The sequence below is a fragment of the Lates calcarifer genome, linkage group LG16_LG22 (assembly GCF_001640805.2).
Source record: "Lates calcarifer isolate ASB-BC8 linkage group LG16_LG22, TLL_Latcal_v3, whole genome shotgun sequence".
NCBI lineage: Eukaryota > Metazoa > Chordata > Actinopteri > Centropomidae > Lates > Lates calcarifer.
This window is the reverse complement of record NC_066848.1, coordinates 19,715,799-19,841,099: the sequence shown is the minus strand read 5'-3', so window position 1 is coordinate 19,841,099 and position 125,301 is coordinate 19,715,799. Positions and strand designations below refer to the sequence as shown.

Sequence of the window (125,301 nt, the reverse complement as noted above, 5' to 3'; positions counted from 1 at the left end):
AGCTCAATTCCGCCAAGAAATGAAGTAGAATCGATGCAATCGTTTAAAAAATGAATATACGTGAAATAACAATTATGCCGTAAATTTAAATGATGACTTTTAAAAAAACAAACAAAAAAATGTCTCTAAATTCTGACGATGACAAAGAAATCTATAAGGAAATTAGAATTTTGTATTTTTTGATGAAATTTTTTCTTATTACTTATTATAGAGATTTCAAATCTCGCTATATTGATGATGTATTTTTTATTTTTGTCTTTCTTAAAATCTCACATTTTTGTCAGTGGAATAAACAAAGAGGAAATTCAGCTTGTTGTCTCTGGCAAGTTTCATGACATCTAGACATTTTTATAAATAAAATAATCCAGACAAAGGCCAGCAATGACAGAGCAACTCTTTTAACTGCTGAAGTTGTAAATAGTTGTAGTTTCTTGATAACAGTTATTTCTGGAAGTGGTGCATAAAAACTCAAACTTAAAAGCCTGTTTCTTTAGTGAGAGTATACATTTCCTGAACAAGTGATCTGAAAATAATCAGTATATATTACTGTTTAACTGATACTCCAATTAGTCTGGTAATAATTTAGATTAATCCATTTGTTACTGTATAAATGTAAAACATTCTAAGGCCCCCAGTCCTGGTCTTTGCTGTTTATGCCACACGGTTGCCATCTCTCTCAGTAGGGCTTTTGTTTTGACAGTTGTAACAGGAAGTAATGTGCTGTGACTTCCCTCTGTCTTTACTGTGGTCCTGCAGACTCTGCGTCACCGCCACAATTTAACTTCTGTCCATAATTAGTGAGAAACAGGATCCGGGCTGTGGGCCAACTCTCACTGAACATAAAGAAAAGGCACAGCTCCTGATGTCGCAGATCTCTCAGAGTGTGTGTGTGTGTGCGTCTTTGTGTGGTTTCTCGGTAAAGCTGAGATCATCTGCACTCTCCGTCTGGTTTCCTAAAAACAGCTTCAGTGTTTCTGCAGGTCCTGGAAAAAGCCTTGAAGACAGTTTTAGATCTTATATTCTCGTAATGCCAACTCAGCTCAGTTTCATTTCAAGGCTTGTATAAAGTTAAACAACTCTGCTTTGTTTGATACAGGGAGAAAATGTATTACACACACCTCATTAACTCACCAAAAGTAATCAAAGGAGCACTTGAATTTTATCTAAGGTTTTCAGTATTATCGAAAGCTTTAGACTTCCTCCTTTTCTGACAAGAAAGTTGCTGCTAGAAAAAGCAATTTTTAGAGAAATTTTAATTTATTCTTTTTTTGACCATCACCTTTTCTATATTTGGTTCCGTTCCTGCCGTCAGGTTGAGCTCCGTTCGTCGTTGGAGCTCAGACTCTGCTCGGCAGCCAACAACCAGTGTGTGGACTGTAACAGCAGATGTGTTTCTGAACTTTTATGGCTTCTGGGCCTCAAACATTCACTTCAGCCTCTCTGCAGTTGTGTGCACCTGATGTGGAAATGTAAAACCTGCTGGGAGTTTTGACACATGGTTTAGTGCACAGGGCCACACTGGAAGGAGGCTTTTTAACAGAGCTCTGAACACAGTCTGTAGTAAACAGAGGTATTGGGCTGTTAGTGTGTGATGGTCTCTCTGTTTGAGTCGTCCTGCTGATGATATGTTCTGTACCTTCAGGGCTGCAGACCTGACAGTAGTCTAATCATCTGACCGGGGTTCCCTTTGCAGAAGCCCAGTTCCTCTCACCACACACCTCTGTGTTGCAGCTTCTCTTCTTTTCTTTTGGTTTTTTACATCCATGCAACACATTCTTCACTCATCCACACACTTTACTACTGACCTCTACAGTTTTCTCCCCACACACATGTGGTATAATTTCATTGTGAATAAATGATTGTATTATTATTATATCCATGTGTCTCCTGTTTTTGCCTCAGTCCAAATCCTCTTGTCCGGCTGGGATTCAAACCTGCGTGTTCATCGTTTATGTCTGGAGGATCAAGGCAGCAGACTGAGGCACCAGGCACTATTGCATTATGGGAGTGTTATGTAAGAGCAGATGGGCTGTGGGTGACTCATGGATTTATGGGCTGTGGGCTTCTTCTGCAAACACGTCCAGGATACGACACTGGAGCTGAGGAGCAAATACATGAGTCAGGAGGTGAATAAATAAGGGGTTGAATGAATCACTGAATGAGTGACCGAGAGGCCAACAGAAGGATTGTTTATTTGATTTTTGGCAGTGAAGCACAGATGTAATCCAGCTAAAGACATCCCAGTAATCATTTAAGACTGGGATGTCTATGGTATCTTTTCCTGATGCCCCTGAGCAAGGCATTAATCCTCTGCAAACCCAACAGGTTCACAACATTGTGGTTGAACTTGACCATTGTCCTCCCTAAGAGAATGCAAATCTGTGGCTGTTGCTGCATTCACAACACATTGGAAAGTTGGAAATTACAAGCTCAGACTCTGAAAAGAGCATTTGAACGCATGAACAAGTCAGATTTTTTGCTCAGAAATTCAGGTCCCCGATTTACCTGACTTGATGTCACAACAACAATCATGGAGTCCTCAGGCATGACTGGTAGGGATAGTATATTGTTATATTATTATCAAGCTGCAATAACTGGTTTATGCAAAACCTGGCTTTGAATGTGTGGTCACATTCAGCATCTTGAATATTCTTCAATCAGACAGTTACTGATTTATTTCATAATTCTGCCAATTTAAGACAATGAGGTATCAAAGTTGCAAAAATAGTGTCAAAAAATTGACTCAAATTGCTCACAAAGTGATACCAGTGGCAAGTTTCATGATATACATATTTGCTTCAAACATGATGGATAGTTGGCAGATATTACTGTTAGAATCAAAATTGGTTCTTTAAAATGTAACCAGTCTAATTTATGCTCCATTCAGGCTTAGGTCTGGGTGAGTAAAGCTTTGTATTTTTGTTGAAGTAAAAGTTCCTTTTCAGGTACAAGTCACAGGCCCTTGTTAGTCTGGATCAGTGAAGACCTCAGTTGAATGTGATATGGTTATTTGACGGACTTAAAAGGCTCTGGTCTTTAAAATCTGAGTAAAAGAACAGAAGAGGAGAATTAATTTGATCCCATCCTCTGGTTGCTGAGTGACTCTGGATATTTCTATCATCGTGCCTCAGACAATGAGAGTTCTTGAACTGAAACTGGACAGAAGTTGAACAGACTCGGGCCAGTTGGCAGAGAGGAAACTCTGCAGTATTTTTAACCCACATAAGCATCAAAGCTGCTGACCCATGCAACTTTTTAAAGTCTGGGCACTCCTGGAGAAAATTACCAAAGAAAAAAAAACTAGAACCCGGCCTTCGGGTTTTCCACCCTAAAGAAGGTCCTGCAGAAGATTTGATTCTCATTACAGGCTCAACTGTTCACTCACAGTAGAAAAACAATTTCTTTGACCATAATTAAAGTGTGATGTGACATGAAATAAAAGCAGGTGACGATAAAGAAGAGGATAAGATGATGGGAAAAAAGCAACGAGCACTGAGTCGCTGTTCAACAGATTTCTACAGCTCCAAGTTAAAACTGGGCTAACAGGTTAAAAAGAGAGGTAACTATCCAGGTAACAACACATCACTGACTATTTTCATTGTTATATTTTAAAATACAGTCGTGGAAGTTTCTGGAATTTATCTGGCTTGTGAGGACGACTGCAGAATATTTGTGTAAAAACAGAATTCAGATGTTTATATTTAGAGATAATTCTCATTCTTGTTATAACTGATAATCAATGGAAGATGATAATGAAAATGGAAAAAAACTTTTTGGTTATGCATAACTGATGGTTTTTTTTTATTTATCGTTTTTCTCTTAAGACCACACAGCACCACACCACACACACCCACAGTTTATGAGAATCCCTTTATTCCACTATAAGAAATGTAAGATTTTGAGTTTATATGCATGTGGGGAGAGAGGTCATCTCTACAGTGACTGAGCAGAGGAAGCATCTTTGACAACACGTCTACCACATTTGGAGAAAAATGCTGCAACTTATTAAAACACAAGCATTCTCTCTCTCTCAGCGCGTGTGCTCGCATGTGTGTGTCTTTGTACATGTGTGAAAAGATGATAGCCCAGTCTGTTCATCCAGTGTGATCCCTGTCAGTTTGCACTGATGTGAGAACAGAGGAGCTGAGAGGGAGGAGAGGCATCTGTTGTCAGGAGGAATTATTGGTTTGATTCATAGCAACGCCTCAAACTGTGGGAGAGAGAGAGAGCAGAACCAACATCTGGGAGAGAGAGTAGCAGAGTTTTGGCAGTGACACACACACACACGCCTTTCCTCAAAAACCAGAGAGGAGATTGAGAGAGAGGTTACTCCAGTTCAAATCAGATCCAGAGAGAGAGAGAGAGAGAGAGAGAGAGAAGAAAGAAAGAGAGTGTGTGTGAGAGAGAGAGGAGGATGAGGAGGAGGGTGAATGGTGCACACATTTCCTGCACATGAGGGTGTGTTTCTGTATCCGGACTGAACATTTCGGTACACAAGAGCGTCTCTCAGCCGCACTGAAAGAATTGAACGATGAAAGAAAGAAAAGGAGGTGGAAAACAGGGGAATGGCATATGAAAAAGAACGACAAAAAATATGTATATGTGTGCATATAGACAGGTAGAGTAAAAAGAGAAAAGAACAGAAAGTGGGGAAACAAAGCAATAAACAAATACACAATAAACAAAAAAATGTATAGAAGCTAGGAGAAAGGCCTCTGATGATCAGATATATTTGACAGGAAATGTAGGAAAACAAGAAGAAATGAACAAACGATTTTTTGTGAATGTGCCACGTTTCCTCTGCTTCTCGTCAGACTGGACTGAGGATGACACGACTCTACAGCTGAACATCTGTCTAAATAACGTTTAATAGAAATCGCTTGTCATTTCTTATCTCAACACAAGAGGGCATTGTTTACCCACGATTCACCTGGTCTGCATTCATTTTAGTTATCACAACAATTGTCCCCACAGTTGTTGTCAGTGTATCACAAACTGCTATATAACCCTTGTGTGTGCAAGTGTGTGTGTCCATGAGACTATTCTCAGTCTACTGGATGTAACTGCCCAGGGGATTGAAAGATAATATTAGGGGGTTTATAAAATGATTTCCTTTCCTCTGTTTAATAGTAAATTATTTAAAAGATAAAAGCCTTAATTTTTCAATGTTTGTTTATCAAAAGTGACCTAGATCAGCATTTGTGTGTGTGTGTGTGTGTGTGTGTGTGTGTGTGTGTGCATGTATGTAGCCTACATGCCTTTCTACAGTTGTCTGGACAAAATGTAGTTCTGAACCATTATTGTGAGGACATTTTCCTGATCCTCACAACTTGAAGGGGCTGTTTAATGGTTGAGACTTGGTTCTAGGGCGAGGTGAGAACTGGGTTCAGGTAGTCTTGTGTTTTGCCTTTGTTAGAAGCAGTTAGAAGTTGAGGATACTGGAGACATTTTGGAAATTGAGGATATTCTGTCAGGTCTCCACTTCTTTTGAGGGTTAATACATTGCTTTTTGAGGTTTTGGACAGTGTAAGTCTAGGGAATGAATGTGTTAGCAGTTAAGGGTCTCACAAGTACAGTAATACGAACATGACCGCGAGTGTATTTGTTTATGTTCTTGTCAGTGTCCCTGTCTGTCCCTCAGATATTTACTGCCTCACATTACCACCTATTTACAGCCTCCTGCTCCTGCTGCTGTAGAAATATGATCTAATTAATCACACACAGCAAACTGCTCTAATGTTGGAGACCATTCTGCATGTGTGTGTGTGTGTGTGTGTTTATTATGTGATGCACCTGCTCGGCCATCTGTGGGACTGTGCTTTAAACACTGACCTGTGTTTGGTTCAGACTTATATTAGGTGTGATTTGTGATCATTAGTACAATAATTAGTTCATTCTAATAGATAAGAAATAACAAGACTAAGAGCCTGTATCATAAGTCTGTTATGGTGTTTGTGGGTGTAACCTTAAAAATAGTTACAGTAAGTCAACAGAGTTTTGAACCTGAACTACCATCCATCATTCCCATCATCACTGAGAGGCTGAACTTTTAACTATATTGCTGCACTTTATGATGAATCATAAACTTGATTTGTAAAGTAAACTGAAAGTTCTATGTGAACACAATTAGTGTCCATATGTCACTGTGAGGGAAAGGATGGTTGTTTTGACTAAAGATAAAATTAACTGTACATTAAAGAACCAGCTTTTTCATTTTATTGTGTTTGCTCACGTTATAGAAATAATATCGCAGCAAATTCCTACTACAAATGTGGATGAGATATTAAGAAAATCTAGTGAGTAGATGTTGAGTCATAACATTTCTATGATCAGTTGTTATACCTAAAGGTTGCTTTTCTTTTTAATGAAAAGTTGACTATAAAAAACAATTTCTAGACTCTAAAGAGTGAACCTTGTGGCATGTCAAATAAGGTGGTTCCTCCACACCATCCATCTTTATCATATTCAACATACTTTTATGATTTATTTTCACAAACAACAAACATGCTGATTTAAGCTGTACAGTATTTAGGTCAGCTAACAACCTGTTCCATTCCAGGTTCTTTATATTAATACTTTGACCTAATGTCCAAACCTGAAAGTTTATGGTTGGAAAATTGGGATGTCATCACATGTCTCAAAGTTCCTTACGTGTACAGTTTTTGGTCGTAAAGATGACATGAAGATGAGTGGAAAGTCCTATAAAATTGTTGAACTGATATTTATAACCTGACATAAATTCTGTTAGTACTATGTTTACTACATGTTGACCTGCACTGCTCCCTCTGTGCAGAACGTGAGCCGCTGTGATCATCATAGTGAGTCAGTGTGTAAAGTGAGAATGAAGCCAAAGATTTCAAACAACTGGAGGAAAAGCAAATACAATTTCACTGGTAATTGAGGTGAGCCATTTCACGGCACCATCCAAAATACAGCAGGGATAAAGATCAAAGGTCTAAGAAAGAAAGACATTCAAATACTGATGTTCAGAAACTGGAAAAGGCAACATACAAGCAAAGGACTGGATGCATTTCAAAAGAATCACATTTATTCCTCTCTTCTGTAAAGCACTTTTCTTTTATCCAAGAGATGTACAGACATGTTTATTTCACCCTGACTTGACCTACTCAAAGCTAAATGTTCAGTTCATTCAAAGAAGTTTCACTGTTGTAAATTAAGATGTCATCATCATGGGTTTCTAAAGTTACTCACATGAGCAAAACACATGCTGGTGACCACAAAGTTACATGACTTTCCCCAGTATGTTTGAAGATATATTTATAGTGTGATATATATACTGTTTATAGATGTCTTGCCCTGTGCTTAAAGTGAAGTTGTCAGCATGCACCATCTGACTGTGTGACATCCATATGTCTCTGCCCCATGTCTCACATTCTGAAACATTTGAGTGTTAATGGCTCAAAATTCATGTGTTGTTAAAACCCAACTAAACAACCTCTGACTAAATGTCCAAGAGATAAAATATAAAATTAATATTTAATATTAGGGAACAAAGCTCATCCACAGCTTTTGTCTCAGAACAAAACTGTAATGGGCCAAATATTTATATATATTTAAATTTAATGGCTCATTCTACATTTGAGAATCCCTGAAAAATATATTTGCTACCTCTTATTTTCTAATGATTGTATATGGGAAAAAATATGTTCAAGTTGCAATACTGAGTGACCATTGTACCCAATTTGTCCCAATGTCAAGCTCTTGTCTTAGGTGCTAGTTAGTGCTAGCTCTATCCTCCACTGACCACCCATCCTCAGATTTAAACTGCCTCCTGAACCCTCACACCCTCTTAAATCTGCCTTTTTACTACAACAAGCATCTGCTATTCTAGCCTCCACCTGCAGACAGCAGACAGCTGAGAACACATGCTCCACCTACAAAACAATTACGACCACCTTTACTAAACTCCACCTCCAGCTGCCATTGGATTTAAACTCTGCCTCCACCTGCTGTAAAATCTGCCTTACAGACAGATGTAACCCAACCGTCTACCTACAATCTCTGCCAGAAACCTGTAGGTAAGTGGGATAATTACACATTTCCAGTCTTCTTTTTTGTATCATCTCAGGCAAATGTCAATTGGTCAAAGATGATTCCACAAACATCATCAAACTGTTTCTATTTCAGGTGCCAATCAAGTCCAAGCTGTTTGATCTACATAACAAGCAGCAAAGGTAAGTTGCACGTTCACTTTTAATTTATTTCACTAAATAACTTTGTACTTGTAATTGTCATCCAAATTGATTTCTATTTTATCTTTTATCCAGGAGGTTATCAGCAGAGCCATGTCAAAGCTTTGTAGATATTTCCACCTCCAACCTCCACTGGGAATCTGCAGCTTCCTCCACCTACAGACTCTGCTGGCAACATCCACTACAGCCTACACCACCACCTACAGCCTCTGTAAAAATCCACCTCCACCATCAGATTCTGACAGACAACTATAGTCAAAGCTTCCACCTCCAGCCTCTTCCAGCAACCAGCAGCCTCCTCAACCTTATTCCTCTACCTCCAGCATTAGCATTCAGCAGCTTCCACCACCTGAGAATACACAGGGACAACTGAAGCCTGAACCCCCGGCTACATCATTTGCAGCCTCCATCTGCAGATGCTTTTAGATAGATGTAGCCTGGAATCCTCTACCTCGGGGTTCTGCCAGAAACCTGCAGTACCACCTCCAAGTTCAGATTTTGTCAGATAGCAGTAGAACCCAACCTCATGCCAGCTGCAGCCACAAAGTAATCAGTACATAAAGGCTTCCCTAGTTGCAATATTCGCTTGGAACAAAACACACATCAAAATGGGAAGATGAGGGAACAGGTACTCAGTAGATTGCAATCTGCATTCTCACCGCTAGATAGCACTAAATCCTACACATCAGTCCTTTAAGTGACAAGCCATTTGAACCACCATTGGGACTTATTATTTATCTCTGGGTTTATGTTATGTTTAAGTTTTTTGGTTATGGTTTGGATGGAGCAGTTGGACCAAAAACATTTTCTCATTACACTGACTAGAGAAAACATTCATGTCCAAGGAGAGAGCCTGGCCTTTAATGAAATTTGGCTTGATTCCTTATTCCAGAATGTATAAAATCTTCCTACCATCCCCACCTACATAGACCTATACATTTTGGCTCTGCCCTGACAGCCTGCCCCACCTAGAATGCACCAAACACATCTCTATCATATAAGTACTGTATAGTACTATAGTACTTATATTTCTGGAATCATTTTGAAACATGTAAAATCTAATTCATGGCCAGTAAGGGCATGGATTTATATATTTTATATTTTATTTTCTTGTAACCTTGTTATGTTGTAATTGTGACTGTGACATAACCCAAACAATCCTCCCTTGGTTATTTGATAAAAATGTTAGATTTCTAATGTGTGTATGACATAAAAGAATCAGAGAGTATCTACCAGATCACTTAAGGTCTGATCAAACCTCACTATATTGCGCTATACTATTACTATATTGTACAACTGCTAATTATAAGCACAAAATAATTTTTTTGTGATTGTAATAAAACAAAAATAGTAAGACATCACATCAGTGGTTTGTACAGCCTGTTGTATATTTGAGCTGCCACGATCATTCCAAACATGTTGGACATCTAAGATCATGCATTTTTAGTGTGTTAGGTAGCCAATGATGGTGCAGCTGACAATGTGGTGAAGTAGATTCAGATCCATGATTCAAAGTGAAATGAAGTCTCATGAGTTACACCTCAAGTTGCGCAAACAGCAACAAAGAAAAAAAAGATCTTTGGTATCTTTTCAAGGCAAACTTAATAATAAAAGTGGAGACCATACACACACACACACACACACACACACACACACACACACACACACACAAATGCCCGCTACTCAGACAAAGTTACATGGGCGATGAACTAACAGCATATTTCACATATGCATTACATGCTGTCACACACCTGCTGCCATAAAACACAGTCACGCCCATCCTCACTTGCTTACTGAAACACATATACACTGACACACACACACACACACACACACACACACACACACAGAGACAGACTTAATGAATTCTATAGATGTACACACATGCTCCATTGCCCGCCCTCTTTTCACACTTTCACACAATTCCTTCTCCTTTTTCAGTCACAAAATCTTTATTTGTATTACTTCACAGACAAACACACACACACACACACACACACACACACACACACACACACACACACACACAGACTTCTGTGTCATCAGGCTGCCTGTCAGAGCATTATGTCATCTTTCTATTCCAGAAAAACACCTGTGGCTCAGAGACACACGCGCACACATGTGCATGAACACACACACACGCTTACATACCAGTGACCATGTTTTAGCCAGCAATCTATTACATAGACTTTTATTTCAAAATGACATGTATTTATACACATCCATTGAGATTTTAGAGCTACAAAGACAAGTTTATTTTTGTAACTTTGTCTCTTTTACATTGAGAGAACAGTCCATCCATATTAATGATTCTGTTATGATATTCTCAACTTCCTAAGTAGAAATGATCTGAGTTGTGACATCAGCTGTGACATGTTTAAAACTGGTGAAGCACAGAGGTTAGCTGTCTCTGATGCCTGCTTATTCTGGTCTTATTCCCTTAGCATGGCTTCAGAAAACATGTGGGAAATGGAAAACATTTAGAGAATCATAATTAGAGCAAAGCAAATTGTGAAAACACAGCTGAAAGTCACACAAAATAAAACTAAAAGTGAAATCATGTTGAATAACAAATACACTAGATAAGAAGTTGGGTTGAAGAGTCAGTAAAGTCAGTTTTTCCACAGGGGTCCTGTGGGAGGCTGCGGTCCAGTATTAGATCAGCAGGTTCACAGGCCAGACTCATTTGCAATTTGCAAGGACAGCTCCTTATTGAATGTGCCACAAGGTCCCTTATTCACAGTTTAAACTCGCTAAGAGAGAGCAGCTCTTTCAACTTTAAATCATCCTGCAGTTACTGCCATTAAGTTGAGGCAGAATATAGAAAGGCACTTCTGCATTATTCATTTTGGACTCTCAGGAAAGATAGTAACTCCTTGGAGACAGTAAACACCAAAAACTTTTCGTTTTTAAAATACAGTAGCTGTGAGCTATGGTATGGTATGGTTTCAACTTAGAGTAAGCAAGCAAATAAGAAGTCACACAAAACTGTCCTGATGCAGGCACTTCCCTTCTGCAGCTTTTCTTCAACTTTCCCTAAATGGGCAAATATGTGGATAATAGCCAACAGGGCCAAGGCTGTCAAATATGTTTTCCCGGCAGGTGTACCACATACTGTAGCCATAGGAATATCTGCCAGCTGGAAAAAAAGAAAAACATCTTGCTAAAATACAATAAGCTTCTCAACAGAGGGTGTGCTCTCAGAAGCAGTCTTGGATGATCTGGAGCAGAAGGAGAACTCATACCCTGTGTTAAAAATGTAAAAGGCCTACTGCTTGATCAATTTTATTTGTCATTCTGGTTGCAGAAGCCTTTGTTTTAACATTCTGTGTGCTTATTAGAGTCAAATAGGTCAGACAGCAAGTGGTACAAAAATTATGTGTTTTATATCACTGTATTATACCACTCAGCTTTACAGCTTACAGGACCCTTGAATGTAGTCACTACTAGAGGTCTTTATAAACTGCAATTTTCTTCACCAGTGTTGGACAAAATGATCAACACACTGGTTATTTATGTATTCTTAGCTTGACCAGAATGGGGCTTACAAGAGTTGGAGCTTACCTTGTTTACAGGGGAAAATGTGACAGACTGGCATTACATGCAGTTTAAGAATTAGATTCCAATTTAACCTGTATTTATCTGAATCTTTTCAAAGGGAATTATAATCCTCTACAGTCGAAGTCGGATGATCTTACAACAGTCTCCACCATGACGTCTGGAATGAGCCATCACCAACACACCCAGATGCCATATATCCTCCAGACTGACAGATATGTGTGTGTGTGTGTGTGTGTGTGTGTGTGTGCGTGTGTGATGATGATGATGATGATGATGATGATGAACAGGTGCGTGCTGAATGTCTTCATGCACGCATGTCTTCTGATTAGTTGTCTCTGTGGAGGCCGATGGGACTGTACCTACATATAATATGACTTATTAGTACTGATGTAATACAATTTTACCTCACTGACTGTGAACATTAATGGTAGTCAAGAGCTGTGACGCAAATTGCTGTTTGAGTTCTGCCAGTAACTTAACAGTCAGTTAATTCAGCCTTTCACCCCTGAAATATTTCACACAAATTAGTCATTATGTTCTCAGTCTAACCTGCATGTTTCCCAGAATGACTGGATGTGAAGGCTAGTCTGTAAAACAAAGTCAAAGCTGCCTTTTCATCTTTGCCTTCAAATTCTAATAGACATGCTCCATACACACTCCATCTGCTAACCATACACTTAACAGTATCAAAAATCACACACATAGCAGGCTCACTAATATACTGTACTGTACTCCACTCCTGAACCCTCACACCCTCTTAAATCTGAATGACCTCTGACCCGCAGCCTGTCTGCAGTCATGCAGTCACTCCTCTGGCATCCTCATTTGTCACCAGCTTCACTTAGCCGCCTCATGACATGAACATGACATTCCCACAAATGGCTGCCGCTGCTGTGCCATGTGCTGAGTCAACAGCCCTGCATGTCATCATGATCATCACTAACGCACTATTGATATACCCAACAAAGCCTCACATACAGGAAGAGATTACGTAAAGTGACTGTGATTTACTGTAACTGTAGCTGCCAAATGCGATGGAGAAAAAAGTTCAGTATTTCCATCCAAAACGGTGAAGCAGAAATGTAATGGCAGAATGTGGAAGCACTCAAAGTACTATACAAAATTTTTAATTATATTCAAGTACAGTACTTGAGACATGAAGAATGTACTTAGTTACTCTTCACCTCAGCTGCTGTGGCACCAGAGATCCAAATGTGAGTCCTCTCTTGGGACCTGGGCTCATTTGGGCATAGAAATCAGCTCCAGTTGGCAGCACTGAGGCCAGAGATGACCCATGGAACTGGCCCAAGTATGCTTGAGCTGATTCTGGTGCATCATTCATCACAAATGTGACATGTTCTTGGCAACCAGGAGTACCAGATTTAGTCAGTCTTGTATTATGCCATTTTGGTTACGATTTATTACAGGGCTGCTTATCGTTAAGTGTTCCTTTTATTTCTTCATTTGGATAAAGAGCTGAGGTCTAGATGGAGCTGAAGTGGGACAAGAACACAGCTAATAGGCTTTGTCAACTTGTCAACTAAACAATCATATCCAAAAACATGCTCCTCCATTTATATTTTGCCAAAATATAGTTTTTGCCAAAATATAAATACATTGCTTCAGTCTCTGTTCTTCCTTGGGTTCTTGTGTGTTAAATTACCTGTCTCCTGTCTGTTCTTCCACTGGTTGAAATCATGTCATTACCCAGACATTACAGTGTTAAGCTATTTTTAAGAATCTATGAATTGAAATCATGTATCTATGATCTTTGGCCATAGAAAAGTACATTAATACCTTAAATCTCAGTCTTGTGGCGTGGTGGTTGCTGTTACTTGCACTCAAAGGGCAGCAGAGAGCAACATGTGACTACAGAGAAGGTGTCAAAATCTGCAGGTGGTTTTGCTGCTGTAAATATCACCACACATCTTAAACATGCGTACCAGCATGCGCACGCACACACACACACACACACACACACACACACACACACACACACACACACACACACGTCTCACAGATAAAGTCACACATACACTGAATGAGTGCAAACCTATGCAGTTGCTGTTAAACACAGGTTCACCAATACACATTCATCAAACTCATGCAGCCATACTGACACAGAGAATCATGCATGATCAAACGCACATACACACACAAACACAAAGACACACACCATCATCATCTTCATCTCCAGTGATGTCACTTCCAAAAATAACTTACATGTTCCTCTTATAAATAAGGCAGACATCATCTCACCAGTATGACATAGTGACCTTCCTACCACAATCCACTCAGAATCATATTAAACAGAAATGAATTGAAATAAAAGCAGATAAATATTTATGATGTGTGACCCCTGTGTTGACATCAATTGTTGCATGTGCTACTGCAGCACTGAAAGCACATCCAGCCGAGTGGTGTGTGTCAGTGCAAATAGGAGAATACACACCAACAAGGTGTTACAAGGTGTTATCACTTATTTATTGCCACAAAATTAGAGGACATGACTTTTTAGAATAAATGTTGGATAGTTTGCAGAAACCATCTGTGTTCTTCATTTATTGAGGACTGATTTTGATTTTGAATTCTGAACACTGTCCAGATGCCAGTCATTTGCTTGTTTATCTGTCTGTCATTTGGACTGTCTACTCACTGATGTCACTGTTATGTTCACTACTGTTGATTGTTGTCTTGTGTTACGTAAAATTGCTGTAAATTATTAATTAATTAATTATTAATTACAATGAAATTGAGGTTAGAGCTCTTCAGTTTCTGTAATGTGTCATATTTGAGTGAAACAGAATATGTGGTATATATATCTATATATCTATCTATCTATCTATCTATCTCTCTCTCTCTCTCTCTCTCTCTCTATATATATATATATATATATATATATATACAAACCTTCCTCTCCCATGTTGTTAGATAAGAAAGAGAATGATGAAGAAATTAATAAACTAGACCTCAACCACATGCTTTCATAATATAAGCAAAGTTTTTGCCAAACTGGAATCCAAACACAGAACCGCTACTTTGCACCCTCCACTATTACTCATAGTAGAAGTTATGTGTTTTATATGATGGGTTAGCATGTAACAAGAGACAAATTAATGATCAACACAGGAACTTGGGAAAAGCATGTTCCATTTCACCGTCTTTAATACAGTATACTGTATTTTTCAGTGATCCAACAAACACAGTGTGAACACACACTTGCGATGCCTCAGTGTCACACATGCAGACCCTCACAGCAGGATTCTGCCGGCTGCTGTTTGTCTAAGCAGAGTCAGTGTCAGCTCTCCTCCGGCTGCAGGACGTCCTGTGCCATCTGCTGTTTAACTTGGCCTGACCTTTGACATGTGAATATCTGTGTTGAGTGTTGGGACGGCATCAGGGTGAGGTAATGTCATGAAGCTGCAACCATGATACATACTTCTACTGATATCAGAGTGTGTCAAATTTCCGGCAATTCCCCTCAGATGTTCTTTTTATGTCTATATACAGTATTTCAGTTTGCCCAGTAGATTTCAAATGCAGAAAAGTAAAAACTGAGGCCTAATATCACCAGAGAAAAGTTCAGGGTGTCTGTAAAAACATCATAATTCATCCTCTGGGGACAGAGAATATCTGCAGAATTCACATGGAAAACTGGCCTGTACTTTTCTGATACATAGCAACAAGTATTGATCAGAGGACAAAGTTGACCTAATGGTGGTACGAAACAAAAAGGTAACATTAGGAATCATCCTCTTGGAACCATAAATGTAAATGAATGAATAAATCAGTCTTTCAAATAACTCATGACCCTGTGTGCACATAGACACTTCATTACATCTCTCTTACTGATGATGTAGTGTTAACTACTATTTCCAGAGTCAACTTTCACTCTCAGTAACAAATATGGTATTCAGCCTTGCACCTACAGTAGAATCATACTCGGGAGTGTCCTCACAGGATAATATATTTACAAGGACATGGCAGGCTTTTCTAAGGTTGGAGCTCAGATGTGGCTGCTGCTGTTGTCAGTGAGTCCACCTGAGCTGCATGAGACACATTCATGTCTCGTACCAGACGCTGTTTGCCTTCAATATCACTGATGTCATTGCACTGAGTCTGTCTGTCCGGAAGTCTGGCAGTAGTCCAGAGCTGAAGGACTCACAGGAGGTTTCAGTTTAATGTGACAAAGGATGTCTTTAGAAACTAGATTGAACTCAGGGTGAAGTATTAGATTATCAGAAGAGATCAATGAGGTTCTGGGGAATTTGATGGGGGGGTTCAGTTCCTTCTTTGAGCAGTCTTGTTTTTGAATTGTTCGATTCCAGTGGCAGATAAGTTAGAGTAACAATGGGTGCTCAGAGAATTTATTTTGCAATTATGGCATGTTTTGTCATAATAATAAACCTTAAATATATACACAGAGAAAAATATAATATGTATAGTTGTATATTATTGTACATGTAAACAGAGGTGTAACTAACTACTAACTAAAACAGCTATGACCCATCAGGGCATGGAAATGCAGACCTCTGAGGATGTCCTGTAGTGTCTGGCACTGGGATATTGGCAGTGGATCCTTTTGGTCCTGTGGGTTGCAGGGTGGGGCCTCCAACATCTGGCTTGTACATCCCAAAGATGTTCAATCAGATTTGGATCTTAGGGATTTGGAGGCCAGGTCAACACCTCAGGCTCTTTGTCGTGTTCCTTGAGCCATTTCTGAGCAGTTTTTGTGGTGTGGTGGGAGCACTGTCCTGCTGGGGGAGGCCAAGTCATCTGTTCCGTGGTTTCCTCAATATCATTCATTTATCAGATAAATAATATAATATCCAGACTCTAATTCTTACCTGTATGTTACATTTCTAAATCAAGTTCAAATAAGGATTATAGACAATTTGCTAGTTCAAAAATGTGCAGACATGCCCACACAGAAGTCTGGGTTATGATGCACTGTAATGGACAGGGCCTGCTTTGCCCGTTTGCTTTGGGTCCTAGTGCTGACTTGTTACACCACCGCATGTATATGACTGAATTTTGAGTTCAGGTCTTTTTTTGTTTTGTCAGGGAGCTATTTCCAAGGTCAAAATTTAACTGTGATGCTGAACCTAAAATATGATCATTTATAAATTCCATATTCTAATGTATGTATGGAAAGTATTTAAGATGTACAAGTAAATATTATGTCACAAAACAGAAAAGAAACCTTTAGTTATAATTCTGACCCTGTTCTGCATCATTGATACAAAGTGACTGTTACAGGTTTACACCCAGTCCCCTTTTGTTTTCTGTCTGCCACTCTGTAGCAAATCTAACAAGAGGAAGTGAAACTTATGAGATTCAAGTGAAAAATTAGTCCTCCCACGATCAGAGAGCAGCTTGTGTTCTGACTACAAAGACAGAAGCTCTCACTTTTTCTCAGCTGGAAAAACTACTGGTCTCTTGTTAACTTTCAGTATTGATAACACTCATTTTGACGCTTATCCACCCACACAGATAACAAACTCACAGGGGAAAGACACAGGTTCACACACTTACTACAGAGATTGTCAAATGGCATCTTGGGAAATGTAGGACTTGAAATGTTTTAAAAATTAAGGATTCATTTATAAGTTATTCTATAAATATAATGACTATTCAGTGTTGGGGAGTAACAGAACACATGTAACAGTTACATATTTAGAATACAAAATAAGAGTAATTGTATTTAGCTATAGTTACAATTTAAAGAAGTGGTAATCAGAATACAGTTGCATTCATAAAATCAATACTAACCTAAAGGAATTACTTCTGCATTATTCACTATGAAATGCAAAAGTAGTAGAATGCTTTGTTTAGGTGAATGCTTGCTGGTCAAATTACCTATCTAGCAAGCTACCTATTGCTAACAGATTGCAGATCAGCCTCTTAGCACGTTAGCCAGCTTGCTAATGAGGTCTAGCTAACAATCACTAAATGGAGACCAGCCAATTCATAACATGCATGATATGCACTATATTTTTTTCCAATTATTTCCATCTAGTATATATACTTTTAATCAACCATTTGAGAACTACAACTTTTTGGTACGCAAGCTAACTTCCTCACCCTGTGCAGCATTATAGATTTATATTGTTATTTATATCTTTTGTGTCCATTTCATGCGGTGGGAGACAAGGTAAAAACTGTCTTTTCTGGTGCTATTTTTATGCTAAGAGGATTAAATGTAAGACAGCACATTGAAAGCAGAATACTCTATGGAACTATAAATTTACATAGCTTTTGTTTTCATCTTGTTTTCTGGTTTTCACTCTAACATAATGCTGTAGAAAATAAAATGTAAAGGAAAAATTAGGTTTTCATCTTTTTGTCAGTCAGAGCATCATCACCAGAGTGACTCTGGCTCAGTCTACTTTAGGTAGCAGTATTGTGTGAATGCCACATTCATTCACTGTGTTGTACTCAATTATAATGTAAGACAATGTTAAAGTAATACAAAGTATTAACAGAATACATTACAAATTTAAAAATGGACCCTCCCAACACTATGAATATTTGTTTAAAACAGCAGCTTTAAGGAGATCTAAGCAGTATGAATCATTTAGTACTTGTGATGACCACAACCTGTGTTTTGTTTTTAATGTGAGACCTAGTGAAGTAATAGCGAAAGCAGTGACAAAATAAAATGAAAAGTTTAATTAATAACAACTTTAAGACAGCACAAAAATGTTTAACTCTGTGTATCAAGGTTTAAAGACTACTTTCACTTTCATTTGTTTTGGAATTGCTGAATTGAATATAAAAATTGAAGCATAACTCAATAAATTATATTTAAGGTTGGAAAAATGATGATATGCCACACGGTTAGTATCATGTATATTCTGTATCAGCTAGTTCCACCTCTTCATTTAAGTTGTATTATGTTTTACCTGACTCAAATATTATGGTAAAACCCAAAAGCATGTTTTTCAATATTCAGTAGTTTGTATCATTACAGCAGCTCTATGTACCAGTCACTGCATTAACATCACTAAAAAATTTAAAATAAAAATGGATTTAAAATAAATCTGTGGCTACTTACTGACCCTCCACTGGACTGGTAGGTCAGTGGGGTTTAAGATTCAAGGTATGTCTGCTGTTGCCTCCCATTCATCTTCTCCATATAAACCTAAAGTGTGTTACAGTGTTGATGGGTCAGCAGCATCACTGTGAGTCATATGAAGAACCATGGGGACCTGTGCCCTACATAACTCTGACCTGAAAAAACAACTACAAGGGCAAGACGAACAGCTGGAAGGATGAGCTTTTGTGTGTGTGTGTGTGTGTGTGTGTGTGAGAGAGAGAGAGAGAGAGAAAGAGAGAAAGAGAGAGAGAGAGAGAGAGAGAGAGAGAGAGAGAGAGAGAAAGCGAATGTGAACATGTGAGCACATGAGATTGTGAGTGCATAAAACTGTCAGACAAGGTGTGCTTGACCTGTCAGCAACTGTGTGTGTGTGTAGACATCTATGCATTCACACAAGCATAGGCGTTTTGGTATTGATGCTAGCATGTGTCGTCTGGTGCACCTGCTTCACCACAGTGTATATATAGGTCATCATTAGGTGTGTGTGTATGTGTGCGTGGGAGGACTTGTTTTACTGGGGTCTGTAAACCATGCTATACTTGTGGGGTCTACAGATTGAAATGTTTGTTTGAGGGTTAAGACCTGATTTTAGGGTTAGAACTAGGTTACATTAGGTTAGGCATTCAGTTGTGATGGTTTAGGTAAGGGTACAACAATATGTGTGTGTGTGTGTGTGCGTGTGCCTGTGTGTTGATGGGTTAATACCTGGTTTTATGGTTAAAATGAGAATTAGGTTAAGATTAGGGTTTGGTGTAAGGTTTGAAGATAGGCATTTAGTTGTGATGGTTACAGTTAGGGGCTAGTGAATGTACTCAAATGCAATGTGTGTGTGTGTGTGTGTGTGTGTGTGTGTGTGTGTGTGTGTGTGTGCGCGTGTGTGTGTATTATAAATGTGTGTTTGTGATTGTTGAATTGTGTTCATTACTCATCTGCTGAGATTACTAAGGCTCTGTTTTTGTTGCTAATGCTCTATGTACCAGGCTCCCTGAACTTTGATTCAACTTTCATCGTGACATTCAATCATGATAATCTGTTTTAATTGACTAGACCATGATTTGACATACTATCAAAAGTCACTGCATTAACATCACTAAAAAGATATCAAGAAACACAAGCATGCAAACAGGTTCACATCACTTCATTTGGGGGTTAAACTGAAGTGTTAATGTGCACCTGACATGTTGCTAATAACCAAACTGTGCACTCCCCTGCTCTACTGTAGAGCTAGATCAAAGTTGAAGCAGGATATTAGTTCTTGGAATAAAATTATACACAAAATCCACTTTTGTGACTTTTTATGTGTAAATGATGACAACAGGTGTCTAAACTCAGCAGTCTGGAGGATCAGTCCATCTCTTAGTTCTCTGTCAAAAGCTGAGCAGGAATTACGAGACAGAATAAATCTTAACTCAAAGTCCACTCATTAGCTGTACCAACACTTTCAACCACATTTTATGGTCTTAATCTGTGGATGGAGTTTGCTCAGCAGTCACAGAGATGAGTCAGCCGTCATCATGTTATCTATGGGATTTCATAAGACTTTCTCGTCAAACTATTTCAAAAGTCAACAATGAACTTTCACACTCTATTTCATGGCATCAAACAATCGACAGAACTGCTGCTTTAGTAGCTCCAACTGCTGACTAGAAATATCCTTAGTCCAAGTAAGGACAATAACAGTCCACAGGGAAATCGCTCATTAGTGTCCACAAGATTCTTTCTTGTATTCATTACTAAACTCAGTCTTGTCAGCAAGACTTTTCTGCACTCATGCAAGACTTGTGGGAAGTTCCTGGCATGTTAAACTCTGTGGTCATCTTGGTATGGCACATGGCAGTCATGAGAGTGATCATGGTTACATGAATAAGGGTCTGATTTGTTTCCATACAGGCCTGGGAAGGGATGCTGAGATACAGCATTATCTGCACAGTCAATCTCAGGTTTTACTTTCTAATCATGGTGCATGTGCTTCATTAAAATGATAAAACATAAAGAATACTAAGATATTTATTAGATAAAAAAAAAACAACTAAACTATTAAAAGCTGAATATTTATTTAATTAACAATTTAAGGGGTGCAAGCTCAGATGAGATCAATAATAAACGTTTAACAGTTAGAATAGCTCTTCTTTTCATCAAGGCTGCTATGTTGGAGACTATGTCCAGATGCTAACTGCTTGCTTTTTGCCCTGAGCTGAGAGTCTCAGGCTCCTTTTAGGGTGCCTTAATCCAGCCCAGTTATACTTGGGACAAAGCAGCCCATAATTTTAGCTTTTGACAAGAAGAGCTTGCTTGGTGCACTTCATGACACAAATTGTGCAGATGATTGTTGATTCACCTTGACAGCAGATATCAAGAGATAATAGAAACTATAGTCTTAATGGAGTTAATGCCCTTCAGAGAGGCCTCTTCTACCAAAGATGCTCGCTGTCTGTTGGACATTGAGGAAGCTAAGTACATTTATAATTAATTTACTCAGCTTAATAATTAATAATGTATTTATTCATTCATTTATTAAGTGTTTGTGCAGTCAATTACAAGTGAAAATTGAAGAAACATTGTGCATCTGTCATTTGGAAGTATTTCTTTAGCAGTGAAGTTACCTGAGTGATACCGATCAATGGATCTATGACTCAGATCCAAATACACCATGCGTGTTTCAGACTCTTAGCTCTGTTGGCCACACTTTCAGATAGTGAGAGTGAGTGTGATAAAATATAACAACATCCATCAACAGTAAAAAATCAACATTTAATCTACAGAGTTAGACAGGCAAAGTGAAGATATGGTCATACTTCATTTCTGATCTCAACAGGTTTTTAGGCACAGGGACATACATTTAAAAATATCATATATTATAGCATATATTATTCTATGTAGCATAAAACCTCTTTACCATAACAACGTATGCACTTCATCATTGGCTGTACAAAAATACATTTAAATCTTTCTCTTTCTCTGCACATTACGGGCAAGTGTATGTTTGTGTTTATGTGTATTTGTATGCATCCACGTGCAAATGTAGGTGTTCTTAATTCTATACTTGTATGTATGTCTACACTTATGTATGTATGTATGTATGTATGTATGTAACAGTATGTGTGTGTGGTCCTCTTCTTGCAGCCGTAGTTCAGCCAAAGTCGATGCGTGGCCGGTACTCAAGAACCATGGGATATGTCTGAGGGAGCAACAGAAAAAAAGATAAACTGTTTCAGTGAGATGAGAGAGATTTACTGAAAACAGGAACACACTATGGATGACCACACTATTGCTGCTGCAGGAATATGGACAGATAATAATCATCTGATAAACACTAAATCACTAAAACTAGAAGATCCTGTCTTCAGGTTAGTATTAACTGAACAGACTTTTAAAAAGTTGTTACAACATCGACAACATGTATTTTCAGCTATCATCATTACACCAACAGATGTGTTGAAATACAAACACACATATTCACACAGTAAACACTCAAAACATCAACTACTGGTAAGTAAAAAATCAAATAATACTCTGATTATTAGCCTATGAGAGACATGGCTAGGGCTTAATAACCCTGTTTACTGAGCCTCAAAATTCCTATACAATGTCATATTTGGTTGTATAATACCCAATTCAGTAACACAACCCAATATGATAAAGAGCTAAATGGTAAAAATCATCTACTCATTAAATCACCCTGAAAACTGAGCAGTAGGCAGGAATAACTTAAAAAGAGATGGATACGGTATTTTTCCCTTTTCTTAGCTCGTCTCCTCAGAGTCTTTCAGGCCAAATGAGTGTCAAATATATTTAGAAAAACTGAGTAAATATTAAGAGTTCAACATTTATCAAGTATTATATTCATTTTTGAGGCTGTGAAAGTGACTGTGCAGGATAAATCTGCAGTAGTTAGATTTGCAGGCATATCACACCAGACACATATTTTTAACTCCTGTTTGCTGAAGCTCAGGTGTCCCTGGTTCCTCTGACAGACAGAGGAAGACAGACCGGGCAGCTCCTATTTCATCTGACTTCAAACCGCAGGTTTCCTGGATTGAGAGGTAAAGAAGAATGTAAACCCGTTTCCATTTAACTGTCCAGGATCCACCTGGCTCTGTTCTGCTGGGACTGCAGCCAAGTGTCTGATGCAGAGGAGCCATAAAAGAACAGAAGAATTAAAGGCCTGGCTGCTGCTCACCCTGCTGAAGCTCAATTGAAAAGTTCATTTCCAAAATGCTATAAATCCCCTGTTTGGAAAAGCTCTGATGGCCTGAAATTTAACATTTGACATCTATGAAATACAGAGCATCTAGCATGTGGAAGTGTCAAACTTATAACAAACCACATTAGAGTTTGGGTTTGATAGTATCTTATGAAATCTGACTCTGCCTAATTATTGAATCATTTCAAGTTTCTTACCAAAATGTATTTAGGTTTAGCTCTTCATTATTGTAAAGGAAAATGAGATATCCCTGTTGAAAATTGATAGTATAGCCTATGTGTTGCTTTCCTGTTAAATTTTTTCAGATCCTACACACTGATGCTTTCAGAACAACTGATAATCTCAGATTTTTCAGCCAGAAAAGCAGAAAAGTGGTGGCCAGTATGGATGAGATCAACGCAGTTGTACAGGTTGTTGTAAATTGATTTATAGAAATACAGTGACAGGTTTTAAATGGACATAATTCTTTGATCCCAGTGGCAAATACAAACGTACGTCACTTGCTACTGATTAATTACGGGGAAAATAACCTTGATGTTATAGATATGGTTAGCATGAGGAAATAATTAAGTGAAAAAAAATGGCAATAGGATCCAAAATGATCCCATCAGAACCAAATCCTATAAGCCATGTATGACCAAGGTGAACCAAAGAAATGCAAGGTGAGTGGAAAAACCTAGGAACATCACAGGAGGCAACCCTGCTGTGCTTATATACAACTAAACTATAGCAGCAAATACAGAAGGTGGAAACATGACACCAACCATATTATGTCTGGGGAAATGTTAAATGTTTAACGTACCTGGCAAGTTGAAAAATGTTCATACTAAACGTACCAGTACAATGTTCACTGATGCCATATTTGTTCTCAACCAAAGAAATCTAATCACAAAATCTACGTGAAGCAACATTAGCATTACTAAACTTTTTTTTTTTTTTTTTTAATAATGGTTGGCCAGTGAGGTTTGTCAGGTGATCTGAACTGTGTCTTTCAAAAACATTTGCTTTTTACCTCACACTCCACAACAAACACACAGGCTCAGTAGTAACCAAAAAACAAACAAAAAAAAAATTTGAACGCAACCACAACAAAGGTTGTCTTGCATGTACAATAATTCATAACATGTCAGCAAGTAGCAATGTTTGCAACATTAAACTCCAAGACTTTTTGTGTTTTTAAATTATTGCAGCTGTGTCACTGGGTCTGTATTATACAATGTCAGTATAGCATATTATAGGACAAAACATCTTACAGGAAACCTGATGAGACAAATGCTCCCTGTGATGTTGATGTCATCATTTGTTCTGTGGCATCTTCATGGTAAATGCCACTATGTGGGCTTGTAGGTTGGTTAAATAATAGAAATGTCAACGTTGACTATTTGTACAGTCTTGCCTCAGTTGACTGTAAAACACATCAGAATCAGTCAGAGACGTGCAGCGCCCTTTTCATAAAAAATTCAAAAAGAAAAAAGGCGAGTGTTTGTGTCAAGAGCAGCTGCAAAGTGAAGAGTGTGTCTCCTGTTTTTGGAGTCTGTCTCTTATTTCTGGCAGCTTGAGGCTGCTGGTGCAGCAGAGTACAGCTGCTGTCATCTCCTCTGCTTTTCCGTATTTTGCTGCATCATGTCTCAGGAAAAAACAGAACAACACCGAATCCGATCTAACCAGTCTGTCACTGTGTCTCTGCATCTGCATCTCTGACACTCTTTCACTCAGCATTTCTGTCTCCAAAGACTTTAATTATAATGCACACATACATACTGTGCAGCTGTCAGCTAGTTTTAAGGGATTCTTTTCTGGTGTCAAATCACTGAAACGTAGAATGGTCTAATGTGCAGCACCAGCAAAACTCCATGAAGTTGAAAAAGTGAAAACTAAATTTGCTGTCAAATACTGTTTGGTACAGCCAAAAATGACAATTAACTGGTTTTGCATAGTAAATCACATTTGGGAATATGTGGTATTATGCGTATTGCCAATAAAGCATAATAATGTGTCCCCTCTGGTTTTTCAGATGGCACTAAAACTCAGAGAGTCCAAAATGTATGTCCAAAATTCCTCCTCTGGGAAACCTGAATATTCACATTTTGAATTACATGAAAATCATGATGATGATCTACTAACTGGTAAGGAAGATATTTTATTATTTTGAGATGCTGCAGTGTTACATGCTGGTAACTCAATATCATTGAGTCAGGTCAGGTCTGTAAAGTAAGTGTGGGTGGAGTGTCAGTTTCGAGGCCTGTGCAGAACTCTACTACATATACACGCATACAGTCAGTGTGAATGTTGCTACCTAGCTAAAATCAATGTATGTATAGTTGTTATATTATATATGCCAATAAACCTGGATTACAAAAACCCTCCAGCAAATAAAGCCACACAAAAATGAGCTTCTGACTTCTGGAGACAAATGCTGCACCTCAACCAGCTGTATGTTTAACACTAATAAAGCAGTGATTGACCTGGTTAATGCTGACAAAAGGGTGATGTAGAATCAAAATTATTTTCACAGTATAATACAATACAGAGGGATTGCTAACTAGTGGATACTGGTATGACAAGCAAAACTAGACAAATAGTGACGGTTGGACAACTGGGCAGGGCCATGGCATTCAGATGAAGATGCCTGTCAAGCCAGTTGTGCAAACCACTGTAGTTAAACCGAAGAGATAGCACATACAACATAGATACAGTATGTAGTCATGCCGCCAGGTATCTATATTTGGGAGAGAGTAGGATTTATAGGCAGCAGAAGGTAAGTCAGAATGTCTTTTTCTTTTATAGCCAGAGAAAAATGAGACATTCCACTTGGATTCAATAAAATATTGGCCAGCCTGGCCACAAGTGTTCATCTTTTGAAATGTGCAGACTGAAGCACTGGACGAAACATGGATAGTTTGGGCCCAAAGCCCATATATTGTACAGTAAAATAAGAACTTGTGCATGTCACAACAATGTCATAAGCTTTACACAAAGCTGGCCTGTACGGCAGGTTGGGAAGAAAGATGCCTTTTCTGAAAAAGTGCCACATACAATCTCGTTTGTGCTATGCAAAAACACACCTAAAACATTCTTATGTAGCAACAGGTGTTATGGACTCCAAATGGTCTGTTTGTTGACAAACAGCACATCACCCAAAAAAATTCACCATACTAACTGTAAAGCATGTAGAAAACTGGGCAAGTTATTAATCTTCCAACACGACAACAACTGCCAAAAGAACAACATGGTGGCTTGAGGATAAGAAGCTGAATATCCCTTAGTGGCCAATTCAGAGCGCTGACTTAAATCCAACTCAAAATCCATTGATGGACCTGAAGGAAGCAGTCCACTGCTGCTCAGCACAGAATTTCACTGAAGTTGAAGAATTCTACAAGGGAGAATGTGCAAAATCTAGGAATGCTAAGCCAATTGAGACATATCCAAACAGATTGATGTAATCAAAGCAAAAGGTGGCTCTATAAAGTCTGAAATCAGGGGACTAATGACTTTTCTAACCCTGATGTTCTAGATATTTTTCAGAACAGTCACCTTTTTTGTTAGTTTAATGCAGTATGGGCAAATCTGTGAAAAAAGCTGGGGGAAAAAGTTTTTGAAATGGGTTGAAATGGGATTTAACAGTAAATAACAACTCAAAGCACAACAAAGGTAGCATGATGTTCATACAGAGCCACAAAACCTCATAGAGAGGTGTCTGGGGGAATGGATGGGTTCTTTTTCCTTTTCCTATAATCAACACTGGTTTATATTAACTCTAACTAAGCTATTTTTGTGGCTAAATCTAACCAAACATTATCCAAAGTGGCAGCAGATCAGCAGATCAACGATGTATTTTGTTGTGTAGTTTGGAAATTTAGTCAGCCATTTTATTAAAATTAGATTTTCTGATCTGACTCGCACAGGAACAGGATACTTCTTTTTGCAACTTTCATGATTGTCCAGGTTTTTCTGAACTAACCTAATTTCTCTGATTAGACTGCTCCTGTTTTTAACCAATGCACAAAGTTCCTCCTATCTCAGCATTAAACTGGGAAGAACAAAAAAAACTATACAAGTGACATAGGAGGAATGTGTAGTCATTTCTTAGGAAAACGAGATGTAAAGTGTTCAGTTTTTCTCTGTCCTAGTGACACCCTCTATCAATTGACCCCCCTAATTGGACAAGGAAAAACTCCCCAAAACTCCCCTTTGACAGAAAGAAAAAAATGCTTTCGGCTTTCTCAGGATGGAGCACTTGCTTGAAGGTGTTTAGGAAAAAGTTTTGGGTTTCACTTTTGAGTTTTGTTCCATCACTCAGGCCAAAAGCTTTCCTGCCTCTGAATGAACACTGCCAACACCTGAATCTAATTTGTGTTAACGAAGTGAATCCACTGCTTCTCTATTACAGGAGTGATGGAACAACTCTTAAAAAAATGTGCTTACTTTTTGTAAACTAATCTGAAAGGCAGATTTGACTGAGTGTCTCTGTCTATCCAACTTGACTGTCAGCGACCATGTAGCATTTAGACTATGTTGTTTAGACGCTTTCAGGTCAGATGTCTCTGTCCTCTCTATCACCTCCTACCTCTCCTTATCTATTGCCACAATCAAGACTGACAAAACAAAATTAATATTAGACCATTTTGTAGACCACATATAAGCATAATGTGCCTTTATTGTGCAGTCCAAAATATTTCACATTATTCTTATTACTTGCTGAATCTTATGGTGTTAAACAAATGAAATAGATTTTAGTAGCCTCAGCCCAACCACACATGGGACCCCCATCAATAATGTTACACTGTGTGGGGAGTGATAGGATAATAGGAAAAATGCCTACAAAGCAGCAATTAAATTTATTCCAAAACATGTTTGCCAAGGCAAATTAATAATTGCTTTGGTTTTTGAAAGAGACAGGGTTGCTGGGACAAATGATTGTAATGCTATTTAACTAGTGACAGATGTTATCCAAATAGAGCTACAACATCTTTTTGGAATAAAATGTTGACTGTTTAACAGAAATCAACCAAATGCCTTAATTTCTGAATGGAAAGCATATCAATAACAGACCTCTGAATTTGTTTTTTACCCAGGAAGAATAGTATGGCATTTTCCTGTTTGATTTTGAGTACTTAAAATCACCATGGTAGCAATCAGAAGGCAGTTTCCTGTTCTGACTAAGCGACATCCCGAGAGGTAACAGATTAATTTGTGTACGCTCCCATGTGAGTTCAGCCGTCCTGACTGGCCTCTGGGTGTCTCGACATTATGGGGAGAAAATGAAGCCAAGCTGTGGAGTTGTCAGAAGGATGAGACTGATGAATGACTTGTATCTTCTTTCTCTCCCTTCTCTATCCCCCATTCCTGACTCTCATGCTTCGTGTCTGTCTCTCTCGCCCTCTCTGTCAGTCTTCTCCTTATTTTGTCCTTATCCAGACCGGGTGCAAACAGGATTCAAAAATAATTTCTTGGCATTTATCCTTCTGACTCACCAGTCAGGACACAAATAATTCTGACAGACTGATTTCTGGTTCTTGTTTTGGATCATCGGGGGTGGGTGGGTGGGGGGGACTGGAGGTGGAGGAAACACTGACACATGAGAGGGTTTTGCTCATAGTGGCACTGGATCATAAAAAATACATGTAACAGTGTTTTACCTTGAGCAAGCCCTCTTCATCAGTTCAATTTTAGATTGAACACATTCAAATTCTGAACATTCACTCAGAGTCAACATGACTTTGCCATGAACTCTGGAGACATGGCGCAAGTGTCCCTATAGGAGTACTTGTATAAACATCATAATCTGATCATTGACTTTGTTCATTTGCAGGTCAAAGTGCACCTAAAGTGTAAAACTGGGCTAAAAAAGGTTGAAAAGTGATTTGTTAGAGGTCTAGGTTACAATATAACCATTGTTTTATGAGCATCATATGTGCAACAAGTCCTAACCTACTACTGCTGTTGTAGCAGCTATTATATGTAAGATGTCTACATGTCAACCAAATATAGGCTAGTTTTAACCCACATTTCAGCATCTAAAATCCAGTTTGAAAAACATTGACTTTCCTTTCCCTTCTGTGGCAAACTGTACTCACCCAGAACCATAAAACTTGGTTAAACTAGGTCTTCAGTTCCACATGCTAAGCAGGACTGAAAACAGTAGGACTGAAGAGATCATATATAACGTCGCTCTGATCTGTGGTTTGGACGCCTCTCAGCCTTTTTCTGCTGCGTATCATCAATAAAAGTCTATTTCACGGTAATCGCTAGTGTATTACTTGGAGGGATTACTTGCCAGAGCTGTGCACTTTGAATGATTTGTTTTACTGTCCTAAGTCCTGTAACATAATGTTAACACAATGTGTGTCCACAACTCTCCATATGGGATTAAGGCCCAAATGGAAAATGACATGGTTTACAATTCTGACAATCTGTGCACACGCAACAGACAATCTGTACTTCCTTATTACATAAGAGGGATGTCAAGTCAAACTGAATGAATAAGATCAAACAATGTGTTGTTGGAAAACAGGCAGAAGAATTCTTTTTGTTTTATGGCTCATTAGTATTATACTGGGACCTCATTTAAGTAACAACTTAAAAGAAATGTTGCCTTTTCTTACAAGGTTGGATTGCATAGTTTTCTGGTCATTATGCAGTATGATTACATAATGACTGGGATTAATAATTCAACATGCAGTTTTTTCTTCTTTTTCCATCTACTCTTACTGCACAATGAAACACCCCACAATGACATTTTTGAGCTCTGGAAAATAAGGATTAAGCCAATAAATTTTTAAAAAGACTCCTGTTTGTGGGAAGTTATGTGAAAGAAAATGACTGTATTTAATACATATTATCCCTTGAGGCAGACATGTGAGCACAGCTGGAGCTGAGAAGCAACATATTTTATATGTCTCTCATTTCATACTGAGTTCCTTTCCCCCTGGTCCTCCTCCCCCTTATAATTCTCCTCTCCTCCTGATCCTGGTATCTGATGCCTCCTGTGGTGCCAGCTGTCTGTGCTCCTCAGTCGCCGAAGTGGATGGGACTTTTCATTGGCTTGTCATTGAAAAATGCACGCAGATCACTGAGCACAGGAATGTATGTGCTTACACACAAGCAAGCACTTACACTGTAGATCAAGATCATGAACACACACACTGGCCCACTGAACCACAGGACCAGTGACCCTGAAGCCCGAGGCTAAGAGCGCTGGCATACTTCTATCTTTGTGAGGCCCAATTAAGCTTTTATATAAGTGAGGACATTTTATTAAATCCTTGTCTCTTTAAAGAGCTGTATGAAGTCTTTGTTTCAGGGTTAAGGCTAGAATTAGGTTTCAGGTAAGGGTTGGGTTTAGGCTGAGTGTTGTGACGGTTTAAGTAGGAGTTACGGTTCTCACTGTGTTTTTTGTATGTGTCTGTGTATGTTGTCAGATTCTCATTTGCCAAAGCTCGCCGCCATATCATAGAATTTGTTTATCTCTATTTCCAGGACACAGGAAACTCTGTCTTAGTTTTTCCTGTTTTTCAGTTTTTCTCAGTTTCAGTCAGTTTTGCATTTCCTTTGTTGACTACTTAAGTCTGCTCCATTGAATCCTTGAATCTACTCTATTTTTTCAATAACTACAGAGCAGTTTTGACTATTATTCATATTGGTTACAATGCACATTATTCAACAGGTTTCTAAAATTCCCCAAAATAGACAAAATTATCTGCAACAACAAAGAGAATGTGGAAGTCAAACTAAAATGCGAAAAGTTGTCAGCTAGAAATCTGAAAAAACAAAAAGCTGCACAGATTTACTTCAGTGTGCATTATGACCTTCTGAGAGTACAGAGTTCAGAGTGGTGTGTTCAGAGTGAGTAAATATTTAAGACATTACTGTTTATAGGATTAGGGTTAAGGTGAAGCTTTGGCCTGAGAGGTACAGTAAAGTAAAAGGAAGTTAAACTTTCTTTGAAACTGACCGGCTCTAAAATTCCATCAATTTATACTAACACAATAACAACAACAACAACACAAAGACAGACTGTGAAACATCTCCTTCCATTCAGTTTGAAGTTAGAGTTCCTCCTTTTATAGAATCTGAGTCATGAAAGATTCTTGGAAGAGAAACTTTCTTCGTGCAAAAACAATTTAGAGCTGAATAGAGAACTCATTCAACCAGTCCTAGTTTTTACACATGCATTCACACACAACATACACACACATACGCACACGCCACACACACACACACACAGATGTGCTCATTCTGAGAACATTCTGTTTATTTACTTTCATTCTGACCCTAACCTAATCATACTGAAACTTCTGCCTGCCTAACCCTGACCCTAATCTTTATTCGAGCCTAATTTTATACCTTAACCTAAACATGTACGGTACAACAAGTCACGGTCCAGTATATTCCATGGTTTTGGACATTATTGCAACAACCCTAAATGTATAAGGTTAGACCTTTTTCTATTCATTTTGAATCGAACTGTAGTGCAAGTTACAGGTTTATCCACCTAATGTTGTGTAGTCCCCCCTAAGGTAGCTGATCTACCCTGTAGTGTATTAACTAGTAAAACATTAAACCGTTTGCATACACTCTCATATAGGTCATATATTTATGTAGGGTTGATAAAAAACAAAAGGCAGTAGTTCTCAAGTGGCTACAAAACATGAAAAGTTAAATGCCACATGCTTCTGTAATGTTTTTAGCTCCGTCTGCTTTCCTGTTTTGTTTTGGCTGCTGGAGATTGCCAAATCTGGGTGTTTCTGCATTCATCCCTTACAACTACCTACAACATCGACACACCATCCTCATCCAATCCGCCACTTGTGTCTCAATTGTTGCTGTAGTTTACTTGGAATCCAACATTTTTTCACACAGCAAATTTGAAAGAAGCAGACAGGTCCTTTAGCTCCTATTGCCATAGTGTGACTGGCGCAGCTGGACGCCAATTAGCTTGAGCTAGACTTAGAATGGCATGTTGCTAACTCATTAACAGCTTACAGCTTAAGGTTTCTGGTTGAAACTTGTATTTGTAAAATTTGGTTCCGCATTACAGTCAGAAATCTTTGCACACAGGCCACCATGTATTCTCCGCACGACTGCATGCATCAAGTCGTAACACCTGTGCAGTGACAGTTAGGGACAACTACATGTACCCTAATACTCCTTGTGTTAAACATTAAATAAGGGTTTAAAGTTATGGGGAAGTGCTTTTAGTTTCTATTTGTGGAGGTGAGTCCCCACAGTGTAAGGGAATGCAGAACACACACCCCCAAAAACCCCAAAAACATAATTTCCTGTACCAATGCATCTACACATTAGCATGCAAACATGCACACATAAACAGGAAGTGAGGGTGACAGTCTTACATTCTCTCCATGTAGCCTCCATCGGGTCATGTAGATGAACTCCAGAGTGTGATCTCTGCCCATGATCTCTCCATTACACAGCACATCCAGCTGGAAAAAAATATCAGAAATAAGTACAATGTAAATATAAGCAAAATGAAAGAAGAAACAGAAACTGCTTCATTTTATATTGGGGTCAAGATGACAATGTCATGCAAAAATCTGTCAAATCATGACAAGAAAGAAAATAACAACAGAAACAAAAATAGCAAACAAAATCAAAAGGATCTCAGTCCTAATGCACAACATGAAGGCAAAGGGGAAGTTCACTGTGGTAATGAGTGGGAGGCTGCACTGAAAGTGTGTTACACCAGTTTTAGCCTGGATTGCAGCAAATGGGGAAGCCAGCAGTTTTTAGCATCTGATAAAGGTGACTGATGATAGTGATAACAAGGAACAGATTATTAATGAGCTTCACACCAACTGGTTTCAGAGACAAAGTTAATCTGGTTAGAGTTTGAGTTTAACTTCCTCTTTGTGGCCTCATGCTAAAGTTCCTGCACAGAGGTCTCTGTTTCTCATACACCATATGGAGTTTTGAGGAGGTTAGTTTTTCAGATATTTTATTTGTTTATTTGTTTGTTTTATTAAAGCTGAAACTTGTAAGTTATTTTAACTAATGTAATTTTATGTCATCTGCATGGAGTGTTATTAGATGTTCACAATTGTACTGGTTGGACTTGCTCTCTATTCAGCTAATTCAGACCAGGTATACATCTTCATGGAGGTTTAGATGTACTGTTTCCAAGCTTTTTAGCAAAGCTATTTCATCCAGTTGATATCTACCATTTCAGCTAAGCTAAGCAATTCTGACTGAGCAATATACGTGAAAATAAGCAAGTTAAAAAAAAAAAGTTTGCCAAATGAATTCAAAGCTATGTTGCTTTGCTATGCTATATATCTCTGAGAAGGACCGAAGATTCTGAGCTGGAGGACTGACTCTGTTCCTTACCTCATATGAGCTAGGCAGCTTTAGTTTAAGACTGAGAAACTTCTTAATTGTTCCCACAGTGACTCTACTGGAGCAGCGGATGAACCTCTTCATCAAATCCTAATTGGGCAAAAGACAAATTTGATTACACCCTGATTTAATGATAGAAGCATTTACAAGATGAATGTAGATTTTTCCAAGAAAAAACCTCAAAACAATCAAAGCTTTACAAGGGACCATCTTATAAACCTGGGACCATTTACCAACCAAGCAGAGGCCCAATGAAATTTTTCCTGAAACTGTAACCTGTAAGGATCTGTTTTATGTGTGTGTGATAAAGTTATACTGAACAGAATTTCTTATCATTAATTAAAATGCACACACTGTGACAGTGCTCTCCCCTGACTGTCCCGTGTTACGTAGGCAGTCCAGACAGATGGCTATTTGAGGATCACTTCTGTGGTAGTCGTCATCGCCACCACCATCACCATCGTCACCATCACCATCACCGCCGTCGCCTCCAACATCGGGCAGCCCAAGCCTCTGACATCTCAGGTTTTCTGCTGTGGTTTGAGACAGACATTCACAAACACAATGCCACTGAGTGATGCTACTTACTGAGACAAACACTTTACAGTTAGCTTATAGGCAGCAAGGTATCAAACAAAACACCATTAAGAAGTGTCCATTAAAATTCAATTAGTTTATTAAACATGTATATTAAGATATTAAGATGTCTTAATAATTAAGATTAAAAGGTTATACATGATGAATTATTGCCCCATATGAAGAACAATACAAGCCCTGTTTGCACAGGAAGAATGAACAGGAAATTCCCTTAAATCAGTGCTGTCCCAGCTTTACATGACAAGCTCAAAATCTTGTTAATCACATGCTGATGAATCAAAACTTCATCAAAAACTCCCCTAATCTATTGATTTCACCTCTGCCTACTCTAATAACGAAATGAAAAAGACAGAAACTGTGAATCAGAAGCAAAAAAAAAAAAAAAAAAAAAGAAACGAAAATGGTGTTTTATCTACACAGAATGTTACTCATTCCAAAGCAGAAGGTTCATAACGAGGGTGCTACAAACACATTTCAAAATGCAGATCATATTGCTCAGTCGTATTCACAGTCTGAATGATAAACAGCTTACCTTGGCCATTTTCTTTCGGCTGGTTCTTCCTCCAGAATTCAAGTTCTTGCTGTTCCTCTTCTAGTTCACATGAACAACAGATAAAGGAAGGACAGTGTTAACAAACAGTGCAGAGACACAAAAAGCATTCAGATATAATGAGTTTCTACAAAGACAGAAGAGTGATTTTGATATTGCTTTAGGTATTACAGTGACTGAAATCCTGTCCATATAAAGACACGTTCTACAATACTTATCTATGTTTAAAAAAAAACTCAGAAATGGAAGAGACCTAAAGGCTACAGTTTCCCTTCTATCCAAGCGACAGGTCTTGGCCTTGGCATAACTGATTTATAGGCTAGGGATGATGTTGCCTAATATGAGCCACTTGAAGTAATTATACAGTGGCTACAAAAAAAAAACTGTCTAGGTACAAGGTAGCAATTGCCTAATATCTTATCCACAACAACCCAGTTTGGAGCTATCGTGGAATCGTTTTACCAAAAAGCACCTAGACAAGACATACTGAATACTGATGCAGTTCTGGAATTCAAATTTGTGATGAGTCAGTCATCAGGTCATACTGATAGCTCAGTCAATAAAATGTGTTAAATGAACACTCAAAAGAAAAGTTTCAGTAAGTCAAAGGATGTAGAGAAAGCCACAGGCTAGCTTGATCTGAAATGCAAATATCTCTGTATGGATGTGACACATGTCTGATGAAGAAAAAAACAACTACTCTACTCTTCTCTAAACCATACAACAGAATTCATATGAGGCTGATTTTTACACCACTTGGCTGAGCAGTGCGAGCGCCACAAAAATATATGATGTTTGTTCCATTTCTCGGCTGCCAGAGCGCTCTGTCAGCGGAGGTGAAGTTATGGAGTCATAAAATTATAGTGCCATCACAGCTTTAGTTAGACATGTTGACTTGGCTCCTCGTTGGCCCTGCTGCAGAGAGAGGGTTGTACATCTTCATCTTGTTTTAAACTCCTGAGCGTCCACCTCTCGAAAAATAATGTGACACTGACAAATGAATACTTCACTGATGTCAGCAGGAGCTCCCTTCCATCTTTTAAGAAGATCTGTTAAACTGCAGAGCAGCACTGAAAGAGCAGGTGGAGATTTTCTTTTGCTCAAGATCACTTCAGTAGGGTGGATGCTTTTCGGCTATGCGGGTTTGAACCCTGGTCTGTCATGCAAAAGCCATCAGATCTGATAAATTACTAGCTTTGCTCAGCATAGTATGTAAGTTTACTCTACTGTGTCCTACCATTCACAGAAGCTGGCAAGGGTTTTAAAAATCTGGGTGAATATTAACCATAGTCACATGGACACTGTTCTACAGAAAAATTACCAGGAAGAGAATATGTCTGGATAATGTACATGTGTGTGCTGACTCTGCAAAACTTGGACTAAATTATTGCTAGGTTGCTGCTAAGAAGTTGTCAGTGAGTTGCTGCGTTACTTTTAAGGGTTGTTGTTAAAGTTTTGCTAAGTGGTAACTGTCTGTTCTTGATGATTATTAGAGTGTTGCTAGGTAGTTGCTAGGGTCTTTCAGCTACAGCATTCCCGGTGATGGCATTGCCAAATGGATACTAAGGTGTTGATTTTGAGAATGTTGCGTAATAGCTGCTGGGGTGTTTCTCTGTGTTTAGCAACATCCTGGCAGGACGCTGTTTTTCTGTGTTTTTATGGAACAGCTAACATCAGAAATAGCAACCATAGCTCACTTCTCCTCAATGACCCTCATTTATCAATGTATCATATGTGTATGTGATACTAAAAACAATTGGTGGGATAGTTAGAAAAACAAAACAAAAAAAAAAACAAACAAAAAAAAGCTACAACTTAAATGTCACCAAATAGATTACTTGATGCTTTGTGTATATACCTGTTAACCCTGAATACTCTGAAAAGGTGTTGTGCGATTGTTTTTCTTCTTGCCCACGTGTAATTTAGCATTTCCCATTTGGTTAATGCATATAATTCACTGTGGGGTCACAACATTGTTGCAAGCGTGCATGCTGTAGGCCGTGTGTGCATAGAAATAAATTCTTTGCACATGTTAAGATTTGTGATTGGAGTGCTGTCTTTTACTAAATTATTTTTTCCCTACCTCCCATGAACAGTCACATAATTTATCATGTGTTGCAAACTGAGGAAACAGATTGATGAAACCATCTGGCAAACTCACTTTCTCTGAGTCCAGGCACCAGCTTGAAAATGATCTCCTCCAGGGTGTTGTCCAATCTGAGATTAAGGAGAGAGGAGGGTGTGAGAAAGAGGTGAAAAAACCTGAGAGAGGTGATAAAGAGATTAAAAAATAACTCTGGACCTTATTTTCCCGTGTTTTTGGTTGTAAATGACTGATTAGTTAGTTTGTTTGTATTATTATATGGTGCTTTTGCTTATGTAAAGCATTTGTATACTACCTCCACCGATGAACAACAAACTAACAACTAACAAACGATCCATTGGATTAAAATGCAGAATTACATCCAAAAACATCAGAAAATAAGACCCAGGTTCAAAATACCAGAGTTATCCTTTAAGAAGAAGTTGCATTGGGGGAAGAAGAAGAATGAAAGAAGGTGACAAGAGTTAAGAAGGGTTTCAGAGGTAGAGAACAGTGATCAGGGAAAGGAAAGAATAAAAAATGCACATAATATGACAAAGAGAAGAATCAGGGAAAAACAGGAGGAAAACAGGACAAATGATGCATAGTTGAAGGTAGTGAGGTTTAAAAGACAGAACAGGGTAAAAGAGAAAGTAAATGACAAATTGAAAAAGAAAGTAGAATAGGATGTGGTAAATAAGACAAGAGAAGCAAAAGGAGACAAAAATATACTGAGAGGAGAGACAAGAATAATAACAGGTGGATTAACGGTGCAACTACTACAATGGAGGTGAATGGATCTAAATTTGTGTTGGTCAAATCACTGAAAATGCAATTTAGAAGACTTTGCAACAGAGTTTCTTTAACAATGAAAAGACAGAGCCTGATGGGGAAAGGTGAGAGACTGCCAACAGACCAAAAAGTTCAGTCAAAGAAAAGTGAATATGAAGCCGGAAGAAAAAGTACATCCTACCTGAGCATCTCCAGTGGGTTAGTCTCATGGACCTGAATGCCACATTTAGGACAATCATTACTATCCTCAAAGTGCTGCACAATACAGCTCTTACAGACTGCAGAGGAAATGACAAAAACATTTGGGATTAAATTAGCACTTCCAGTGACAACTCTTCGTAAAGACAGTTTAACTTCTTCTTGTTTAAGTCCAGCACAACAGATAAAAGACAGAGACCTGCCTTGAGTAACTGAGAACTGCAAGCTAGTTAGCTTGCTTGCTAACAATCTCGTTAACTCACATGGTAGTAGGTTGGCTTGCTACAGTCCCAAGCTAATACCCAACTTTCTAATGGGTTTACTAGTTAGCTTACTCTCCTTAGTGCGCACTACATACATACTCATAAATTAATATATAAACTGTCAGTCACCTTAGTACATACATGAAATGTCAGCTTCTTTAATAACAATTCTGAAAATGATAAATTATACTATTATAATGAATTGCTGCCATTTATTTTCATCCCTTGAAATGAGTGCAATGAGTGTGTTTGTGTGCATGTTTCACTCACAGGTGTGCAGGCACTCGGTGACCGTGGTCGGTTTAATCAGGTAGCCTCGACATAGGTAGCAGGTAATGAAATGATTAAAGTCTCTGACCAAGTGCTTCCTTCCGGTAGCAGCCATGTTTTGAGTTTTTTTTTTTTTTTAAGGGATGCTGCAGCAAGATACTGACCAGGAGTCAGTGTTACAGTTTGAAGCTGAAGGGAAACACCACCTTCTAGCTTTGGAGAGATGGAAAAGTTTATGTTAACAGGCTAAGTTTGCCTGCTAAAGTTCAATTATGTTTAGTTATTTTAGTTGGAAGTTGAACTAAGAGTTTGAAAGTTCACCAACACTGGCTAATGGTAGTCCAGGCTAGTGCAAGTATAGTCTTCACTATCCACAACTTCTGAGCGAGATAACTGATCCTACTGTGTAAAATCCTGCTCCATCCTTGACTCAAATTCTATTTAGCAATCAATTTTTCTTCAGGCACATCTCCCACTCAGATTTTATTCCATTTTCACTGAACCATGTTAGGCCCATTGAAATGAGAAAGACTCCAGGCTCGTCCAGTCTGTGTAGCCCTGCTTCAATCAAACACGTTTGTTATATTCCCATAATTCCCAGAGAGTAAGATTTCTCGCTTTCCCTCCCTGTCTCAGCCAAAGTGCCATTTTTAATCCATGAAGGGTCAAAGGTCAGCTGATGACTTCTGTGTAGCCGCCTTCATCCCAGAGTGTTCATTCATCACTGGAGTGCATCTGCTGTTGATGTCTTCATTCTTCTAGTGGCACATGGTGACCGAGGACTGTCTGATGGCTTTTTAACTCCCAATGAAGTCACCTGGAGAAAGTAAAACAAAAATGTAAGGGATGAACAGGATTGTGCTATGTGAATACAGTTTATAAAAGAATGGAAAGATGTATAGTCACGCACATATGCACACCTTTGCACCCACACACATATACAGCACATAAACAATAAACTGGGTATAAACTGATATTTTGGCAATTTAAAGTATATTAAAAACAATTCAAATTGATTATTTGAAATGTCTCATTATGCCAAAAGAATTATAGGAATATACCATTAAGGCAATACCTCTACCAATACTGTGGTTAGTTTTTCAGGAGTGACACTTTGCTCAGCATCTAATAGGTTTCTGAGGAAAACATGATTAATCAGTAATCAGTAAGTTGTGTCACTGACATGAAAAAAAAGCCTTCAATTTAGGGAAACAATAACCAGAGTGCCTTCGGGTGAGGATTTCAGGAACTGACTCACAGTTACTTTAAAGGTCAGTGATAAAACTTGGAGGAAACCCAAAAACTTATTAATGTCACCTTAATGACTTTCTCAGCTCTGGGGATCAGATTTTTTCAAACTGTGGATTTAATAACCCCTCACTGCCATTTGAAACTGTCATCGCACAGTCACCTCTGGCAGTGGTGCCTTCTTATTCATCCAACAAATATTAATGAAGTTTGCACATTCAGTGTAGCAGTGAGCAGTACAGTGTACTAGTCTGGGATGCAGGATAAAGAAGTTTGTTCTATAGCAACAAAAAAATATTTCTGAAGGAGTGGGAGAGAACTTCAGCCTCAGCCTCAGAACCATCAGAGTTCCAATACATGAGCCAAAATCTCTACAGCATCATTGTTTTTTTTAAAGCACTAATAGTAACTATTTTCCTCAATAGTTAAAATCCAGGAACTCATTACAAATATAACAACATGCTATAATTCTGGGTTGCTCTATTTTTAACAAAATATTTTATACATTTTCCAGAAAACTGCTGCAAATCAAGATTGACAAAGTGTTTTTCTTTCCTTATTTGCAAATTTAAGGGAAAAACACTCATTAACTCACACTTTATAGCTGTAATGGTTGTATATCTTAATTACTTTTATCTTTATGGTTTGCATTGCTGAGACAAAACATATTGTTTCTGCCTTCAAAACAACCATAATGAGCTATTTTTATTTTTTCTGGTGACCCTACTGAGAGGACATTTTCGTCATTCCTGTAATACACGACCACTACAGGAATGACAATTTTATCATCTGTCATCTATGTGGTAAACAAGGCAACTAATGATACTTTAAGGCTGTGATACGTGTGACAATTTAAAAAGAAAAAAAGAAAAACAGTATTGACTGCTGGCAGGAAATGTGATGTGATCTGTGGTCCTCAGTGTGAAGGTTGGATGCTTCACCACTCTGACCTCCTCTTAAATTGGTTTTGCTGCACTAACAACATTGTGTTTCTTTTTTTTCTTTCTTCGAAGAGACAACAGTTGTTGTTCACATGACATATAACATGAAGTCAGCAAAACACAAAAGAAGGTTTCTGGTTGTTCACTAACATACATTAATTTACTTATTTTACAGCTGTTATTCCTTGTGTATCTGCATTATCTTCTTCCTCTTTAGTATGCTTTTTTTTGGTTTTGCTCTCTCCAAGCCGTTTTGTTGTGAAGCATTTGTCACATTCAGTAATTACTATGATTGTTATTAAACAACAGTGAGATGAACATTCCTCCAACAGGATTGTAGTAGTCCTGACCTACATGCATCTGTCTCTGGATTACCATTACTATGAATAGCTAAAACTCTCCAACTTGCCCCCATTCCTTCCCCACTTTGATGGATCTGAATGAATTTTGGTTTCCCTGCTTCAAATATAGATATGAGGCTGAGTGAAAATGAAGCTTCACAGCGGTGGTTGCAAGCCCACTCAGACGTTTCGTATTTACTGTGCTTTTATAAACCATTTATTTTAATGGCAGAGTGACAGCTCTGCTGTTACAGTAAATGAAGTGAGTGAGCCAGTAAATGTTTGTGAATGTAGGATTAGGCACTGTTCTCAGGTCTGATTCATTCCCTTTGTAAACACTCAGCGGTCTCTCCATTACTTGATAACAGGCTACCAACAAATACTAATCGTCATGCAAATGAGCACAATAACAGTTACTGAATACACTGTTTGTTTGGCTGGCAGGGTGTATTTATTCACCCCATCCAACATTTCATATGAGTTGGACACTTCTTACTGAGATGTTTGTTGTAAATTTCCCTGATATGCAATTAATGTCAGAGTTAAAATGAGTCACACAATTTTAGTGGGTTGACCTATGACAACTCCATCACACTGGAACATCATTTACAGCAATATATAATTCCAAAAGTAAACAACCTTGCATAAATTCATACAGACACACTGTAGGTTACTGTGGGAGCATCAGAGGTTTGTGGTTCATACATGAATACTGTATAGTATGGTGTCAAAATAGCAGACAATGCTACTGTTATTATTTCAAATTACATAAAATGTATGGCTGCAACATGAAAATTTTCTCAGTCAAAAGTAAAAAGACTAAATAAACTGACTATGTTATGAGATATTATTTTATTATTAATTTATACTTATAAGACATGCAATCTAAACACTGTGCCAAGCCTTGTATAAAACATGACTCTACAGCTCCAACAAACTCAATTCTTGTAACCCTTAAGAGTACTGTGATGAGGCTGCTATAGAGCTGTACAATTTCACATTGAATAAATAACTCATAATTTTGAGTTACTGGGTAAAACTCATCCTTTGTGTTCATTTTGACAATGCACTAAGCTAATTATGACACACTGTCTAACATATTTAATAAAGGCATCATTATTGTTAGATACTAAGTCATTATTCTGACATCATCATATATTAGAGCTATGAAACATTTTAATATCATTTCTAAACCTCTGGTTGATTGTTGATCAGTTCATAGTCTATGTGCAGTACAGGCACCTGCCAAATGAATCATTCAAATGTAACTGTTGATGTAGTTTTAAAGTTCCTATTCTGTGGCATTATCTTATTGGATCACACTGTACCTGTTATTTTATCCACCTGCTGTATGCACACTAAATGTTGCTCCCAACAGAAGAAGCTTATTTTAAGTATGGGATTTTTTTCAATTACTTTTGGTAGGGGGTGCACTTTATTCTTATAAACAACTTCCATCATTTTGAAATTACGTCACAGGAACTGCATGTGGTCATGCTGTGTGAACGTCAGGTGTGTGAACAGTGTTGGACACATGCAGAGCTGGATTCAGACAGCTTACTCACTGCAGAAACAAACTACAGACAGAGGAAACTGTGTACTTCACTCCATGGCTCCCCGCTTCATTCAGCGTGGGTCGCTTTTATGCTAGAAAAATCTCAAGTGCGCAGCTCAGAAATCCCCCTCAATGTCCGTCAATGAGCCACGCTAACGCGCACACGCGCGCGCGCACACAGGCAGGCGTGTTATTTATTCACACAGTGGATCTGCTTATCTCATCGTTAACGCGCGTCACGGTCTACGTCACCTGTGTCAAAACAACATCAATGGACGACACATGCACATTACAGTGACACACAGCGATATATAATACGTGCCCAAAAGCTTGTGTACACGTACGCGCGCGAACAAACGCGCACGTCGCAGCTCGTTACTGTATAACCATCTATCCACACACACACAACCTACACACACATAGACACACGCACGCAGCACGTATCGACAGTAAAAGTTGCAGAGCTTCATGTCACGGCCATTAAACGACACAAACGGAAGGCGCAACGCACGCGGGTTATTTACCGTTTGCGTGAACATACCGTAATCCTGCACGTGAGTGTGCACGGCGACGCACTTTGCGTTTCTGGAGAGAGAGCGAGAGAAGGGGGAGGGAGGGGGTAGGGAGAGAGAGAGGAGGTCCAGCCAGCAGCGTCAAAGTTTGGCTGTAACGTAACGCAACCGACGTCTGCTGATGAATTCACCAACCGCGCAGAAATAATCAGAAATAATAACACATTCCTCACCTCCGTCCTCACTTTCCCCTCTGCCCCTCCGGACTTATGGATGCCGCGGTTGGGTAGGAATGTCCACCATGACACTGCCGGGTCCTCCCGTTCAGTCTGGTCCGCGTACTGGATGAGGAGAGAACACGGAACTGGTCGGCTCGGCTCTGCCCCAGTCCGCCCAGCAGCCAGGCAGGCAGGCAGGCAGGCAGGCAAGCAGGCAGGCAGCAGAGAGCAGCGGTGGGCGGGGAGCCACCAGGCAGGCAGGCAGGCAGGCAGGCAAACAGGCAGGCAGGGCTCGGAAACTGAAAGCAATTGTGTAACTGAGTGACTATTGGCCTACAAGACACACACGTACACACACAGAGAGTACGCGGTGTGTGCTGTGTGTAGTGATGACACAGCAGACATCTACACATGACATCTATTGCATGTCTGTCCGTCCGGGAAGACAGATCCTCCCTCTGTTGCTCTTCTTGAGGTTTCTTCAGTTTTCCCTCTTAAAAAAAATCATTGATTTATTTATTTTGGAAGAGTTTTTCCTCGTCTGAATCGAGAGGAGATATTATCCTAATGCTATAACGATTGTTAAGCCCTTTTAGGCAAATTTGTGATTTGTTATTTAGGGCCGTAAAATTTGACCTGACATGTCCAGGGAAGGATCCCAGTCACTGCGACTCAGTTTAATCAGCTGCTCAGACTGAATGACCGATGTTACTGCAAAGTCTGATTTGGTTTCACCTCCATGCAATTTTTTTTTTTTTAACTTATTCAGCACTAACTGTAAAAACAACTACTTCTGCTTACTTTTATGAAAAAGTTTCACAAATGAATCATATTTTGAGAAGTTAGTCTCATCTAAATCTAAATCTGGATTCATTTGGTAATAACTGATGAGAAACTTTTTCATAAAAGTAAGCAGAAGTAGTTGATTATTATTAGTATATTATTATAAGTCATTATCACTCAGTAATATCAGACAGACAGTGCCGTACCTTTTGTGAAGTACTGCGTGTCCTCCTCATGCTATTTCACTGATGCGTGATTTGCATCTAGTACATCTGGTTATTCATGTGTGCCACATACCTGATGAAGACATAATGGCAAAGCATTGTATATACTGACCGCACCCAGTGAATCTTTTATGAGAGCTGTGTGCTGGTTTCTTCTCTTGATATTGTTTTGTTTCTCGATAGCCCATGTTAATGGTTTTGTGGAAGTTACCACACAGTTATGAGATAAAAGAGATTTTATTATCTTCTAAAATATTAATGAGAAAGTTTCTCATGGCATACGGATTCATATAAAATCATATTTCCCTACAAATTCACCACCATCTTGTGTGACCGACTGAGACAGATTTGGTGCATGTTTTTGGTAGTTGCTTTGTCATATATTACAGATTATAGTGTATTTTTTAATCAAGTTTGCTGTTCCTCTGTTGAATGACGTGTTGTTTTATGAAAGATTTTTCATTTTGTTTTTGGGTTTTTTTTTTGTGTTTAATGTATTTTTAATTGGATTTGATCAACTGTTATTGTTCGTTGTAATTTCCTTGATATTTAGAAGATTTTTCAATCAGGTTGTTTGGAAAAAGAAAAGTGTTTTATTTGGTTTCTGTTTTCTCATACTGTAGAAAACTATCCACGATCTACTGCAAAGACACACTGCAATGCAACGTGCAGCATTAATGCAAAAGTCTTATTGAATTATTTTTTTGAGGAAATGTTCAATAATGTTACAATTTGCACCAAACTAGCCCTGAATTATGGATCCCTTGGCTGAGAGATGGGTAGGAGCAAAAAAGACATTAAAAAGAGAGTGAGAGGTCCTTCCCTCTTTTCATCCTCCTCATCTCTGTGCTCCAGCTGAGACTGAGATGTCAGGTAGAGAGAGATCATCAGTGGAAAATAAAAAAGAAAGAAGGATGATATAGCAGGAAGCTGAGGGACAGGCCAAGGAATAGATGCTGAATCAAATGTAATTTATTCCTCATCACTTGCACTCTCAACACTTCTTGCAGCAACTGAATGTTTATGCCTCAGTAACAGTAAGTTTAAATAGAGGGACAGAGATAATAAATGATTAAGCAAAACCATATTAGCAGCTCTTTGAGGATCTACTCAGGCCCAGCAGTGCTTTCAGCAAAATGCTAATGTCTCAGCATGCTAATATGCTCACAATGACAATGCTGAAATGCTAAGTTGTGCAGGTATAAGGTTTATCATGTTTTCTTAGTTAATATTTTTAATAAGTAGTGAACACTAAGTACAGCTGAGGCCAATGGGAATGCCATTTGACAGGTCTTGACATAAAACCCAAGGCATTGGAAATTCTGACCTGATTTCACTGTATAAAAGGTCAAGGGATAACTACTGTATTGTTACTACAATCCATCCTGAGTGGAACATGAATACCTGAACCAAACTGCACGGCAATCCATCCAGTAGCTGTTGAGATGTCACACTGTGAGCCGCAAATTGAACCTCATGGTGGCTCTACAGAAAGTCAGAGGATCTACAAAGTTATTAGGATTCATCCTCTGGGAACTCAGTCCAACACTTTGGCTCAGACTGAAATATTTCAACAACCATTTGATGGATTGCCATGAAATTTTGTGCAGACATTCACGATCCCCAAAGGATTCATCCTAATGACTTTGGTGATCCCTTGACTTTATCTATAGTGCCACCATGAGGACATTTTTATTTTTAGTTAACTGTCTCAACAACTGGATTGCCACAACATTTGGTGCAAACAATAAATTGGCAGTTTATATGGAAGACTAACTACTTTTTTATTTTTTGCTTTTTTGTCTTTTGTTTTTTGGTTTGCTACGAGCAGACATGTAGACTCATTGGCCTAGCACTGACTTAGATCTGGGGCCACTGGAGGGAAAACAAAGTCTTTGGTGACCTCACCCTGTGGGATATGACCTCTTGTTTTGGGAAGTGGAATGTATCACCATGGAGACAGCTTCCCAGTCACACTCAGTGACTTGACAGTCCTTAAGATTGTTGATTGCAAAAAATGAAAATTTAGCCCATCAACAATTTCAGTAAAAATGCCATGCTCTCTTGAGGGGCAACTACAAGGATTGTTGAATGAATCTGTTGCCACCATCTCCAGACATGCAGGATGTTACTGCAGTAGTGATAATTAAAGTTGGCCTAGACTTCATGCATTATTTATTGCCAGCTAGACAACTTGACAAAATGGAAATAATGCCTGTTTTCATCAAGGACAGCAACTTTTTTTTTTTACCCTCTAGTTGCCATAATGAGGCACCAGTAAACAGGTTGTCCCCATGTGAATGATGCTGGCTCCCAGTGGGCCAGTCTTTAACTAGGTACATCATGAAAATGAGACTGGGATGTGGCAGTTACGGGTTTTTAAAATGTGAAATGTTGACTGTTAACTGTAGTGCTTCCATTAGGCAACATAATAGCAATATATCCTGTAAGGTGAAATAACAACGTAAAACAGCACAGGTGGTGTCAGCAACAAAAAAGCAACAGAGGGTAAGACAGGAGGCTTATTATGTCCATTTTGGTATGTGTGAAGAGTATTCTCAGAAGTTTAGATGCATGCAGAAAAGAAATAAGGTTGATGATAATAAAAATGGTAAGAATAACAATAAGATAATAAAATGCATATGTTTTTGTAATCATTCCATCATTCTAGGTACTTAAAATGATGGTTAATTTTTGACCTGTAATGTTGGCACTCTCATTAGAACAATTAGTGCCAACTATAAGGATTAGTGTAACAAGGTTCATGTCAGTCTGAATTAGGGTAACATCTAGAGTAGAGGACAGAGAGAAAAAGAGAGAGGCCCAGAGAGACAAGAGGTTACAACTGGGAGAGAAAAATCAAGAGAGGAGGGAGTGGAAGGAAGATGAGGGGAACAGACATACAAAGAGCAACACATATATAGATGAACAGAAATAGCTGACTTGATGAGGCAAAGCAGCAAGAGAATGAGAGATGGAAAAGGAGTAGAGAGAGAGGATAGAAGTCAAAGTGATGGAGGAGAAAGATTATACTATGTGTTTAAGATAAAGACAGAAAGAATGAGACTGGGGAGGAGAAATGTGGTGAAAGAACGCAGGGCAGAACTGAGATGAAGAGAGAAAAATAAGGAGAGGAAGAGGATCGAATGGCGAGAGATAAAAAAGACAGTGACAGGATACAGATACAGTAGATGGATATCAAAGTAGAACAGAAAAACAGAGACAGCTGCAGAGAAAGAAGAAGAAAGACAAAGAAAGAAAGGGAAAGCAAGAGTGTGTGTGCATGTCTGTGTGTGTGTGTGTGAGTGAGACTCAGCTGTATGCTTAGAATGGTTTTTACCACAGCAACAGTTTCACCATTTTGTATTTTTATCACACAAGCGTCATACTTCATCTATTGTGTGACACATGAGTCTACACAGATACAGGAGCTAAATATATATTTGTGTAATTATGTAGTGTGTGAGAGACAGTGTGTGTATGTATTATTCATTATACATTCTGACTGATTTTAAATATATATTTTTAATAGTAGTAGTAGTAGGTAGTAAGTAGCTTAATTCTTTGAACTAAATGCCAAGATGCTCACAATAACAACACTAACATGCTGATGTGAACCAGGTATGTTTATTGTCTTCACAGTTTAAGTGTTAGCACACTAGCAGATGCTAATTAGTGATTAACACAAAGCACAGCTGAGCATAATGAGAATGCAACAAGTCCTCCAACCTGAATGACCGTATTGGTTGTTTGTCACTACCCTCTTATACCATGCATAGCATCGCCTGAAACAGTGTCCTTTCAGGGGCAGTTAAGGTTGTGGGACAGTCGTGGATAAGACAAATAACAACAACTGTCAGTTTCAAAAGGGAAATAAACAGCAGCCTCTATGTTTTGTTAACCAATCCATCCACTCCAACCTCCTAACAATGCAGATATGATTGCTCTATGTTATGTCACCTAATCTCCTCTTTCTTATAACTTGGGGATTGCCTGACAATAAAATGTTACTATGGGTGGAAATAAGCTTCTTGCACAGATGGCCTATTGGGTAATTTTTTTGCAGGACAGGACAGTCTCTAGGAATGTTTTGCAGGTATTTAATCATTAAATGAAGCATTGGACAAAGAAAAATGATGATATGATGATGGTGCTAGATCAAAAATCATTGGATCACCAGTTATTATAATATATCCATAGGAGGAAATTTATTTAAATACCAAAATTCATGGCACTAAAAGTCTAAACAGCCCACCTCATGGTGGCACAACAGGAAAAGTTGGTAGAATTCATCCTCTGGGGACCATGAATGTCTGTGCTAAATGTCATGGTAATCTAGCCATCCACAAAAAGTTTCATATTCCATCCCTTCAGCTATGTGACTAGCATGGCTAAATGTATGGAATGAGTTACGATTAATGAATACTGACTGACTGAAGAAAAAAATGACATAATTTGACATAACAGTTTTGCAGCTAAGATATTGAGAGAAGCATCCATCCTCCACATCTCCCTCTCCTTGTACAGGATCTCAGGGTGTTTCTGTGCCCTACATAGACTGCTGGCAGCCATTGCTTTATATCCTCACTCTGCTGGAATGTGGATCGACTTCTGCACCCCCAAATTACTGACCACTGCTCCATGAATTCCCCTATCCTTCCTTTATTTTCCTCCATTCTGATGAGTTCTGTTCTTCTCATTTTTCTCCATTAGCTCTAAACTCTTTTTTCCTTTCATTTTCTCTGCCATCTTTCCTCTCTTGTCCCTCAGTCCTTTTGCTGTTTTTTTTTTCAATTCTAAACCTCTAATTTTAACAATTTCCTCACTGCTCTCTGCCCTTCTCTCAAAGTTCTTCCTCCACTCCCCTCCTCTCATCTTTATTTTCTGTCTCTCAAAGGCTTCCTCAGCAGGTTTCCCATGTGACTGACTGACTCATCCTCAGCCATCATTTCACTTCCAATGACTCATTTATCTCTCTGCATGATTTACACCAGTCACATTCAAGGAAACTCTTTCATACTTACAAGCAGCAATGTCATGGATGAGTGTTTTGCATGGATAAAGGTTAAAACAGGTGTTAAACATATGCAATTTTACATTAGAACTAAAGAGAAGCTTTGGGTTGAATTTGTGATTGTTAGATCTTCAGTCTAATGCTTTTCCAAATGAGCTTCAACATAAAGTAGTGGCAATATACACAGTAAACCTGATCCACCTGATCAGCATGCAACCTACCTCCTGTTCAGTGCATGCTGGGACAGACTGTAGCACCCCTGCAACCCTGAACAGGATAAACAGTTTGGAAAATACATGGACTTTTCACACACCTCATAGGTTTTCTTTTCTGATTTCACACATTTTTCTGACAAATATTTGCCAATATAAATTTCATGAACTTGGCGGAACCCAAAGTTTCTTGCTACAAGATGAGACTTTATTAGTTGGGATTTGCTCAGCTTTTCATTTCAGTTCAGTTCACTAGAGCAATTTACCATCAAGCTTTGGACATGAAATGCACCACCATGTGCACTCAAAGGGGAAACTCTCTTAAGTGTCCCAGGCCAAGTTTTTAGCCATACTAACAGCATAATGAATGTCAGTTATGTTGGTTTGTCATTTGGTCCTCCACTCTCAGTCTGCAATCAGCCTACAATTTTCAGTTACTCTAAGAAATATCTCAACGGCATGTCTCCATGAAATTTTGTACAGACAATCATGGTTCCCAGATGATGAACCCTATTAGCTTTGATGGTCATCTGGTCAAAATTTCAGTTAAGGGTAGGGCAGTAAATTGTCATTAACATCTTGCAACAGCAATTATTTTAGATTTTTTCAGTCATTACAGAGAGTCATGCTCTTAATGAAACTCATTAAGAGACTCAAAGACTCATTCTGGGGTGAAAAACTTTTTCTGGCACTGATTTGCCCAACTGGCAGAACAAGTGTGTTAATGTCTGTCAGCACTAATATCAGTGCACATCCACCCATGTCCGCCAGCTACTTACATTCATAATAATACAATCAACTACACTTACAGAAAGACCTACTGCAGTTTGTTTATGGTCAATGTTAAAATAACTTCTTAGCCTTTTTTTTTAACTAACAATCTAATATATTTTTGTAATGAGTTTTCCCCCAGACTCTAACCATCTGACCATGTAACATTCAGGTCACTCCTTATGCTCCATTAACATCCAGATTTATTGTTACCATTCTGTGCCAAGCCTCCTTAAATTTAATCTTATTTTGTATTCAGTTTCGCCAAATGTTCGGGTTGAGTGCCCAACCCTCTAAATGAAGCGTGCAGCAGCTGAACAGCAGCTGAGTCAAAAAATACCAAAGTGGGATTCTTTTCAGGGTGTGATGGGCACCAGTGCATGGACAACACTGCAGCTCTGACCACAGATATGCTCCTGGGCAGCAGGGCAGCACAGTCTACAGGGTGAGTCAGTGTAACAGAGGAGGGATCAAACATTCACACTGAAGAAATGATAAATGTTGCCAGATTGTTTAGGTCTTGTAAAAAGAAACAACTCAATCTTGCTCTAACAAATGAAAAGTTGAATTCCTAAGTGATAGAACACACCCTTGCTCACTTGTATTCAATCATATGTTTTTGCTGCTACAGTCTCACAGGATAACTGGCATTGCAGAGTCAGATTTGTGTCTTTACAAAACTTGTCTGCTCGTGGTACTGTTATGCTATATTTTAACATCATGATTTTGTCAGTAAAACAAGAAAACAGTGCACTTCACCAGGAGGAGGAGGAGGAGGAGGAGGAGGAGGAGCACCTGTTCCACTCACTCTCAGTCAAGTTGTCTAATGATAATGTCTTCATAGCAACTGACTCAAGAGAATCTCAGGAAAATTAAAGGTGTCATGTGGCATTTTCTTATAAACAAACAAAACTCATGTTTATATTAGCCAAAACTCATTATGTGTATCCTCGAGGCATAACAAACAACAAACACATTGAAAGTATTTTCTTCCTGATAAAACATTTGCAAACACACCTGCATTGTTTACATCCATGTTTGCTAACTTGCAGTTTTCTTATTTACTGTCCTTTGCTACAGGATGTTACCATCACCTGTAGACCACTGGAACTGTGTGAAACAAATGGTAGGAATGTGTAGCATGAATGTGAGTCCTTGTGCTCAATGCTCTTTAGTGGTCAAAAACTCCACAGGGTGCTTTAAAGGAAAAATTCAGTATGCCTTTACCCTGTAATTACTGCTTATGACCAAAGAGGCAGCTAGTTATCTAAATCCTTGGCTATCTTTGCTGATTTCTCATAAAACAGCAATGAATCTCAAATAACTTCATTAGGAGTAATGATGGACAAAACAATCAAAGTAAATCTAAAGTTTGCCTGAACTAGAATTATTCTTTAACCCATAATGGCACTGACCTCACTGCAGGAAGTGTGCCACATAACAAGCATTTTTCTCTGTATTGTATATTACTCATTGTGTATTGCTTCATTATTCTGGACAATATTAGTTTTCCCCTCCCTCCTTCCTGTCTTTAACCTTGAACCTGAGGATCAGCCCTGATCCCTCTGAACCTGCTGTTTGGTGTTGGCGAGCCTTTCCTCACCACACGGCCTCTGAAGCCCCACTACTGCAGCCACTCCACCTGTTCATGGTGAGCAGTTGGCATTCTTGTGGACACATATCCATGAAAACTCACATACCCAGTCACACATATGCTAAATACACAAACACATGCCAAAGGATTGTTGCCTCTATGTTTGGTTTAGCTTCAGCGTCTGTTCACAGAATGTGGAGCAATAACTTTAGTGTATGTTGCTGCAATATCCCCTCCTGGCAAACAGAAATGATTAAGGTTTTTAAAGGAGAGGTTGACATTTTTTCATGTCTATCTTGATACAATTTGTACATGTCTGTATTCATAAACAGCAATTGGTTATTGTCATAATCCCTTCTGGCTATTTAAAAAATGAGACAGTTCTCTCATAAAAAAAAAGAGACCCCATTGGTCACCACTGGACTTTAACAGGGAGGCTATAGTTCATTTCCCATTTGAAACTGTGCCTTTTTCAGCTGATTAAACAGTGATTTTAAAACCTGCAAGCACTAATTCAGGAGACGCTCCAAAGAATCACATCAGTGGGAATACAAATATGTATGTATTATATACACTTATATTTTTAAAATATATTTGGCATGAAAACTGCCATCATTATTATATTTTGAAAAATACAATGTTCATGGTTTATGCACATATATATATATATGACCTGTGGAGAGACACACATATCAATTACTGATGTAATTTCAATGTTATGGCCATATATTAGTTTTTTTGTACACATTTGAATTAGACACTTGATTTAGTAGTAGATGATCTGTGCTGCATTTTCCCCTACAGATGGACTTGCCTTTGTTAAACCTTTCTGTGTCGTTGTAGAGTGGAACTTTGTTTGAGGCGTGAAGGAGATTAGTGGAGGTGGATTATAGATTGTTTATCATCAGAGGTGTGAGACAGGAATAACTTGTACAGGGTGTTATATAGCAGTATGTGTGTGTGTGTGTGTGTGTGTGTGTGTGTGTGTGTGTGCACGCGTCTGTTTACAGCAGGTGCAGGTTTGCTGCACTTGACCTTTGCCCCCACTTTTATGAGGATGATCACATGTGCACATGTGAAACCATACACACACACACACACACACACACACAGTCACCCTGTGACCTTGGAGAGTGAATCGACTTTATGCATGTCCATATGCTGATATGTGCATGTGTGTACTTGCACCTGCGTATGTATATATATACTGTATGTGTGTTATTGTGTGTGCATGTGTATATGTTACTGTTGCACCTATGGTCAACCTCAACACATCTCCTCTGTCTTAAAGACCCTCATTACTGCCATTAAGCTCTCTGCACCTATTAATACACACCAAGATACTTCACTCTTAAGCTCTATCTTAAGCTCTATTAGGGCTCACACAGGGAGTGTGTTTATGTGTGTTGGGGGTGGTGGTTTAAGGCCCACTGTGTGTGTGTGTGTGTGTGTGTGTGTGTGGGAGTGTGGGAGTATAGGAGTATGGGAGGGGGGGCAGTAGCTTGTATCCCATCGCACTCGTGCCACAACATCCAAGCTGACCTCATTCTCACTGTCATAAAGTGCAGTATCAAAACAATCTGCATCACACTTACAAACATACCATCATATACTTGCATGTTAGAGATTACACTAGAGGTGAGTCCTATTATTAGCATTATAATTTGTGTGTAAAAGCAAATGGTAAGATGATGCAACAGTGATGAAACTGAGTGATGTTTACTCCACTGCATCTGTTATTTTCTATATCAGGGTACCTTGTGTATCTATGTTGAAATCTTGATTTATTTAGGTTTTATAAACATTGTTTATGGGCAGTAAAAGACCTAAGCATGTAAAAACCCTGCTGTCACAGAAACCCTGTGAGTCATCCAAATGGAGAAAACAGATAAGAACAGATTCATTCACAGGTGTTCAAAAGTGACAGCGAGAAGACTGAAAAAAGAAAGCTTGAGGGAGAAGTTTAAACCCTGCCTAGTTTTACACCTCCACACCACTAGCCAGTCATGGAGGAAAGTGGGTGTAAATGTCAAATTGTTGGATGCATATCTTCTGGATTCTGCACTTGAAAGAAAGGGTTTCAGATGCTGCGAGATGACCTGACAAGCATTTACTGTAAAGCATACTGCAGCCTGTACATGACTTTTGTATGACCTATAGTCTGTAAATGACATGTTATTTGAGGAAAAAATCTGAATCCAACAGGCAATTTTTTTATTTGTTAGTTTCACAACAACGCCCCCCCCCCACCACCACCCTTTTATTGGATGATTCAGCCACTGACTGGCATCTGCACCATCATCCATAGTAACAGCCAGCTGATATCACCTTCTTATCTACAAGCATGAACATCTTGTGTTACACCTGAACGAGCAACTACACAAATATCCTAACATCAAAAGTGCAATGTCAGTTCACAGGCTGGATAGCTAATAAGCATGTCAGCTGTAGCATACTGAACAGCTAAAATGAAACCTACCTGAAAATGTCGACATCAGTTGTTTAAGATGCTAAAATGATCTTTCTTGATCATTTTAGCAGTTTTTTGATACCACAACTGACAAAACACTGTCCTTGGCTCGTTAGCTTCATTTACCAGGGCAAGTTGTTCACATTCTGTTGCAAGAGGCTCAGGAAGCTTAAGGAGAATTTGACTACCGAAGACCCCCTTAACTTCCTCTCTGTAATAGAAAATATTAAACAAACATCACAAAGTGATTTTCAAATTTATGGTTAATTGAGAAAATCAGGGTTCAGCCATTAATGTTCTCTCCCTTTCTTTTTCCTCTCTTCACTCTGCTCCTTCACTGAACTAAAATCTTAATAACAATGAAGATAAATGTGGATGTGAGTTTATCTCGGACCCTGCAGCTCCTCTGTGTCACAATCAACCCACAGATGAACATGTTAATAAGCATGAGCTACATATTGGAACAGTTATACTGTTTTATTCCCCACACTGAAGAGCTTAGTATTTCCCAGTGGTTCCCAGCATGGGCAATAAGATAATGTTGCTTGGCAACAAATAAGTTATTTTTCAAGTTTTGGCTGGCGCTGCTTAGCAACAAACTTTATTTCCGTGACTTATTTCCAGGAGGGAACACCTGAACCAACAGGTCTTGCAGCATCAGTGTTGTAGCGGAAAGACTGCTGTAGCTCTCACAGTGTTAAGAGTCCTTTTAATATCAAAACATATAAAACGCTGAGATTGAGGAAGTCGTTAGAGCCGTGAGTAATTAACACTGATGATCACAGCTTCATTACTGCTTTAGTTTTATGTCAGACAGAATAAGTTAATGACAGGGTTTTTACAAAAGACTTTTAATTACCTCAGTCTCAGTGAAACCAAACAGTTGTCTGATGTAGTCAACAGCATCACTGTCATAACTGGAAATAGGAGTGATCAGCTGATCAAAGACTGCCTCTATAATTGATTAAGTAGAAATAGATTCAGTGGGAGGGGACCACCAAGAAGGTTCAAAGTGTAGAGGGTTTGAACTGATGTTGCATTTTATTAGATAAGACTCCAGTTTTCAAAGCTTTAGAGTTTGTGCAGTGTTTCAGTGTGCCTGAGTAGGATTTTAGGCAGCACATGAAGATAGTTAAAGTGGGTTTCTGTTTTGCATTGTTGCTGGAGTGTGTATGTAATTTTGCATTCATTCTTATATAAAATCAAGAAAGAATGAAGTACATTTTCATCACACACACCATCAGTAAAAAAATACTAATAAATGATATATTAAATTTTAGTTGAGAACCTAATTATCTATTTTAAGTCATTAAAGTCAAACCTTAATGCTTTATAGTCCCAAAGAAGATGGGTTATAGTTTCATCTGTGTTTTGACAGAGGGAATAACACAGGGATAACTGAACATCTGGGCGATGTTTTCAAATAAACCTCTTGCAATATATTTGAAACCAAAACAATTTGTGGTAGTAACTGTGCAACACACAAATTATTCCAAAAAATACAGAAGCAGGATTATTAACATAGCCCTCTGGATTATCTCTAGGGTGTACAGGAATCCTCTATCCTGCTGTGAATTCACATAAGTACAAGAAATGCAAGTGACTCAGTCAAGTAGTATGCCAGTATAACCTGTTTTTGTGAAATGATTTGTGTTTGAAGACCAGCAGGTTATGTTGTAGGGTTGGATCAATGTAATTTGCATGTGATTCTGGTTTTCTTTGGTTTTGGACTAGAATCCAGAGGTTCTAGTTTGCCTTTCGTTCTCTATTGCTAGACCAGACCATTGCTTTTTACCTTGCTAGATAAATGGCAGACTACTTCCTGCACTGACAGTGAGCACTGGAATTGGATGTAAATCATGAGGGGTGGTATCGTCCGATATGAATATAATTCCTTAGGCTGCAGGGCCATTTAATATAAGATGCTGTAACACCTTACATGTACATGACAGAGCACTATCCTTCTACCAACATAAGTCTCATGTCACATTTTATCACATCCCATCTCTGATGTCATTCACTTTCATGTCTATTCTGAAAAACGTGGCAGAAGTGTGACAAATTACCTTTAAATTCAGCCTCTGTCAGAGTTACAGCTCTTTCACAGATAGATGGATAGAGGACGGCTGGGGTGGCTGGGGGCGGGTGGGTGGCCGTGGAGCCTGCAGGCGCTTGTCAGAGAGCAAACAGCGTTGTGAATTACGACCGGACGGTTTGTCTCTCTGAGTGAAGGATTATCTTCATACGATGACACACTCGTAAACAGTGCAGAGGAGCTGCAATCGATCTCACAGATGCAGCACCCCCTGCTCAAATGAGGATACTGGGTGAGAGGAGGATTTACACAGCTAATAATAGAGTAAACTAGATATATTTCCAGAGAAGGAATTCTGCACGGGGCCTATTTATAATTACAGAATCCTATGATGTATCCCACAGGGTTTAATGCCAAACCAGGCTTAGACTACTGGCACACTGCTGACCAGGCTTGCGCAGGAACTCTCATATAAAGATAGTGTCATCTTCACACTCTCTCTCACCTCAATATGAGGTATGTGTTTGAGAAGAGGGAGTGGCTGCTGAAACAGGCTCAGGGGACTTTATTTTTGGTGAACTGCACCTTTTTTTTTTTAATTTAGTCTCACTGTTGGTACCAAGATTTCATTGCAACAATGTGTTATTGCTGTTCCTGATCGAGCTGTGGAGCTGTCAGCAAGGCAATCACACACTTCATCACAGCACAAAAATAGCTGAATAAATAAGTTGTTGCTTTTCATGGCTGTTGATAACTTCTGGTCAGTGCTGCTGCTTCATGTTTGTAGTTAAAGAGAGAGGAGAAGATAAGGAAAAAAGGGAGGAAGGCTTGCTAAACCACCACAATTGTGTTCTTCTCTGCTCGCTGTGATCTCAAATACTGTGTTTTAATCCAACACAATTCACAGTAAAGTTATTCTCAATTACAAAACAGAATGAGTTTGAAACTTGTGTGTGGCTGGCATCTTCTATGTTCACTACATCATTAGACACTGTAAAGAGATCCCTGACAATTCCCATGTTTTTGGATAAAAATGATCTACGGAGGAAAAAAATCTTTGGAAGTGGTGAAAAAATTGAGCAACACCCCAACCCCAAGTAAATCAAAGTGAAAAGTGCCTGACAGCATTATGGATAGGGTTCATACAGAAATTGACCTCATGATTAAAGATTAGATCATTTATGTTTAACCAGAAACATCATCATCTTATCATTTTAGCTTGCAAACCACGGGACCTGCGATTGGTTGGTTTGTTTGTGTTCATGTGTGACTTTCAGTGGTGTGCTAAGTATTTAGATCCTTTACAAGTATATCAAAATAACGCAAACTAACTAACCGCTGGAGGTTGGCAAACCAAACTGTTTCAAACATAGCTGCTAAATGACAAACATAGTGGACACTAGAACCACAACAGAGTTATAGCTGAGCTACAACTGACTGCAACCAGAACCAAGCACAGGGGTGTAAAATTGACATAGTGTATGACACCACCAGATTGAATCTGAAAATGCATTTCATGTATAAAAGCTCACATCAGGTCTATTTGTAAATATTTTAACCCAGTCCCATAGAAGGTTATGAAACATGTATGAAACTTAATCTACTGATGTTGTGCACGTGCATACGAAAGCTTGTGGTCTGGTTTAATCCAGAAATGTTCACAGTGACTTCAGACAAACTACTATCTTAACCAAACCTTAACCAAACCTCAGTGCAGATGGGAATCTAAACATGAACCCTGGCGTGATGGTTATGTTCTTCATGTGCCTGCCATCCACCACAACCTACCTCCTTGCAGTTCTGCCTCCATTAATAAATGTTGTCTTCTTTCCAAGAATAAATTTCCAATTGAAATGCATACGTTTCAAACTCATGCACACTGTTATGAAAAAATGGCAAATTTGTGTCCATTTACATAAAATCAATAGATTACATTTCAAGACTATTTTACAAACAGCCGTGAGAGCAGGCTGCGAGATCTCTGTTCACACTGAAATGCCTAAACAAAAATAATGTTTAAATCACTTCCTACTTCAGTAAACAAGCTATAACACTGTATGAGACAGCTGATATCTGGTCAGCAGTGGGACCATGTGTTAGTGGGCCTCATCCCAACCCTACCCTCAATCATCAACTACACTATGTTTTAATAAAGCTGAAGACAAGATGTAGTCCAACTGTGTCTGGATTAGTTTATATAGTAGTTCATAATTTTTCTCCTCATCCACACCAAAATCTAAGGCAGGCATTTTTAAATTGATCCACTCTGGAGACTGTTTGGAGAAACTCTTTTTTTTTTTTCAGTGAAAAAAATGACATCTTCATACAACCGTTTCCCCTAGAAATTACATTTATATTCTACTAATTTGTCTTCTCAAATACACTCATGCAGTAGTACAGCCAAACTATAAACAGACTCATAAATAGTTCCCCTTGAACCAAGTTCTATGGGTATCAACGCGCATTCAGATAAGACAAAGGTTATTTGTTATGAGCACATATTGAAGGAAAAAAATAAATAAATAAAATACATCCTCAGTGAAGACCTGGCAAATGTGTTCTCTATGAACATTTTGCAAATTTGTTTCCTCATTATGTTGATCAAAAACATTATTCAGGTGGTGTTTCTCTCAAAATGTATTAGCTGCCATATAAATGGAATTTGACACAAGGCTAAAATCAAGAGGAAAAGATGCATTTTTAGATTTAGCCAGTTTTCTGTGAACATCATTCAAAGACACAACAGAAGTTGATCATGATATAAATGTACAAAAATGTGTCACTTAACAGTACACAGTATCATAACTATGACTTTCCTGCCATCTCAATTTATGAACTAGAATAGTATCTGCAATAGTATCTGCAAGGTCACCATTCTGTTTCTGTTCATAATGCCTTCAGCTGCAGGTTGAGTACAACACACTTCTTCCCTTCCTGCTGTAGTGCACTTGAGCAAGATACTGAACACTATTCTGCTGTGGCAAAAACATCTACGCAGCTAGATGTAAAAAGTGATGCGCAGTAACTTTGCAGGTCTCCGTCCAAAACAGTTTCTCCCTTTTACCATCTATTTCAGTCACAAGGTCAGTTTCAAATATAGATTGCAGCTATAAATTCACCTTCAGAGGAACTGTGGGGTCAGAAGTGGACAACATGGCTGCAGACATATCAGTTATGACTCAGTTTTGATGTGAAAGGCCACAGCTGACCACTGTTATTTTATATTTTCATCTTCTCAGCCTTTTCATAACACACTGATTATTATGCTGTGGGTATTCATCCTGTAACTCTGGAGTGACCTTGATTCCTTTTGACTGGCAGTTTTACTGTTAACTGTTATCGTATTATCTTTGTTGTCATTCTGTTGTATTATCAAGTCTGCCTCATCTCTGCCTCTGCCTCATCTCTGCCTTTTAAGTGGTTAAAGCAACATTATGCAACTATTTGCATTATAATAACAGCTTCAAAATCATTTTGATAGCACACTGACTTGTAATAGGGAGAATAGCATATTTTTCATGTCCCAACATCTGTTCTTTCGCCATGTAACTTAGGTTGAGTAGGTATGATATCCCACAAGAAATACGTAACAGTTGATTAAAGTGTGGAACACCCAAGAAAAGTTTTATGCCACTACACGCATATTAGAAGCTAGCTCAATAATTCTTTCTTTCATGTATAAACCCTTTTGATAAAATTTGCATTTGTTGCCTGTACATTTGAAATATGCTTTGTTCTCTGTGCATGAGCCATTAGCTTCCAGCAGTGTGCTGCCTCCAGTGCCCATACCTACTCAGACACAGAGCCCAACTAAATTTAGTGCACCAGCGGCTTGTAATTAGCACTTGTGGCTGTAGATATTGCTATTGCCGCTGCTCAGCAAAAGTTACAGTCACTGAGCTAACATGATGAACATTATATCTGTTTAGCATTAGCATGTTAGTATTGTCATAATGGTCATGTTAGCATGCTGTTGTTCATGTTAGCACCATTGTGTCTAAGGGCAGAATGTAGTCTTATTTGTTTGTTTGTTCAGAGCTGTGTAGCTCAAGGAGCTGAAGTGTCAGTAAAAATATCTATTGTTTTAAATCAGTTTGTAACTGACCAGGAGTTTGGACTAACATTACTACAATAAAAAAAAATGCTCCTTTAGATGAAGGCTTTTTTTTCATGTATTGCACCTGACATATTCACTCTCTGGCTGCCGATTGCTGGACAGTGAGCTCATGCAGCTTGTGACGTCACTTACTGTCAGGTCAAAACTATCACAGCATGTTCAGTACGTCGCTCTGACATGTGTAATATGCAGTTTGACCACATTTACTAGCAAGGACAAAAAGCACCTGACATCACATTACCCGCCGCCGGCTGTCAGTCAACCAGTCAGGCATCTTCCTGACCTTTGACCTTGAGCTGCAATTGGCTGCAATGCACTGAAAGGATGTTAGGAAGTGTGACTATTTATTCCTCAACCACCATGAACCTGTCTCCTCATAGTGATATCACTGCATTGCTGTGGCCACATGCCCGACATGACGAGACACCGCCAAAGATGGTCTGTGTTTGGGAAGATGAATCACTCTGAAGTTAATAGAAAGAAAAACTGGTTTGTCAAACAAGGGCGTTAACTTGAACGCATGTGCTCACCTTCTGCCACCAACCCATCCAAGGATATTTTTTTTCTACATCACATCACTTATGTAATTTGTCATTTATTTTGGAATATATGCTACTTTACCCAGCATTGACAAGAAGAAAAAGAACATTAAGCATTAAACATTTATATTTTGGCTCTTCAGACTGTAGTGGGAAGGTTGAGTTTGATGCACTTTCCTGTTCGGCTCATAACATGTTTTTGGGCAGAGTTTTGGTAACTAGTCCTGTCTCCATGTAAGAAATAACTGAATCCCTCATGTCTTCTACATGTTTTGGTCTCTTTGTACCCAGAAATCTGCAAATTGTGGTCATTTGTGATAATAAGTTCATATGACATGGTCATTGTTGTTAAATTGGACCTTGTGAGAGGACAAACGTGCATTTGATATCATGTGAAAGTCATTGTCAATGTGATATCATCTGGTGGCATCGTCATTAATGGCATCATTCTCACCTGGAGTGGATGAAACAAAACACTGTGATATTCAAACAGTTCTCAAAGTTTCTTCTTTGTAGTTACAGTGATGAACGTCACTTTCAGTTATTAATGTTTACCTTTGCTTTCACTACTAAATAAGTGGTTCAGAGACTTGTTAAAACATGTCTGATGTTCATGGTGTTTAATGTCCTCAGGTGTAAACAATGAAGTTGGTTTGGTAAGGTTTAAAAAAATAGGAACAACCCAGTGCTTTATTTTGCATTTTCACCCTCTAGTGCGAGTTCATGTGAGCACCATCAGAGTTGAAGTAGTGGCATGTCTTACCTCACGTCAATCTTTGCATTGTGACACAGAGAACCCAGCTGCCAAAACTGGGCAGGACTGGTGGTGGGAGGGTCTGGGGGGGGGGGTATGTTAGTAGAGCATGCCAAATGAACACATGAGCACAGTAATGTGATCTGAGTTGAGTGACAGCACCCCTATTTTTTTTTCCTACAGAGGTTTGACAGGGCTATATAAGAGGCTGAAGCTGCGGCTGCAGGCAGAAGAGACAGACAGGGAGATACTGACCATCACAGCAGGAGATCAGTGGACTTAACTCTACCTCCAGTTACCCACAGTGCTCTTAAATTACTTCATATCAAAGAGAAGAATGGGACTGCACAGTGTTGAGGAACTGGTAAGCTCGCTACTTATGTGTGTAAATGTAAACGATAGCAGTTATGAGAAGCAAACCAAACTGAAAAACACATGAATGGAAATTTTATTAATGTGAAAAGATTTACTTGGGAAATTAATTTTTTTGTACAATAATATAATAATTATATTATTATATAATAATTTATATTATATACAGTAATATAAGTTTTCTCTAGAAATCTTTTTTTTTAATTAAGAAAAGGAGTTCTTATACTAAAATAAGAAAATAATGTAAGGTAGTAACACTGCTAACTGCCAGAAACTGATGATGCGTTGAAATGAGTCAGCTGTGAAATAATTTCTTGGATACATTTTTAAATTGTTTTGCCCTTTACTGTACATGTAAAGTATCAGATCCCATAATACTCTCAATTTGTCTTACCATCAATTAAGATGTGATATCATGGAAAACATATGTATATATTGTTACATACACCGCAATAAGACAACCTAACTGTGTGTGGGGTGTAAAGCGTCACTCAGACTTTTACCACTGAAATGAAACTTTTATGTCAGATGTCAGATGAAAAGAAAAACCACATGATCAGGACCCATGTGCAAACAAACCTTAAAAACAACTTTAAATTACTCCAGTTACCTCAGTCTAATTCACACACTCAGTTTAATCTCAAAGCAGGTTTCTTTAAATCACCTAATTTCATTGCTTAATTATCCTTTACTTTGAAAGCTTAGGAGAAAGGCAGGTTTAATTACGACGAAGGTAAGGGGTAATTAAATACCAAACTGATTGCTATGGATCAAATTGTTTAACCCATTAGTGTTGTTGATATCTTAATCGAGGAGTTGGTGACAAAAGGTTTAGTTGAACGATTAACAGACTATAAGCTGTTTAAATGATGACATGAGTGATGTAGTAATTAGACTTATAAACAGTTGTGACTCATTAAAGGGCTGAAGTGTGTTTCCTAATGTGCTGACATTGTGGTGTGTTTACATTCCTCCGTTAACAGCAGGTCTTGGTTCTGCAGCAGCTGAGACTGTGAGCAGCCTGTGTGTTTAATGTTGGACCAACACAAAACATGAAGTTCTTAGTTCTTAGTCTCAGTTTTGGGGTTTTCCCTATTCAAAATGTCAAGATGATCACCAGGCTTAAAAAACCTCAAAGGCCTCATTTGTTTGGTGAATGTATTTGAGTTTGTTGAATGATTTTTCATAATATACTGCAAAGGTATTAATGAGTTTGGATCATAATGCTCACAGTTGAACTTTTATGACCTTTTTATGAATACACAGAGAAGGAGCTTAGGTCATATGGTGTTTTCCTTCTGTGGTTACTCCATTTTAAAAAAAAAAAATAATCTGGTTTTATGAATTTCTTCTGTGCATCAGTGTGGTGATTCAGGTTCAGAGTGTACAACCATCTTCACCTCCTCTCTCCTCCAGGTGACCGGTAAGAGGTCAGAGGGCAAAGAAGCAGACGACTTCCAAGGGGGCGTGTACGAGGCATCTGTCAATCAAGAGAAACAGGATGACCACAGGTCCCACACCGAGCTGGGAGTGGGTGAAGGTCTGTCAGGAGGAGAGCGACAGTGGCAGCGAACAGGAGGAAGTCAGCGTAGCAGCTCTCAATGTAAGAGCACATAGACAACAAAAGTAATAGTACCTATTGTCACCAGTACATCGACACATATAGAAGTCATTCTTTTGCTTCAAATTTAAAATGCAAATATCGATCAATATTAGTGATCCCCTGGGTGCAGCAGGAATATAGAAACTGTAGCAGTGACAAGCACTGGAGAAAAAGTGAATGCAAGTAGTAAGAAAGTAGAATATATGCACATTGTAGTGGTAACTATACTAACTTCTACACATAGTATTAGATGTAAAATGTGAAGGTGCTGAAATTCTTGACTGTTCTCTGTATAAGCACATGTTTATAGGGGTCAGGGTACATTTTAAATGAGACTGAGAGTTAGTCTTTGAACGTTTCTTGGTTCCATGCTATCACCTAGTGGCATTTTGGAGTATTACAGCTCTTTCTTAATCAACAGTAATCTCCTCTGGAGTAAACGACAAAGCCTCATAATGATGACATTAGTAGATGCATTGAAGATTTATTAGAGGTGAAAGAATCTACACATATCAAAATAATTTTCAATGTTTCCAATGTTTCAGTGGTTTTTCATTTTGTTTTCCCCCCTTTTTTTTAGGGGAAAACAAAGGGTAACACATGAGTGTAAATGCTGTAACCCTCACTTGACAGTTTCTTAGTAATCATTCAGATTGGAGGCCAGCCTTATTGTCTTTTGTGGAATTAGGTATGATGGCCTTATGACAGAGTAATGTAGATAAAAATAAGCTTGCTACTTTAAGTGCTGTGAGGTTGTGGTACTTCACCTGAGTATTTCAGTGGGGAAAGTTGCACTTTTTTCTCAATGTCATTAAATTGAAAAGCAAATGACAAATTCATAAAATGAAACTCATCGCTTGAAATGAAGCACTACCTGGACAACCTGCTTCATTAAAGTTTACAGATTATCTTCTTTTGTCTTTGTTATTATTGTTGTGTGTTGAAGCTGTCTGTCTTGTCTCTGCCCTGTCAGACGGATAAAAGTGGCAGGCTGAAGTTGGAGACAGTGGATGATCTGTTCAACATCCTTCAGCTGAGGAAGAGGAGGAGAGAAAGGAAGACTCCTATCCAGAGGAAACAACAGCCAGAGCCTGAGATCATGGTAAGATTGTATTAATCATTTTATATACATATAGTTTATTTATTATGTAATTATATATTAATTATATATTATAATTAATAATACAATATAAAATACATTTGAGAGCTAGAAGGGTAAAATTATGTTGAAAAAAATCCTGATAATATTTTTTAAAAGCTGCCAACCTTCTGTGTATTTGTTGGTCAAATGAGTGATAACGTAAAGTTTTAACTGACTCAGGGTGCAGTTTATATATAAGCTTTGATTCCCCCCACTCCATCCCCCCTTCTAGCCAGAGACTGTGGATGAACAGTTGTTCCTGACAGCAGCCATGGAGAACAAACTACCTGTGGTGGAGAAGTACCTGACTGATGGAGGAAACCCTAATGTAGCTGACCATGTGAGTGTCACACAGAAATGTCTGCCTCAGTGGGTAGAAAAATGCCAACGTGCCTCATTAAAACATGCTGCTAGAAATGTACAAGAAACATTTGCATTAACAAATGACCATAATTTCATAAAAAATAATATCTTAGTAGATAGAAAATCTAAGTTGTTCAATAATATCCAGTTCCAGAGAACAGCCCTGCACAAAGCCTCATTCAAAGGACACATGGAGGTCATGAAAAGACTCCTGGAGGCCGGAGCTGCCATTGAACAAAAAGACAAGGTGAGTGGTTCAGTGACACCATGCAAACGCAAACTGTTTCTTTCTTTGTACTATATACACATAGACAGACACACTGGATTAGTGTTACAGTTCAGCGTGTGTGTGGGTGTTTCAGCTAGAGGCTACGGCGGTTCACTGGGCCTGCAGAGGAGGCAACCTGCCAGCCCTGCAGCTCCTCCTGGACCAAGGAGCCAAGTTCACCTCTAGAGACAAGGTTGGTCCACGCACTTAACAGGGAATAGAGGTTACTACAGAGAAAAATACATGAAGCTAGATAGAGTTCTTTTTCCCTCTTATAGGTGACTTAAGGTCAAACAATATGCATTGCCCCCCCCAAGTTTCTGGATATTTTTTCAGAGATCCTTTCCACATTTCTCTCCTCAGTTGCACAGTACTCCTCTCCATGTTGCTGTGAGGACAGGACACTGTGAGTGTGCTGAGCACCTCATTCACTGTGGAGCAGACGTCAACGCCAAAGACAGGGTAAGGACTTAATAAGACAACACAGTGCAAAGACCTCCTGTCTTCTCCGGACACGTAAAATCACCTGCAGCAGGACACTAAGCAGCAGACACTGACAGCAGCAGAATGTAAAAGAATCAGTAAATACACAAAGTTTTAGCTTAGTGTAGAGGTAACATTTGTGACAATTTGTGCACTCAACATAAATCAATGCACAGTGAAAGAGGCACAAGTTGATCTTTCTTACATGACTGAAAATACCTCATTACACATTACGAGTTCTTCTCACTGTGAGTTAGAAATCATAGCCATGCTGAATATCTGTTTTCCTCCTACACTGAAGGACGGAGACACACCCATGCACGACGCTGTCAGAATAAACAGATTCAAGATGATCAAACTGCTGATGATGTACGGGGCCAGTCTGAACACCAAGAACTGTGTAAGTACAGAGAGAGCCGCACTAATGCTCCAAAAATGCATAGAAACAATAGTTGTAGAGATTGATTGAGGAAGAGCTCATTTTAACTACTTCATACTGTTGGGTGGTTTAATCTATGACTCTATCATTTAATTAAGTAAATGTACTTAGTTACATTCTATTACTGACAATGCATCATCTTTTATAAACTAATCATACGTTATGTACATAAAGTTTTAATCAGAAATGTAACAAGTACCCAAACTTGTCAAATAAATGTAGCAGAGGATAAAATACTGTCCCTCTGAAATAAAGCGATAGGAGTAGACGAATAAAGGTTTTGATTCACTGTCTTGCTTGTTTATGTCTCCTCTGCAGGATGGAAAAACTCCAATGGAGACACTGTATTCGTGGCAGAATGGAGCAAAGAGCCTCCTGTGTAATTTCAACGAGGAGAAGCCCGACAAATAGGACCTAACACGGTCCAGCGAAAGCAGAAATTCAACATGAGATTCAGGCACAGGATCTGCTGGCTTATCGGGAAAAAGAAAAGTGGTAGAAAAGGGAAAAATGTTGTTCTTTTCTGGTCCAGTCTATCACTTCTATACTGAGGTTTGTGAAGAATATGGGTCTTCTCTTCATATCTGTTTAACCAGGGAGGCTTTGCAGAGTGTTCATGCTTGTTTTCAGTGAACACCCATGCATTCAGACTTTCTCACATTCTGACAGGCAATTATTGACCCCACCCTCAGGAAATAATATTGTTAAGTCTACAGCTGGCTCAGCCAAAGTATTTGCATGCTGCAGCATATCTTAACATTTGTCATTAACTTACCTCTTCCTGGTTCAGTTATTTGAACTAGCAACCTTCAAGGCTGTTTTACCTGTAAACCACTGGCAGGCTTACGTTGTCTCATGTGATATGTTAATTACATCTTGTGTCATGTGAGGGAAGAACTTTGCAAAAAGCAGCAGGGACGTGAAGGAGCCTTTATAAACAATGTGAAATCTAATCAGGATGTTGATAACAATGTGTTCAACACTGATAGATTCATTGATCGCCAAATATTGCTGGACAATGTCTCGGCTGACAACGCGAAGACGTTTCGTTTTTTTCTTTTTCCTTAATTTTTACTTTAAGCTGAGTTGAAGTCAGCGATACTGCATCGAGAAGATGACATATTTATTGATTATAGGTAACCGCCATAAATCGATTTATCGGGTTTGATTGATTTATTTCATTACCATACACTTCATAACCGAGTGACTGATTGTCTAGAGTTATACTGTAGCTAATTATAAATTACTTATTTGTATAAAATGACTCCAGCTCAGTGTGTAAGGTTGTAAAAGGGGGGAACTGAGCCATCTTTTGTTGGTAGTTGATGTGTGTTGTTATACTTAAACATTCAGACGAGTTTTCACCAAATTCTTTGGTCTTATGCATTTTAAAATTGAGAGATGTGACAGGATGAAGTAAGTTTTGGATCAAGTTGAAAAGAAACTCTCTACTCACAGATTTACACTTTGAATCTGTACGACTTTAATTCATACAGGGAAACTTACAGCTGAGCAAGTGTGCTCAATATTTGCACTTTTCCTCACTTCCACTTGCCTCTGTCTGCTGTAATAAAACTGTAGTTTATTATTTGTTACATTTTATTATTTCTGCTACCAAAAACTGTCCAAACTTTCTTTTACAGAAACTCAGTTTGAGCATCTGGGATCCAAACAATTTATTCAAGGTTCAACTGACCCCAGCTCTAGATATTTTGGGAATTTCTGTTCCAGTTGAAAACACACACACACACACACACACACACACACACACACAAGAGTGTGAGAGGGAAGGGACAGAAAAGACACTGTTGGTTCAGAGGATGTTTGAAAAGTGTTAATTTGGGTTAAACAAGTCTTGATATATGAATGGTGATCAGATTTATTTTTTATTGTTGAAGATGTATGTACATTTTGCCTTGTATTTAAGGATTGACTGAATAAAACTGATTTTGAATTGAAGGTGTTTCTTACTGAGAGCAAGTGAGCGAGATAGAGAGAGAGCTGAAGTACATACTCAACAGACTCAACCAGCAGAAGCTGTGCCCTCACTGTGATTTGCAGGATGTTGAGACAGAGCCACACTTACACACTGAGTCCACCAGTATTAAGAGTACTCCACAGAGGGAGGTATTACAGAAGAAAAAAATACCAACTAATTGGCAATGCAATGGAATGATGAGTTGACAGCCATCAAAAAGAAAACACACGGAGCTCTGTTTTCATTTCCTGTTAAGTCCTTTTCTGACATGGAATGTATAACATAGTTGACATCAAGCTGTTAACACAATGGTTTTTTGTCATTCAGACAAAAGTGTCCTTTAAGTTGTTTGTCTCATTGGACAGATTTAGTACTTAGTGCCTACTTCAAGGTTTTGGACTGTTGTGGACACTTGTAAGTCACCTTGGATAAAAGCCTCTGTCAAATAACTGAATGGAAATGTTACGTTTATGTCTGTCATGACTTGGTGTTTAGGGATGCAGGTGTGAGGACCCAAATGCAGACACTGGCCAGTCCTGAATAGTTCAGTGATTTATTTAGAAAACAAAAAACAACAAAATATGTGCCGTGTTGAATGCAGGAACAAACTGCAAATAAAAACAAAACTGTTGTTGTTATTTGCCTTAACAGTAGGCAGGCTGATGTGAATGTATGAACATATAGTTAATTTTGGAAAAGCAAGAATGCTAACAGCCAGTAAATACACAACCAACCACATTAATTGGACAGCCATCAATAACTGATTAATGCAAGCTGCTCGCAGGTCAGGTTTCATTTTAGTTTTACATTTGATGGATCCGCCTAAAAGGCTTGACATAGATGACACCATAACTGTGGTCATGTACAAATAACCTATTGTGTTTTTCTCAACAGTGAAAGACAGATGGTAAGCATCATAACAAAAAGGTCACCTCTCAAATCAGAAGCTGTTGATGTATCAAACCTGTTTGTCCTGCTGCCTTCAAATGGCTGCAGTGATTTAAAAAACTACTGGAGAGGATTTTCATACAGAATTACACAGCTACTGTAAGAATCCTAATTAATTCATTGATCAGATATTGACATTCCTTCAATGGTCACATTAAACTTTCATTTCTGATGTGCATTTAAATATTAAAAGCTTTACAATATAATTCAATACAATAAAACAGAGCCTCAGCCTCAGGTTCCCATGTTCCAGTTCCAGCCTCAGCCAAGTGACCCAGAGCCTTTGCTGCTCAGTGGCCCCACACCATGATCGACACCCAGTTGGATCCCAAATCGGACCTTGAGTCGACCACCCTGGCCAATGTCTCACCTGTCCCAGTGTCGGGGGGGTGAATCGGTGAATATGACTTGTAGTGTAAAGCACTATGAGTGGTCGTCACGACTAGAAAAGTTTATTTACTTTATTTATTTATTTATTTACAAATCAATCTGTTAATCAGTTTTATTAAGCCTACAGTAGGTTGATTAAAACAAAAAGCATTGATTATACCGGAAGCACAAAACCGATTAAAATTAAAATGTGTTTAAATGTGGGGGATGTTAAAGAGCTGAATGCCAGATTAAAGCCTGCCCTCCTCCCCTATTTGTTCTAGTCTTTAACTAATAAAAAGGGGTGACTGTTAATTGTTTAACAGCAAAGAGCATCCCAAAGAAAACATTAGGATAGGATAATGAATATATATAGATGTAAAGATTAAGACAGTTAAATCTCTTATGGTTTGTACGTTCTGAACTTGTTAACTGCATATTGTACAATTGCACAACACTGTTACAAAATTTATTAAATTGTAATAATCCTTACACCTTGTTGCCAACATTTTTTCCATAGATCACAGCTGCAAAAACAGCACAGGTACTCAGGCAAACTAAAACTCTGTGCTAGCCATTGGCTGTGACGCCTCAGTCTGAGAGCAGTTTATGTTCAATGCCTCATTTTCATTGTGTTCTGTGACATTATCTACCAGTGTTAGTGGCTGTGGTGAGTGCTGGGCTTTCACCTTAAACACATCACACTTTTCAGGAAGCAGACCTTTGTTGAAGAGCACAGAGGTCAGATAGGAGAAGAACAGAATGGCAGCAATGGCAGACAGCATACAGATGGTCTTAACTGGAGCATACTGGACATAAACACCATCCTCAAGAGTGCATCCTGGGAAGTGGAGGACAACTGGCAGCCCTACTAATGGGATTCCAACGAGCAGTCTTAACACCAGTCCCACCAGCAAGCCCATAACAGCTCCGTAACCATTAGAGATACTGAAGAAAAGAACGCAGACAAGTTGAGGGAAGATTGTGATGTAGGCCACTTCAGCACCAACAAGCAAGAACATAATGATGCTGTTTTGTTGGCTGGTCAGTGACGTACTAGCCAAACCCACCACCACCACAGCAACGCGGATCACCCACTGCATCTCCCTTTCTGATGCCTGAAGAAAAAAGAAGAGAGGAAGAAGAGATAAGCACCAAATGACTGATGTGGTCCTGAAATATCTCTCTAACTACCTTCATATCTTTTCACCCTCCTTCCTCTACTTTCTTCATCTTGCCACTATATTCTCTCTCTCTCTTACCTGTGTCCTCAGGATGTTCTTGTATATGTTGGAAGAGAAGACAGAAGCGGCAGAAAGCAAAGCAGAGTCGACCGATGACATCACCGCAGCAGCCACACATCCAGTACCAATAATGGAGATGTAGAATGGGGTAAGATGCTCCAGGGTGATGGGCAGGATTTGAGCTGCTTCCCCACGTTCATATGGAGATGGAGAGCCATAGGAAGTCAGGTTCCAGTCTGAGGCATGGACACAGAAGAGGGACAGACTGAAAAATGGCCACATTATCTGTTTGAGGCGGTTTAAAATTGAACACAAATATCTTGCCATTTGGCTCAATGATAACACACAGCACACTTAACAGTTATGACAGGACAAGGTGTGCTATGGTTGATGCACACCTTGTCAGGCACACCTTGTCCTGCAGGCACAGGACAAGGTGTGCCTTGGCAGGTACAGGTGCAAGTTACTTTCCATAATATGCCATACATGTTAAGTCATTTGATGCATTTTCACATTGTACATCAGTATTTACAACATGTCAGTACCTGTAGATGCAGCAGCTGCCCCAAGGAGCAAAGAGGGTATCCCAAATACAGGTAAGATGGAAGCCGCGACAAAGCATGTGAGCCTAGCTGCGGATAAGGAAGAAGCCGACAAAGCCCTCTGGTAGAAGCACTGATATGACAGACTCGACAGTGCCTGAAAAGTGAAATAGTTAATTAATGTAATTACTATTGTGCCATCCTCACAGGGTAAATACTGTAAAATGACTACTTGTTATTAACACTGAGGAAGATGAGATGGAAAATGATATAAAGAGATATAAACCTTGAACTTTACACAGTCAAGACAATCAGAGGATAGTTCATTTCACCCTAGTATTTACAGGCATACTGTTTCAAATAATAGTCTCATTATGAGGATGAGTGAACTGCAATAATGGTGCTTCATCTTACCAAGAATAAGAAATCATCAATCATTATCCAGGTCTCTTTCAGTCCTGGTGCACCAATCCAGGGAGCATGTAAGGTGTTGTTCATCAGTGTCTGGCTGATGTCCAAGCAGTTAGGGTTCATCAGAACGAAAGGAACACAGATCCACTGCAGAGATAAATAAATATGAAACACAAACTTTTAAAGGCATCCTGTTTTTGATGCACTGTGTAAGAGTGTAAAAGTCCAGCACTCTATAAAAAATTAAAAACATAGCAAACTCACCATGCTTAAGAAGATAAGAACAAGCTGTATAATATCTGTGTAGGCCACAGAGTAGAGACCACCCATCAATGTATAGATGATGGCAACAGCAGCAGAGATCCAGATGCAAATACTGTAGGACACATCCAGGACCACACTCATGGTTCCTCCTGTTAAACACATTGTAATAGTGGAATTCTACATCCAGTCTTTGTGTGAATATTGCCGGTTCATATTCCTTGCAGTAAGTCATAGCTACACAGTGTAGCTCATAATTTACATTCATGTAGACATTTATGTTGCAGATAAAGGGATTTTAAACACACTCTTACAAATATATGTATAGTGTTAACATATACATACTGTACCTAAACCAATTAGTGTTGAGGGCACCCACACCACATCCATAAAAATTGAGGCCAGGCTTAGAACAGCTGTTAGTACTTTTCCATATTTGAAATGGAAAGGGTCCAACATTGTCACATACTTTCTTTCTCTCATTGGCTTGGCAAACACCAAGCCACCTTGATGAAAAAAAGACACACAACACAATTAGGAAAAAAAAGTGAATCAAGTGAGGGAACAACAAAAGAAAAATTGCAATTAAGGTGTAAAGATACAGCAATAAGTTGTATTTTGTATTTATGTCTTTTCTGCCTTGGGACACTTACAAAAACCAGAAAATAACATGTGATGAAGTATGGTATGAGTATTTCTGTGAACTTAAATGCATCAAAACAGCATGTGGATAATAATGTGTGCCACCTGAATATATGTTTTATATGTGGTCAACCAGATTCATTAATGTAAAATCAATTATACAAGTTCTAATTGCCAATTTAAATTTACCAAGAACAAAAGATGAGCTGTATGCCAGTAACATCATGACCACCCAGGTTAGTCCCATAGACGGTATGTACACAATTTCAGCTGTGCCAACAATGAAGGCTCCTCCGACCCATGTTGCTAAAGGATGGATTAACACACATTAAGTTATTTAGTGGACAGACAGCAGCTATTTGGACAATATCAAAGGGTGGATTCATCATCACTGATCAGCTTTCAGTGAAATCTTATCATGATTGAATCATAACACATAGTCAGTTTAGAAAACTGTGTTGTCCAAATGACTCATTCCAACTAAAATCAAACAAAACACATTATTACAGGTTTTATTTTACAAATAAGGGCAATGGTATGAAATGATTTCTCAATTTCTAATCTAAATTGTGAAATAGAAGAAGTTTGGAACCACCAGTACCACCAACTCCGGAGGAGCCAAACAAGCTTTATAGGGGCGGCCAGGTCAAGGCTCTTATATGTTTCTGCATGGTATGATGTTTACTTATGGTCAGACAGTGTGGATCTAAAATACGTTCTTGACAGTTTGTGGATGTGCAGACAATAAGAGAGAGAAAGTGCTATGTTGTCTGTGTATTATAACATTATCAGCATTTTAGTTTTGTTCTTTTATTCTTGCTCTTACTTTCATCTAACAAATTTTAGTTTTACCTGTTTTCTGACCCCTCCAGAGGAAACTACACTTGGCTATGTGGTGCTATGTGGGGTGGCTAGGCTGTAGCCATGGGTGACCATGGACCCCCCGGCCCATCCTCTAGCTACACCACTGCACTGCACTGAAGTCCTCCAGTGACAATGCCCTTAGATGTAATTATATCAGATCCACATGAACAAAAACATTTATTTATATTCATTCAACTAATTACTGCTATGAATTTCTTAGGTTTCTTAACTCTACAGTTTTTTTTCTGTTATTTTACAGCCAGCATGTATAATACCCACTCTATAAAGAACTTTAGAATATACTTTATATTAATTTTTTGTTTAAAATCCCTGGAGTGCTCCAGGAGCTGAATGGTTACAGCACATACCACTTAATTGCAACATCCATGGTTCAGTTCTGGCCCTGATAATCATGTTTTTTTTTTTTGTTATTTTGTTTTTTTAAATTCACAGTCATACAGTTTTCACCTTATTGCTATCAGCTCAGCTCTCCTCACCTGTCATTGTGAATATCCCCACCACCCAGCTGATATGCCGGTTTCCCAGCAGGGCCATCTCCATGTCATTGGCTGCACTTTTCTTCTGTTCCCTTCTGGACTTGAAAGAAGCCCAAATACCAGTCCCAAGGACCAGCAGGTAGAAAAACACAATTGATATCACTCCTGGGATGTTCACAGCCATGGTGGTCTGATTGACTGGCTTCAACACTAACTGATGTTCAACTAAGTGAGGGACTGAATGGAGAAACTTGAAAAACAAACCACACCTTTAAAGATATGTTTGGAGCCCTCTGGTGAAAATATATTTTAATTTGCTACACACTTCCCTATACAAAATAAATTAACTATAGCACCTTAAACACAGAGTAAGACTGCTTCACTCTCACTTATGTCTAGTTGCTAGTTCTATTTTAATTAGCGTATACATGTTTTATCTTTGGCAATTTTTATTTTACACGCAACAATTGAGATGATATTTTACCAGTTTTTAACACTGGTCTTAAGACATACAAAGTCATCTTCATTTTTGACAAAGAAGCTTGAACTTAAATTTAGTATCCCAAGACATCTGATGAGTTCCCTCATTGGCTACATTACTATTAGGATATTAGAACAATAAATTATTTTTGATATGCTTGTGTGCTTTTTAGGTCAAATTGGAATTTGACTGTTATACACTCACATTGACAATCTTGAAAGAAGCCCAAATTGTTGGTTTAAGGAATTATTTTCCTTTGCTGCATAAAAGAATCATCCAGTCCAGATTTTTAACTGTTTAGATTACAGTGCCCTGTTTATGAAGACATCAGCTTTATATACCTGACCCTGTCTGACCCTGTCTGTCTTTATCTCTATGTTTTAATTCAAGTATTGGAACATGAGCTCATTACTCTTATTTATAATTGGACCTCCTTAAAAATGCACCTCATTGTCTTCAAAGCCATTCTCTGTAAACTTTAAACTTTTCTCCCGACTAAAAGATTTAATGATGAATCCAGCTGTTTTAAGCAGTCAGTTTATTAGTCCATATAAATAAATGATGTGTGTTTTTCTGTATCATGATATCTACTTAGTGTTGTCATTTTGACCAGGCCTGTCTTGCAAACCGTTAATGTATCTCTGTATCTCTCTCATTTTCTCTAATAATAAATGAATTAATAACTTAAGAATATCAGAATAAAACAAATTCTTTGTCCTACCACCTGACAAAAAACTACAAAAGAAACAATTGAAAAGCAAAATACTAACTACTTTTTTGTCAACTAACTAATGTATAAATTACATACAGAGTATTCAGCTACAATTGACTGCTATCACATTTTTTGAACCGTCTCTTAGTCATTTTTATTTTTTCAAACATCGACTGTGTGCCTGATCTTGATATCTAATCTCTGATATCTTTGTCCCAATAAATTACCATAAACACACCATCGCTTTGGACCGTTGCATGAGATTTTTTGATTTCCGACCACAAAAGTAGGTTCACGAATGCAGCACAGTAATGACGCATGTGCAGCTTCTGTTTTAATCTGATTGGTCCGTTTCAAACTCAGACCGCGGTAGTGTTGTTGTGTCAAACTCGGCGTTAGTTAGCACACAAAGGAATATTCTTCTGTCTCTGTACCTAATGTCCCAAATACAACTGCCAAGTAAGTACTTTTGTTGAGTAATATCGCAGCTGTAGTGCCACGTGTTAAGTTCTTTTCAGATAAGTAAACGGACATTTGTCAAACTATGGCATAATTATTAGTTGACAGTGGTCAGCTAGCTAGTTAGCGATTAGTGTTAGTGTGGCTAATGAACATGAGAAGACTCAAAACGGCTTCACATATCGGCCGTAACAGATAACATTACAAAGGGAGTGATTAGCCTGAGCTCAGCAATAACAACCCGGCCAGATTGTGGTACATTCTCTCTAAAGTAACTGTCTAGGACTTAAGTTCCCCGGCGGTATGAACAAACTGTTGGTTAACGAAGCTGATTTAAAAGTTGCTAGGTGGATATCGTGTTTTCTGAATTCACGGCAAATCCTCAACTAACGATTTGCTTAAACGTGCTATGGCTTTTTGAAGGGCGTGACACTGTCCGTGGGATGCTAAAACTACGTCTATATGCTGTATTACGTTAGACTTTCTCTCTTTAAGTTTATGTTACGCTAGGGCAAAGATAGTGCAAATGTTATTCTAACAGTGGTTAACTGTTCTTTGTTGTTGCAGAATGATGGAATCATGCCTGAACAACAGGGCTGAGAGACGGGATCAGGTAGAGGTAGACGATTTGAAGAGAGACCTCTCATCAGAATTCAGTACCATACCAGACTCACAGGTAAGCCTAGGGTAATTCACAATGCTACTATCAGTACTTCTGCCCACAATAATAATAGTAATAGTGGCATTTCCATACAGGTGACTGTGGGCCAGATATACATCTAAAATGCAGAAATATCTTAATAAAGCTTAGATGCCTGTATTTATGGCATTATAAAGTTCTTATAAAGTTGTACAGAAACATTTAGGCGCCTGTTTTATCATTCAAGTATGAGGAACCTATAAAGAAGCTGGAGTCCAACTTATCCTCCAGGAATCAGAAATCAATTTCCCAGTTCAAATTAATGCAATGAACAATTCTTTATCCATCCACACTTGGGACAAAGATCACCTGAGCCACATTGGGATGTTGGCTGGCAAGATGATAGGTGTCCCACAGACCTCCCCGATGGCTATCTTTGACCAGCAGGGTGTCCACTAGGTTAGATTTATATCATTCTGCTTAGAATACCCCCTTCACTGTGAGTTTGAAGCTCTTCCCTGAGCCCAGAGATTTAGAGTATCCTCGTTCAAGTGTGATAGGAGTAAAAAGTCCTTGTTCCTTGTACACTAATAATAATGATAATGATCTTTCATGTTCCTAATGTTGTTGTACAGCATTCCAGCATCGAGGAGAGAGAACACCTTCAAGTCTACCTCCGAATCCGACCGTTCACCTCAGCGGAGAGCAATAATGGAGAGTCACAGGTAAAAATAGAGAACTGATCAGAAATTAATACCAGTGACTTAGGTACCTGCTTTGGTTTCTGCCTGTCAAAACCCTGTTTATGGTATTTACTCAAGAGGTACTGACAATGAAATTTTAAGACCCTCCCAAAAGTAGGCTTTATTTTACAGGTCAACAACCCTGATAACTTATTAGATACAAATCATTCATAAAAATGTAAACTTAAACAGTAATTCTGAAAGAGAGATAATTCATTTTTGTCTTGTCTGCCTCCCTCTGTTTTGTTTTAAACAGGACTGTGTTGCCATTGAGCCTCCTGACACTGTTCTGCTGAAGCCTCCCAGTTTGTCCCTGTCAGCGAGGCTTAGCACTGAAAAATCACTTCCTCAGACAGGACAGCGCTTCCAGTTCTCTCAGGTTGGTGCTCTCTGACAGATTATAAAGCCAGAAATGTTTATTTCCTCAGGCTATAGAAAGATTTGTCTTTTTTTTTTCTCAGACTTAAGCACTGATATTTTTTCATTGTGTTGTAATAAAGAATCAGTTTACATATAAGTCTCTGCTCATTATTGATAAGCCTCTTTCCTCCAATAGGTGTATGGTCCTGAGACGACACAGAGACAGCTGTTTGAAGGCACAGTAAAGGATTTGGTGAAAGATGTTCTTGAAGGGGGAAACTCTCTGGTTTTCACTTATGGAGTCACCAATGCTGGGAAGACCTTCACGTTTTTAGGTCTGTTCCACTCCACTATACAATTAAATTAATTCAGTTAAAAATGACCACTAATTAAATGATGTTACTCACAGACAGACGTGCTTTTTAAATCAGATGCAAGTAAACTCTTCCAGCAGCTCTCTGCTGAGTGACAGATCTTCTACCCTAAACTAATACATTCAACAATATGCCCTTGTCACTGTAGGTCCAGATGCCGATGCAGGTATCCTGCCTAGGTCTCTTGATGTAATCTTTAGCAGTATTGATGAACACGTTTTCACTGGAATGAGCATCAAACCTCACCGCTGCCGAGAGTTCACAAGACTGACCAGGGAGCAGCAAGCTGAGGAGGCGGTGTTCAAGAGAAACCTCTTCAAGCAACTCAAAGAGGTAACCTGTCTGTCCTGTCTGAGGCTGGTGCCGGGGTCCAGACAAACAAGGCTGCAAAAATGGCAGCATGTTAACAGGGCAGCAGCAGTAGCTCCTGTCCCCCTTCAGTGTCCTCATGGCATGTGTTCAGGCACAGTACTGCAGAATAGGTCAGCTGTGTTTTTACTGGATTTAATCGTCCATCTGTCTTGGAGAGGAGGAGATCTCTGTGGATAATCTCTGTGGTAAAAACCTCTTGAATGATTGACACTGAAGGAATCCTAACCAGTAGAAGCCCACTGCAATGACAGTGATGGTGGTGAAAACCCTAGTAGCAGAAATTACATATTCATTTAAGGGATGAAATAAGATAAAACAAACTAGTTCAAACAATATGTTGTCTTTCCACATCTGACCTTGGGTTACCAGCAACCTGAAAGCCTTGTTAAGCCACAAGATACAGGCTTATAGGGAGAGTGCTGGGGAAAAAGGCAAAGGCACTACAAAGGGAACTCAAGGTAAATATTGAGGAGGGGAGACAAATGCACATTAGAACAACAGCTGCAGTGATATGTAATGATGCAGGTCTGGACTGGCATGAGAAAGATCGTGGGTCCAGAGCAGAAAGGAGGATTATGGCTTGAGGGAGATCAGGACCTGGTGTTTTTTAACAGATAACAGCTCTACCTGACCTTGCCTGTTGCCTTTGGCTCATACCACTCCTATACCTATAATACTACACTCATCACAAGTCAGGAAGGAACTGGACAGACTGGAGCAGGGGAAGGCAGCTGGACCTGATCGAATTAACCTTACATATGTTTTTTAACTTTTCATGCATCTTCAGTACAATCCAGCAAGGACTGCCGGGTGAGAAGATGAGGAGGATGTAGGTGGAGTCAGCTCTAGTAACCTGGGTTATTGACCACCTAACCTGCAGACCACAGTATATGTGCCTACTGAATTGTGTCTCTGGAAAAGTCTTGGCCAGCACAGGGGACCCACTTCCACTTATAACTCAGACAATCGCCTCCCCAGAAATTTTCAAATGACTCAGTAATTGTTGGTTGTCAGGCTACTGAATGGTAACTGAAATTAAAACTTGTCTTTGGTTACCGATGGAGTACAGCTGGATAAGAAGATGGATTGGAGGCACTGTGCAAAAAAGAGCAAGGCCTCGAACTGTGCACCAATGAGTTCAGGGCCCTGTTCTTGCGTGTACTGGGGCGAGGGTGCTCGTACAGTAGACAGGAACAGAATAAACAAACTGATCAAGAAGGCAAACTTCAGCATATGGGCTGAACTGGACACAGTCTGGACACAAATTAGCAGGTGGCAGAGGTGAGAATCACAAATCAAAGTTGAATATCTTAAGTCAAAGGCTGATCCCACCCAAGTGCAGGACTGAATGTGGCAAGGAAGTCCTTCCAGACTGTTCAATACACATAGATTTTACAAGTCATGTATTGCATATTGTGTATTTTCATATTACATATATTTCAATAGCTTTAATAGCATAATTACTGTTTTTGTGTTCAGTGTTAAGATGTGTCTCCTGTGGTTATCTACACTGTGAATGTCACTGCCGTAACAAAGGTAATTCCCTGTCACTCCCTGTAGCTATTGGCCTACTCTGAATGGCCATGCTCAGAAGCAGCTCACTGCCTGTTCAAGCTTTTTTCTTGAAGTAAAAGTGGATCTCACTCCCTGCCTCCTGCTCCCACCTGCCTCTTCAGACCTCTCTATTTTTGTTTGTTTTTGAATGGTCTAGTAGTGTTGGTCTAATGGTGTGTATTTTCTTTATGTATTGTGTGTGTTTGTTTTTTTTTTTATATATTTATTGCTCTAAAAAGTGCTTTATGAATAAACTTCTTTTCTCTTTGCCTTATAGAGTGAGAGGAGCAATGCCAGCCTTTTGAACTCGACTAATAAGACTTTACTTGAAGGCAAGATATTTTCTCTTAATTTATTATCTAGATTATCTATTATCTGTAAGAACCTAGCTAGCTAGCTAGCTGGCCTAGAGCAGGGAATGGATTGTTTAAAATTGCATTTTGCCTTTAAGTAGTTTTAAGATATAGAAAAGTGAAGTCTAATATGTTACCGTATGTATTATAATGTGTGTGGTGTCAGTATAATGATTTTTAAGGTTTTTCTTTTGCAGGTGCCTCTTTCTTGGGGATGACCGGAGCAGCAGAGGACAAAATCAGCCTGGAGGTGGAAACACACACAACATTCTCTGTTTGGGTTTCTTTCTGTGAAATCTATAACGAGAACATTCATGACCTCCTGGAAGTGGTACCCAGTGGGGCCCTGAGGAGAACAGTACTGCGTCTATCACAGGATGTCAAGGGCAACGCCTTTGTCAAAGGTTTGAAGGGCCAGCTTTCTTGTGCGAATGAACCCTCTATGTTTTCTTAAAAGAAATGACTTTGGGACCTTTTCCTATGGAATGTTGATAAATGAGCAGTTAGTTCATATTAATAGACATAATACAAGTTTTGCATACTGTTTGTGCCTCTGAGCATGTTGAGGCAGCCATCCAAGCTAATGATCAGAAAGTTTTTGGGAATTCCTTAATTTGCTTTCTCTTCCTAGCATACCACTGTGTAGAAAAACAAAAAGACCTTTTTTAGTCAGTTTATCTGAATATCCTTTTTTGTGCCTTTGTGTTTAGATCTACGTTGGGTTCAGGTAAACAGTGCAGAGGAGGCTTACAAAGTGATGAAACTCGGCAAAAAGAACCAGAGCTTCTCCTCCACCCGACTCAACCAGCTTTCCAGCAGGAGGTGAGGGCAACAGGCAACAGCATTTACAGATATTCAGCTTTAAGTTTTTCCAAACAGCAGCTCAACACAGAGTGAAGTAAAATAAGCATTAATTCCTCCATGAGGAACCATTGTTATGTTATGTGGAGTACAATATTCTTTGTGCATGGGCCTCATGCAAGAACATTTTTATATTCTTATCCCAGTTTCTTTCTTTCCTCTGTGGGGCTTGCTTGTATGTAAACTCTCAACTTCACAGATGTTGTGTAAATTGCTCATTTCAATCTTATGAATCCCTCCTGTTCACACACAAGTGTGCAATCATGAGACAGGATCATTAGCATATTCAGTACCCTAAAATTTCTGTGTAAGGCTATTCTCTCAGGTTTCATTTACAGGGAATGTGACAGTCATGCTGATAAATGAGAGAACATATTCTGTCATAGGTAATGTAACATTACCAAGTGTATATCATATCACAGATTTATATTTTGTTCTTTTTATTTTAGATATTTATCTGTTTACTACAAATTCAAAAAGCATTATAACTAATTCAGATGTGTGTTTTCCACCATCAAGCAAGGGCAGACTATCTGTTCATGACTTGTTCAAGAGGTCTGAACTGTCTCATCTGAGATAAAAATTTAAATAATGTCATTAGTGAATTGGTATGTTTGAGGCCCAGTGTTCCTATATACATGGGTGTGACAGTTTCTACTCGTTCAGTCTCTCCACTTGGTCTGTTTTGACACCTTTGCTATCCCTTCCATTATCTTTACACAGTCTCACCCTACCTCTTGTACCTCTCAAGTGTGGTTGCAGTTATACAAAAATAAATTCTCATTAACAAGGTTGAGCTGAATAAATCTGATCCAAGTCTCACAATAATTACTTCTGTCCACTTTTCAATTGTGTTGTATGCATGTTATTTCTCTTAGGGTAATTTGTCTCTTTAAGAGTGTGTTTACACCATATTTATACAAATTTACTGAAATGTATGTTTTATTCTTTTCTATCTCTCTGCAGTCACAGTATTTTCTCAATCCGTATTTTGAGGATCGAGGATATTGGGACTCCAAGAGTGCACACAGTCAGTGAGTGAGTAAACTTGAAATTTACCTGGCATATGGTTTTAGGTTCTAGCTGTATTGTTGTGGAACAATACAGCATTGAAAATGTGTGCATGTGTGCAAAACAAACTCTTATAAAAAGGAAAAAAGTAAAGCATTTTGTGTAAGGTCTTATGTTCTATATATGGATGAATGTGTTTGCCATCAGGTTGTGTCTATGTGACCTTGCTGGCTCGGAGCGATGTGCCAAGACCCAGAATAAAGGAGAAGCGTCTGAAAGAAGCTGGAAACATCAACACCTCACTGCTCATCCTGGGAAAATGCATTAATGCACTACGACACAATCAGCAGGCCAAGTGAGCTCAGTACCTGTCACTCTCTCACTGTTTTCAATTGGTCTTGAATCAAAAGACTTCACACACAACTCTGCAATTCCTAAAAGCTTTTTTTTCTTCTGTTAGTGTTGGATTTGTGCATCCTTTCTTTTATTCATTAAGTGGGCACAAACGTAACTCCAGCAGAATGATTAAGTTGCTCAGTGTATAAATAGACCTGTGTTTGCTAAAACCGGTGCTGTCACATCTTAAGAAGCATATAATATGTGGTGGATCTGTCTGCCAGATTATTTGGCTGATTTCTACCCCCTAGTTGTCAAAATGGGTCAAAGCATTTTAAAATCAAAGAAAATTATTCTTCAATTCAACTTCTAAGAGTGTAGCAGAACATCTATATATATCAAACTAAGCTGTTTGTTTGTCTGTCCCTGCCTTCAGGTTGCTTCAGCATGTTCCCTTCAGGGAAAGCAAGCTGACCCATTACCTGCAGGGCTTTTTCTGTGGTCGAGGTAAAGCCTGTATGATTGTCAACATCAACCAGTGTGCCTCCATGTACGATGAGACTCTCAATGTCCTCAGATTCTCTGCTGTGGCGCAAAAGGTGCATATACATTTTTTCCCTTACTGTGCTTTGCTCTCTGAGCTACATTCAATCAGCGAGTGCTCCTTCTTAAAAAGAAAAATTCAACAGCAAATCATTCCACAGTTTTAACATATAAAGTCTTGTCCTTTTAGGCCAAATGCATTTGTCCATATATCACCAGTTATATTAAGTGAATAACCAAGTGCCACAGTCATATCAGATTTAGGAACTAATCAACCTTGTCTATTTCCAGGTTGTGGTTCTGTCCACAAGGCCTCTTCCCACTATACCCCAGAGGTCTGCCAGTGAGGTATCCTTCATCATCAACAATGCTGAGAAGAAGGCTCTTCGAGGCAGCAGGAGGAGCTCCTTGATTGGCTGGGAAAGTAGTCTGGAGGACGTACAGGTGGGGTGGAGGCTTGGTCACTTTGGGAGGATTCTCCTGATGGTTTCCTTTATTACAGTTTATATAGTATATTACTGCTGCAGTTTGAGTTATCACTAGTTAGGTCTTCATTGTATCATTAACATATTTTGTCCAGGAGGATGTTGATGATGAGTACGAGGAAGAAAACAGCCTAATGGAGGACACTGTAGATCAGACTGGCAATGAAGAAGATGATGATGAAAATGATAAAATTCTCATCAGTAAAAAGACGCACCAGGTCAGTCCCATACTGTTTTCATTTCGTGCAGTGCTTTTAACAAAGAAGTTGACAATAAGAGATTACTGCATTATTTAAGGGGGATTAGAAGCTATTTAAAAACTATCAGGGAGAGCAAAATCACTGGCAAAACATCAGAGAGACAAAGATAAATTTAGAGGAAACAAATAAATGTAAAAGCCATAAAAGTGTTGCCTTCAGTGTCTGGAGTAATTAAATGACTCGTAATTTAGGGATATTGGAGAGCCTAAGTTTTTCTTTTTCCCTGTTTCTTATTTTACGTATATGATTTTGCCCCCATATTTTTATGGGGAAGAAAGTCTGAAGGTAGGAAAGTTGAAAAAGAAAGGATTCACAGGGTTGTGTTTGTCTGATTAATGAGCACTTTCTGTGGTATCACTGATATAACATGACCTTGTCGATTTTAAAACCTGTATTGTTTTGTGCTGGCTATTCTGTATCTGTTCCTCAGAGGCAGGTGGTGCTGTTGAAACAGCTGCAGGTGCAGCTGAAGAAGGAGCGAGCGGAGAGTCTGCTCATGGAGGCGCGAGTGAGAGAGGAAATCAGTAGAGAGTTCTCAGAGCTTTTCTCTGAGATGCAGAATGACTACAAGTGAGACATTTCTTTGTACATATGTATTTATGTATTTATGAAAAGCACTTGTGGTGTTTTACTCCACAGCTTTGCCTCACATTCATACACTTCCCAGGGTATTCCTGGTTTTACTGGGACAGTTAGTGTGGCTTTCCTCTGAATGCCTAATGACATAATTGGTAATTTTCATTAAAGTAAATTTACTATAAACTAGGCACCAAGTAGAATGAAATTACCAAGCTTTTGAAGTTCACAAAGCTAAATCGTCTTGTTAGGAAAAATATGTGTCTTTTTAAAAGGAAAAATATTAAGTTTTAAGTCTAGGAAGATATAAGTTTTACAATTGTGTGTGTGTGTCTTTGGTGCAGTGAGCGCCTGGGGAGGGAGAGAGAAATCTTGGAGGAAAGAGCAGAAAGGAGGCTGGAGATCTTCAAGAACCTTATTGACAAAATGGCCAAAGCTGGAACCAGTCAGGACACACAAGCCATGGTATTACAAACTCTTTTTCTTGGATTACACTCAGTGTATTAACTGTTTTGTTTACTTGTGATTAAAACATGAATGAAACTGAACATATGCAGAGGCTGTATTTGAGAAGTGTGTCAGCGAAGAGTCATGAGCTAACACACCCAGTTTTCAATAACAGAGTTGTGTTAATTATTGAGTTTGACTTGTCTTTGACCTGCTTCTGCCTACAGCTTGCTATTGAAATAATAATGATGCCAGTTGGAATGGTTTTATTTCTTGTGGGAGCAGAGGGAATTGCAAGGTTTCTAATGTTTCATACTAGGACAGTCAAGTTATTTGATCTCTTTTGACATCCTATTATCAATTACCCAAGGAGAAATTTGTGTACGCTACTCAAGTGGGTATGGATTAAGTACCGTACCTTGTTCCAGGATACTCTTTCTGGTGTTGTTGAACCACCTCAGGGCACCAAACCTGGATGCTCTGATTGAGGGAATGTGCTCAGTAATCTCCCTGATTAATTTCTCTGATGTTTTCTTCCGACTCCAGGACAAATCTCTGGACTCCTACTCCTCTGAATTGGCGGGCATAAAGAAGGCTGCTGAGACTGCTCATAAATGTCTGGGTTCAGGCCAAGCAGGGCCTTGGGGAGACAGAAATGATGCTGTAGAGGAGCTGGAGAGGAAAGTGCTGGAACTGAATGAACACCAGAGGAAAGTCAAAGAGCAGATGGCTCACAAACACAAAGGTAAAATACATATGAATCCATCAGTGTCTTAATTTGTTAGAAAGACATATGTTGGATATAGATTAAAGAAGAAAACTCCAGAAAACTTAGCTATGCTATTTGCAGTTATAGTTTGTGGGGTGTAAAAAGACAAGTGTAAGTAGTTTTATAATTGTATATAGAAATGACATTAATAGAGAGATCAGTAAGAGTAATATGTCTCTACGTCAACATGTCTCTCTGTGATCTCTGTAAGTTTGAAAATTGACAGTTGGATACATGTGTGTCACCTTTTGCCTGCCTTTTACATCCTGTTGTATTTATTCATTTTCCGTTTTATTTCCAAGGTGAAACCAATGGAGTAGAGGACGAGGAGAAAAGGATGCTTCTCTTTCAGCTTGAGGAGAAATCGTCTGAGATTGCCCTACTGGAGAAACAAGTGGAGGACCTGCAGAGGGTGGCTGAGGTGGGCTCATGTGGCCGCTCCTTGCTGGTCGAGGGGTTGGGTTCATGTGAGAGAGACCAGCTGCAGGTAAGAACCCTGAGTAAAGGCACACATTACTATGAAGGGGTGCTGAATTCCCTGAAAGATGAGAAGCAGTTTGATTGAGCAAGTTTTCACTGAAGGGCAAACTGAGCTTAATTAGTATTAACTCCTCTTTTACAATGTTTGATATTGTGATTTATTTTATCTAGAAAATGGTGCAATAATTCCCCTCATCACAGGTATGCAGCGCTGTGAATTTATGCTGCCACAGGCTACTGATGTCGACTAATCAGCATCTCTACTAAATAAGTTGCAGGCTGATGCATTTTTTTCATAGATTCAGGGAGATAAACCAATGACCTGCTCACAAGCTTGACTTTCAACCCTCAGGATATCCCCTGGCTTACATACTATTAGCCTGATGTTTGTTATGGTGTAGCATTGTATAGCATGTATGTCTGGGCTTACTAATATCTAGGTCACCTGGAGAGAGATAATATAACATAATAACATTTCAACTCAATATGAATATTTTGGTCCTAGAGCATGACTTGTTCTCAGATGACATTGGGTTTAGCAGGTTACACACACAGAATTTTAATTCTATACAAAACCAGCCTCTAAGCCTCAGTAAGGTTTAATGGCTGACTTTACAACCATCTAATCACTTTTTCTTCTTTTTGACTGATTACTGGTGCAAAGCAATCAATCAATCAGCTGATTATGCGTTTCACAGAAAACAACAAAAATGACTAAATCCACATTACCATTTCAATGAAATTAGGTGCTTTTCAGCAGCTGATTCTCCAGTCTGGGAAGTCATTGCTGGAGAGTTTGTGTTTTTTTGAAATGCTGCTTAAATAAAGGGTAGTTGCTACCTTGAAAATTTGCAATCCTAACACAAATATTCTTAAGGAGAGGCTTACAGTAATGAAGGGTATATATAGTCATTTACTTAAAGTAACACACTTTTATTGCACAGATCTTGTCTCCCCATCCTCATTCAATGCTGTGTAATCACTAAAATAGCAAGTAATCAGTCTTCTTAACACCCAGGAAGGCCTTGACTGCTCTTCAGGAGGAGAAGAAAGCCAGAGAAGATGCTCTCACTGCGCTGGAATACCAGACTATGGGCAAAGAGGAGGCACTGGCATCCTTAGAGGAGGAGAGGAAAGCAAGGAGAGGAGGCCCTTGCCACACTCAGGGAGCTGAGGCAAAGCAGAGAGGAGGTGTTGGCATCTCTCGAAGAGGAGAGAAAAGACAAAGAGAAAGCCATGGCAGCCCTTGCAGATGTAAAGCTAAGCAGAGAGGAGGCACTTGCTGCTCTTGGTGAAGAGAAGCGTGGCAAAGAGGAAGCTCTGTCTGTTTTGGAAATGGAGAGAAAGGAGTTCAACAGGCTGGTTGAGGAGAGAGAAAAGAAGCAACAGGAGGATGATGCACTTCAACAGAAATTCAGAGAGCTGACTGCCAAACTAGAAGCCGCAGAGCACCAGGTGGGCCACAATATGGTTTTTAACCTTTTGCTAATGGGTTTCTCACTGGATACTCAGTTCATCTTTTGAAGATATAGCTGGGGATAAAGCTAAAAGTCTAATCAGCAATAATGATACTTACCTCAATATACTGTATATTATTTGTGTTAAATGCTGTTTTTTTCCAGATATAAATGTATTGTGAGATATCTGACAGTTGAGTTCTTGGCTTCTCTTACAAGACTAAAAAAAATTGTATTTGTGGAAATCAATACAGGTGACGAATGAGACGGAGAGAGCTGAACAAGTGATAGTCCAGCTACAATCTGCTCAGGCTCAAATGGATGAGCACTCAAAGAAGATCCAGGAGAAAACTTCCCAGATCCACACCGTGACCCTGGAAGCTCAAGGCCTGAAACAGGAACTGCAGACTTCCACAGCATCATCTGCTGCTGTCAGTGATCAGCTGAGAGAAGAAGTGTCAGAGCTTAGGAACAATCTTGCTGATGAAAAGGAGAGAGGTGAGATAGAGCACAGACAAATGCTGGAGCTGGAGCGTGAGCTAGCACAGGCAAAAGAACAGCTGGAACAGTTTAAAGAGAAGCATAATGAAGAGGAGAAAGCTTTCAACAAGCAAGTTGAAGAGCTGAGGAAGAAGCTCCAGGAGCAAGAAGAGATGTCACAGAAACCACTGGAGGAGCTCAGATCCAAGCTTCAATGTCAAGAGCATTCTTCCAAAGAAGAGGTAGACCAGCTAAGAGCAAAGCTTGTGGAACAAACACAGGCTTCAGAAAAGCAGGTAGAGGAGCTCAATCAGAAGTTGCAAGAGCAAAAAGTCATATCACAACAGCTGTTGGGGGAGTTACAACACAAAATGAGTCAACAAAAAGAAACCTCAGACAAACTCTTAGATGATCTGAAGCAAAATCTCAGTGAACAGGAGCAAACTTCAAAGCTGTTCAAGGCCGAACTAGAGGATGCTAAGTCTAAAGGTTCAAGCAGTTTCCCTGGCTCTGCGGCTGAAGAAGAACTCAAGAGGTTGAACTCTGATCTCCAGACAGAGGTTGCATCCCTTAGGGCAAAGCTTTCCAACCTGGAAGAAACAAAGGAGCCTCCTTGCAAAACTGAACCTCAGCTAGCCTCTTTAGAGATGGAGAGAATGCTTAAAGAAAAGGACAGACAGATGCAAGAGAAGCTAACAGAGTTGAAGAAAGCTTCTGCAGAGAGAGAAGCGGAGCTGCAGAAAAATCTACTAGAAATGGAAGCACAGGTAACATCCCTGCAGAAGAGCCTACACGAGGCGCAGGAGCAGCGAGAGGAGGAGGAGATCCAGGCAGTCCAGGAGGCCCGGCGCAGAGAGGCGGAAAGGCGCAGGGAGCTGTTAGCAGTGGCACATGAAGCCATTGCTCAGAAGGATGAGGAGCTGGAGAAGAAAGCTGAGGAGATCAGCAGGTAAGAAGTCTTTCTTTTACGTATGAGGGTGGGAAATTACATGTTAAAATCCTTGAAGGTTCAACTCAAGGTGTTATGGTCATCTTTTGCAAGAATTATAGGCACAATAATGAATACATTCATGAAGGATATTTGACATCAGAACAATTTCCAGGATGTCTGGTGCAGTTGAAAACATTTTCAACACCACAACAGAATAAAAACAGCAATGCTGACTGAAATAATTTTAAAAAGATGATGATTTTATTATCTTAATTAGCAAGACTTGTCTCAGTGCTAGCTTTTTAGGATGCTTAATATCTAAAATTTTATGCTATTGTAATGGACTCCATCAATTTAACTGTCAGAAAGCAGCCTCTTCAAAGTGGAGTATGTTGTCCCGTTATACTGGAGTTGTTTATTATTATTATCCTCCCATGAGAGGCAGAGAAAACTAATAAAGTGAGAAGCAGTCTTTCTTACCTCGTCTATTACCTCGTCTATATTATTTTGTCATTGTGAAATATTTTTACTTCCCTTTTATCCCCTCGACAAGTACCATGATATCCAGGGAGAGTTATATTAATCCATCCATCCAGGAGGGATGGTGTTGTTCTGTACCACAGTGTACTATCATGTCTTTTAAAAAGCTGATCAGCTTTTCATTGTTATTTTGTCTCATTCTCCCAGACTAAAAGAAAATGCCAAGCAGGACTCTGAGAAAGTCAAGAGCCTCAGCCTCGACCTTCAGAGGAAAGAGGACGACACATCGGACCTCAGAGAGAAACTGGCCGACTATAAGAAGCAGATCCAGCAGGTCCAGAAGGAGGTATGCACAGTATTTTTTGAAAACCTAAACACCATCCTCTCTAAAGGTGAAAGTGAAAACAACCTTTAATAAGCAGTTGATTTTTAACTTGTTTCTTTCAATATGCAGCATAGATATTTATCTTGGTGTGGAGGCAGTGACTATACAAAAGTGGTCTCATTTCAGAATGCATCTTCTCTGTGTTTCAGTTTTTTGGTCAAAATAAGCTGGAATTTTCTAAAAGGAGTCCATTTACAAAATGCTTAAATTCCATAGTGGATATATCTGAAAACGCAAGCAAGTCACATGGTTGTGTTGATGCTGTTAGATACACATGTTTTTTTCTCCAACATTTAAATAATTGCTTTTTCAAAGAAAAAACATCCCTCCAGTAGTGGTAATCGAGATGAAACCTGATGCACATCATAGATTGTTAGAAGCACATACATGATTTAAACTGTGTTGTAGTCTCTCTGTTTTTAATGATCTTATATGCTTGAAAATATTCTGTGGTCCAGAAAAAGAGTTGTTTTGACACATCACTTGATACTAATCAGACATTGATATAAACAGCAGACAACTTAAACTTTTGCTTACAACTGAGTGATTATGTTTTTTTACTCTGAAGATTTCAGCCATGAGAGAAGAGGAAAAAAATCTGAGGCAGAAACTGGCTGACCTGGAGAAAGCCAAGAAGCAGCTTCAATCTGACCTTGCCAACAGAGACAGGACTATTCAGCAGCTCAAAGTGGTAAGTTGTCTTACTTTTCCTTTATGAGACTAAATCTCTGAGGGCTTCTGCTCAGTTTGCCTTGGTGCAACAACACCCTCTTCTTGTTGTATGCCAGTACGCAATCTAGTGGATCTCCCTTTGACTGCCTTTATACTTGTTTATTTGTGCCACCTTCAAGCTGTCTTCATCTCCTCCTCTTTCCCTCACTCTAGGAACAATCAACTGATACCAAGTCTAACGAGACACTCCAGCTCTACCAGAAGTCCTGTAAAGGTAAAACAATGCATGTCTTTGTGTTTTCTTCACTAGAGGAAAAGCATTTTGTTCTGTTTGTGGAAAGAGATCTACCTTTGAAATCATAGTCCATCTTTAGTAGGGCTGCAGCTACCTTGTTATTATCAGTTGATCTGTTTTTTTTTTATTTTTTCCAATTAATAATTCGGTCTAAATGGATGTAAGAAAAAAAATGTCACTGGAAAAAATCCAAAATATCATGTTCAGATTGCTTACTTAATCTGACCAACAGCTCAAAGCCAAATGATATTCACAGTCCTATTGAGCAGAAAAGCAGCAAATCCTCGCATCTGACAACTGGAAGTAATATTAATCAACTGGAAACTTAAACTTCAAGACGTTGCCCTGTTAGCCCATTGAGTGTCACAGTTACAAATCTTTAAGTATGTCTTTGAATTTAAGTGATTGGGTGCAACAGAGGGTATTTCAGGGTTGCTTCTTGGTAATAAAAACCTGTCATGCAGGAAAAATAAGTCTTTTCTGCTAAAAAGCAGTGGCCCAGGGGGCACAGTGGGTCGTCCAGTGGTTTGATGCCCTGTTCTGCTGGTCCTTGGGCAAGATACTGAATCCCAAATTGCCCCTAATATCTGTTCCATCAATCTATGAATGTTTATGAATGTGTGTCAATGGGTGTGAATTGGTGTGAATCAGTGAATGTGACATTGTGTTAAGCGCTTTAAGTGGCCATTAAGACTAGAGGCACAATATAAGTGCAGCCTACCAACTCATTCAAAAAGTCTTTGAGTAGAATACTGAACCTGCTCTACAGCTGACCTCTGATGTCTTTATGGAAAGGCAGTGAAAAGGAGAATACCTTGTGCAGAGATCAACATATTGTAGTAAATGTATTGCTGTGTGGGGGCAAGGGTCACATTCTGCATGTAAACCTGTACCTTTTGTGTTTGGGTGGCTGGTTGTATTTTTGTCAATTTGTAGACCTTGAAGCTAAGGAGCGTGTGATGGAGGACATGCGTTTGGCTCTGACGGAGCAGGAGGAGACACAGCAGCAGATGGAGGAGGTCCTGGAGGAGAAGCTTAACCTCATCCAGGAACTTTCTAGCGGTAAGGCACAGGATCTGAAAAATCAAATAATTAATGTGAAAAGCAAACAGTCACTGTGCAAAGAATGTGGATTTAATTGTTTTGAATTTGGGGTTTGGCCCATGGACAGCTTAGTTTAATCATTCTTATCCTTGCAAACTGCAGAGAAACAAGACGGTAAATTAAACTGAAATGGACTGTGAGATTGGATTTAACCATTTTCTCACAGTAACAAAACATTTCAACTAGATAAAGTCAGGTCAGTAAGGGAATTTCACTTCAGGGACCTGGGCCTGGCAATTGTATTCAGGCGTGATACGAAGCAGTCATACCTAAACACCCCAAGTCAACCAGTGTTGGGTCACTATGAGGGCAGAAACACTGAGTACAGAGTGTGAAATATGGCACACCACAAAAGATGCACGCATGATAGGAGATGCGATAAAATGCCAAATGATGACTTAACAGGGCCTTATTTTTCTGATTACATACTAAAGCAGAAAAACGCCGAGAGGGTAAGGTGAGGTCACAGGCACGCAGCACAAATAACAGCTCAACTGCCATAGCTTTTAGTGTCATCGAGGGTTACTATCCAATTTTGGAGGCTGACTATTTTGTGAATTTCTTTTTAAAGCAAACCCTTCCCATGCATGAATTTTAGTTCAAACTATTAGCTGAAAAGTTCCATCCATAAAAATGGTAAATTCCACTCCATTCTAGATTCATAGTATATACGGAGATGTAAAATATAAATCTATATTTTGTCCTACTTATTACACTTGTGACTTAATACTTACCTTCTTCTTTGAATTTAAATATTCTTTTTATTGAAACCAGTGTTTTCAGTGTCTGCTCTCTGGTTTCAACATTTCAGAAGTGGAGAGATTGAAAGAAATGCTATTGCAGCAGGACCGCGGAAACAACAGGCACCATCAAGATGTTAGCTCATCAGATGACCTGGTCAAACTGGCCAAACAGGAAGCTGCCCAGGCTCAGGAAAGACTGAAGGTAATGATAGGGAAGTTATTTTCAAATCTTGTGTTAGATGGTAGGACCAGAAATGTTTGCTCTCAAATGCAATTTGAGGGAAAGAAATGTTTAAAAGATTACATTCTGGATTATTGATGATTTATAGATAATTAGTTAATTCTTGTTGAAAATCTGATAGATCTATGAGTGTTTTACTGTCTACTGCCCTCCTTGCATTACTCCCCAGCAGCACTTAAAACAGATTGTCCAACAAAAAAGGACTGAAAAAATGTCAGTGTGCAGACAGTTTTGTTTTGTTTTTTTTTTTAACAAAGAATTAACAAACAGCTCACCCTAACCACATGGATGCACTCAGTTTTGTTAATAAGAACAAGCAAGACTATCTGTCAGATCAAGGTAGCTGGTCTTATGTTCCTGCTTGATCTAGACAGTGTAGGTTATTGTCCTTATTGTTTATTTAGGCATTTCAGATCGAGCTAATAAAGCTCCATTGCTTTACCAGACATCCCCTTTAAAAAAAGATTTAAAAAATAACAATTTTGTGTACAGCTATGTACAGAGAAACACCAGGCTGAACGGAAAAAGTGGCTGGAGGAGAAGCTGTCCCTGATTGGCCAAGCTAAAGAGGCAGAGGACAAGAGGAACCAGGAAATGAGGAAGTTTGCTGAGGACAGAGAACGCTATACTCGGCAGCAGAGCCAGTTGGTAAGAAGAGGATGATATGGAAACATGCTGAACATTAGCTGAAACACATAAATATGCCATCATGTTAGCATTAATCTCAAAGCACAGCTGAACCAAAGTATACCTGCAGCTAAAAAAAAAAAGCTTAGTCTGATGCAAGTTGAACTAAGATTGACAATGTACAGCTGAACCTGACAGGCTGAGTCTGAGATGTCCAAAATGGCCACTGTACAGAGGATAAACCCTTTTTTAATGTTTTAATGATCATTACAGCCTCACTAGCACATTATAGAGGGGTCTAACATTCTTGTTTTTTCGTTTTTTCTCTATATATCTTTTTCTCACGTTACTATACAAAAACTAGTATTTCCACAAATACGTTCTGCATGTACATTTCTCTCTTTGTCAGGAGTCCCTGTCATCTCAGCTGGCTGAAAAGGAGCAGACCATGGAGAAGTGGAGGAAGGAGAGAGACACTCTGGTGGCAGCTTTGGAGGTCCAGCTGCAGAAACTTCTTTCTAGCCAAACAGAGAAAGACAAACTCATTCAACAGCTACGCCAAAATAACACGCAGCCACCACAAGAGGTCAGTATAACAAAGATGATAGCAGATACAAGGACCACACACTGACAGTGTTATCTATCAGAACTGGCTGCTTTTTACATTCAAGAGACTGACCAAGAGAATGTGGATCTGCTTCAGTTACAAAGGGATGGGTGGTGGAGTGGTAAAGATGAGGTGGAAGAGGAAGTTTATAGGTGATTATTTCAGAGAAAAAAATAAATGCACAGGATATGTGTTATTTGCAGTATTAGTGTCTCACAGATGGTCAGTTCTTCTATATCAAGTCTTATGGTTTTTAATGGATTATTGTTATTATTAAACCCATAGCAACAAAGACTAAACAAATAGCTATTCTCTTCACCTCTGCGCACACTCCAGTTATTTATGACAGAGCAATCGGTTCCAATCATTTGTCAAGGCAAAACACCTGCTGTGGCATTATTGATTGGGGATTTTGCTAGAGGTGAAACTTCACCAGAAGTTTGAACCTGTAGAGAGCACTGCATCAACAGTTCTCCCCACTTTCGTTCAGTGTTGATTTAGATAGGATTTACCGGGAGAGCCAAACCCTAAGGCTGGAAATATCTCCCCACCAACATTAGTGAAACCCTGCAGAAGGAAAGAGGAAAAGGGCAACCCTGAAACCCAGCTTGTAACAAAATTCAACAGGGAAAAATAAAAATAAATAAGAATTCCTTGCAATTAGTCACAGTATTGTTTCTGTAGTGTTACATAGCAGAAGAGTGCACTTAGTGACAGAGATTCTTTGAGTTTTTTCACACTTTCGAGCATCTTACTGAGCTTTGGGTCACTGCTTTGTCTACTTCCATCTTGCTTTTTCTTTCCCACTCTGATAAATTGCAGGATGTTTTGTCAGTGAGTCAGCATTGTTAACGTGGAGCGATATTTCTGTTCCATATATGCTACATTTCAGTATATTGCACTTTGATCTTTCATATTTTGTCCTCACTAAGCTTTTGGTGGTTTTCAAAATAACATCATTTCTTTCTTTGTGACCAGATAGCTTCCTCAGGATAACTACAGAACAGACCGTGTGAAGGGCAGGCTGCAATGATTCACCAAATCAAATTGATGCAGGGCTCAGAGTCTGATGTGGCTGTATTGATTTAAAAACTCGTATCATGCAAAATTTGGGGGAGAACTGCAGCTAATTTTATGCAGCTGTATCTGTATTGGAAAAGCCACAAATAATATGAATGGAACTTGATAAGTGTGACAATGCAAAACCTGCCACAGCAGAGAAGTATCAAGCTGTAGTGCTAATCATACAAGGATTACTTAAAGCATTATTATTATTGCTGAATTATGGCATGGTAAGAATCATTTCTTTTATTCTTTTATTCTTACGACAGGACTATAGTAAATCCATTTAGCGGCTTACATTAGATTGGTAACTAATATTAACCATCCATCTGAGGATGGCTACTATTAGCATTCAGACACATTTTTTTGAAACCCTTCAAAGTCTGATTGTAACTACAGAGGAGTTTTCATTTTGTTCATACATTGCTTTTTTCATTTCTATCCATTTTAGCCATGTATCACTCCATGCTATATATTGCTCCAGGATCATATTGTTATCTGTCAAATGTAATGCATTTCATGTTTACATGGTGAGATGAAGGTTATACTCATGGTGAACTTGGAGAATTTCCATCATGTGTTTCACATACAGTTCAGTCTCTCCAGTTTTTCACTGATTGTGTTGTCATGAGAATCTGCCTGGAGTTATTTGTTGTAGCTTTGTTGTGTCTCTTCCTCAATATGAGCTATATATTTTCCACATAACCTCAGCTTTGTCTAGGAAAGGGATATTTGATTTCTCTGTGTTTGCATTTCTAAATTGTGTTAAGGGAATAACTACTGCCTTGTACTTAAGGCCATGATATTTAATGAAAGGTTCCAGCTTCAAATGATATTCAAAGAAAGTCTGATATTTTAAGCCTGCCATTTATGGGCTATTTAACTGGCTTCCCAAAAGACAACCTTTTGAGATTCTTCACTACTGGTTTCCTGTAAATTTTGAATTGTAGGTGTTTTAGTGTCATTTTACATTGCATAATGGTTTGTAGTGCTGGATTTTTGGTGAAAACTATGAAATTGAAGGGGAGTGGGGAGAAAATATCATTGACAGAAAAAATCCTAAATGTCCATGAACTTCCTGTTACAGTGTGATGGTGGCCCTGATGTGGCAGAGTTGCAGGTGGCTCTGCGTGAGAAGGAGGCTGCCATCCAGCGATTGAAGGAAGAGCTCAAGGCCTCAACAGCCAGACAGGGAGACACAGTCACACAGGTCAGTCCTCAAGGAATACTCCACCCCTTTCTTGTATCAAATAATCACCCCAGCTTGCTTGAAAGGTGGTTGTTTTTAAGGTTTGTGGTTTCATCCTTTTCCAAAGAATAGCAGCCTTTAATGTGTCTAAGAATGGATTGCAGTACTGATGTTTTCATGGTGGATCAGGGCAAGTTTAAAGGGGTTTGCTCACCCAAATACATCAGAATGCTTATAATTTCTATTCTAAGCACACTGGAGCTCAAAATCTTGTCTTTTTAAAGGCTTTTATCAAAACTGGGCAAGCTTCTCAAAGCACTTCTGCATCATAATAAATTTCTGTGTAGTCCATCCAAATACCATCAAAGACAGCCATAGACTGAAAGTGTATTTTTAGTTTTATTTGAAGTCTCCTACTGCACCTTTAAATTAAGTCTAAGAATACACAACTTTCATTGTTTTGTACCTGAAGCCAAAAAAACTGTGGTTCAGTTCACAGTTCACTGTGGCTCTTTTATATTAAAATGTTTTATTACTGATGTTTGTTTTTCATTTGTGCTCAGGTCAGGAGTGAACAGGGTTAGAGCACACAGGATACAGATAAGAGCCTGGGGAGGTAGATTGTTTGTTTTTGCTTAGCGTTTTAGCTTGAATCCTCTGTTTTTTTTTATTTTTTTTGTGAGAGTGAGAAAGAAAATACACCTTTTGGTTTTCTTCAACAAAAGCTTTTTCAAAACTTATTTGTGAGGTTTAATTACGCAGTGAGGATTTGAATGTGAGTATATTACAAAAGGAAAGAATTCATGGATTAGACACAAATGCACATCGGTGATGTGGTAAATGTCTGCACCCGCTGGGCCATCACCCTTTCATTTTAGTTATTCATAGATTTTCCACAGGTATTCTCCGTCTTCAAAATGAACGAAAGGGGGACAGCAGAACACCGGACCACTATAACTTAGATGATTTTGAATTTCTTTTTTTGACCTTGAGACCTTGAGCAACGTGTTTTGCAGAATGTTGACATTTCTGCTCTTTTTTGACATACTGTGTTGTGGATTTAACACTATGTATGTGAGAAACCCTCAGCTCCAGAAACCAGAGGCACTTTAAAATGTATCAGATGGAGTTTTATTATTTTTATAACTTTTTCAATCTCAAATCCCCCATAGAGGTTTTGGTTATACCTGGCAGATAAATGTATGAGGAAAGACCATTAAATCACACATCAAATTTATCTACATGTTTTATGGATATTATACCTGTAATCATGATTGATTATTTTCATGTTCTTATTCTGCCTATGACAGATGAAAAGCAATGAAAGCCCTGCTACATTGGTAGAGAAACCCCAGAGTGAAACCATCAACAGGAAATCTGGAGGCAGGAGGGATACCAGAGCATCAGTCAGCAGTCAAGTAAGTTCACGATGGCATGACTATGGAAAAGATAGGTCTGTAGTTTTTTATGGAATCAAGTTAAAAAGTTTTTAGAAGCATCAAATAGGAAGTGTTTCCTTTGCTAAAAAGAAAAGAAAAAACATCCTATGTGATCCTTCAGATTGCAGATTTAAGGTGGCTTAAGGTAGCCATTGGTCATGTCATTTCGGCCTGCACATTGTCTCAGTAATCAGATCCTGTGGTGGGAGATATTCCAGTGAGCCAGCAACTGGTCTGGAACACCAGACAAGAATGAACAATGGAACCAGTAAACAAAAACTACAACATAATACCCCATAAAGGAGGATTTCCAATTCTCTCATTCTTCTCAGGTCTTTAACATCTTACTTATTGTTCCACACAGCTATGAAAGTACATACATGTGCAACACCATGAATACATTTGTAGATTCAAGAGAGCTTTATTGTGTCATGCGCAACAACATAGTGGGTGGCAACAAAGAAACCTAAAGTGTGTGTTGTTATTCCTATTTGCGCCCAGATTCTTCACCCCACTTCTGAGCATAGTCATTCACAACAGGTATGAACATTATTCCCTGTGGTTGGATGTCAGATTTTCCTTTTATAGGGCAATGAAGGCAAATGGACACCAAGCAATCTTGCATATTCTTTGCACCGTCAACAAATCAAGACCTCTTTAGTACCAAATAAATTACCTCGTTTGCTATAGTTTTTTATCCTACAGACACACTGAATTATGTAATAATGGATACTTCTTGTGGATTTTATTATGCAGGATCTCAGTTTTCATTTTTTCCACATAGCTCACACACAAGACATTGGTACAGAGGCATTTTAGAGGTTGCCTTGTATCAACAGACAGATCAGTCTATATCGTCAGACCTAGACACATTTCTCACTTGAGTGACCATGAAGTGACCCTCAGCTTCAAAATCATGTGTGATCCCGCAGGGCTCAGCTGGCTATCCGTCAGTGCTGGACTCCTCTGAGATTTCCACAGAAAATGGCAGAACGAGCCGCTTCCCTCGGCCAGAGCTGGAGATCTCCTTCAGCCCTCTGCAGCCAAACCGCATGGCTCTGCGACGCCAGGGAGAGGAGAGTGCTGTCACTGTCAAAATCACCCGCTCAGCACGCAAGAGAAAGAGCGGAGAGATGGAGAAGGTAAGAACCAGTCAAACAAAAGCATCTTCCAGACATTCTCCAGGTGTTGAAAGATTTTTCATATGCAGACTAAGACAAAGTTATGCATTAGCAAATTCATCAGTATGTGTCTTTAAGGTTTTTCTGAATTTTCAACATTTTCATGTTTTCAAATGGTGCACATGAAAACATCCTACTCTATGAACCTACACCATGTTGCCTCTAGGTTTCCTAAAAATAAATCCTCCCTAGGTAACTAAAAAAAACAACAACTGTGCAACATCAACCTCAGAGACTGGGTTTTTCAATTATTTTCAGAGATGATACTTGTTCATTTTTAACACGTTGTGTGGAGAAAATACCAATGAAACCTTTCCCCCAGCCACCATCAATCCACTAGTACTGCAGAATTGTTTTAACAGGTACTTCTCACAATGGAGCAACATCACTTCTAATGGCATTTGAAAATCTGGCACCTCTATATCAGTACGCAGCAAGCTCAAACAGTGGTAATGTGTAATGATGTGTGACAGTTCTGTCAGTATGTTTGCACTAGTTTCGAAAAAATATGGTGGTATACTGTATGAACTGCAGGTATTAAAAATACATGCAAGGGAATTGTCAAACTTGATCGCAATATGTTCGGATTTGACATCAGCAGGAGACACTCATTTCTCTTTCTCTACTCCTCTTTCTCTATGTTTTTTTGCACATCTGCACTTACTGAAGTAAAAGTAGGGTTGCATGATTCTGGTCAAAATAGTTTTTTCCATTTGGCTGAGGTCCCAATTTTGTCAGATCATGGGATCTGCATGATTCTTAAGGTTCAAGATTTTTTTCCAATGAGGAAATAGCTATAGCAATCCATTATTGTCTTTCTGTGGATGGTACAAACAATATGATCATTAGCTAATGGTAAAGGACACATAGTTTTTTTTTCTGCTGTCCTGGCCTTTTTTGTGATGTTTCAGGTGGTTATACTAAACCATAGAGCGAGATTTGCTCGCAAGGTAACCTAAGTGCTTTTAACTGTCATTTGTTCAACCTATCCATCACTAGGTTCCCAAACATTTTTGCCCCTAAAAAGCATTTTCTTGCCTTTGCATTTTACTCTTGTACACATTACATTTATTCACATCATCCTGCCCCCATCACTGTGTGCAATTAGTCATGTACACCAGTGCACACTTGTCATTTTCTTATACAGCTTAAAGAGAAATCAGTAGCATTAGATTTGATGCAGTAGATCTCCCTGATAATCTAAACATGGCAGAATTGTTGTCTAATAAAATGACATCACTTAGGAACCTGAATTGAGATTTTATTTTGATAAATCACAATAGAACACAGTTTTTCCATGTGCACAGGAAACAGTAGAGAAACAAATTTTAGTATTTTCTTTAAGCCATTGCTCTCAGCATTCTCACTGAGACAATTGGTGCAATTGACAGAAGCTCAGTTTGTATACTTTGTACACAATGTGTGTTTGGTACAAGAAGCCAGTCCCATCTGTGCCATCTAGAAATTGATTGCAGAGTTTTCACCCATGAACTGGTTGAATCTATGGATGTTTTGTGAAACCAACTGCAAGCCACACATTGTTTTGACAACCAATCCCAGAACAAACCAAAGAGGCTCCACGGAAGTGAGACCAGACTGAGAGGCTTGTATAGAAAAGTGAAGCTGCACTGGAGGGTGAACAGGTTAGAGGTTGTTTTCAGGACACCGTCTCACTGGAATTTTATTAAATGTAGAGGAGCTGCACTTACGTTAATTTATTTGTTTCAACTAATGCAAGGGAAGTAGGCTAATGCCTCTGCTACATTTGGCTCCCAAAGATGTGTTACACATCTAAATGCTGATACGAGCACAATTCAGAGAGAAACATGCATTTTACCATAGAAAGTCCAATGTAATGTACACACACACGTGCAAAAAGAAGAAAATGCCAAATCTTTATATAGTATCGTAGAACACAACACTCTAGTATATTTGCAGACAGACTATTGCAACTACAACACAATTGCAATGCATACATAATGCATAATGATGAAGTTATTAATTATTGTTTCATACATACTCTGTCCAGTCTGCATAGATTTACAAGACACCACAGATTAATATAAACCTTATCCAGAGAGCAGCACATACATGTTTCGCAAATACAAAGTAAACCAATGCATATCATTTTCATAATCAGTTTTTCAGACCTTTATGTGATTGACACTCTTAGATCATCAGAGATGCAATATCATATGTGACCTCTACTGAATCATACACATCACATAATCTGTTTTCACTCCTAAATATTTTTAAACCAGAGTAGGTAGAGGGAGAACACCAGTTCTTAACTGTGCAACCACAGAGCTTTGGCCTCTAAATAGACAAAATATAATATATGATTATTATTGATGATTTCTGATTGTTATTATTATTGCTCAAACTTGTATAAATGCTCAGTTTTAGTGGCATTAACATTACACCTAGAGCTTATTCCTATAGATGTAAAGCATACATTATAGATGGCAAAAACACTCACATGCTTGTATCTACCACCAGTGCAGAGAAGACAATCTCATTCATCATAAATATCTCTTACAAGGAGAAACACACACTCACACTTTATTGATGGCACACATATACACACACAGACATACACACTTCCCCAGAGAACAGACACCCCGCTCTGAGGAGTACAAGGTCAGGTACAGTTCACTTGTCACATCACCATTTCTCTGTCACTTCCTGCAAAGGTTAAGGCTGGTTACAGCTTATGCGACTCTTCGGTTTCAGAGATTATTCACTATTTTCCTTCTCTTTTTCTCTCTTTGACAAACACAGCTTGAAAACACATCATGTCCATGTTTGAACAAAAGCCAAAGTACAAGATTGCACACAATTGCAACAATAATTTTACACTGCAGTTTCCACTCATTATTTCTTCTCACTGACTTTACTAATTCAGAATGTTTCCATATTGTAGATATTGGAAAAGATAAGTTAAGGTAGTTTCAAATATAGCTATATTACAATATTCTCGCTTGCACAGTAATATTATATATCATCATTATTGCTATTCTACAGTCTTGGCTGCTTGTTGCTCATAATGTACACTCCTGTTTCCACAAAATCCCTAGAGACAGTCTTTTGGGAGGTGCTGATATATTCTGAGTGCTGAAGCATGAAAATACCTTATGCCAGTAATTCATACTTGCACGTGCCCGGTGTTTTTAGTGTTTTTAAGTTTAGTACTGATCAGGTTACTTTGATAGCAACAGCAATACGAGCCATCACTGAAGTAAACCAATTTTGTTCATGGCGACACAGAATCACAAAATAATGGTATAAAGATTATATCAGAAGGACAAATAAAGGAGACGGTGACTTGGCTTGATAGTCACGGTTGAGATGAACATCATGGGTGTAACAGTTTTCAAGTGGTGTCTTGATAAGTGCTGCAATTGACAGGCCAGGTCTATACATTTCATGCGGTGTGAATGAACAGTGATGCAAACATTTAACTTGCAAACAACTTTTTGTTTTGCACATTTAGTTTTTTTCTGATGTGGCATCAAAACAAACACATTTAATACATTAGCAGCCTTTAATGCAGTAACAGTGCTACATGTACTCTGTCACTGCAAGCTTTATTATATAAACCACCAAAATGTACTGTAGCACTAGTACTGTCAGAGTTGAGTAGTTGTTTATCAATCTCCAGCTGATTGATATTGTGATCCCCCCCCCCCCCCCCCCCTTTATTCATTTTTTATTCTCAGCAAGCTGCAATTGAAAACCCAACACGCATAAGTAGTAGACATTTTTTGTTTTAAATATGCAGACGTAATTTGTCATATTGGTGATATACATCTCTATATTGGAAAATATTATTTGTTATTGAGATGATGATATCAACCATGCGCAGCCATATGTAGTATTAGCCAGTTCCCATTCTTGGATTTAAGGTGAAAAACTCAAAATATAAATGTTTGATTAAATAACATGTTTAAATTAACCAGTATTCTTATGCAAACATTAACATCCTTACTTCACATATCTTAGTGTTTTGTTTAATTGAGAGCATATAAACTTCTGACGATAAATAACTATCCTTTGTATACAAGCAGTATGTACAGTATGTACTGTGCATGTTATCTACACAAGTTACTCCTGTTGTATAACAGTATTTAGCTGCACCTTTTTGGGGGCTGTTGATCACGGTCATGGTGGCATCCCATCTTAATGCAGGTTGGCAGTTATACATCAGTTTGACATCCTTGCTCAGGGACTTGTTTGTAGTATTTTGACAGCAAATTTCACACCTTCAGTAACAACAAGCTTCCCTGAATAACTTTTTGACACCAAGGGCAAGGGTATGAATGCTATGCAGAACACATGTAGGCTATTACCATGTTAAGAATAACAAAACTGACAAAGCTTATTCTATTTGAAATCTGCTTATTCTGGTAAATTACATTTTTACCTATGGAAAAATATAATGGAGGTCATGCCAAGTTTTTGTTGTTACAACATGCTGTCACACTAGCCCTCTACAGCAGTGTGTAAAATCTGATGGCTTTGACATTTAAAAAGTAAATGAAGCTTGGGTAGAGAAGGCACACAAGCTGCTAGTTGAGGGGGAAATAATATTACGTTTTGTTAAAATAAATTAAATTGTTGAAATAAATTAAATTGTACATTGAAGTGTTTTGAGTAGTGAAAGATGGGCATCTTGACTGCAGCAGTCAGCTAAAGTTGCTTTGGTATTTTTGTAACTGAAAATAACTGAAAGTGTAATTACTGCCTTTATGTAAATGTTCTTGAGACCCAGTTTTCCCAGATGCATGGTAACACTGCAGTCATCTTCATTCCACGGAAAGCGAACCTTGCTGAATAAAAGATGAAGATCGTTTTGAGATGGCACCAAGAGGAAAGCTATTTAGAAACTGAATGAATCAACTTTGTGATGCAACAACTTAAAACATGTTGCTCACTTAAGTGTTTATTAACAGTTAAAAGTAGAGGTAAAAGAGAGTCAATACCGATGTTCCCAGTACTAAGACCAATACCTGTATTTGATTCCTTCACTTTATGGAGGATGTTGTTGTACAAAACGCTTTCATTTAACAAAATAATTTCTAAAATCTTAAATGTATAAACATAAGAAGCTGTACAAAAACTAAATAAAGCTATAAAATCCACTAAAAGTCTAAAAGTTTGATCAAAACCTATAGATACCTGATTTTTTTTTTTTTTTTTTTTAAAGTAAACAATTCAACCAGGCAGTCAATGTCTTTTGAAGCATGGGGCTGCAGACATATTTTGATAGGTACAGAGCAACAAACAACAAGAAGTTGAAAAGACTGTTCACATATACTTTAGTTTTTGGTTATCCTTTTCTTGGTGTGTAGGAATAGTGATTTTGTTTTGAGGTGGTACTGATGAGAAATGCATTTTAGGAACAGAATGAGTCTGGCTTGGAATACTGTCACTTTTACTAGATCATAGGAAAAAGACAAAATAGTACAGTAATTAAACCAATTTTGTGAGTGCACCAGACCTATAGATGGGTTTTGTTTTCCAGAATTCTGACAGCTCCTCAAAAATCTAAGGCAGAGAGAAAGAAGACACTAGATACTGTACATTATTATTTTAAAACTGTCAGTAGGAAAAACTATGTGGAGATTTGTTAGCTATGTGCCAAGATACTCTGACAAAAGCTCATTAGCTGGAACATATTAGGCCATGTTCATGTAACAAGTCCTCCCCCTATGTAACTAGGCTCCTTTGACACAGTCTCCTCGCGCTCTGCTGGTATGACGACATTTTCTCTTTTGATACCAGCAGTGGGAGTATTTACAAAGGGGTGAAAGCTCTGCAATGAAAACCCCAAAGTAATTCTACTAATGACTGCTGTTCTGCTGACGGAGCTGGGTTCAAGCGAGAGAACTGGAACAGACACAAAGGGGAGGGAGGTGTAATGAAAAGCCCACAAAAAGATGTAGGTGTTTGTGTTTGGGAGGGGTTCTACAGCACATTTAAACTGATGTGACATTGTGTCAGATTGTATTCTTGGGATCTGGAGCACTTCAGTCAACATTCATAAACTGGAACACACCTCTTTAAAAAAGCTGTAAAACAAAGACTGAGATGGGAACATGGGAGACCCAGACAAATTCTCTCTATATATATAAATATATACATTTTTTGTTGCCCAAAACTGCACAGTAATTACATGAAAACCTTTAGCATGTAAAAGTCCACATGTTTCAAGAGTTCTCAGAGTGGGTCTCTAAACATTGGGTGTAAAGGAAACCTTCTTGCCATTTGAGCACTTATTTATTTTTTTAATTTTGGGGGGAAATCAATTCAGCTTCATAGAGATGGTCTGCCTTTTTTTCTTTTTGTACTCTTTGTTCTCTAATTAGTACCTCTGTTAATGCTGCTGCAATGACCCAGTTTCCATTTGGAAGGCAAAGGAGTCAACCTTATCTGAACATGTGAAAAAAAAAAAAAAAAAAAATGACAAAACGGGTTTGAGCTGTCAAGCACCCAAGGTTCATGACAGTGTCAATACATCAATGACCCTATCAGCCTTCATACAGTAGCAGGCAAGAAAAAAAGGTGAAAGGAATGTTTTGTTCTCAACAGGAAAAAAGGAGAAGGTATCGAGAAAACAAAAGGGAGAGGTGAATTTTAAACCAAGAGAGAAATGGGCCAAAATAAAGTAAATTGAGGAAAAAAGAGTGCAGAGAGAGGTGGAGGAAGCACGAAAAGAACAAATTGAGAGAGATTGGTTGAGGGTTAGAGGGGAGAAATGCCAGCCAGGGAGAAAGAAAGTTAAATGAAACAAAACAGAGAGGAAGGACGGGTGAAGAAAGACAGCAGAGGGAATACAGCAGTGGAGTGGAGAAGAAGTTAGGAGGAAAAGAGGAGAAAGCAGGGTGGAAAGAGAAGGGGGAGATAAAAGTGGCAAGCAGGCAGAGCTGAAGCAGAGATTGGTAGTGGGGTGGTGGTGGTGGGGGAATTAGATGGCAAGATGAAAGAGGAGGGATTGTGGGTAGGGTGGTTGGATAGGCAGCAGAGAGAATAAAAATCAATGGAGGAGGGTAAAAAGAGAGCAGAAGAAGCTGACACGGCAGTGACAGTTGCTGCTGAGAGAGTTTAGATCTGAGCGAAGTCTAACTGCACAGCCTGTACTTAATGTACACATCCATTAACATGACATCTCCTTCATGTTTTCACTTTTTCACACACATTTTGAAATGAAAATGTGTGTACTTGCTGTACCAGTGGAAACACATCAACCTGTCCTATTGTCAGTAGACGTAATAGCCTGTAATTATTAACTCTCAGACACGGTGCAATGTGTTTAAGTTGCCTTTACCATTACTGAAAGAGACATAGGATGTACTAATTAACTGTCAAGAGCAAACCCAGCAAACATGATAATACCTTACCTTCTTGCACTGTCACATATTTATACACACTTGACTATAGTTACTGCACTATAGTAAACCTTAACCTTAAAGTCCGTGTTGGCTGATTGCGTCACTATATGTATGCACAAAACCACACCGTACAAAGTGACACAGCCTATACTTACTGAAATTTACTGTCCCCTTTGACACAGCATGCAATGGATCACAGTTAGCGCTCACAGTCCCTCTCCCACTCCAGTTACACAGCCTCTAATAGAGGCTTTCCAGTTCCATCACAAAACTCTTACCAACTGCGTCAGTTGTCCTCATGGAGGCCCACTGGAGAAATAACTACGTGGAAATAAGGGATAAATATATACTGTAACACCAAGACAAGACAAAAGACCTATTCTGGTGGGTTAGGATTTACCCAAGAAGGTCTTGTATTTGGAAATTTTATGTGCGTCACTAGATGTGGTGGAGCTCTTCAACAGAATAAAAATGCCAGCCGAACCCATGCAAGAATTACTCAGTGTTAAGTGTTCACTCTGATGTAACTAGTAATCATGCTCTCATTTCAAAGTTTAACAGATTTTGGAAAAGAACATTCATGACATTTGCATGTAGTTGCTGGAAATTTTTAAAGGCTGTTTAAGTGATGTTTTTGATATTTGCATGTCATAGCATATCAAATGATTCAGAATACTGTGAAAGATCACTCGTCCTGCAGAAACCCTGATTAATAACTCTCAAGTATATGCTACCTGCTTAGCACCAAAGGGTAGGCAGATAAAGTTTGTGTTTGTAGAGAGTAGAACATTTAGCTGCTGCATAGTCAGGTATTTTTCTCAGGAATAGGTGGCGACTAAACCTGAGCTAAAAGAAGTGTAAATGTTGGAACTAGATTGATCATATGGACACAAACATTACTCCAAATGAATGATACTTTGACTTTTTGTTTGCTGGATGTGTAAATGTTCTATTGTCAGCAGGTTAGCAAATACAGCATTAGGACAATAGCATATAAGTGCTGTGTGGCGTTTTGTTTTGAAGTCTCTCTGTCCCTTAGTGAAAAATGACTTACTGCTGCTCACATGATGTCTCTATACCACTACTAAAAATGTGTTGTTGCAGTTTCCTGCAATACCACGACTGATTTCCAAGATTGCCTCTTAAAAATACGAATTACATATTTTTATTTAGTTCCTTTGAAACTGGGAGTTAATATAGTATGTTTACTGCATTAAGCGACTCTTAGTCAGGGTAAGGCACATGGAGTTTGATCACCAGAGGGCGTTTTAGATCATCTGAAACTGATCAGCAGAGAAATTCTCTGTCTGATCCCCTCTGTCAATTTCCCTCTCTCTGCGGGTCTGTCTGCCAGCAGGATCTTGGCCTATCCTTGATCCAGCCGAGAGTCAGCAGGAGCACAGGCAGAGAGCAGGTTCACCACTGATTAATGGGACGACACTTAATAGAGCCTCACAGAGGTCAGGGAGAGAGTGAGAGTGAGAGAGCGGACAGGCAGAGAGACAGTCAGGTCCTCAAAGCTTTCAGCCAGAATGGCAGATTTGCATTTTTCAGGTCAGTCAAAAGAAAACAACAACGCATCCATCTCGCTCAGTTTCACTCTTTAGCTCTTCATTAACTGGATAGAGTGGGTGAGTATTTATGGTGCGCCACTTTCTGTTTGGCTGTTGTTGTGATTCCTCAACACAAATGTGGAAGAAAGGGGAAAGTGATTGAAAACATTATATCACATTAGATAAAGCTGTGTGGTAATGGAGCACAAATGGATTCTCTACAGTGCCTTTGACAAAATAATTACATCAAGCTTTTTTGGTTTTGTTTGCTACTGCACTAGTGATTCTTGTTAGATTATCTGAGTGTAAGTTGCTTGAATATGAGACCATATGGCTGGACAGCTGGACATCACATGACATCAATTAGGAAAACATCCAAAAATAATCCTTCAAGTAAAGGCTTCCCTCTGAGATCCACATTGGAGCAAGGTAGAGTAAATTTAAACTTCTGCAGATATATCTTCTTTTACATACAAACAATAATTTATTCTTAACCTTCTCTTTAGCAAAGGAAATTCGCAGAGCTGTCTTCAGTTTTAAATAGGTTAGTGTGAAGGTGCTGATTAGGGAAAACATCCCTCTAATGAATTATGTGGACTCAAGCATGCCTCTTATCCTCGGTACACTAAATCAGTCGGGCTTTAAACATTCACAAAGAAAACACAGATTAACTCCTGTGGTTTTGGGGCCACAGTTCATTTTTTATTTTTTTCAGTAAATTGAGACCATCAAACACAAAAGTCGACAATGCAAAGAAATGGTAGGTGAGTGTAGTTTTAATTTCTAGACCTGCTATGCATTAGTAGTTACACAGTATGTACATAAGCGAATTACATCTGCCTGGAGTTTCAGAGTGGTAGAGTGCAGGGTTTAGTGTTCTTAATAGGCTTTGAGTGCAAGTGGAGTTTCATGAGGCATAAATGGTAACAAGTTGATGCTACACAACCAGTACTTGTTAGGACAAATTCATTGTTGGTTTTAGGATTGTGGAGTAAAAAAAGACGACCCTACCCCCTTTGATCTCTTGATATTTTTTTCAGGCTGTTAGTGGTGATGTTGTATTGGCCTGCATTGTCAATTGAAATGTGTTTCAAGTGTTGCTGTCATTGTGTATACCTCAAGGGGATAATATTAAAATGACCTTAATAATATAAAGTAGAATATGACCTGATAATCAGTTAATGCATTTAACTAGAGTAGCTTTCAGTGCAAATATTCCCTCCAGCACTAATGAAGTGTAACTGAAAAAGTTTTGTGGCCTCAAAAGACACAGACCTTAGCGCTTAGTGCCACACCAGCACATAAATCTTTAACAATGCTTCCATTTTGGTTATATATGTCTTCCTGTGTGTTCCTTGTGATCTTTCTGTAGCTGGGCTTCAGCTTCACAGAAGGCAGTGAACATGTGCATATACACATAAAATGACAAACAAGTTTGTAAATACATACTTTAGGCCCATAAATATTAATGTCCTCCCTCTGTGAACAACACGAAATGTATACGGGTGATATGCATCTCCAAACATACATGAGAGAACTTATTGGGTTTGAACATTAAACATGAATGCAACAGGGAGTAGTGGAACACTTGGGGTTCTGCAGACCTTGATAAAGAGACTGTACCCCATGGTGGCACCAGTGGCACTTTACATCAAATCCCATCAAAAGCCTGGAGTATATAAACTTTTAATGCTTTCTTTTAAATTGAGATGAAACATTAAACATGTCAGCTGCTTTCATCTCAAGTGTCTGAATAGGTCACGACAAACACAGAATGTAACTGAAAAGATACATGAGTTGTTACTTAGGTGTATATATTTATATGTAAATATTTTGTGTGCCATTTCTCTCTCATAAGTACTGTGTGAAAAGTACTGTGAACAAATCAACTACATATACTAACAAGCAAGCAGCCATAATACACAGACAACTTGTGGGCTCTAGTCAAACCTGTTCACTAGAAACAAAGACAACAAAGACTGTGCAGGAAACAGACCTTAACATAATGGTTTAGGGAAATGCACTTATTCGCTTTCTTGTTGTTTTTTAGATTAGACGATCAATACCACAGTCATATTTATTTAGTAAAGATTAGGCTTAAAAAAGCAGGCAGTTAGCATTGCATTGAGATCAGAGACAGGATGATTGATTACTAATTAACATGTAGTATATGTTTAAACTGTTTAAATCTATGTGTGTCTGTATGTGTGTAACCAACACACATACAGATACTGGTAGGTGAGTAGTCTCCTGCCTCCTCTGAGTCTGTTAGCATTGAGCATGCAATGTGAGTCTGAATGTGTGTTGGAATGTGTGTCTGAATGTGAATGTTGTTGGAGTGAATAGATTATTGTTCAACTTCAGAATGCTCTGACAGTGCATCATTGGCTTGTTTTTAATCAAGTTGTTTCCTTTCCAAAGTCTCACATTTTCAGGAGGAGTAAACGACGAACAACACAAGAGGTACCTTTTTTCCTATACTAAACAGCATCATGTTTTCATCCATTCAAACTCATAAGACAAACAAACATTCCCTATCACAGTCATCACATTCTTCATCATCATTTACAGTATTAGTATAGTTTTATTTTCTGAACATGTTACATGATTTGGTAAAGAATTTTATGCAAGTTCCAGTTTGGCAGCAGCAGAAGGGTAAACATGAACAGAGAGTTCTTCTGACTAGAAGGCTACTGTCCTAATGAGAAAGTAATGGGAAGACCTTTTTCTCAAGAGACACTTGAGTTGTTGTCCTTTAACAGTGTTTTTCACCTCCAGTTTCTTCATTGGCTCCCGTCCAACAGTAGATGTAGGAATGAATGAGTAACAGTAAGGATGTGATGCAGAAGACTGCATGTTGTTTCAGCCCTCCGTGCACCAGTAAAGATTTGAAAACAGATGGTGTAACTGCTTTGCTCTCTCTACTGAGCTTTAGTGGGGAAAGGGGGGATACATTTACATGCACATAATGTGATTATAGCCAATAATCAGAGTAAGGCATCATACCAATGAGGATGTTTACATGGGTTGCTTGTTGGAGCGTTCCATTTATTCACTTGTTTCCATGCCACAGAGCTAAATAATGACTAATGCCTGAAGACGCTCCCTTCACATTAGGTTGCGTGTCACAGATTCCCTCCTGTATCCAACCTCAAAAACAAATTTCTTCCATGATGCTAATGTGGTATAACCTTGTGGTGCAGTATAGGGCTGCAACATGGGTGGGGATCCTGTCGGATTCAATACAATTGTTGGGGGTGTGAGATTTATTGATGTGGGTTGCGTGGTCTCCAGAGAATGAAATTCCATATATGAAAGTAAGACGCTGTGTACTCTTACTGGCTCAACCATACATGCAAATATATGAGTGAACAAGATCATTAAACGCCACTGGTGTCTCATGCATTTGGGGTGCATGATATATTTGTCTTCTTTTAGGAGATGGGTGACTAGTGAATGAAAATGTAAGAAAGAAGTGAAACCACTATGTGAAGAATCTGAAAATGTATAATAGAGGAAAAAAGGCAACATGGCACACAGAAATGCACAGTAGTAAATAGCAGCTGCTATCAGAATAATCACATAAAATTGTTCACATGGTGGTTCTAACACAAGCACAGAGGTTATTTGTGTCTTTTTTTTGTCTTTTGACTGAAAAATAATTTTCAGAAAAATAATTTTCAGTCAAAAGTAGCAGAATTTTCAAAGCAAGTGCCATTTAGCAGCTGGATTGCTGTGCTTTTGCAGGATGTGGTTATAGCTAGCGAAGGTGTTTAGAAGTTCCCTTCAGCTCCCTTCAACTCAGTTGAGAGTACACTGCATATCTTATTGTGCACATTGCAGCTATAAGGCAAATAGTATTGTAATAGTGTGAATTTTACATGTGCTCCACTTTGATCACATGATCATTTGGTTGTTGGTGTGTGTGAAAATGTAGCCACTGAGAGCAGAGTTGGTATTGTAAGTCTTCCCGCCATTTCCTTTGTAAACCATGTTTCTTTCTGTTTGCATCATGTTGACCGGAGAGTATCTGGAAAAAAAAAAAAACCCTTGATGTCTTTCAGGGAGTAAAATCTAGCGCTAGCCCGTTCCTCGCTCCCACAGAGGAGATCAGAGTTGAGGTTGAGCCGCAGGGCAGTGCTTCTGGAAATGGCTGGGATTCAGTTCCTTTTTCAAGGACACTTGAGCGGATAACTTGGGGTCAAAGTGTAAAATTATTATTACAGGGTTGCTTGTATGAACACAGGCCCACACTGCTCCCAGCTGAGTGTGGAGTCAATACTGGAATTACTTCTCATACAACTACACTTGGAAATTGCCCTCACATCTGCCCGTTTACATCTTGATAAAATGTCATAATTATGAGTCCGCACAGTCTAAGCTGAAATCAGATTTAGAGTACAGTGCACTTAAGTTCCCAATTTTCCTTTCGGGAAAGTGTCATTCCCACAAATTTCTGGGTGATTGTTGTGCTTTGCAGAATCAAGCATCAGAACGCTTTAAACATCATTTTATATAGTAGGGTTTTATTAAGTTACAAGTGTTTGGCTAGTGACACGATTTTTGTAAATTTTTTCTCCATATGTCACCACAGTGGATTTTAAACAAAGCCACAAGATGCGATTCAAGTGTAGACTTTAAGCTTTAATTCGACTGAACAAAAATATGGCATTAACCGTAAAGAAAACACAGCTAGTTACACAGTCGTTGCATTTACAGAGGTGTAAAAGTGAAATAATAATAAATAAATAATAAATACAAGAAATATTTTTAATACTTGGATGAAAATCTTTTGCAGTCAGCATCTGTCTGGGACTCCTGAACATCACAAAATGCTGCTTACTGTAGCTGCCTGCAGTTGTTGCTTGTTTGTTGGTGTTTCTGCCTTTGGTTTTGTTTTCAGTAAGTGAAAAACATCCTCAGCTGGGTTGAGGTCAGATGACTGACTTGGACACTGGAGAAGATTCCATTTCTTTGCTTTGAGAAACTCTTGGGTTGTTTTCGCAGTGTTTTTTGGTCATTACCCATCTGTACTGGGAAGCAGTGTCCTATCTGTTTTGCAGTATTTGGCTGAATCTGAGCATAGTATAGCCCTAAACTATAAACTAATAAACTGGGCCATAAACAAGAGTGACCTAGTTACATGGGCAGCCATACATGCCCATGCCCTAACACTGCCTCCACTATGTTTGACAGATGATGTGGTATGTTTTAGATCATGATCTTTCCCTTTCGTTCTCCATTCTCTTCTCTTCCCACAGTTCTGGTACAGGTTCCTTTTGGTTTTATCTGTCCAAAGAATCTTCTTCCAGAACTGGACAAATGTTTAAAAAAATGTTTACAGGCAAAGTCTAATCTGGCTTTCCTGTTCTTGAGTGTTACCAGTGGTTTGCACCTTGTGTGTTAAACTCTCTGTATTTACATACAGGTGTCTCTTGATTGTGGATTTCGACAATAACGTGCCTGCCTCCTTGACAGTGTTCTTCTGGCTGTTATTAAGGAAAGAGTTGTACAGTCATCCGCTTTAGTTGTTCTCTGAGGTCTTTCAGGCTTTTTGGTGTTGAGTCGGTGCATTCCTTCTTTTTAAGAATATACCAAATTGTTGATTTGGCCACTCGTAAAGTTTCTGCCATTTGTCTCTTTTTTGGTCTTTGTTGTTTTTTCAGCCTAATGATGGCCTCCTTCACTTGCATCAGCTCCTCTTTGAACCACATATTGATAGTTCCTATGAACAGCTGCCAAACACAAATTCAACACACGGAATCAACTCTAGACCCATTATTTGATTAAAGTATCATGATATAACGAGGGACCAGGCCACATCCGGCCATGAAACTGTCAATTGTCCAATTCCTTTTAAGCTTCTGAAAATGCAGGGACTATGCATAAAAATGCCTGTAATTCCTAACAGGTTAATGCCATATTTTCATTAAACCTCTCAAATTAAAGCTGAAGCTCTACACTTCAGTGGCTTTGTTTCAAATTAATTGTGGTGGTGCGCAGAGGTCTGATGAGGATTATTTTTCTTGTTATATGAGAAAATACATTTCTCTTCCTGCACCACGCTTCTAAGACATTGTGAAATGCAAAGTAGATGCTTCCAATCATCTTGCCAATTGTCTTGTTTTTTCAAAGTAATTATTTTGTCAAAATCAATGGAATAATTTAAATTTAATTGCTACCTCTTAAATAGAGTGCTCGTATTTCATCCATGTGACACTCAGGCAGGGAGCTGCATGCTAAAGTGGGTTTCTTATCTGATGGGTTTGACATCTGTAGGCAGTGACCCAGCAGTGATACGGCAGCCGATTTCATCAGCCATCCAGACTCCTGCACCATTCAATTTTTGGAGTGTTGGCAGGCAGGAATGTGTAAACTGGCACGACATGAACACACACAAGCAAATAAACTGCTTCACCTTTTACTCTTGCGCACACAATCATTCTTTTCTTCTGTCTCTCTCCATTTTGCTCTGGTTACCTATCTCTCCACTTGTCTTTTTGTTCCGTAACCTCTTTCATTCATTCCTCCAACTCTCCGTCCTCCTCTCTCCGTCTCTCATGAAGCCTCATCTCTTCCAGCCAGTGATGTCTGCCTGTTCAGCTGATGAGTTCTTAATGATTTATTGATGATGGTGTGGCTTTTCTTTATAGGAGACATCGCTGCTGTCCCAGAAAATCAGAATTTTTAACTTTTATGACTTTTGTTTTTAAGTTTTGTGGCCCTGTCAAAAGAAGTGCTGTTGACTTATTGCAGAAATACCTGTATTGTGTATGAGTCCCGAGATATCGCAGCACAGAAGGTTATTTAGAAACCGTGCCACCATTGCAAATTATACAACAAGTAGTTCCGACCAAGCAATCTGATTGGTCAACAAGACATTTAGAATGTGTTCAAATCAGCATAACAGCTTACACCTTACTCATCACTAAAAATATTACTCAGCCATATACAGTTTACAGTGATGCGGTCAGGACCGAGGCGCTTCCGCCGAAGGTCCGCAAGCATCACTGAAGTCTCTCGGTTGCTATTGCTTAAATCTAGTTTAGTGTTTGAGCTGATGCTAATATCAAATTCAAATCTTTTGGACACCTAGCTTGAGGAATGTGAACATGTTTTTGTTACTTACTAAAAGATGATAACACAGGGGAATTAGTCTGTTATTCTTCAAAAACACATCTCTGCCTCTCACTATCTTCTCTGCATCTTTCACTGTCCCCATTCTTGATTCACATTATCTCATGTCTCATTTACTTTCTCCACACGGTCCCTCTATCATCTCATCTCTCTCTCTCCCTCCCTCTCTGTCTCTCTCTCTCTCTCTCTCTCTCTCTCTCTCTCTCTCTCTCACACACACACACTTCATCTTGTTTACTTTCTTCAAACACTCCAATTATGGTTTTATCACTATCACTTATCACTACTCCTCTGTATCTTTCCACTTCTTTCTTGCTCTTTCCTCCTCACTCTCTCTCTCTCTCTCTTCTCTCTCACACACGCAGACACACACTCCAGCTCCACTGTGTGTGTTCTTCACTTTTTTTTTTTTAGATCTCTTCTTCCGTATGTCTCTCTCCTCTTTCCGTTCTTCCTTCCTTCCTCAGATTATTTTTAAAAACGTTGCACTGACTCACTGATGACTCCACATGTTTTGACCTTTTTTTTTTCCTGCTTTACAAAGTGGAGCATGTTTACAGCATCCACCACGCCCACTGCTCTGTCCAACCAGCAAGCCACCCTCTTTCAGGTCGGCCTCGGCCCCATCGGCTCCTTGTGAGTCAGAATCGCTTCATTTTCTAGAGTACTAAAATATGTCCAGGGATTTGTTGTACTGAAACATATAATAACATATAATAACATCTCTGACTGTGTTGGTATCACTAAGCTCATTGGGTTTTTAAATAGTATTACCTGTTCATTTTTTGATACTGTTTCTCCCGATGTGGAATGGCCAGTCTGTTTGAAGCAAAATGAGTAGGAAGGCAAATGCTAGGAAGGTTTCCAAGTTCATCTTTACATTGTCAGTTAGGGATATTTTATATAACATGAAGAACAATAGCTTGAAACACAAGTAAGATTATGTTTCTTTGCTGGTCCCTTTCAGAGATTGAATAACGCTTAAGCAAAGCAAAGAGCAAGTCAGTAACATATGAAACTCGCAAATCAAAAAGATCTGAATTGAATGCATGCAAAGGCCCAAATTGACAGTTTTTATGCAATCATTCTCCATTTACTCCTACACCATTTCCATCAAGTCATTCCACTCATCACCTCTCAGACCACAGACCAGGGAGAAAAATGCTTCATTTGATGAGAAATACTTGCAGGCGAGCTGGCTATCCCTGGCATGCCTGAGGTATCAAAAGAGCTGTTTTCTTTTACTTTCCTCCTAAAGGCAAAGGCTTCCTTCCATATTTTTTTCTGACCAAAGACTGAATAAAACCTCATAAACACTCTTTGTTTGCTTTGTTTGGCTCTAATGAAAGTTTTTCCACACGTGGTGGAAAACAGCGCTCGTCATTGACATCAGACTCTTGCTCAAAAGTTTCACTTTTGGTGAAGATTAATTGGGCGTTTCTGAGACACTCAGACAATATATTTTGACTAGTAGTAGTTGAGCTTGTCAACTCTTTGAGCCCCACTGGCAGGTAAATAACACTAAATTGGAGCTTGTTTTCTCTCCTTGAAAATTATTCCGGCTGGTAAAATGGTAAAAGTGGAATTGACCGCCTACTGAGGCCAATGCACAAAGTGTCTGAATGTTTTTCTCCTGATGTCTCCTCTTGTATTAATGACCGGCCTCATCTCGTCTAAACTGTCCTGTCATTATGAAACATGTTGTGGTTGTTTTTAGCTCCTTCTAGCTCTCTCTGCTTGTTGGCCTCTTACTAATCCTCTGGTACAGATGACTCCTACACACACACTAACACTTCTTTGTGTGTGTGTGTGTCCAGGAAGAGGTAGAGGCAGAGAACAGAAGGAACACTAGGACCAAACTGACGCCAAAGCTGACCCCACACAAGGAGGAGGTGACAACCAGGCAGACACACACACACACACACACAACACACAACACACAAACACATGCAGACGTGCAAATACATGCATAACCATGAACATGTGTTCTGCTACACCCTGCAGTATACATGTATTAACATAAAATATTCATAGTTAACATCTAAATGTAGCAAAACCTATGTCTGGAGAATACTTGTTGACCGTACAGTAAAACTGAAGCAGTCATATTCTTACATGAGGAGGTCACATTTATTTTGCATTATGTATTCTGTTTTCACAGGCTTGTCATTTCAGTTCATGTACAATATTTCATTGTCCAGCTTAATTACCTAGTATAGTTCTGTATGCATGTTTCACAAAGCAGAGTACATTTTTTTGTAAAGTTGACTTGACCAACCCTTCCAAATACATTTCTTTACAGTTGACTCATGACATTGAGTTCCAAAAAATAACAAATGTGCACACTGAACAGTTTGAGAAATAACTGACAATAATTTTAGTTTTCTTTTCATAATCAGTGGTATCTGTAATTTGGTTAGACTGCCTACTACCGCACACATCATTTTTCAATTCACCGTTGTCTGCTGCAAAGCTCTCCCTGTCTCTAACTTTGACGAGTTCAAACACAGTGTTTGTAACTCGTAACAGTTAGTCTTCAATAACAGACTTCTTAGCCATGCTTTTTATTCATTTATATTCTGTTTTGACTTGTTGCTTGTTTCTGTATCTGAAGTGTCATTGGGTTACTTGAAAAACACTTCAAAACTGAATTAATAATTATTATTACAGCTAAGCATTTGTCTAAGTAATTAGATGGTAAATGAAGTAGTGGTAAGTAGAATGTTGATGTAGCCGACAGAACTGATGAGAAAAAGAAAGAATCCCCCTAGGATGTTAAAAAGGGGCTTTTAAAAAAATGTTTTTATCAGCATCACAGAACCATCCTGCTATCACAGCTTTAGTGATGGCTACTACTTTGATACATTTACAGATAAGAACAAAAATACAATAAATGGTAAAAGAAAAAAAAAAAACTGCATATGCTAACAGACCAGCCACTGTTCACTGTTCTGTGATCAGATCGCTCCCCCAGCGGGTCGCCAAGACTCCCAGAGCAGCATCCGCAGCAGGAAGGAAGGCACGCTGCAGAAGATCGGAGACTTCCTGCAGAGCTCCCCCACGCTGCTGGGCACTAAAGGTCAGTGTGTCAGTGTGTGACCCCTTTACTGTCAGAGATATTTAACTCTCATCTGATTCTCTGTAGAACAGAATTATGACAGTGACAAATTTTAAGAACCTACAGGTGTTCGCTGTTCTCTGTGGAACCAAAAAGGTCAGTGTATTTTGATGAGATATTTTCAAAAAGAATGTCTTTCTATGGAAAAAGGCTTGCAATATTCTACATTTTCCATCACACCAACAATAAAGAATAGGTTAAAACCACAATTAACAAGTGTGTGTCCAAAGCCTGATATATCTTATTCCTATGTGCCACAGAGTTCTATTATTGGCCAAAAACTATTAAAATCACATCACTGTGTCACTGGGTGACATGCTCCTTCATTACCATTAACACACACTCTAATTTATTTTGACTGTCCCACACACACACTGTCTTGCTGCCCCAAATACTCAATATAGCACCAAAAGTGAACTCATCTGCTATTGAAGATAGTCCCCAACAAATGCACTTTCCTCCAGTGTGAATAATGTCTGTATAAAACTACATTAACCAGCTCTTTTAGGAAATTACTGAACATTAAAACAAACAAAAAACACTATATATTTGTGAACTGTCTTTAAGGATTAATATCTTCAGCAGCAACCAAAGACCCTGTGGCTTAAGCAGACAAATCAGACATTTACACCCACTTGAAAGAAAGTCTTAACGGGGATAGTAACTCTGTCTTTTTAAATTTGTTACACAACTCTTTGTGGTACATTTAATGTGAACAACACTGTGTATGTCTTCCTGGAGAGACTTATTATCCCCATTTTTAAACAACATCGCTTTTCACTCCTCCTTCCAGTGTGGCCATTCAAAATAACCATAAACACATTTGATTTCCAATGTAGTCAGACAGCACATCTTAAGAACCAGTCCTTAGACACCATAAACCAGCCACAGACAGGGTAGGGAAGTCGAAGTATCAGGAGACGGACTAACCCATGGTTGGATTTGGTCTTTTCATGGGAATATTTGACAGTAAAAATATCCTTTAAAGGATGTTTTAGGCACTAGCAGCTTTTGAGAACCAATAACACAACCTTAAGTATATTTTAAAACCAACAGGCGACTAATAAACTGACATTAAAACAAGTGTGATGCATGCTCCCCTTCTGCTCCTGGTGAGCTGCTGCTGCAGTTTAAATGATCTGCAGTTTATCTGGAGGCATCTTGGAATAAAAGCAAACCTGAGCACTGTAGTACTCAGGCCTGTTAATGATGAAAGCCTGCATCAGTCTGATCAGTGTCTGCCCTTTATAGAAATTGCTTCACTGATGCAATATTATGAGATAATGAAATTCTGTTTTGGTGATACTTAAAATGATCTTCAGTGTTCCAAAAAAAAAAAAAAAAAAAAAAAAACACACCAAGGTTACTAGCTTGGGGCTTCTCATAACCAGTGTACCTACACGCAGGCATAAACACAGCTTATATATACAGGATATCCTCCCCACTGCTTTCTGATGCATTATATTCATTCAACCACTGTCATTCACTGATAGTCCACAGGGCAATCACATACCCCAGAAGGGTTTTTAGAATTTTTAAATTTTGCAGTTAAAAACCTGCAAAGCATAAGGTCACACAAGGACATAACTCGGAGTTCCTGCCGGAGTCATTTGGCGAAAGGATAACGCAGGTTTGACAAAGTAACCGGGCAAGGACAGTGAGTTTGGGAAACTAATGATGGCTTAGAGGAGAAAGTTAAGACAGGGAACATACTGGAATCAACCAGAGTCATCTCTGCATTTTATCCTCAGGGACCGGCAGTTTCACTCGGTCAATTAATTGTCGCCCCAGGGTTCTAACACAAGGGTGCTGTCGTCTGACGCCATCTGATCCTCCTTCCATCTCTCTCTCCATCTCTCTCTCTTTTTCTGCCGCTCACTGTTCCCTCCTCCTGTCCCTCGATCCTTCATCTCTCACCTTCACTCATCTTTTATCTTTGTTATTTCACTTCCTCCCATCCTGATTGCCCTCAACTCTTTCCCCTCCTGTGCCCTAGTCTTTTTTTTTTTTTTTAAATTAGATATTAAATGCCAACCATGGTGGATTTACATATTCAAATATAAATTTGAGTTGAGACTGATGGTCTACTCAGTCATGATCTTACTTGTAAAATAATTACACTAATGCTCCAGATTTACTGTGGAAATGGATGCATGTATTTAATGAAATCAAGCAGTTCACCAATGTAAAACTGAGCAATCAGCTGAAGACTTATGCAAAGTATCTCTTCAGCAGGTTTCTCATGTCTAAATTTGTCCCTGCAGCCAAGAAGATGATGAGTCTGGTGAGCGGCCGGGGTGATGCAGACTCAGCAGCCTCCTCTTCCTCCTCTTCATCCCTCAGTCTGAGAGCCAAGAAGAACAAAAGGAAGCTCTACAGGCCTGAAATTTCCTCCCCCATGGACATGCCCTCACACCCAGTGAGTCTTGACACACGCTTGCCATTATACATTATGCTCATTCTACCAACACACACAGTAACCCTACATCAGGGTATCGACCTTGATACTTTCTTTGGTGCCCACAGTAGTGGGTAGTAGTGCACAGTATGGAAAACTTAGGCCAGATTAATTTTTTGATCAGATATGCTGAGTTACAGGTATAATAGGTAGGATTTCCCCTGACAAACAACATATAGGACTCATAGAAAAATAATCTCTCTCAATCAGTACGTAGCAGAGTGTTGTGGTGGTGTATTCATCAGCAGAGACCCTGTGGGTGAATATTACATTTTATTTCTCCAATTTGCTGCTTTGTTCTCGCTAACGCTGCTCTCTCTTCTTCGTTCAACCGCTGCTGCTCTCTCTCGCTGAGCCATTCACCATTTGAGAAGTTAAAGTGAATTTGTTAAATGGGATCCAAGGGAACTGCAGAAAGAAATGTAACACTCTTCAAAAAAGTGTCAGTAAAAGTATTGATTTGGCACCAATCCAAAACCAAAGTATTATATTTGTACTGTATTATCAAAAAAATTCAAAGGATAATTTTTTTCACTGTTTGGTGACACCTAACTTTAACTCCACCTGTCTGGCATTCAGAAGCAGTATGAACAGATGATTAATATAGTAAAACATAGTTCTAATAATATCTCTTCATATGAGAAGTTAAAATTGTTAACTTGATAAATATTGCACATTAATAAACACTTAAAATATGTTATTGACCATTTATGAAACTTTTATAATTTGCTTATGAATAGTAAATAGAGGCGCTTCAACTGACAAGTAACCTACAATACATACTAGAGATAGACAGATATGGTTTTTTTCAGGGCCGATACCAATACTTAATTATTAGTAGTCAAGGAGGCCGATAACCAATATTTGGAGCCGATATCCATTTGCAGTAAAAGTGAAAATATTGGCGTCAAAATTTTTAATAATACAAACTCCAACACTTTGTTTAAATGCCTTTAAGCATGTTTATTAAACAGCTTTTCAGATTTGCAACATGTTAAAGGGTTTTTATTTTATCTTAGAATTTTAAAACAAAGATTTTTATTGTCTAACAAAAAGTGCAGGGAGCTCTCAGGCTCAGCAGCATGTCTTATAAAGTTAAATGAAAGCTTAAACAAATAAAAAGCTCCCTAAAGTTTTCCAAAATTTCAATATCACTGAAATGTTATTTTGTCTTTCACTTATCTTTGTTTTAAGTTCAAACAAAAACAAAAAAAGCAGGGAGTTTCCAGGGTCAGCAGCATCTCTTAGCTCAGAGCTTCTCCACCCGGCAAAACTTTTTCTCCTCTCCGCCGTTTGTGTATGAACACTGTGCATGCACAGCTTTCACTGCTGATTGGCTGGTTACACGCAGAGCCACGGCACAGGTAACAATCAGATGGTGCTGTGGGCGGGACAATGCTGGAGACAGAGTAATGACTGCAGACAGAGAGGCACAGCTGCATCAGAGTCAAAATAACCCAGTTTTAAATTGATCTCCTATCGGTCATCGGATTAAAAAAAAAAAAGCCTGATGCCGATATACGTCAAAATGCCGAATATCAGCGCCAATAATCGGTTTATCCCTAATACATACTGATAAACAAATCACACAAAATGGGCCAAAGTCAGCTGACTTACCGGATGGTGAATGTCAAAACCAACCATTACATCTTGAGACTTGTCACATATGATAAACGTCCTGCAATGAGAGACAAAAAAGCTACAACAGTCAGATAACAGTAAAGACTGGTTCCTCACTCTGGACACTTTTAATTGACACAAGTTTCCACTGAAGGACTGACCTCAGTTAAACTTGACCTCAGGGAGGTCTGTTAATTATCCAGACTGATCGGAACATCGATTTTGGAACAAGACTTTCCTGTTTGTTTCAGTTTTTAGAGCTTTGAGCAACACAAATAAATCATGTTTGCATTCACTGTGTTACAGTGAAGGCTCTCGGTGAGTGTGTCAATGTAGCTTGGCTGAAGAAACCTACACAACTTTGTGCACAGTAGAGCAGAGTTTATGTGAGTTTATCTGTCTCTAATCTTAGCAGCAAGTTGCTTTTAACATGTTCATGAAGATAAAGGGTCAGTGCATTTTGTGTGTGTGTGTAAGCTGACCCTTTACAACTATGTCACTTCAGTGCATTAATAAACAAAGCTGGTGCATTTATTCATGTAATTATTCCATTTTAATAGCATGAATGAGTCACTTGATAAGCACATGGATCAATTCATGGCACTGGCCGATCCTCTAAGTGCGTGGTCTTCTGATTGGTTGTTAAAAGTGTGTCTGCACCCCTGTAATTACAACCCTGCAGTTATACGCACTCATTTCTAACATTCTGTTCCTTCTTTTCTTGTTTTAGATCATCAGCATGGAGCCAGAGGAGAAAGAGAGCGACCACCAGATCATTAAGAGGCGTCTTCGCTCCAGGATGGCTAAATAATTAACCTTCACATAGTACTGTACACCATCTTTTTTTTTTTTTTTCACTAACACTATCTCAGCAAATAAAGGGAGCTGCTAACAAGCCTTGCACACTTTTCTGTGTCACAATGGCTGGAAATCCTCAATATTTAACTGTTCAAATAGATTTATAGAGCAAAGTCACTATTATTAAGCTGGTTATGTGGGAAGGTGGCAGTTAAAGGAACAGTTAAATGTTTTTTGCTTTTCTGCCAAGAGTTAGATCCAGAGCCAAGAGGCAGTTAGCTTAGCATAAAGACTGGAAGCAGGGCTAAACTGCTAGCCAAAATACACCTCCCAGCAGCCTTAATGGTCACATACCCGTTTTTGTTGTTTAATCTGCACACAGATAAGAACAGCTTGTGGTTTGAAGGGGGAGGTACATAATGGATCTTTTTCTTGGCAAACAATTTATCCACCCACCAAGTACATCTATGCAGCCTCTCCCTGTTTTGGGTCTTAATGCTAGCTAATCTAATAAGAGTGGTGCTGATCTAATCTACCTCTCTGCAATGAGGCAAATAAGCAAAGCTAAACTTTTCCTTTACATACTGATCTATAGTCAACTTTTGGCTGATGCCATTGTATCCACATTTACCATCAAATGACTCCAGAGTCAGAGTAAGCACTCTAAATTTGTATATCGTTTCTGTTCACTTTATAGACAAAAGATGCTGACTTTTTTTTTACTTTGATGTGCAATTTATTATATAGTTTCTTGGCTGTGCTGGAGTTTGTTTGGTATTTTCTATATTATCGGTTTGATTTTACTTTTTAAGTGACAACAGTTAAAATTTAGTGTCACTTTTCATATCTCCGTTATTCTCTTTGTGAAAGGCAACAGACAGCTTCTAGTAAACCACTAATTTACTGGCTCATTTTCTGACAGTGGTATCAGCATAGCCACTACTACAGCACTGAACATGTCTCACATTTTTATAACAGTTGAAATAGCGAGGCAGATCTCTCTGTAGTTTACTTTGTATTCAGCTGAGGAACATCCACCTTTCACTACACACTCAGTAAACTCCTACTGCACTTTATCTCTCTCTAAGAACAAATTTACTAAAAGGAACTAAATGTGACTGCACGCTGAGGCTTGATCCCTGCCAGATAAAATGATCAGTGGTTCTACTGTGTACTTGTTACAGAGACATCTTCACGTAGTCTTCCAGGAATAGTTCAGGCTGCTGAAAGCCACAACTTTAGAACTTGTGATGTTTAGCTCACTACATTCTGTTCTAGATGAAGAATGTACAGTACATTAAAATTGTGTTATAGCTTACTGAGGTTTAAAAAATGCTTAATTTCTGATGTTAATTATCTGAAATCTTGCACTTTTCTGTCAGACTATCATGCTTATTCTCCTTTTTCATACCTTTGTTCTGTAGGTCATATCTGTCATTTAACAATTAAAAGAATACAAAACATTTGCTGTTTTTTGTTTCATATTTTAAAATCATATATCTTTGGGTCTTTGACCACTGGTCAAAGAAAAATTAGCATTTTAAATATGTCACATTGGGCTAAATCTATTCACACATTATGTACATTGTCTTTTACCTTCCAGATTTCCTTTTGTCCATTTTTGGTTGGTGTACTGGTTCAAGACCAACAATCTAATGTTGAAATCATTTTGCAGCTCTAAGGCAGGCCAGCCTCTGTAGGACTCCATCGTTCTGGGAGCCTGTTGTCAACACTAATCACTCACCTAGAACACAAAAAGTAGGCAATATGTCAATCATAAGTACATAACTCTGCATTCGGGCACATGGGCCTCAAGAAGGACTTTCAATGTTTGTAATTAACAACACAGCACTTATTATGTAGAGGTGGGAAAGACAAGCTTGAAAGCTCTTGCTGACAGCGAGCCCCCCCTCCAGGTGGCTTGTGTTGGAGGTGGATTGTTCCCAAGTTGCTGTGGTGTGTGGGCACAAATAAAGAAAATGTCTTTTAGTACTGAAATCTGTTCAAGGAAAGCTAGTAAACCAAGAATCAGACGTGCTGGTTTATGAATTTTTGTTGACCAGAGATGTCAGTATCCTAACGTGTCTATGTAACATTAAAATCATTTTTCCTCTGGTGAAGTCGACCATTGTGAGACCAGAACTTTGAGGTAAGTTAGCAGATAAGCTGGCCAAAGAATCATTTGTAACAGCGTGATCACACTGGTAATTTCCATCATTCAGTTAATGTCTAAAGTTCTCTCTTATTAGTTCTTTTCAAACTAGTGATTGGCTAAATGCTAAAATACATTCTCAAGACTGTCTCTCCTGGAAGACATTGAGCAGCTGCTCACATGAGAAGCAACAGAAATAGTTGTGTGAAGAATGAACTTACCTCTGCACAGCTGTCAAATCACGGTGTGACTAGACTGACTGAATAACATCGCTCTACCGCAGACTCACCACAGACAGGGTTAAATCTGGGGAAAAAAAAAAAAAAAAATAAATAATATATATATATATATATATATATATATATATATAGAGAGAGTAGATAGAGAGAGAGAGAGAGAGAGAGAGAGTGATTAGAAAAAATCCAACTT

General features: G+C 38.8%; 4 protein-coding genes across 6 annotated transcripts; 2 read left to right on the top strand and 2 right to left on the bottom strand.

Annotated features, from left to right (window-relative positions):
- Nucleotides 1–21,605: 21,605 nt before the first annotated feature.
- On the bottom strand, nt 21,606–43,372 carry pcgf5a (polycomb group ring finger 5a). 2 transcript variants are annotated; one of them, XM_018660806.2, is made up of 9 exons: nt 43,014–43,372; nt 38,184–39,000; nt 37,634–37,730; nt 36,739–36,794; nt 34,560–34,619; nt 33,785–33,960; nt 33,422–33,520; nt 32,431–32,520; nt 21,606–22,051 (listed from the first exon to the last, which is right to left on the bottom strand). In XM_018660806.2, the coding sequence occupies exons 2-9, from the start codon at nt 38,296–38,298 to the stop codon at nt 22,004–22,006; spliced, it is 741 nt and encodes a 246-aa protein (XP_018516322.1). In that variant the 5' UTR covers nt 38,299–39,000; nt 43,014–43,372; the 3' UTR covers nt 21,606–22,003. The 2 variants fall into 2 exon arrangements, with proteins under 2 accessions (XP_018516322.1, XP_018516320.1); XM_018660804.2 differs by having other exon boundaries at nt 33,785–33,963; nt 43,014–43,364.
- An 18,355-nt stretch (nt 43,373–61,727) lies between these two features.
- Nucleotides 61,728–68,139, top strand: ankrd1a (ankyrin repeat domain 1a (cardiac muscle)). The gene is given in 10 exon segments (XM_018660735.2): nt 61,728–61,875; nt 63,300–63,431; nt 63,433–63,486; nt 64,460–64,588; nt 64,860–64,967; nt 65,139–65,237; nt 65,353–65,451; nt 65,622–65,720; nt 66,043–66,141; nt 66,499–68,139. Coding segments are annotated over 10 exon segments (939 nt in total). The 5' UTR covers nt 61,728–61,848; the 3' UTR covers nt 66,592–68,139.
- Nucleotides 68,140–68,291: 152 nt separating this feature from the next.
- Nucleotides 68,292–74,156, bottom strand: LOC108872861 (high-affinity choline transporter 1-like). 2 transcript variants are annotated; one of them, XM_018660745.2, is made up of 8 exons: nt 73,937–74,156; nt 72,765–72,881; nt 72,284–72,439; nt 71,937–72,085; nt 71,676–71,819; nt 71,265–71,418; nt 70,738–70,955; nt 68,292–70,593 (listed from the first exon to the last, which is right to left on the bottom strand). In XM_018660745.2, the coding sequence occupies exons 1-8, from the start codon at nt 74,118–74,120 to the stop codon at nt 70,033–70,035; spliced, it is 1,683 nt and encodes a 560-aa protein (XP_018516261.1). In that variant the 5' UTR covers nt 74,121–74,156; the 3' UTR covers nt 68,292–70,032. The 2 variants fall into 2 exon arrangements, with proteins under 2 accessions (XP_018516261.1, XP_018516262.1); XM_018660746.2 differs by lacking the exon at nt 72,765–72,881.
- Nucleotides 74,157–75,491: 1,335 nt separating this feature from the next.
- LOC108872889 (kinesin-like protein KIF20B) lies at nt 75,492–124,183 on the top strand. The gene is given in 37 exon segments (XM_051076692.1): nt 75,492–75,588; nt 76,156–76,264; nt 76,864–76,953; nt 77,228–77,350; nt 77,528–77,666; nt 77,854–78,038; nt 79,909–79,963; nt 80,182–80,388; nt 80,695–80,806; nt 81,812–81,883; nt 82,064–82,124; nt 82,126–82,211; nt 82,629–82,791; nt 83,027–83,179; nt 83,316–83,438; nt 83,911–84,050; nt 84,401–84,521; nt 85,050–85,248; nt 85,575–85,760; nt 86,773–86,983; nt 86,985–87,207; nt 87,464–88,638; nt 89,308–89,446; nt 90,054–90,176; nt 90,371–90,431; nt 91,389–91,514; nt 92,368–92,501; nt 93,033–93,188; nt 93,577–93,753; nt 95,924–96,046; nt 97,336–97,443; nt 98,397–98,606; nt 110,011–110,052; nt 116,544–116,618; nt 117,688–117,805; nt 120,109–120,263; nt 122,653–124,183. Coding segments are annotated over 36 exon segments (5,760 nt in total). The 5' UTR covers nt 75,492–75,588; nt 76,156; the 3' UTR covers nt 122,734–124,183.
- The last annotated feature ends 1,118 nt before the right edge of the window (nt 124,184–125,301 follow it).

Bases quoted from the DNA above. Each gene is read 5' to 3' on its own strand.
- LOC108872861 (XM_018660745.2), bottom strand. From the start codon at position 74,120: ATGGCTGTGAACATCCCAGGAGTGATATCAATTGTGTTTTTCTACCTG. The intron at 72,882-73,936 runs GTGAGGAGAGCT...TCCATCCTTTAG, and splicing joins GGGGATATTCACAATGACAG to CAACATGGGTCGGAGGAGCC. The intron at 72,440-72,764 runs GTAAATTTAAAT...TTTTTCATCAAG, and splicing joins CAGCTCATCTTTTGTTCTTG to GTGGCTTGGTGTTTGCCAAG.
- pcgf5a (XM_018660804.2), bottom strand. From the start codon at position 38,298: ATGGCTGCTACCGGAAGGAAGCACTTGGTCAGAGACTTTAATCATTTC. The intron at 37,731-38,183 runs GTGAGTGAAACA...TTTCCTCTGCAG, and splicing joins CACCGAGTGCCTGCACACCT to TCTGTAAGAGCTGTATTGTG. The intron at 33,521-33,784 runs GTGTGTGCATTT...TTGCCCAATTAG, and splicing joins CAGGGGAGAGCACTGTCACA to GATTTGATGAAGAGGTTCAT.